The 143472-nt window shown below is 38.8% G+C and overlaps 1 protein-coding gene and 1 long non-coding RNA gene across 4 annotated transcripts; one reads left to right on the top strand and one right to left on the bottom strand.

Annotated features, from left to right (window-relative positions):
- Positions 1–2614: 2614 nt before the first annotated feature.
- LOC114893418 lies at positions 2615–20885 on the top strand. Its single transcript, XR_003792877.1, has 6 exons — positions 2615–3558; positions 5666–5716; positions 9351–9533; positions 17644–18456; positions 19028–19126; positions 20723–20885. It is a non-coding gene; the product is annotated as an uncharacterized LOC114893418 (long non-coding RNA).
- Positions 20886–22029: 1144 nt separating this feature from the next.
- On the bottom strand, positions 22030–134742 carry CDC42SE2 (CDC42 small effector 2). Of its 3 annotated transcripts, none has more exons than XM_029219196.1 (6): positions 134653–134723; positions 98508–98671; positions 67924–68267; positions 40858–40959; positions 22756–22872; positions 22030–22178 (listed from the first exon to the last, which is right to left on the bottom strand). In XM_029219196.1, the coding sequence occupies exons 3-5, from the start codon at positions 67975–67977 to the stop codon at positions 22774–22776; spliced, it is 255 nt and encodes an 84-aa protein (XP_029075029.1). In that variant the 5' UTR covers positions 67978–68267; positions 98508–98671; positions 134653–134723; the 3' UTR covers positions 22030–22178; positions 22756–22773. The 3 variants fall into 3 exon arrangements, with proteins under 3 accessions (XP_029075029.1, XP_029075030.1, XP_029075031.1); XM_029219197.1 differs by having other exon boundaries at positions 98585–98671; XM_029219198.1 differs by lacking the exon at positions 98508–98671 and having other exon boundaries at positions 134653–134742.
- Between the last annotated feature and the right edge of the window lie 8730 nt (positions 134743–143472).

Genomic DNA, 143472 nt, shown 5'->3' with positions numbered 1-143472 from the left:
TTGTCTGGTTTTGGTATCAGGGTGATGGTGGCCTCGTAGAATGAGTTTGGGAGTGTTCCTCCCTCTGCTGTATTTTGGAAGAGTTTGAGAAGGCTAGGTGTTAGCTCTTCTCTAAATATTTGATAGAATTCACTTGTGAAGCCATTTCTTCCCTTTTTTTTCCTGCTTAGGGAAATTACTTTAGCATTTGTTGTAGAGCTGGTTTGGTGGTGCTGAATTCTCTTAGCTTTTGCTTGTCTGTAAAGCTTTTGATTTCTCTATTGAATCTGAATGAGATCCTTGCTGGGTAATCTTGGTTGTAGGTTTTTGTCTTTCATCACATTAAGTATTTCCTGACACTCCCTTCTGGCCTGAAGAGTTTCTGCTGAAAAATCAGCTGATAACTTTATGGGGATTCCTTTGTATGTTATCTTTTGTTTTTCCCTTGCTGCTTTTAATATTTTTTCTTTGACTTTAATTTTTGTGTGTTTGATTAATATGTGTTTTGGTTTGTTTTTCCTAGGGTTTATCCTGTATGGGACTCTCTGTGCTTCCTGGACTCAGGTGACTATTTCCTTTCCCATGTTAGGGAATTTTCGACTATAATCTCTTCAAATATTTTCTCAGACCCTTTCTTTTTTTCTTCTTTTTCTTAGACCCCTATAATTCGAATGTTGGTGTGTTTAGTGTTGTCTCAGAGGTCTCTGAGATTGTCTTCAGTTCTTTTCATTCTTTTTTCTTTATTCTGCTCCTCAGCAATTATTTCCACTATTTTGTCTTCCAGCTCACTTATTCATTCTTCTGCCACAGTTATTCTGTTATTGATTCCTTCTAGTGTATTTTTCAGATCAGTTATTGTGTTGTTCATCTCTGTTTGTACTTTAGCTCTTCTAGATCTTGTTGAACATTTCTCGTATTTTTTCATTCCGTGCCTCCATTCTATTTCCAAGATTCTGGATCATCTTTACTATCATTACTCTGAATTCTTTTTCAGGTAGATTGCCTATTTCCTCTTCATTTATTTGGTCTTGTCGGTTTTTACCTTGCTCCTTCATCTGTGACATATTTTTTTGCTGTCTCATTTTTTTTTTTTTTCTTTATGAGTGGGATTGTGTTCCTGTCTTACTGATGGTTTGGCCTGAGGCTTCCAACACTGGAGTTTGTAGGTTATTCAGTAGAGCTGGGTCTTGGTGCTGAGATGAGGAACTCGGTGAGTCTTCACTCTGATGAAGGTCTGAGGTTCTCTGTTAGTCCAGTGGTTCGGACTCAGAACTCCTACTGCAGCAGCTTCAGCCCAGTCCCAGCTCGTGACCCAAGATCCTGCAAGCTGCATGGGGCAGCAAAAAAAAAAAAAAAAACAAAAAGCAAAAAATAAAACTAGACTAGGAAACTAACAGATACGTTAGAAAGAGTATAAAAATAAAAATATAGATGAATCAACAACCGGAAGGTACATCAGTACCACAATAGTAAAGAAGAAAAAAAAAAGCAGGGAGGAAAGGCCTTGGCTGTGGAGGGTGGGGCCTAAGTAAGGGCGAGGTTTGGGCAGTGGGTGGGGCAAATGCTCAGGACCCACAGGGCTGGAAAAGGCCTTGGGGGCTCTGGGGGGTGGGGCTTAGGGTCAAGGAGCAGAAGGGGCCCAGGCATGCCCCCCATCCCTGGTCTCAGAGGGCGGGAGACTTCACTTGGGAGCCCAGCAGGCTTCCTGGGCTCGAGTGGGTGGGGCAAACGCCCTCCTCTCCTGCTCCTCGGGTCTGGGAGGCCTCCTCCTGCCTACTTCTCCTGATCTCCTGGCCTCCCTCCTATGCCCCCAGGACCAATGCAGCGAGTGGGGGAAAGGGGAGACTTGGAGGGCAGGGGACCAGCCTGGGAGCTCAGCAGGCTCCCGGGGCCCAAGTGGTCAGGGCAATTGCCCTCTGCTCCTCTCCCGCTCCTCAGGATGGCTCTTCCCACCTGCCTCACCTGATCTCCCCGGCCTCCGTCTTATGACCCCAGGACCCACTCATACTGGAGGGGGATTTGGAGTGGGGGTACCAGCCTGGGAGCTCAGCAGGCTCTCTGGTCCAAGTGGGCTGGGCGACGCCCTCCACTCCTCTCCCACTCTTCCCAGAAAGTCCCTCCCGCCTGCCTCTCCTGATCTCCCTGGCCTCAGGAGCACTGATCCTGTCTGACCTCCGCTTCTCCTCCCTTCTCAGTCTCCCCACGTCCTACCAGTTCACTTTGGGGCTCCTCCCATCTTCTTGGGCATCAGAGTCCCCCACCAGTGGCCGGCAGGTGCCCTAGTTGTGAGGAGACGCTAACTCTGCATCTTCCCACACTGCCATCTTGACTCCACCTCAGGATCTTTGTCTTTAAAAAAGGTGAGAGCAAGACCTACTGCCATATGTATATATATATATATATATATATATATATATATATATATATAAATTAAAGTTATATATTTTTGGTCACGTTGGGTCTTCATTGCTGTACGCGGGCTTTCTCTAGTTGCAGCAAGCGGGGGCTACTCTTCGTTGCGGTGCGCGGGCATCTTGTTGCAGTGGCTTCTTGTTGCAGAGCACAGGCTCTAGGCATGTGGGCTCAGTAGTTGTGGCGCACAGGCTCAGTAGTGGCTCGTGGGTTCTAGATCACAGGCTCAGTAGTTTTGGCACATGGGCTTAGTTGCTCCGTGACATGTGAGATCTTCCTGGACCAGGGATCAAACCCGTTTCCCCTGCATTGGCAGGCGGATTCTTAGCCACTCAGCCACGAGGGAAGTCCCTTTTTTTTTTTTTAATTTATTTTAGTTTGTGCAATGTGAGTTGTTAAAGTTTATACTGTGGTAATTTTATATATATACACGTTGTGAAATGATAATCACAGTTAATGCACTCATCATCTCACATAGTTACCTTTTTTTGTAGTGAGAACACTTAAGATCTACTCTCTTAACACATTTCAAGTTTACAATTATGGAAAACAGTATGGAAGCTCCTCAAAAAATTAAAAATAGAACTACCATATGACCAAACAACCCCATCTCGGTATATATCCAATGGAAAAGAAATCATTTTTTCAAAGAGATACCTGCCCTCTCATGTTCATTGCAGCATTATTCACAGTAGCAAGATACGCAAACAAGCTAAGTGTCCATTGATGGGTGAATGGATAAAGAATGTGTGTCTGTACATATACATATATTTTTTTAGTTTCTTTTGCAAGCTCACCTTCCTCAAAGTTCTTGCTAAATGATGTAATTCCTCAAAAACAAAAAAAAAAAGTAGAACAAGGTAATTTCTTAACGATGTTTCCAGATATGTCTGCAGCATAGTGAAATATTTCAGAAGACTCCTCCTTCACAGAGGTAATGAAATGGAAGCATTTCCAAACAGAAAATATGGAATTTTAGACAAATTCTGTTTGGATAATCTTCAGATGATAATGGTCAGTGTGGATACAGCTATTTCCTAATACAGTGTTTGTACATCTGGACATAGGATTTGGAATACTTGATGAGTGGTGTTTTTTTCCAGGGCTCCCAAAGGAAATCTTCCAGAAAATACAAATGGCCCAACTCTGAACAGGAATGGAAAGCAGGTAATATATATAAAAGCCAATTAAAGCCAATTAAACTTCTACAGTCTACACTGAACAACATACTCCAAAGACTCCTGGCAGCTGCTCATCCTTTCTGACTACTTGGTATTTTTGATCTTCCTAACTTTGACCATTTTGGTGGGTATATAATGGTGTTTTTCTGTGGTTTTGGTTTTCATTTCCCTTATTGTTAATGGGGTTGAGCTTTTCAGATTTGTATGAGCCATTGAATTTGCACTGTTATGAAATGTTTTTGAGTTTATTTTTTCTTAGCAATTTGTAAATATTCTTTATATATTCTAGATATGACTCCTTCATCTGTTATATCTATGGCAGATATTCTCTCTCCCTCTGTGGCTTGCTTTGTCATAGCCTTAGTGGTGTCTCTTGATGAAGGGAAGTTCTTAATTTTGAACTAGAGAAATTCATTCTTTTCCTTTATGGTTAGTGCTTTGTGCTCTATTTAAGAAGTCTTTCTGTACAACAACATATTTGTGTTATCTTTTAGATACTTGGATGTTTTGCCTTTTAAATTTAGCTCTGAAGTATATCTGGAATAGGTTTTTGTGTATAGTGTGAGGTAGATGTCAGGTTTTATTCTCAGATCTACAGATTGTTCGTGCACCGTTTATTGAAAAGATAAGTCCTTTTTCCACTGCACTTCAGTGATATCAGCTGTCTATATGTTTATAAGTGTATCTGGGGTCTGTATTCTCTTTTATCAGCCTATTTGTTCTTCCATTTCCCAGTACCACGTTGTCTTAATTACTCTCTTATTATAATACATATTAATATCTGGTAGAGAAAATTTTTTGACACTGTTCTTTTTCAAAAACATGTTAACTATTCTTGTATCATTGCATTTCCAAATGAGTTTTACGACCAGCTTGTCAATTTATATGCACACGTACAAACACGCACACGCAAACAATTGTGGTTTTGAATGGGATTTTCTTACCAACTTGAAGAAAATTAACACCTTCATAAAATTTAGTCTCCCTATCTGTGAACTCAGTATATGCCTCCATTTATTTCGATTTTCTGTTGCTCTATTTTATTGTTGTGTGTTTAAGGGCTTTCATATTTCTCATATAAGGTTTATTTTTAAGTGTTTTAAGTATTTTTTGTTTATTTCTCTTGCTTTATTTTTTAATTAATTAGTTAATTAATTTGGCTGCATTGGGTCTTCATTGCTGCGCACGGGCTTTCTCTAGTTGCAGCAAGCAGGGGCTATTCTTGGTTGCGGTGCGTGGGCTTCTCATCACGGTGGCTTCTCTTGTTGTGTAGCATGGTCTCTAGGTGTGTGGGCTTCAGTAGTTGTGGCACGTGGGCTCAATAGTTGTGGCTCACGGGCTTAGTTGCTCCATGGCACGTGGGATCTTCCTGGACCAGAGCTTGAACCCGTGTCCCCTGCATTGGCAGGCAGATTCTTAACCACTGTGCCACCAGGGAAGTCCCTCTCTTGCTTTACTGAGTTATATACTTGGCAAATAAAAATTGTGTATGTTTTATTTTTATTTATTTAATCCCCTTTCTTTCTCGACCAGATGCGTACAGGGGTTATCTCAAGCGGTGACTACGTTTTAAAAAAATATGTTTATTTATTTGGCTGCATCAGGTCTTAGGTGCGGCATGCTGGCTCTTCATTGCGGTGCGCGGCTTCTCTCTAGTTGTGGTGTGTGTGCTCCAAAGCATGCGGGCTCAGTAGTTGCTGCACGTGGGCTACAGAACGCGTGGGCTCAATAGTTGCGGCACACGGGCTTCTCTCTAGTTGTGGGGCTCTCTAGTTGTGGTGCACAGGCTCTCTAATTGCGGCACCCAGGCTCCAGAGCACGCAGGCTCAGTAATTGCGGCATGCAGGCTCTCTAGTTGTGGTGCACGGGCTCTAGAGCGCACGGGCTTAGTTGCCCCGTGGCATGTGGGATCTTAGTTCCCCGACCAGGGATCAAACCTGTGTCCCCTGCATTGGAAGGTGGAGTCTTAACCACTGGACCACCAGGGAAGTCCCTGTGTATATTTTAGATGTATGTCTTAGTCCATTTGGGCTGGTGTAACAAAATGTCATAGACTGGGTGGCTTATAAACAACAGAAATTTCTTTGTCACAGTTCTGCAGGCTGAAAAGTCCAAGATCAAGATGCTGGCAGGCTTGGTGTCTGGTGAGAACTTTTTTCTTGGTTCATAAATGGTGTGTCCTCACAGAACAGAAGGGGCGAGGGATCTCTCTGGGGCTTCCCCCTCATGACCTAGTCACCTCCAAAGGCCCCACCTTTTTTTTTTTTTTTTTTTTTTTTTTGCGGTACACGGGCCTCTCACTGTTGTGGCCTCTCCCGTTGCGGAGCACAGGCTCCGGACGCGCAGGCTCAGCGGCCATGGCTCACGGGTCCAGCCGCTCCGCGGCATGTGAGATCCTTCCGGACCGGGGCACGAACCCGTGTCCCCTGCATTGGCAGGCAGACTCTCAACCACTGCGCCACCAGGGAAGCCCAGCCCTACCTTTTAATATCACCTCCAGAGATTAGGATTTCAACATACAGAATTGGGGGTGGGGGTCATAAACATTTAGTGTATAGTGTACACTATACAATGTGATGATTTGATACATGTATACATTGTGAAATGATTACCACAATTACGCTAATTAACATATCCATCACCTCACATAGTTACAATTTATGTGTGTGGTGAGAACACTTAAGATCAACTCTTTTAGCAAATTTCAAGTATACAATACAGTATTACTAACTATAGTCACCATGGTATACAATACCACTCCAGAACTTACTCATCCCACATAACTGAATCTTTGTACCCTTTGACCAACATCTCCTCTCTTCCCCACCCCCCTCAAACCCTGGCAACCACCAGATTCCACATGTAAGTGAGATCATGCAATATTTTTCTATGCTTGGCTTATTTCACTCAGCATAAGGTTCATGCATGTTGTCACAAATAGCAGATTTTTTTCTTTTGTAAGGCTGAATATTACTCTGTGTGTGCGTGCAGGAAAAGTATGTGTATGTGCACATGCCCCATAGTTTTTATGAGTTCATCTGTCGACGGACACTTAGGTTGTTTTCAGATCTTGGCAGTTTTGTCAGTAATGCTGCAATGAACATGGAGATGCAGATACCTCTTCAGCCAACAGTCCACAAGAAGCCGGAGCCCTCAGTTCTACAAGTTAATGAATTCTGCCAACAACCTGAATGAGCTTAAGTGGCTTTTTCCCTAGTTAAGCCTCCAGATTCAAGCACAGCCCAGTTGACACCTTGACTACCCAGCCAAGCTGACCCACTGAATTTCAGACTCCTGATGCACTGAAACTGTGCTAGTTTAAGCTGTTGAATTTGTGGTAATTTACTGTATAGCAAAAGATAACTAATATATCGTTTGTTAGCTGTATGACCTTGGGGAGGCTGTGTATGTTCCCTGTGCCTTAGTTCTCTCATCCTCAAATCAGGTTAACAACAATAACCTATCCCATAGGCTATGAGGATAAAATGAGTTAATGCAAGCACAGTCCTCTGGCAATGCCCAGCCCCCTAGAAGTTTTCTCAGTAATTATGAGCTGTTTATCCCTGCCTTTCTCTCCCTCCCTCCCTCCCTCCCTCTTTTCCCTCTTCATACCTCAGTAGTTTTTTACCCTGATTCTTCATCTCATCTCCTTTTCTAGAATTTCATTTCTGTGCCTAATATAGTCTTGGCTGGCCAATACCTCCTTTATCTAATTGTCATTTATCGGATAACCTCAACTATTCTAAATATAATCAAGATACTCCAGGGCTTCCCTGGTGGCGCAGTGGTTGAGAGTCCGCCTGCCGATGCAGGGGACGCGGGTTCGTGCCCCGGTCCGGGAAGGTCCCAGATGCCGCGGAGCGACTGGGCCCGTGAGCCATGGCCGCTGAGCCTGCGCGTCTGGAGCCTGTGCTCCACAACGGGAGAGGCCACAACAGTGAGAGGCCCGCGTACTGCAAAACAAACAAACAAAGATACTCCAAAACCAAAATGATTCCATGTAGAAAATACATTAAATTTATATTCTTGACTTGTTAATGAGACTCAGAGCTTTCTTGTTCCCTAAACCAAAGCACACTGGAAGTCAGAACTTAAAACTGTGAGTGGAAAACTTGAGGGAAGCATATTCATAGAGATAAGAATGTGATTAAGACAACCTGAGAGGGGAGGAACCTGAAAACTCTAAAAGGCAGAGAACTCACAAAGCAGTTGGGGGCAGCAACAGGCTGCAGCTCAGGGATCGCTGAGGGTTATCACTGAACAAATGCTGGACAAGACACTCATTCTCTCTTAAATTTTGATTTCCAAATTTGTTTATAATGACAGTATTGTCATTAAGAGAGCCTCAGATTCCATTCTACACTAATGAGAACAGTGTGAATTTTATATTTTCATGCTTGAGATATGTATGATATAATATTAGAAATATGTAATACTTCAAAAAGATTTAAAGTTGTTAAATAAAAGATATCTTGTTCAACAACAAAATGAAAACCCACAATTTTAAAATGCGCAAAGGACTTGAATAGAAATTTTTCAAGGAAGAGAGAGAAATGGCCAGTAAGCACATGAAAAGATGCTCAACATCACTACTCAAGAAGGAAATGCAAAAAACTACAATATACCTCACATCCATTAAGATGGCTATGCTCAAAAACAACACAAAAACTAGAAAATTACAAGTGATGAGAAGGATGTGGAGAAACTGGAACCCTGTGCACTCTTGGTGGGAATGTAAAATGTGGTTCCATCCCCGATGGAAAACAATATGGAGGTTCCTGAAAAAGTTGATAACAATACAACCTCTAAAAGAACTGAGAGCAGAATCTCAAAGAAAGATTTGTACACGTGCATTATTCACAATAGCTAAGAAGTGAAAGCAACCCAAATGTTCATTGATGGATAAATGCATAAATAAAATGTGGTATATATGTAAATGGAATATTACTCAACTTTAAAAAGGAAGGAAATTCTGATACATGCTACAACGTAGATGAACCTTGAAAACAGATATTAGGTTAAGTGAAATAAGCCAGTAACAAAAAGGCAAATACTGCTATGATTCTGCTTGTGTGAGGTGTCTAGAGTAGTCACATACATAGACACAGAAAATAGAACTGTTATTGCCAAAGGCTGGGGAGAGAAAAATAGGGAGTTCGGTGTTTTGCAAGATGAAAATGTTCTGGAAGTTGGTTGCACAATAATGTAAACGTATGTAACACTAATGAAATGTGCACTCAAAAATGGTTACAATGGTAAATTTATGTTTGTGTATTTTACCACAGTTTTTTTTTTAATGCCCTGCAGAAATCTAACCCAAGAAGGATTAACAAATGAAATAGTTGTGGTGGCTGCAGCTAGAGAGGGAGAGGGAAACTCATAGGCAGTAATAGAGGGTTTCAACTCCTTTGAGACCAGAAGTATGTTGAGGGCAGTTGCACATACCTAATAAACCCAAACTCCAAATGCTCTCTCCTCCTGTGTCTCATCCATAAAACCCCCTAGGGCACTAGATATCAAGTTGCTAGTCAGCACTGAGATTTACACCAAGGGCAAAAACTCACAGGGAAACTTACCCTTAGGTTTTAACTCCAGCTTGTCAAGCACTCATTTCACTAAAACCCTGGGGCTTCATCATGCTGAGGAGCTAACAAACTTGAAAGCAGTTATTTTTCTGTCATCACCAAGGTTAGATATGTAAATCCTATTTGAGCTCATGGCTTCCTTTGAGAGGCAGAGTAATAAACAAGATGGACCAAAGAACTCTTTCTGTTCCAGGAAGCGCATACAGGGGACAGATGCTGGGTTGTGGTCTGGAGATCTGCTGAGGACCCAGGTGCTCAGGATGGCAGGAGGTTGGGAATCCTGTGTGGACTCACTGCTTGGAGCTGAACACTGAACCTGCTTTCTGGCTTCTGACCTCCCCAAAGCCCGCAAGCCCACTGCAGCCTGGACCTCAGGGTAGGTTCTGCTGCTAGGCTGTTCCTGGCATTCTGGGTTACTGCTTATTTTCTTTTCAGTATTTTTAATTTTCCAATTTCAAAAATATTTTGTGTTGGGTCATCCTGAACCCTGTCCTGCCAACACCTTTTGGCTTAAAGAGTATGGCGTCTTCCCAGGTCTCCAGGGTCTGGAATGCAGTGTTGGGTCTGGGCTTCTGAGGAGCAGAAGGTTTGAGGCTTCAGAGCCAGGTATTCTCTCTCCATTCAGGTGACAGTGGAGGAGAGCTGGAAGTCCAGCAGAGTGGCTTAGAATCCTCTCTTTTCTGCCCTTTGTCTGTCTTCTCATCTGTAAACCTCGTCTCCTTTGAGATAGGCACTGGCAAGCAGCTGAACGATGCGGACTTAACCCCTGTTCTTAACCCCACTCCTGCATTTTGCCCTACAAGCCTTCCTGACTTTCCTTGTCTTAAAACAAGTCTTCATTCCCTTTTTATTTTTTACTTATTTTTTTAAATAAATTTATTTATTTTATATTTTATTTTTGGCTGCGTTTGGTCTTCGTTGCTGTGTGCGGGCTTCTCATTATGGTGGATTCTCTTGTTGTGGAGCATGGGCTCTAGGCACGTGGGCTCAGTAGTTGTGGCTTGTGGGCTCTAGAGCGCAGGCTCAGTAGTTGTGGCACATGGGCTTAGTTGCTGCATGGCATGTGGGATCTTCCTGGACCAGGGCTCGAACCCGTGTCCCCTGCATTGGCAGGCGGATTCTTAACCACTGTGCCACCGAGGAATTGCCCCATTCCCTTTTTAAAGGCAACTATTCCTTTCCCAATCCATGGGGTTTGTGTGAGACTGCAAGTCGCCTCATACACATGTGTGTACGTGTTTACGTGACTGCACGTGGGCCAGTGTGAGGCATTCCTTGGAATTCCTAGCATGTAGGTCAAGGCCAGCTCCTGTATGACCCCATGACATTCATCATAAACTGTAAGACTACTATGCCCAGTTATTGGCTACTTGACCTTGAGCAGGTTATTTACCCATCATCTATGACATTGGGAGAGTAAAAGCTCTTATTAAATAGGATGGTTTTGAGAATGAGCCAAGCCCACGCCTAGCAGGTGACTGGTGTTTACTAAATGTCTCCTCACGTTCTCCCTCCGGTGTCCCATCTTCTCACGTAGCCCCACAGCCAGGCCCTCCTCCCTCCCATGAGGCAAGGCCTGCAGTGTTTTGGCAATCTGGAACCAAAGTCTAATGAATAAGCCAATAATTGAACCTGTACTGGAAGTTCCACCTTCTGTGTTTCTTAAAATTGGAAAGAAAATAAGAGATCATACTTTTGTTAGTATTTTTACCACCTATTTCACCAGAAGCCTATGCTGCTGATTTTCTCTGTACAGTCCTTGTAAGTCCTTCATTTTATGAACCACCAAGGGTGTCGTTGAGCTAGACTGACATACCTGCTGTTCTCTGGTTGTTCACTGTACCTGAGAGCTGCAGAGACTGCGAGGCAGGAGAGAGCTCTCCACAGAGGTCCCCACTACTGAGCAGAGAAAGGAGGGTGCCAGAATCAGGGAAGAGTAAGCACAGCCTGCATTCTAAAATCCAAGTTAAGCAGGTCTGTCTAATCCTAGAACACGTTGTGTTTGACACTCACTGATTTCCTAGAGTAACTGGCTGGGCTGCACTGGGGTCTCCCCTTCCTTAGTGCCAGCACGCTAGGAGAGGCCCACGTCCACGTCACAGAATTTTTTTTGCACATGGTGTTTTTCACATGGGACACCAGGTCAACATCTATGTCCAATCCTGTGTATGGTATGAGGCTTTAATGGAAAACATCAAATGGTCTTTCCGTAGATATGCATGATGCGTTTATCCCTTAAGTCCCTGCTATGTGCCAGGCACGGTGAGGGTGCTCTGTATGAAGCATTAGGCATCACCTTATTAGTGGCATCTAGCAAACAAAGACCTCGTGTGTAATGGCTTTTACAGCCTGCGTGGAACTCCTACAGCACCTTAGTCCTGAGGTATTGGGCAGTTGCTGACATGGCCTCTTTTGGGGTCTTTGGTTCTTGTGATGGTCATGTTCCCATGAACCTTTTTAATAAGATGTCAATCCTGAAAGCATCATTTCTGGTGGCACAGCATGTTGGGCACAAGTGAGTGATCTCAATTAGAGTCTATCCCAAGTTTGCACTTAGGAGGAAGGAATAGAGAAAAGGATGTCAGGTGGTTGATTTGCATTTCTCAGCTGTATGTCCAAGTCTACTTGGAGGCAGTTCTCAGTGGACACTTGATTAGAATGTAAATGTCATACTTTTCTTAATGTTTCCCTTCTCTTTATTTTCCCACTCTGCTGTTGCCTTTTATCAAGTTCACCTAATCTGTTCTTTGACTTTCTAAGAATTTGACTACCCGATACACCTCACAGAAGTGGAATTGTTACCGACCCAGGCCCTTGGACTCTTTAATCAATAGACATTTATAAGAGGCCAGAGAATTTCAGGCAAGGCATTACTGGGGCTCATGTTGCAGCACGAGGGAGTCAAAGCAAGAAACAGACATCCTTGCCCACTCCCCAGGAGGAAATGCTTGGGTCCTTAAATGGGATAACGGGCAGCTCCATGGGTTGGGCAGGAGGCAGAGCTTAGGTGGTCTGTTCCCCTTGGTGGTGCCGTGTGCAGGGATCATGTGCAGTACCCTGCTTTTGCTCCCGGCACCCCCAAAATGGCGGACTTGCTCACTACTGCCTCCCCACAAAGCTCGTATAGGGGTCATGATGCCCCAACTGCTCCTGCATGCAGTTATTTTTAGTCACTTATAGTTTCTTTGTATCCTACTGCTCAAGGAGATGTTTGTCCAGGTGCAAGCACTCCAGTAGAGGATCCCAGGTCCCAGCCTGTCTCAGCATCACATCCTCAAAGTTCATTCACATTGTTGGATGTGTCAGAATTTTTTTTTTTTTTTTTTTTTTTTGCGGTATGCAGGCCTCTCACTGCTGTGGCCTCTCCCATTGCAGAGCACAGGCTCCGGACGTGCAGGCTCAGCGGCCATGGCTCATGGGCCCAGCTGCTCTGCAGCATGTGGGATCTTCCCAGACCGGGGCATGAACCCGTGTCCCCTGCATCGGCATATTCTTTTTTAAGGCTGAATAATACTCCATTGTTAAGTATATACCGCATTTTATTTTTCCATTCAGCTGTCGATGAACACTTGAGTTACCTCTACATCTTGGCTGTTGTGAATAATGTTGCTGTAATCATGAGTGTACAAATATCTCTTTGAAACTCTGCTCTCAATTCTTTTCTATATATACCCAAAAGTAAGATCATATGGTAGTATTTTCAATTTTTTGAGGACCCTCCATAGTTTTCCATGGCATTTGCACCATTTTACATTCCCACCAACATGCACAGGGTTCCAATTTCTCCATATACTAACACATTATTTTGTTTGTTTTTGTTTTTACCAAAGCCATCTTATTATGAGACGCTATCTCATTATGGTTTTGATTTGCATTTCCCTCATGATTAGTGACATTAAGCATCTTTTTATGTGCTTATTGGCCATTTCTCTTCTTTGGAGAAATGTCTAAAGTCCTTTGCCCACTTTTTAACTGAGCTGTTTGTTCTCTGTAATTGAGTGGTAGGAGTTCTTTGTATATGCTGGATATAACCTTTTATCAGATATAGGATACATAAATAATGTTCTCCCATTCTATAGGTTTCCTTTTTATTCTGTTGATTGTATTTTTTTGATGCACACAAGTTTTTAATTTTGAAGGAGTCCAGTTTTTCTATGTTTACTTTCGTTGCCTCTGCCTTTGGTATTACCCAAAAAAATGATTGCCATATGCACTGTCATGAAGCTTTTCCCGTGTTTTCTTCTAAGAGTTTCATAGTTTTAGGTCTTATGTTTATGTCTTTGATCCATTTTCTGTATATCATTTAAGGTAATGGTCTGCTAGTCTGAATGCCTGTATCCCCCCAAAATTGATATGTTGAAATCCTAATGCCCTAATGTGATGGTGTTAGTAGGTTGGCCTTTGGAAAGTGCTTAAGTCATGGAGGCTCTGCCCTGAATGGAATTGGTGCTCTTATAAAAGAGGCTCCAGAGATATCCCTTGCCTCTTGCACCATGTGAGGACACAGCAAGGTGGCACTGGCTATGAGCTAGGAAGTAGGGCCCTCACCAGAAGGCAACCATGCTGGCACCTTGATCTTTGACTTCCCAGCCTCCAGGATTATAAGAAATAAATTTCTGTTGTTTATAAGATACCCAGTCTGTGGTATTTTGTTGTAGTAGCCTAAACATACTATGACATGGTTCATCTTTATTCTTTTGTATGTGGATATCCAATTTTCCCAGCACTGTTTGTTGTAAAGATTGGCTTTAATCCATTGAGTGGTCTTAGCATCCTTGTTGAAAGTCATTTGACCAGACATAGGAAAGTTTATTTCTGGGCTTCCTATTTTAGTGGTCTATATGTCTCTTTATGACAGTACTACACTGTTTTAATTACTGTAGATTTATATTGTTTTAAAATCAAGTGTGGTACCTCCAACTTTTGCTTCTTCAACATTATTTTGACTCTTCAGGGTCCCCTGAGAGTCCATATGAATGTTAGGATGGATTTTTCTATTTCTGGGGAAAAAAAATGCCACTGGGATTTTGATAGAGTGCATTAAATCTGTAGATCATTTTGGATACTGCTGACATCTTAACAGTATCAAGTCTTTCATTCCATAAACAGAGGATGTCTTTTGTTTGTGTCTAATTTCTTTCACTAATGTTCTGTAGTTTTCAGCACAGAAGTCTTTTGCCTCCTTGGTTAAATTTATTCCTAAGTGTTTTATTCTTCTTGATTCTATTGTAAATGGAATCATTTTCTTAATTTCCTTTTTTGGATTGTTGTTAGGGCACAAAAACAACTGATTTTTGTGTGTTGATTTTGTATCTTGCCACTTTGTTAATTTATTTGTTCTAACAGGTGTGTGTGTGAGCTGTAATCTTTAGGGCTTTCTACATATCAGATCATGTTGTGTGTGAAGCAAGGTAACTGCCTTTTAATTCTTTTTCGTGTTTAACTGCTCTGGCTAGGACTTGCAGTTATTTTGTTCAGTCAAAGTGGTGAAAGCAGACATCTGTGTCTTGTTCCTGATCTTAAAAGAAAAGCTGTCGGTCGTTCATCATTGAATATGAATACCACCTGTGGGCTTTTCATATATGGTCTTCATTTTGTTTATTTCCTTCTACTCCTAGGTTGTTGAGTGTTTTTATTGCAAAAGGGTATTGAGTTTTGTCACATTGAGATGATCGAATGGATTTTTATTCACTGTCACTTTGCTAATGTGGTATATTACATTGATTGACTTTATTATATTGAGCCATTCTTGCACTCCTGGAATAAATCCCACTTGGTCATCATGTGTAATCCTTTTGTCATCATGTATAATTCTTTTAATGTGCTGTTGAATTCTGTTTGCTATTATTTTGTTGAGGATTTTTGTATTGCTTTCCTCTTGGTGCTTTTAAGATTGTCTTTGACTTTTGATGGTTTGATTAAATCTTGGTGTGGGCCTCTTTGGATGTATCCCACTTTGAGTTGTTGAGCCCCTTGTGTTTATATTCCCATTTTCCCCCTCAAATTTAGGATGTCTACAGCCACTCGCTCCCTGTACCTTTTGTGCTATGTTCTGAATGGTAGTGTGCCCCCTGGAGTTCATGTTGAAATTCTAACTCCCAAAGGTGATGGTATTACAAGGTGCAGCCTTTGGGAAGTGCTTCAGTCACAAGGGTGTAACTAAAGAATGGGATTAGCGCTGGATACAGGAGACTCCAGAGAGCTCCCCAGCACTCCCACCAGGTGAAGATATGAAAAATCTGCATCTGGCAGAGGGCCCTCACCTGACTGTTGCTAGCACCCTGATCTCAGAATTTAAGCCTCCAGAACTGTGAGAAGTAACTTTGTTGTTTATAAGCCACCCAAATCTGGGGTATTTTGTCATAACATCCCTAACAGACTAAGCTTTTATTCACTATTTCTGAAAAGTAAAATATTATGGGTGTTGTTTCTGGTTTTCTTTAAAAACAATATTTCCTGACACTGCCTGAACATGCTGCAGCCAGCAAAGTGGTCCATGCACCTCATCAAAGGTGGACAGGCCCTGGGGAGCTCAAAGCACAGAGCTAGGGTCTAGGGTAAAGGATTCAGTCAGCTCAGACATTTGAAAGGCACACAGATTTTTTTTTTTTTAACATCTTTATTGGAGTATAATTGCTTTACAATGGTGTGTTAGTTTCTGCTTTATAACAAAGTGAATCAGTTATACATATGTTCCCATATCTCTTCCCTCTTGCATCTCCCTCCCTCCCTCCCACCCTCCCTATCCCACCCCTCTAGGTGGTCACAGAGCACCGAGCTGATCTCCCTGTGCTATGCGTCTGCTTCCCACTAGCTATCTACCTTACGTTTGGTAGTGTATATATGTCCATGCCACTCTCTCGCTTTGTCACAGTTTACCCATCCCACTCCCCGTGTCCTCAAGTCCATTCTCTAGTAGGTCTGTGTCTTATTCCCGTCTTGCCCCTAGATTCTTCATGACCTTTTTTTCTTTCTTAGATTCCATATATATGTGTTAGCATATGGTATTTTGTTTTTCTCTTTCTGACTTACTTCACACTCTGTATGACAGACTCTAGGTCCATCCACCTCACTCCAAATAACTCAATTTCGTTTCTTTTTATGGCTGAGTAATATTCCATTGTATATATGTGCCACATCTTCTTTATCCATTCATCTGTTGATGGACACCTAGGTTGCTTCCATGTCCTGGCTATTGTAAATAGAGCTGCAATGAACATTTCGGTACATGACTCTTTGAATTATGGTTTTCTCAGGGTATATGCCCAGTAGTGGGATTGCTGGGTTGTATGGTAGTTCTATTTTTAGTTTTTTAAGGAACCGCCATAGTGTTCTCCATAGTGGCTGTATCAATTTACATTCCCACCAGCAGTGCAAGAGGGTTCCCTTTTCTCCACACCCTCTCCAGCATTTATTGTTTCTAGATTTTTTGATGATGGCCATTCTCACTGGTGGGAGGTGATACCTCATTGTAGTTTTGATTTGCATTTCTCTAATGATTAGTGATGTTGAGCATTCTTTCATGTGTTTGTTGACAATCTGTATATCTTCTTTGGAGAAATGTCTATTTACGTTTTCTGCCCATTTTTGGATTGGGCTGTTTGTTCTTTTTGATATTGAGCTGCATGAGCTGCTTGTAAATTTTGGAGATTAATCCTTTGTCATTTGCTTCATTTGCAAATATTTTCTCCCATTCTGAGGGTTTTCTTTTTGTCTTGTTTATGGTTTCCTTTGCTGTACAAAAAGCTTTTAGGTTTCATTAGGTCCCATTTGTTTATTTCCATTGGATTTATGTCAGTGTTCTGCCTATGTTTTCCTCTAAGAGTTTGATAGTGTCTGGCCTTACATCCATTTTGAGTTTATTTTTGTGTGGTGTTAGGGAGTGTTCCAATTTCATACTTTTACATATACCTGTCCAGTTTTCCCAGCACCACTTATTGAAGAGGCTGTCTTTTCTCCACTGTATATTCTTGCCTCCTTTATCAAAGATAAGATGACCGTATGTGCGTGGGTTTATCTCTGGGCTTTCTATCCTGTGCCATTGATCTATATTTCTGTTTTTGTGCCAGTACCATACTGTCTTGATTACTGTAGCTTTGTAGTATTGTCTGAAGTCAGGGAGCCTGATTCCTCCAGCTCCGTTTTTCGTTCTCAAGATTGCTTTGGCTCTTCGGGGTCTTTTGCATTTCCATACAAATTGTGAAATTTTTTGTTTTAGTTCTGTGAAAAATGCCAGTGGTAGTTTGATAGGGATTGCATTGAATCTGTAGATTGCTTTGGGTAGTATTATCATTTTCACAGTGTTGATTCTTCCTAGCCAAGAACATGGTGTATCTCTCCATCTATTTGTATCATCTTTAATTTCTTTCATCAGTGTCTTATAATTTTCTGCAGGTCTTTTGTCTCCTTAGGTAGGTTTATTCCTAGATATTTTATTCTTTTTGTTGCAATGGTAAATGGGAGTGTTTTCTTGATTTCACTTTCAGATTTTTCATCATTAGTGTATAGGAATGCCAGAGATTTCTGGCACACAAAGATGGATGTGTTTACACGGCTTCAATTAGGAACATTAAGAAAAAGGTAACTAGGGGCTTCCTTGGTGGTTCAGTGGTTAAGAATCTGCCTGCCAATGCAGGGGACACAGGTTTGAGCCCTGGTCCAGGAAGATCCCACATGCTGGCCTGTGCACCACAACTACTGAGCCTGTGCTCTAGGGCCCGTGAGCTACAACTACTGAGACTGCATGCTACAACTACTGAAGCCTGTGCACCTAAAGCCCATGCTCTGCAATAAGAGAAGCCACTGTGATAAGAGGCCTGTGCACTGAAACTAGAGAAAGCCCGTGCCCAGCAACGAAGACCGAACACAGCCAAAAATAAAAAAAGAAATAAATTAAAAAAAGAAAAAGGTAACTAACTAGGTCAAGCTCTGAAGATTTTGAAAGAAGTATCTTACTTGCTGCTGCTGTAAAGGAGCAAAAACAAAAGTAAAAACCAGTGCCTAGGAGTTCAGTGTATTCACCTATCTAAAGCTGGTGAACTGAGGAGGTTTAGTGAGGAGTAAAAGCTCTAGTTGTTAACAACTCTGGAGCTTGGATTTAGAGAAAATTTTGGGTTAGAATTGACAGTTTTTACTCTCTTGCTTTTATCTTTCAGTGAGACTAAAATCATCCTTTCTTTGGTACCACTCTTACAGTAATTGTGAAGTCCCAGATCAAACATTTGGATCTTCTTAGGAAGTATCTTTTGGACATCAAAGGCAGACCAGCTAGAACACTATCAAGATGATGCAATTGAGAGGTAAGGGTAGGGTCAAAAGGAGCCCAGAGGTTGCTTGTATCTGTTAAAAGCATTTAAAAAACAACAGAAAACCCCACAACAAAACCCTCATCTCAGAAACATCCTGAATACTCAATGTTTAGGTGCAAAAATATTAAAAGATTAATAACATGAGTCATTTAATGGTTTAAGTTCTCTTATTGGACCAGTCTAGATGGAAGACAGTAGTAAGCTGAAAGTAAAAATTTCAATTGCTTTCTTACTAGTCTGCTAAAAGTATCTTTTAAGCACAGGGTATATATGAATTTTGTAGACTTTTGCATTTTCACAATTTTAGCAAATTCCAGTCTATGTCTCTGACAGTTTTTTTTATAGATTTGTCCTACTTTTTTGTGCATTTTTTGCATAGCCTTTAAAACCATATACTCGAAATAGAGCTCCTAATTAATATACAACATGAGTTTCTTCACGTACTTTCATCTTAATCCAATTTCCCTTTAGAGCCCTTGGCCATGAGCTGAGGACAAAGGTTACTGTAACTTTTTGAGATATTGTTTCCTTGATACTTTGCTCATTTATTTTTCTATTTTAGAATACTGTGTGGCAATTCTCATGATATACAGCCAAACCTAACTGACCTATTCTCAGTACCTGACCAATGCATTAAAGAAAGATTCTCAAACAAGATCTGGTGAGTATATAGATCTTTGTTCTAAATCAACCAGCGTTTCCCAGCTGTAGCACTGTGACATCTCTCTCTTGTGAGGGCTATTTAGTGGCCTCCCAGGGGTAGAAGGGGTGTCAAACAAACAGCACCCCTTCCTTAGTTTCTGACACCAAAAATAATATCTTCAGACATTTTCAAATGTTCCCTGGGGAACAAAACTGCCCATACAGTCTGTGATGATGGACATAAATTCTTACTTTTACTTATTTAAATCCTACATACAGTGTGAGGACAAATTGCTTCAGCATGGAAAATTGAGGGGGTTGGATACCTCTGTTAAAAAAAAAAATGGGGGATTTTTGTGTTTTTAGTTTCTTCCTACTTTTAAATGTTTGGAAGTAGGAGTTTTTAGGTTCATTCTACAAGTTTAGAAATTTTCAAAACACATAGTTGCCATAACTCTAAGAAAGGCTAAAAAGGTGATATTTATTAAACAAATATCTCCTTGAAAGAAAAGAATTAACCAAACCAGGATTGAAAAACATTTATTGAAACAAAATCAAATACTTACTTTCTTTTTATTATCTACAAGCCAACACTGAACTTACTTTATTCAAGAATGAACACAATGTACAAAAAAAGTATGCTTATATTATAAAAATATGTCAATTTTATCTCCTGGGTGCTGAGCAGAAGTCATTTTAAACAAAATCAAATCAAGGCAAACTTGCTCTCTATAATAGAACTGCTATAACTTAATAACAAAAGTGAAAGCTAATATATACTCACAAAGTATCTTTAAAGGCCCACTGATAATGCTGCATTGGAAATGCTGAACCCAGTCACCACAGTTCACATTTCCAACCTGTGCTCACTGGCACTGCTTCAGGCCTACATCACGGGAAAGCACCTCTTTTTTACAGAATGCATGTCATTAGTTAACAGTTGTTAGCATGTATTTCAGCAAAGTATTAACAGTCAATCATATTTAGTTAGCTTCAATTTTCACACATTGTTATGGGGAGCAAATGACCTCCCAAGATTAACGAACCCATTTATCCAGGTGGGACCTGCTAACTCCCTAAAAACTCTGTGGCCAAGGTTAGTATCTTGGTAAAATTGTTGGTAATTATAATTACTGGCACCTTTCTGGGCATGTGTTCTTGCACACAGTGTGGCTACCTGTGCCTGTCAAGTCAGCAGCAGCTGCACAACAGAGGCTGAAGCGTGCAGCCTTTGGCCTACCATGGAGGCATGCTCCAGTGCTCACTAGAGTATTTGGCCCTTGGAGAATCAGGAAAGTGAGTGATTGGGAAAAAGAATCAAATCATGAACTGCGGAAAAGGGACCATGCCTCCCTGTATTGTTCTAGGAGTTATAAAATCTGTACTAAAGTCAGAATAGAAGTAGACTACATAGCATCCAGCACTGACAAGGCCTTAAAAAGAGCTTTCACACTGCAGTGCTCTGTCTGGCTGAACAGAATGACAGTGGTACTCAGGCAAAATCCAGAATGCAGTATCAACACAATCAATGACACAAGATGAATTCAAGTTTGGAAGTTATTAAACTGCAAAATGCCTATTTTGACTGCTAAGCATATATGTTTTTCCTTGACAGTGTCTCTGGGATTGACACCTACAAAGACTCAAAATTGAAGAACTATAAGGACTGAGTATTCTAGTGCCTGCTGTACTGGGTAAATTAAAAGAACTGGGGGAAGAAATGCTTCCATGTTTTGCCTATAGAAACCCAATATTTAGTTAGTTACCTGTTTCACAAGACCTGTGACAAAGGTGAAGAGAAATGATCTCTTCCTTTATACAATTACCTAATTCCTTATAGCTTTCTAAGTCAGTTTTCAGTTAAGCACCATTTCCTACATGAACTGTTATTCCTACCAAATGCAACTGTTTGTTACATAGGGCTGAACTGGACATAATTTAAACATTTTCATGAAAAAACAAACCACTAATTGGCTTAGCACTACACCCTTATCAGGAAGGAGAAGCATTTACAGAAATACAATTTGTGAAGAATAAGCGTATTTTGGAACCTGAGCCAAAGGTTTCTCACCAATACCTTAATAAGTCACCATGCAGGTTGTTTGTTTTCACAGGCAACAACACAGCCAGGTCAACTGTTGCTCCTGGCAACTTCCATTGTCCCAAAATATGTGGAAGATGGAGAAGCCAATGACTGAAATCCACAGTTAGGAATACAGGCCAAAAGCTCAACAAACTGCTACTGGAAGCAACTGGATACCATAACATTAGACATGTGAAAACAGAATGAGCACACAAAGAAATGAACAGCTGCTAAGATCACAATGCTCAGAGTCAGACCCAATGAGGGTATTACCACACACACACACAGATACATCTCACCATACCTGTTTACAATCCCAGGCCCTTGCTCTCAAATAAATATATTGAACATTTACAACAGAATGAATGCCTTATGAATGCAAGCTTTTCTTTTACTATAACTCTAAATAAAAGTCATACTTCTAAAATAAGCTACAAATTGCTTTTTTTGTGTGAAACTGATGTGACTTGGTGCCACAGCTAACCTTTCTCTCATAGCAGCAGTATCATCAGCCTGTGGCAGCAAGGAAATGTTCATTTCTGGCATCCCATGGGCTCCCATACAGGCAACTTCATAAAGCATGCAGATACTACTCTGCTGAAGTTTCAAATGAATATAAGTGATCATTGTGCTTATGGATCTCATACCTTCCAAAATATACATAAATGGTGACAAATTAAAATAGCAGTTCTTTGCTTACCAATAAAATCATAAGGCAGAGGGGATGGAGGTGGAAAGAGAAATTGTTAAAAATGCGGGAGAAAATGCAAAACAGTGCTAGCATTCACAAAAAAGATCATGCTAAAATCAGATCCATATTCATAAAAATCAATCATTAAGCCACAATCCAAAGAACTCTGTCCATGAGTCCAAAGGCATGCATGCCAGCTGAAGGAAATGCAGGATTCTTCTGACAACAGTTTCTTCAGAACAGAATAGTAACGTGTCACTGAAGTAATCACAACAGGGTGAACAAGACGCCATCACACTTTTTTGCAATTGAAAAGGAAAGAAAAGTAATCACAATAAAAAAAAATTGAACAACAGTGGAAACAAAACATAGAAATTCACAGTGACCTATAAAACCAAAGCATAATCCAAATGATTTTTACCCTTTAGGGGTTCATGCCTCTTAACAGTTCTCTTTTTAATTTGAAAACTTTATAATGAAAGATTTATCCGTAATGGTATTAAATATAAAATTACTTCACTACACATGGGATTTCATGCTGTATCAATACTCAGTAACTTCACTCATGTTTAAAGGACACATAAGAGACATCTTGTCACTAGAATCTCAAAGCCTCCCCCCAAACAAGATGTCTTAAAGCATTTAAAGTTTCTCATAAGGAAAACAACCACCTGAAACTAATATTCAAAATGCAGTAACTGCCTAAGGTCATCACTTGGCCAACTAAAGTATTTTTACCTTTTCTAGGAAGTTCACAAAGTAAGAACAAGATATTTATTTTTTAACCCCAAGATTGAACTAAGGCTGTTTACGTCATCAGCTGTTAGTGGCCATGTATGATGTGAACTTCCAGCCTGTGCTCTGAGGTACTCACTGGAGGAGGGGTCCAGGGCTATCCTGCCTTCATGTCCACGAGCTGCATCTGCACATTGGCAGCCATGCCACCCCCGTAGCCTCCCTTGGACTGCATCTGGTTCTGAATGGAGCTAACCTGCAACAAGACAAGAACAGAACCAGTCAGGAACTAGGGCCACTGCAAGTAAGCGATTCTTGCCTAATATTTTAGCTGGGCTGCTTTTCCCAAAAGGGTACCTTTTATAGACTTAAACTTGTTCTCATTAAAGGCAAAATGCTGAAGCTAGTGACTGAAGCATTTTTTTTGCCACAACTCCCTCTTCACCCATCCCCCAACTCCTGCAACTTTCTCCACTTGGCAATTACAAAAACAAAGTTTTGTAATTCACAAGGCACTTGGAGATGAACTCAACTTTGTCCCTCAAACACCTTAATTTACAAACACCTCACATATATGATCACCTCAATTACCTGGATTAGAATCAGATTCAAAAATAAATATGAATGAAACTAAACCAGAGATAAACTTTAAAAGTCCATGTGGGACTTCCCTGGTGGCACAGTGGTTAAGAATCCGCCTGCCAGTGCAGGGGACACAGGTTCGAGCCCTGGTACAGGAAGATCCCACATGTCGTGGAGCAACAAAGCCCGTGAGCCACAACTACTGAGCCTGTGTGCCGCAATTACTGGAGCCCACGTGACTAGAGCCCATGCTCTGCAACAAGAGAAGCCACCGCAATGAGAAGCCTGCGCACTGCAATGAAAATTAGCCCCCGCTCGCCACAACTAGAGAAAGCCCATGTGCAGCAACGAAGACCCAATGCAGCCAAAAATACATAAATGAATAAATTTTTTTAAGTCCATGTGGTAAAATTTACATACTTAATACAGTCTTAGTATAGTCTGATAAAGTGAAAAGGAGTATAAGAATCCAAAGACTTGGAATATTCAAAGCAAGTTTAGCCAGAGGCCACACCCCAGGAGCCATATGAGCCCAGGGTGGAATCATCATTCTCTCCAGCTTTTATCACGTGGTTAGAGCCCCTGAACTTGGACTCATCCTCTGCCTGAGCCTGCGAACATCTCCTTAACAGCCCTCAGGGAACAGGCTGGTCTCAGGTTTACAGGATGGCTTCAAAATACGACATCATGTAACCCTCACAACACCACCAGGAAGAAGCAGTAGACAGTGAACCTGTGAAACCCTACACATCCTATCCTCAACCCTGATAAAGGCAGAACTCCAGGCCTGTGCACTCATTTTCTCTACCTGCAACCTTGCTGAGTGGCCCCAGGAGTGCCATATACCCTCCAGGACTTCATTAACCAACCTTCTAAGAAAAAAAAAAACATAATTTTATATGTACCAATGAAGTTTCCTTGGAATAGGACATAAAACTGGTGCAGTTAAAAGCAAGCAATTGCCAAACAACCAGCAAGAGAGAAACACAGATCCACCCTGTCAGCAGACAGGGTGCCTAAAGTCATACTGAGCTCACAACCACCTACAAACACACCCCCTTGACACAGCACTGCCCACCAGAGGGATAAGACCCAGCTCCTCCCACCAGGAAACCTCCAGAAGCCTGAGGACCACTCTCACCCACCAGAGGGCAGACACCAGAAGAGGAGCTATGATACTCCAGCCTGCATAAAGGAGTCCACAAAGAAGGTGAGACAAAATGAGATGGCAGAGAAATATGTTTCAGACGAAACAACAAGATAAAAACCCACAAGAACAACTAAATGAAGAGGAGATAGGCAACCTACCTGAGAAAGAATTTAGAGTAATGATAGTAAAGATGATACAAAATCGTGGGAAAAGAATGGGGGCACAGATTGAGAAGTTACAAGAAATGTTTAACAAAGAGCTAGAAGATGTAATGAACAAATAAAGATGAACAATATAATAACTGCAATGAAAAATACACTAGGAGGAAAAAACAGCAGAATGACTGAGGGAGAAAAATAAGTGAGCTGGAAGACAATGTTGGAAATCACTGCCACAGAACAAAGAAAAAAGAATGAAAAGAAATGAGGACAGTCTCAGAGACCTCTGGGAAACATTAAAACATACCAACATTTGCATTATAAGGGTGCAAGAAGAGAGAAAGGGCCCAAGATAATATCTGAAGAGATTATAGCCGAAAACTTCCCTAACATGAGAAAGGAAACACTCAAGTCCAGGAAGCGCAGAGTCCCATAAAACATGACCCCAAGTAGGAACGCACCAACATGCATATTAATCGAACTGATAAAAATTAAAGACAAAGAAAAAAATATTAAAAGCACCAAGGGAAAAGCAACAAATAACATACAAGGGAAACCCCATAAGATTATCAGGTGATTTTCCAGTATAAACTCTGCAGGCCAGAAGGAAGTGGCACAATATATTTAAAGTGATTAAAGGGAAAAACCTACAACCAAGAATACTCTACGCAGCAAGGCTCTCATTTAGATTTGATGGAGAAATCAAAAGCTTTACAGGGGCCTCCCTGGTGGCACGGTTGTTAAGAATCTGCCTGCCAATGCAGGGGTTCGATCCCACATGCCGCGGAGCAACTAAGCCTGTGTGCCACGACTACTGAAGCCCACATGCCTAGAGCCTGTGCTCCACAAGAGAAGCCACTGCAACGAGAAGCCCACACTGCATCCAAGAGTAGCCCCTGCTTGCCGCAACTAGAGAAAGCCAGCACGTGGCAACGAAGACCCAACACAGCCAAAAAATAAAAAGGCTTTACACACAAGCAAAAGATAAGAGAATTTAGTACCACCAAACCAGCATTACAACAAATCTGAAAGGAACATCTCTAGGTGGAAAAGAAGAGACCACAACTAGACTCAAGAAAGTACGAATGGGGAAGTTCACTGGCAGAAGCAAACATAAAGGTAGGAAATCTTCCACACACAAACAGAATATCAAAACCAGCAATCATGAGGAGAGTACATATGCAGGATATTGGAAATGCATTTGAAATAAAGATATCAACCATTTAAAACAATCTTGTACATACACAGACTACTATAGCAAAACCTCATGGGAACCACAAACCAAAAATCTAGAATAGCTACACACACAAAAAAGAAAAAAGCAATCCAAACACATCACTAAAGACATCAAGGGACTTCCCTGGTGGACCAGTGGTTAAGACTCTGCACTTCCATTGCAGGGGCCACAAATTCAATCCCTGATCTGGGAACTAAGATCCTGCATGTTGCTCAGCATGCCCCCGCCCCCCAAAAAAAAGACAAAGAGAGAAAGAGAAAAAAATAGACATTAAATCACAAGAGAATAAAAGAGGAAGGGAAGAAAAATGACCTTAAGAAACAAATCCAAAACAATTAAAAAAATAGCAAGTACGTGCATATCAATGTTAATGTTAATGAATTAAATGCTCCAACCAAAAGACACAGACTGGCTGAAACAAAAACAGGACCTATATATATGCTGTCTACAAGAGACACACTTCAGATCGAGGGACACATGCAGACTAAAAGTGAGAGGATGGAAAAAGGTATTCCATACAAATGGAAATCAAAAGAAAACTGCAGTACCAATACTCATATCAGACAAAATAAGCTTTAAAATAAAAATAAAGACTGTTACAAGACAAAGAAGGACATTACATAATGGTAAAGGGATCAATCCAAGAAGATATAACGATTACAAATATATATACACCCAACACAGGAGCACCTCAATACATAAGGAAAATGCTAACAGCTATAAAAGAAGAAATCGACAGTAGCACAACAATAGTGGGGAACTTTAACACCTCACTTACACCAATGGACAGATCATCTAGACAGAAAATTAATAAGGAAACAAAAGCTTTAAATGACAGAATACGCCAGATAGATTTCATTGATATTTACAGGACATTCCATCCAAAAACAGCAGATACACTTTCTTCTCAAAGGCACACAGAGCATTCTCCAGGATAGATCACATCTTGAGTCACAAATCAAGCCTTGGTAAATTTCAGAAAATTGAAATCATACCAACCATCATTTCCGACCACAGCACTATGGGATTAGAAACTACAGGGAAAAAAATGTAAAAAAAAAAAAAAAAACACACATGGAGGCTAAACAATGGTACTAAACGACCAATGGATCATTGAAAAAATCAAAGAAGAAATGAAAAGATACCTCGAGACAAATGACAATGAAAACACAATGGTCCAAAGTTTTGGGGGTGCAGCAAAAGCAGTTCCAAGAGGAAAGTCTATAGAACTACAATCGTACCTCAGGAAGCAAGAAAAATCTCAAACAACCTAACCTTACACCTAAAACAACTAGAGAAAGAACAACAAACAAAACCCAAGGTTAGTAGAAGGAAAGAAATCATAAAGATCAGAGCAGAAATAAATGAAACAGACAGACAAAACAATAGCAAAGATCAATAAAACTAAAAGCTGGTTCTTTGGAAAGATAAACAAAATTAATAAACCTTTAGCCAGACCCACCAAGAAAAAAGAGAGAGGACTCAAATCAATAAAATTAGAAATGAAAAAGGAGAGTTACAACAGACACCACAGAAATACAAAGGACCATAAGTTGACTACAAACAACTATATGCCAATAAAACGGACAAGCTAGAAGAAATGGACAAACTCTTACAAAGGTACAATCTTCCAAGACTGAACCAGGAAGAAAAAGAAAATATGAACAGACCAATCACAAGTAGTGAAATTGTAGGGCTTCCCTGGTGGCACAGGGGTTGAGAATCCGCCTGCCGATGCAGGGAACACGGGTTCGTGCCCCAGTCCGGGAAGATCCCACATGCCACAGAGCGGCTAGGCCCGTGAGCCATGGCCACTGAGCCTGCGCATCCAGAGCCTGTGCTCCGCAAGGGGAGAGGCCACAACAGTGAGAGGCCCGCATACCGCAAAAAAAAAACCAAAAAACAAGTACTGAAATTCACAGTACTGAAATTGAACAGTGATTAAAAAACAAGTACTGAAATTGAAACAGTGATTTAAAAACTTCCAACAAGCAAAAGTCCAGGACCAGATGGCTACACAGGTAAATGCTATCAAACATTTAGAGAAGAGTTAACACCTACCCTCCTGAAACTCTTCCAAAAAATTATGGAGAAAAGAACACTCCCAAGCTCATTCTATGAGGCCAACACTACCCTGATACTGAAACTAGACAAAGACACCACACACAAAAAAGAAAATTACAGGCCAACATCACCAATGAACGGAGACACAAAAATACTCAAAGTACTAGCAAACTGAATCCAACAATATATTAAAAGGATCGTACATTATGATCAAGTGGGATTTATCCCAGGGATGCAAGAATTCTTCAATATCTTCAAATCAATCAGTGTGCTACATACACCACAGTAATAAACTGAATGAAAACCATGTGATCATCTCAATAGATACACAAAAAGCTTCTAAGAAAATTCAACACTGACTTATGATAAAAGCTCCTCAGCAAGTGGGAATAGAGGGAACCTACCTCAACATAATAGAGGCCATATATGACACACCCACAGCTAACATCATTCTCAATGGTGAAAACCTGAAAGTGTTCCCTCTAAGATCAGGAACAAGACAAGGATGTCCACTGTCACCACTTTCATTCAAAACACTTTTGGAAGTCCTAGACCCAGCAATCAGAGAAGAAAAAGAAATAAAATGAATAAAAACTGGAAAAGAAGTAAAACTGTCACTGTTTGCAGATGACATGATACTATACATAGAGAACCCTAAAGATGCCACCAGAAAACTATAATCAATGAATTTGGTAAAGTAGCAGGGTACCAAATTAATGCACAGAAATATCTTGCATTCCTATACACTAATGATAAAAAGTCTGGAAGAGAAATTAAGGAAACACTACCATTTACCATTGCAACAACAAGAATAAAATACCTAGGAATAAACCTACTAGGGAGACAAAAGACCTGTATGCAGAAAACTATAAGACACTGATGAAAGTAAAGATGATACAAACGGATGGAGAGATACCATGTGCCTGGATTGGAAGAATCAATATTGTGAAAATGACCATACTACCCAAGGTAATCTACAGATTCAACGCAATCCCTATCAAATTGCCAATGACGTTTTTCAGAGAACTAGAACAAAAAATTATTAAAGACATAGAAGACTCCAAGTAATCAAAGCAATCCTGAGAAAGAAAAATGGAGCTGGAGAAATCAGGCTCCCTGACTTGAGACTAACTACAAAGTAACAGTAATCAAAATAGTATGGTAAAGGCACAGAAACAGAAATAGAGATCAGTGGAACAGGATAGAAAACCCAGAAATAAACTCACAAATCTATGGTCACCTAATCTATAACAAAGGAGGCAAGAAAGCTACAGTAATCAAGACAGTATGGTACTGGCACAAAAGCCAGTACAGATCAATGGTACAGGATAGAATGCCCAGAAATAAACCCAAGCACATATGGTCACTTAATTTACGACAACAGAGGCAAGAACATACAATGGAGAAAGGAGAGCCTCTTCAATAAGTGGTGCTGCGAAAACTGGACAGCTACATGGAAAAGAATGAAATTAGAACACTCCCAAACACCATACACAAAAATAAACTCCAAATGAATTAAAGACCTAAATGTTAGACCAGACACTATAAAACTCTTAGAGGAAAACACAGCAAAAACACTCTGATATAAACCACAGCAAGATCTTTTTTGACCCACCTCCTAGAGTTAACAGAAATAGAAACCAAAACAAACAAATGGGAGTTAATTAAACTTAAAAGCTTTTGCACAGCAAAGGAAACAATAAACAAGACGAAAAGCCAACCCTCAGAATGGGAGAAAATATTTGCAAATGAAACAACAAAGGATTAATTTCCAAAATATACAAACAGCTCATAGAGCTCAATATCAAAAAAACAATCCAGTTAAATAATTGGTGGAAGACCTAAAAAGACATTTCACCAAGGAAGACATACAGATGGCCAAAGAGGAGCATGAAAAGGTGCTCAACATCACTAATTATTAGAGAAATGCACATAAAAACTACAATGAGGTATCACCTCACACCAGTCAGAATGGCAATTATGAAAAAAGCAAGAAGGAATGGCGGTGAAAAGGGAACCCTCCTGCAATGTTGGTGGGAATGTAAACTGATACAACCACTATGGAAAACAGTATGGAGGTTCCTTAAAAAACTAAAAATAGAACTACCATATGACCCAGGAATCCCACTACTGGGCATATACCCTGAGAAAACCATAATTCAAAAAGAGACATGTACGACAATGTCCACTGAAGCACTATTTACAATAGCCAGGATATGGAAACAACCTAAGTGTCCATCATCAGATGAATGCATAAAGAGGATGTGGCACATATATACAATGGAATATTACTCAGCCATAAAAAGAAACGAAATTGAGCTATTTGTAATGAGGTGGATAGAGCTAGAGTCTTTCATACAGAGTGAAGTAAGTCAGAAAGAGAAAGACCAATACCGTATGCTAACACATATATATGGAATTTAAGAAAAAAAAATGTCATGAAGAACCTAGGGGTAAGACAGGAATAAAGACACAGACCTACTAGAGAACGGACTTGAGGATATGGGGAGGGGGAAGGGTGAGCTGTGACAAAGCGAGATAGAGGCATGGACATATATACACTACCAAACATAAGGTAGATAGCTAGTGGGAAGCAGCCGCATAGCACAGGGAGATCAGCTCGGTGCTTTGTGACCGCCTGGAGGGGTGGGATAGGGAGGGTGGGAGGGAGGGAGATGCAAGAGGGAAGAGATATGGGAACATACGTATATGTATAAATGATTCACTTTGTTATAAAGCAGAAACTAACACACCATTCTAAAGCAATTATACCCCAATAAAGATATTAAAAAAAACTGGAATTTTGGAGAAAAAAATAATAATAAATTAAAAAAAACACACAATGGAGAAAAGACAGTCTCTTCAATAAGCGGTGCTGGGAAAAACGGAGAGCTTACACGTAAAAGAAATAAATTAGAACACTCTCTAACACCATACACGAAATTCAACTCAAAATGGACCAAAGACCTAAATGAAAGGCCAGACACTATAAAACTCTTAGAAGAAAACATAGGCAGAACACGCTCTGACATAAATTGCAACAATATCTTTTGCGATCCACCTCCTAGAGTAATGATAATTAAAACAAAAATAAACAAATGGGACCTAATGAAACTTAAAAGCTTCTGCACAGCAAAAGAAACCATAAGCAATACAAAAAGACAACCCACACAATGAGAGAAAATATTTCCAAATGAAGCAACCGACAAGGGATTAATGTACAAAATATACAAATGACTCATACAGCTGAATATCAAAAAACCAAAAAACCAATTCAAAAAATGGGCAAGGAAGCAAGAAGAACTAAATCCTGCAGCCTGTGGAACAAAAAACCACATGCACAGAAAGACAGACAAGATAAAAAGGCAGAGGGCTATGTACCAGATGAAGGAACAAGATACAACCCCAGAAAAACAACTAAATGAAGTGGAGATAGGCAACCTTCTAGAAAAAGATTTCAGAATGATAGTAAAGATGATCCAGGACCTTGGAAAAACGATGGAGGCAAAGATGGAGAAGATGCAAGAAATGTTTAACAAAGACCTAGAAGAATTAAAGAAGAAACAAAGAGATGAACAATACAATAACTGAAATGAAAACTACACTAGAAGAAATCAATAGCAGAATAACTGAGGTAGAAGAATGGATAAGTGACCTGGAAGACAGAATGGTGGAATTCACTGCTGCGGAACAGAATAAAGAAAAAAGAATGAAAAGAAATGAAGATGGCCTAAGAGATGTCGGGGACAATATTAAATGCAACAACATTCGCATTATAGGAGTCCCGGAAGGAGAAGAAACAGAGAAAAGACCAGAGAAAATATCTGAAGAGATTACAGTCGAAAACTTCCCTAACATGGGAAAGGAAATAGCCACCCAAGTCCAGGAAGCGCAGCAAGTCTCATACAGGATAAAGCCAAGGAGAAACACGCCAAGACACACAGTAATCAAACTGGCAAAAATTAAAGAAAAATCATTGAAAGCAGCAAGGGAAAAACGACAAATAACATACAAGGGAACTCCCATAAGGCTAACCGGTGATTTCTCAGCAGAAACTCTACAAACCAGAAGGGAGTGGCATGATATACTTAAAGTGATGAAAGGGAAGAAGCTACAACCAAGATTACTCTACCCTGCAAGGATCTCAATCAGATTCGATGCAAAAATCAAAAGCTCTACAGACAAGCAAAAGCTAAGAGAATTCAGCACCACCAAACCAGCTCTACAACAAATGCTAAAGGAACTTCTCTAAGTGGGAAACACAAGAGAAGAAAAGGATCTACAAAAACAAACCCATAACAATTAAGAAAATGGTCATAGGAACATACATATCAATAATTACCTTAAACACGAACGGATTAAATGCTCCAACCAAAAGACACAGGCTTCCTGAATGGATACAAAAACAAGACCCATCTATAGGCTATCTACAAGAGACCCACTTCAGACCTAGGGACACATACAGACTGAAAGTGAGGGGATGGAAAAAGATATTCCATGCAAATGGAAATCAAAAGAAAGCTGGAGTAGCTATACTCATATCAGATAAAACAGACTTTAAAATAAAGAATGTTACAAGAGACAAGGAAGGACACTACAAAACGATCAAGGGATCAATCCAAGAAGAAGATATAACAGTTATAAATATATACACATCCAACACAGGAGCACCTCAATAGATAAGGCAACTGCTAACAGCTATTAAAAAAAAAATCGACAGTAACACAATAATAGTGGGGGACTTTAACACCTCACTTACACCAGTGGACAGATCATCCAAAATGAAAATAAATAAGGAAACAGAAGCTTTAAGTGACACAATAGACCAGATAGATTTAATTGCTATCTATAGGACATTCCATCTAAAAACAGCAGTTTACACTTTCTGCTCAAGAGCCCATGGAACATTCTCCAGGGTAGATCACATATTGGGTCACAAATCAAGCCTCAGTAAATTTAAGAAAACTGAAATCATATCAAGCACCTTTTCTGACAACAGCGCTATGAGATTAGAAATGAATTACAGGGAAAAAACTGTAAAAAACACAAACACATGGAGGCTAAACAATACGTTACTAAATAACCAAGAGATCACTGAAGAAATCAAAGAGGAAATCAAAAAATACGTAGAGACAAATGACAATGAAAACACGATCATCCAAAACATATGGGATGCAGCAAAAGGAATTCTAAGAGGGAAGTTTACAGCTATACAAGCCTACCTCAAGAAACAAGAAAAATCTCAAGTAAACAATCTAACCTTACACCTAAAGGAACTAGAGAAAGAAGAACAAACAAAACCCAAAGTTAGCAGAAGGAAAGAAATCATAGAGATACGAGCAGAAATAAATGAAACAGAAACAAAGAAAACAATAGCAAAGATCAATAAAACTAAAAACTGGTTCTTTGAGAAGATCAACAAAATTGATAAACCATTAGCCAGACTCACCAAGAAAAAGAGGGAGAGGACTCAAATCAACAGAAGTTACAACAGACACCACAGAAATACAAAGCATCCTAAGAGACTACTACAAGCAACTCTATGCCAATAAAATGGACAACCTGTAAGAAATGGACAATTCTTAGAAAGGTATAACCTTCCAAGACTGAACCAGGAAGAAACAGAAAATATGAACAGACCAATCACAAGTAATGAAATTGAAACTGTGATTAAAAATCTTCCAGCAAACAAAAGTCCAAGACCAGATGGCTTCACAGGCGAATTCTATCAAACATGTAGAGAAGAGCTAACACCTATCCTTCTCAAACTCTTCCAAAAAATTGCAGAGGAAGGAACACTCTCAAACTCATTCTATGAGGCCACCATCACCCTGATACCAAAACCAGACAAAGACACTACAAAAAAGGAAATGACAGACCAATATCACCGATGAAAATAGATGCAAAAATCCTCAACAAAATACTAGCAAACAGAATCCAACAACACATTAAAAGGATCATACACCATGATCAAGTGGGATTTATTCCAGGGATGCAAGGATTCTTCAATATACACAAATCAATCAATGTCATACACCATATCAACAAATTGAAGAGTAAAAACCATATGATCATCTCAATATATACAGAAAAAAGCTTTTGACAAAATTCAACACCCATTTATGATAAAAACTCTCCAGAAAGTGGGCATAGAGGGAAGCTACCTCAACATAATAAAGGCCATATATGACAAACCCACAGCAAACATCATTCTCAATGGTGAAAAACTGAAAGAATTTCCTCTAAGATCAGGAATGAGACAAGGATGTCCACTCTCACCACTATTATTCAACATAGTTTTGGAAGTCCTAGCCACGGCAATCAGAGAAGAAAAAGAAATAAAAGGAATACAAATTGGAAAAGAAGAAGTAAAACTGTCAATGTCTGCACATGACATGATACTATACATAGAGAATCCTAAAAATGCCACCAGAAAACTACTAGAGCTAATTTATGAATTTGGTAAAGTTACAGGATACAAAATTAATGCAGAGAAATCTTTTGCATTCCTATACACTAATGATGAAAAATCTGAAAGACAAATTATGGAAACACTCCCATTTACCATTGCAACAAAAAGAATAAAATACCTAGGAATAAACCTACCTAGGGAAACAAAACAGAAAACTATAAGACACTGATGAAAAAAATTAATGATGATACCAACAGATGGAAAAATATACCATGCTCTTGGATTGGAAGAATCAATATTGGGAAAATGACTATACTACCCAAAGCAATCTACAGATTCAATGAAATCCCTATAAAATTACCAATGGCATTTTTTGTTTTTGTTTTTGTTGTACGCGGGCCTCTCACTGTTGGGGCCTCTCCTGTTGCAGAGCACAGGCTCCGGACGTGCAGGCTCAGCGGCCATGGCTCATGGGCCCAGCCACTCCGCGGCATGTGGGATCTTCCCAGACTGGGGCACAAACCCGTGTCCCCTGCATCGGCAGGCAGACTCTCAACCACTGTGCCACTAGGGAAGCCCACCAATGGCATTTTTTATGGAACTAGAACCAATCATCTTAAAATCTGTATGGAGACACAAAAGACCCCGAATAGCCAAAGCAGTCTTGAGGGAAAAAAACGGAGCTGGAGGAATCAGACTCCCTGACTTCAGACTATACTACAGAGCTACAGCAATCAAGACAATATGGTACTGGCACAAAAACAGAAACATAGATCAATGGAACAAGATAGAAAGCCCAGAGATAAACCCACGCACCTATGGTCAACTAATCTAGGACAAAGGAGGGAAGGATGTACAATGGAGAAAAGACAGTCTCTTCAATAAGTGGTGCTGGGAAAAGTGGACAGCTACATGTAAAAGAATGAAATTAGAACACTCCCTAACCACCATACAGAAAAATAAACTCAAAATGGATTAGGGACCTAAATATAAGACCGGACACTATAAAACTCTTAGAGGAAAACAGAGGAAGAACGCTGTTTGACATAAATCACAGCAAGATCTTTTTTGATCCACCTCCTAGAGTAATGGAAATAGAAACAAATGGGACCTAATAAAACTTCAAAGCTTTTGCACAGCAAAGGAAACCATAAACAAGACGAAAAGACAACCATCAGAATGGAAAAAGATATTTGCAAAGGAATCAACGGACAAAGGATTAATCTCCAAAATATATAAACAGCTCATGCAGCTCAATATTAAAGAAACAAACAACCCAATCCAAAAATGGGCAGAAGACCTAAATAGACATTTTTCCAAAGAAAACATACAGATGGCCAAGAAGCACATGAAAAGCTGCTCAACCTAATTATTAGAGAAATGCAAGTCAAAAGTACCATGAGGTATCACCTCACACCAGTTAGAATGGGCATCATCAGAAAATCTACAAAGAACAAATGCTGGAGAGGATGTGGAGAAAAGGGAACCATCTTGCACTGTTGGTGGGAATGTAAATTGATACAGCCACTATGGAGAACAGTATGGAGGTTCCTTTAAAAACTACAAATAGAATTACCATATGATCCAGCAATCCCACTACTGGGCATATACCCAGAGAAAACCATAATTCAAAAAGACACATGCACCCCAATGTTCAATGCAGCACTATTTACAATAGCCAGGTCATGGAAGCAACCTAAATGCCCACTGACAGACGAATGGATAACGAAGTTGTGGTACATATATACAATGGAATATTACTCAGCCATAAAAAAAGAATGAAATTCGTTGAGACATGGATGGATCTAGAGACTGTCATACAGAGTGAAGTAAGTCAGAAAGAGAAAATCAAGTATTGTATATTAATGCATGTATGTGGAACCGAGAAAAATGGTACAGACACCAAGGGGGAAAACCGCGGTGGGGTGGGGATGGTGGCGTGCTGAATTGGGCGACTGGGATTGACATGTATACACTGATGTGTATAAAATTGATGACTAATAAGAACCTGCAGTATAAAAAAACAAACAAAAAAACAACTAATACTGAACTTTCTTTGGTTTATTTGTATGGAAATATGTTAATATAAATGTTTCAGACATTACAGGAAACTTCTAAAAATCTTATATGTTCTGGTTTAATGTTGTAAGTCATAATTCTAGTTATTACTTTAAAATGTATATCTCAGAAATAACTAAATTTCCTTGTCAACTGCATTATTATGAACTTTCATCAAATCTTTAACCGTGGTCATTTTTAAGCCTTTTGTCATTTACAGACAGTTCTGGGTGTACTGTGATGTTTTTGCAAAAGTGTTCCTGATAAAAGGGTTCCATCTTCAAGGAATTCATGGAAAAGACTCTGACAAGTACAGGTTTCTGGTAACTGACTATACTGCTGAACTGAATAAGCATTTTCAGAACTCTAATGGAAAACTGATGAATTCATCAAAGTGCTAACAAAAGATCAAGATGACAAAAAAAATTAATTACATGGGACTGAGTGAACTGATGAGGATGATTATAATTTTTGTGATTTTGTTTGAATTAAAAAAAAAATGGGCAAAAGATCTAAATAGACATTTCTCCAAAGAAGACATACAGATGGCCAAAAAGCAAAAGAAAGATGCTCAACATCACTAATTATCAGAGAAAAGCAAATCAAAATTACAATGAGGTATCACCTCACACTGGTCAGAATGGCCATCATCAAACATTCTACAAACAGTAAATGCTGGACAGGGTGTGGGAAAAAGATACCCTCCTGCACTGTTGGTCGATTGTAAATGGTACAACCACTATGGAGAACAGTATGAGGTTCCTTAAAAAACTAAAAACAGAACTACCATATCCAGCAATCCCACTCCTGGGCATACATCTGAAGAAAACTATAATATTTACAAAAGGATACAAAAGGATACATCCCTATGTTCATAGTAGCACTATTTACAATAGCCAAGACATGGAAGCAACCTAAATGTCATCCCAAATTATTTACAAAACAGAAAGAGTCACAGATGTAGAAAACAATCTTATGATTACCAGGGAGGATGGGATCTTGGGAGGGATAAATTGGGAGACTGGGCTCGACATATACACTAGTATATATAAAATAGATAACTAATAAGGACCTACTGCATAGCACAGAGAACTCTACTCAATACTCTGTAATGGCCAATACGGGAACAGAAGCTAAAAGAGTGGATATATGTATATATATAACTGATTCATTTTGCTGTACACCTGAAACTAACACCACATTGTAAATCAACTATGTTCCAACAACAACTAAAGAATCCAAAGACTTGGACTGTAATCCAAACTTCTTTATTAATATTTTAACTCTGGGTGAACTACTTATCCTCTGTGCATATCAGGCTTCTTATCTGTAAAATGATTAAAGATGATAACCTTTCCTAACCACATTACAGGGCTACTTTCTAGTAGACTGTGAGATATATAAATGCTCGGGTATTTTCTCTTTTTTCCTGGCCATGATGCACGGCATGTGGAATCTTAGTTCCCGGATCAGGGATCAAACCTGTGACCCCTGTGGTGGAAGCGCGGAGTGTTAACCACTGGACCGCCAGGGAAGTCCCGCTGGGATGTTTTCTTACTTTGCCAAAACAAAGTCACAAAGTTACGTGCGAACTGTGAAGAGTTCTTAGTGTATCCTATCTTAGTTCATAGCAATTAGAAGCATTTTGGAAGCAGAGAACGAACGAATCAAGCTAGACTGCTAGAAAAAGGGGCAACAGGAAGGTTTGGGATGTGACGGCCTAACAGTCAATGGTGAGAGCACTGGCAGTCTGGTCTAATGCACAGAAACAGCTCAAAGGGCCCTTCACATTTCTAGGACCCAGGGAGGTGAGAAGGGGGTGGGAGCACCATCCACTCATTAATCTACTTATCAAATACTTAATCACAGAAAACATGATGTATCGATACAAGGTGTCTTTTCATTGATGATCCTCAGTCAGTTTGTTTAAAGAAAATAATAAGACCGTTCTAAGTTATTTTTGGAGTAAGACAGGTTTAAATATATTCTAACTGAAGAGAATAGCAAAATATAAAATGCATGGCTATTTAGGTCCAATATGGTTAAAGTGAGAACATGTGATTGGCTCTTAAATGGGTAAATTTTTACTCATTTACTGAAAAATTCACATATGTGGAACTAACTCCAACGATATCACATAGTGATGAACTGTAACATCTATATTCACATTACTCAAATGACTACTTTAGGTAAGAATATATTAAAAAGGAGAGGGACTTCCCTGGTGGCGCAGTGGTTAAGAATCCGCCTGCCAATGCAGGTGTGCTCCGCAACGAGAAGCCACTGCAATGAGAAGCCTGCGCACCGCAAGGAAGAGTAGCCCCTGCTCGCCACAACTAGAGAAAGCCCTCACGCAGCAACAACCACCCAATGCAGCCAAAAATAAATAAATAAAATTTTTTAATTTTAATAAATTAAAATCTATAGGTCTACTTAAGTAAACTTGCTCAGTCTGCGAAGCTTATGGCCATAGGCTATCGGTTAATTTTCTGCTCCTCTGTGGTAACACTGTTCTGTGGCACAAGCTTGATTTTACCCTAGTACCAAATAATTTCCCACCTAACATGACAAGTTAGGTTTTATAGGTATCTTAGGCCTATTTACAACATCTTTATATTTTTACATGGTACTTTCATAACGCCATGCAAATTCTAAGAAAAAAAAAATGTTTTTCTTCCAAAAGTCAATTCTTCAATTTCAAACAAAAGGAATTGGATTTTCTAGTAAGTAACCCTCAGTATTGAGATGATATGTATTATTGTGACTGTGGATATGCATTATTTTAACACAATAAAGTTATATTATTAAAAGAGTCATAGAAACTTTTTCTAGCAATAAGTTAGTATGAAAAGTAGTCTTGGGAAGAACAGTGTATTTAGGGGAAAAAAACCAGTCATCTGACCATTCAATAATCCAGCGTGGCCTGCCTCTTTCATATGCATCGAGCCATGTTCCTATTACTGTTGCTCAATTCTCAGAATAGATGAACTTAAGAGAAACTATTTCTTTGTAGAGACAACAAACTAATACGTAAACATAGGCAATGAGTACAAACAGCCTTCGGAAGACAGGTTTGGTTCTGAAGAGCTAGAACACCTCATAAGAAATCTACTTCAGTAACCAGAGGAGGCTGTCTGGAGACTGCAGGGCAGAACCTCTACAACAGCTGAGGGCCCGTCTTGATGCTGCAGCTCAGTCAGCCCTGCAGGGGACAGTCCTCAAACTTTACCTAACTTGATCGCAAGCAAGAATCATGTACATCAATGACAGGCTTTTCACAGAGACAAATTACCAGATAGGAATCTTGAAGGAAATTCTGAAATGTGCATAAACGAGATTTTAAAAGTTAACTAAGTACTATGAACTAAGAACTTAATTTGTCCTATACAGTTAAATTTTTAAGAACGAAAGTGGGGAAGAAGACATGTCGATGAGAAAGAAATTAATCAGATATAATAAATTTGAAACCGTTCATTTTATTTATATATGCCACAATGACCTTAATATTAACAAAAGTCATAGGGTCCCATTTGGTCTCTTCACTCCACATTAATCCAGGAAACGAAGCTACTGAGTTGTATTTTAACAGCAATCTGACACCTCTTACATTTCCACAAAAGCAGTTCAGTGTACTTTTCCTACAGATTTAAAACAAACAAGCTGTTTCCTTTCCAGGAAGCTACAAATGTCATCCCTTTGCTTACCTAGTAACTATAGGGACAAACTTGTTTGCTGTATCCAGGATACTCACCTACCTACCTTGTAAGTCTCTGTTCTTTTAAGTCTTTTGTTAACGCTGTCCAGTAAGTGAGCATACAATGCAGCATAATTTTGTGTTTATAAAAGCCTTATTGACTTTCTGGTTCTAAACACTTGAGGGATCATTTAGACAACTCAGTGTACTTTAGATATGGGGGATAGCAATAGTGGCAGAGCCCTGATAAAAACCCTCTATTGGTTACTATTATACTGCTCTCTATTTTCCCTTAGATGAAAAATTAAGGAGTAAGAGTTCAGCTGAGTAAATTTAAAGCGTCTTCTGAAATTCACCGAAACCTCTATAAAAAACAGCAAATACATACAAATTCTAATCCTCTGCTAAGTGTGTGAGAACTTATGTTACAGTAATAAATAAATAACAAGCATTCTAATATCAGGTAAAGCCTAATATTTTATAAGGGAAATGCAATAAATATGTCTGCAAAAGGCAACTAACTGAACTTAAGAGATTAAATATTACTAAAAAGCTGACCTCCAAGTTGCTTTGGCGGCAGGGGGCATGAGAATCCATGGGAGAGTACCTTCCTTTCTGAATTCAAATCCTTTAAAAGTTTTAAAGTATTTACTCGGAAGAAAGGTAGCTACAAAAAGTTTAGAAAAACAGATGACTTGGCAAACTACGTAAGAGATTAATTTTTCATTGATCATTTTCTTCTCTTTGATGCTCACATTAAGTATGTACGGTCAATGTCTATAATACACTGGGCACAGTGCCATCATTAAGAATGTATGTACCTGTTACACAGGTACACATGACTATGCCTGGAGGCCCCACCTGTATGTTCCACCCACATACTTACGGAATTCATCCCACTGAACAGGTCTCCTGACCCCACGTGAGCCGTGTGCACAAAGTTTGTGGGCTCTCCAATCATACTTCGGTCAATCCGCCGGCGCCTTTTCTAAAATATAAGGAATAACGTGTTGAGAAAATGATCTTGTTAACAAAAACTTATTCTGATAGATTTATATACTATGCACAAATGACTTCGTATAATATCATCTTTGCCCAGGACACAAAAATACCTAAATCTTGGTATCACCACAATCACCTCTTACGATGAGATCCCCCAGAGAAATAAATATATGCACAAAAAAATGATTGGTAAAGTAAAATAATACGTTATTATTTAGAACTTAAAATAGATTATTTGGTCTGACTTTGGCCATCCACATATTTGTATAGCAACCATTTAAGTTTTATTCTTTTAAAAAATGAGACAAATGTAAAATTATCATCTGTAACCATCATTCTTAGCAAAGAAGACAGTGTGACTTAAGTGCAGCATTCCGATTTTAAACAAAACATTCTAGCTTGCATCATTAACAGACTGATGCTATTTTGATGGTTGTTACTGAGATTATACCCAACTACCCTTCACCCGGAAGGAATCTGTCAGCTATCTGTGCAGGGGAGGTTTGGCTCTAGCCCATTCACTGATTTCTGGCCTATTCTGGCTGCAAACGAAACCCTGTCCAAGCAGCCACCCAGGCTGCAGCTTACTGCCTCTTCCTCATTTCTGACCCCACTTCCCAGCAGCTTCCCAGGAACTTCAGCCACAGGCTGCAATCCTTGTTCTACCAATGTGCCCTCCGCCTCACAAGACACTTCCCCACCCTGCTGCTGTGTTAAACTAACCATCCGAGATTTTTCCAAAGAAGAAGGTTATCATCAGACCCGAGTGTTCTGTGGCTCCTTAGATACTGTGATCAACTGAGAGGGGCCACGGGCACAGCTGGCTTACTGTCCTAATACCATCTCTGCGTATCCCCATTTTCTTCCCTTTCAACAGAATACGTCTCCTGAAAATGCCATCTGCATCAAAACTAAGGCAAGTTACAAAGCTGTTGGATTAGGTTAGGTTGCCTCTGAACATAGTATTTTAAGTCTCCAGCTACTGAAATGTTGCTATGCTCTTGATAAATCCTAAAAACTTATCCAGATAGACACAGGTGACAGCTTCTCAGGATCAGAACATGATTTTCTACAAAGCCACAGAAGTGGAGAGTTCATACATTAATTTTAGAAGCTAGTATATATTGTTTTACTGCCCTCTAGCTTTTATTGCCACAGATTAGAATCCCAAAAGCCTGTTTTTATTGCCACAGATTAGAATCCCAAAAGCCTGTTTTCCCTTGAAGTTATGTTTATCCTCAGAGTTGAACAGTGACTCTGGACTATCTCCAGGTTTGCTGGTTTTCCCTTCCAGTGTTCTGTATGGCATATGGAAGTCCCTCTCTATCTGAACACGGGTTTTACTATAGCTTAGTAAAGTTTTCTTGTATTATTTCTTTGATATTGCTCCTTGTGTTCTTTTTTGCTATTTCCAGAGCTTCTGTTATGTGGACATCTGAATGTGTGTTTGTGTGTCTAAGGGAGGTCGGGGGGAGGAGGGACGGAGGGAGGGAGAGCGTGTGTGTGTCTGTGTGTATGCACGTGTGTGTGTATAATCTTCCTAGTTTCTTCCATTATTTGTTTCCTCTTTATAGTTTCACTGTATTAGAAAATAATGCCAGTTGATCCTCTTTAGGAATCCACAACTGTTTTCGTACAGTCCAGAGAGAAAAAAAATTTTTTTAATGATTTAAATTTATTTATTTATTTATGGCTGTGTTGGGTCTTCGTTTCTGTGCGAGGGCCTTCACCAGTTGTGGCAAGCGGGGTCCACTCTTCATCGCAGTGCACGGTCCTCTCACTATCGCGGCCTCTCTCGTTGCGGAGCACAGGCTCCAGACGCGCAGGCTCAGTAATTGTGGCTCACGGGCCCAGTTGCTCCGCGGCATGTGGGATCTTCCCAGACCAGGGCTCGAACCCGTGTCCCCTGCATTGGCAGGCAGATTCTCAACAACTGCGCCACCAGGGAAGCCCCAGAGAGGAAATATTTTAAGCCTGCAGGCCATACAGTCTCTGTCAAAGCTCTGGCTCTGTCATCACAGTGTGTAAGCAGCCACAGACAATGTGAGAACAAATGAGTATAGCTGTGTTCCAGTAAACATTTATGCACAAAAAAGGGTGGCAGGTGACATAATGGCCCATAAGTTCTGGCTTGCTGACCCCAGCTCTGGATCAGTAATTTTTTTTCAGTGGTAGATAATTATTTTTCTCCAATTATGATTATGTTTTGGAAGCTCTTTGCTACGCAGTATTTTTAATCTCTTTGAGAATTTGTATTACATGTTTTCCTTTTTTCCTATCAAAGACGCCTGACTGAATGAATTATAGGCTGTAACACCCGGGAGTAAAATATTCATTCCTGTACTTCTCCAAATTTAGTTACTTCAAGCCCCTTTCTGAAGGGTTAAGAAATTCAATCGGTCCTTTGGGGCAGTGTCCCATAGGGTTGTATAAAAATTTCAGGTTAAAATGGTGTCAGTAAGCCAAGGAAGGGTCTAGATCCCTTGTCTATGCTCTTCAATTTTCTGTTTCTTAGCACAACACGCCAATTTCCTGCTCTCTTTTCCTTACATGGTGCTACTTAAGGAGGCTCACACAGATTCCCTGCCCCTAACCACAGACTTGTCACCCGCAGCCATCCTTTGATGTGGGAGGCCAAGTGCCACCAATGCAGGATAGTCTCTTCCACCCTGTTTCCCATTTTTTTCTACAGACTCTTGAGTTTGTCTATTTCTACCCACCCCATTCAACATACTTCCCCTTCATACTATTCTCTTCTGAGATGATACAGCACAAATCCCTAAATAAGCCTTGAGAAGCAATGCTACCTTCTCTTTTCTAGGATTAAGGTAGGGAAAAGACGATGTTAACAGTAGTTTTGTGTCTGTTTTCTTCTTGGTAACATACTGTTACATTACCATTAAATTTGTCGTGTTAGAAAACTATGTTTCTCAAAGCACATCCAAGTGCATCTTCACCAGCAGAGGACATGAGTTTTCTTGATACCTGAGTAGGACAAATTGTTGGGGTTTCTTCCACAGTACGCCCCCTGACGTACTGAAGGAGAAGGAGGCTTCCAGGGTCTCGGCACACCCCAGACTGAGCAGAAAAGGCTAGACGTCTACAGGTGAAGACAAAGGATGGCGGTTATGTTCCATGGGCTCATGGCGTCTGCCAGACTGAAGACTTCCCCGAAGGCCTTGTGAGGCTAGCCTGCAGGGGCAACAGCTCCCGAGGTACAGATGGTGCCACCTGGCTCAGCCAGAGGGTCCGCTGAAGCAGGTGATGGGCTGGCCTATTTCAGAGAATAAGATCTACTTCCAGATCATCCCTTGCCCTGTGAACACATAGGACTTCTACCAGTTCTGAATCCACATCATTTCCTCTGGAAGGGTGTGTCTGGGGCTGAGCAGATGGCTACACCTGGCCCACGAATCCACATTAAGGGATTTATTCTAACAGTCGAATTATTGCAAGAAGATGCTGGGAGAGAGGAGTCACCATGGAGCACTCAGGCCACCAGCCATCTCACCCAGAAATGTTTCTTGAAAGATTAATGAATGGATGTGCTTCTAGGTCGATATGCTTCTGAAAGAGGCATATTAATATACACTTATAAGCATAATATGACACTCTGAATAATGAGGGAGGATGTTCAAAAGGAGACAACTAAACTGGTTCAAAAGAGACTACTCTTGGGGCTTCCCTGGTGGCGCAGTGGTTGAGAGTCCGCCTGCCGATGCAGGGGACGCGGGTTCGTGCCCCGGTCCGGGAAGATCCCACATGCCGCGGAGCGGCTGGGCCCGTGAGCCATGGCCGCTGAGCCTGCGTGTCCGGAGCCTGTGCTCCACAACGGGAGAGGCCACAACAGTGAGAGGCCCGCATACCGCAAAAAAAAAAAAAAGAGACTACTCTCACAGTGAAAAGCAAAGGACAGGAAGACACTGACTTCCTTCTGTCACAACAATTATGTTAGGTAATTAATTTATAATCTGAAAATAATGACTACTTTTCAACTTGAACCTTACTGAGTTGGGAATGAGACTTTTCCTTTAGTACTGAAAGGGTTCTTCATGCCATCTACTCTAACCTGGATTGTAGGGTTAGTAGTAGAAGTTTTCTGTCTTTCCTTCTTTAAGGCTAGAAGGAGCACAACGTTTAAAGCAGGGGGATAACATGATCAAAATGGTTTTAAAAGGCGTAATAGCTACAGATGGAAAGCAGGTTGGAGGGGTCCAAAAGAAAAATTATTAGAGTAATGTTGGTGAAAGGAGATTACTTGCATTCAACTAACAGCAGCATAAATGGAACATGTACAGATTCAAGCTGTGTTCAGTGGGTAAAATCAAAAGCATCTGGTTGTTGACTGGATTTGAGAATTGAGAGGTAACAGTTAAGAAAGATGCACAGATTTCAGATCTGAATAGAGTGTACTCGATTTAATGGATTAGATAATACTGGAAGAGGGTCAGTCTTTAGGAAGAAGATGAAAGATTCTGTTTAAGACACACCGAATTTGAGACATCTATGAGACATTCAAGTGAGGTTATCAAGAGGGCAAGTTGAATACACAGATATAGGATTCTGAAAAGGGCTAAACTAGAGATAGGAAATTGAGAGTCACCAGAATAAAGCTGTCCAAGTTAATGAGACTTCCTAGGAAGAAAAGTGCACAGAGGAACTCTATATAAGGTTGGTCAGGAAAATAAGCCATTAAAGGAGGCCAAAAAGGAACAGCCTAAAAGTTAGGAGGAAAGTCAGATGTGACTTCTTCAAAGTGTGAAGGAGGGGTTAGGCAATACTCTGCAAGCTGGTGGGAGGTCGGGTGAAGACAAACATGCTTCCTGGATTCAGCAACATGAAGTGAGCACCTTGGTGATGCTGTGCCAGCACAGTGACAGGAGCTCCAGACATCAGCGGGGGAGTGAAGGGCATCCAGGAGGCGGGGAAATGGAGAACTCCAACACAGACGACTGGACAAAGTCTGGCCTCTGAACAGGAGAAGACAGACAGCTGTAGCTCAAGGGAGAAGAGGTAATGAGGACAGATTGAATTTTTTCCCTTAAATATGAGAAAGACTTGACTATGCTTAATTTCTGATGAGGCAAATCAGAAAAGACAGAGACAGAAGGTAAAGAAAAATAAAGATTATCAATATTACAAGCCTTCCAGAGAAGGTAGGAGGGATAGGATCCAGACACAGGCTGAGGTGTTCTTTAGACTTCTGTTATAACTTTCTTAATCAAAAACCTGGATTCTAAGTATAATTAAATATTTTAAGATACAAAAACATAATATTTTTCAGACACAAGGTATTTAAAGAACAGCCCACTTTTCTGGTGTGCTATATTGAGAGCACAGGGTACAGACGAGATTTAAATCATGGGCAAACAAGGGGAATTCCAGAGTCAGGCCTCTGCAGAGAAAAACAGGAAACGGTGCACTCCACTCTGATACGTATTAACTGCTGTCAGTAGCACAGTCACAGTTTTTCCTGGAAACATACTTTATTCTTCTTGATTCCTTATAGGGAACTTTACTAAAACTGTCGACCATCTGAATAATTCTTGCCATCCTTAAAATATTAACTGTTATTCTGCATAAGGCCAAAGACTAGAGGTACACAAAAATGAGTAGTTGTATTACAGTGAAGGGGATTAGGGAAAATGTCTCTTCCCATTTAATGTATGTCAATTATGCCTCACTGAAGCTGTTTAAATCTTAGAGTTACATACTAAAAACTTGTTCAATGAAATGTGATATCCAGAATTTGCTTTTAATTATCCAGTGGAGGGGGGCTTAATAGGTGAAACAAGATGGTCCCCCCATCAATAACTACTGAAGCTGGGGACTACACACACGGGCAGGTGGCAGGCCGAGGTGTAAGGGGGTCCTCTTCTTTCCCTAATAAATTTTTAAAAATAAGTTTTTTAAAAGATATGCTAATTCATTTATTTTCCTCCTAGTCTTACAACTTTACATAAAAACTTATGCACTGTGTACTAGTAAAAATGCTGTGACACAAGTACGAATAAACATTTACTTTCATGTCTGATTTCCATCAGAACATAATCTTGTCCTCATTCTTTCAGATGCTTTACAATTCTAAAATTCTCTACCCACTTCCTGTCTTCCTCCCCAAACTATAGAAGATATATGTGAAGTTTTTCAGAAATACACTGCAGAGCTACCTCATCAATATAAGGCTAGCTACAGTATCCATTTAGTTTAACACTGCTCTTTATATGCTTCATTCATACACTCCCATCACATGTTCCTTCTTTGAAAATAAAAATTACTTGGCAAAGATTTATTTTAAAAACCTGGAATGTAAAATTTACAGAAAGGATTATTCTGAGATTATTCTTCCAAAAGACCCTTCTTCTCTGGTTTCACACTCATATCTGGCTACCACCTCCATCCCTCTGCTTCTGTGTATATCGTGTATGGTGGTCTTCTCCAATACATCCTAGGTCCCCTTTCTTTCCTCTCCCATGTCTTCACCTTATTAACTCTATGCTGATGACTAGTAAGTCTATTTTCTCTTTTCTGGGCATTAGGCTACACATCCAAGTGCTTACCGGACATGTCCATGTGAATGTTGAGAGGATACTCAGATTTCCTGTGTCCACAAATGAACATATATAATCTTATTTCTGTAATCTATTCTTTCTCTTCGTGCCCCATTTTGGTGAACAACACTTCCACCAGTACTTCAAGCCAGGTGTGAAGACTGTCCCTCACTCCTCCTCCTTCCTCATACTATCACATCACATCAGCATCACATCCTGTGGATTCTACCCTTTCACTCTCTCCATCCCCATGTCATTGCCACAGACTTACTTGCAGTCCATACCGCCTTCCACCTACATCACTATAGTAACCTCCGAACTAATTTGCTTCAAACTTTACAACATTCCTTCCCCTCCCAATATTCTTTGCGCTGGATTTAGATAGACCTTTCTAAAGTACAAAACTGACGCTACTCGCCACTTGAAAATCCCTCAACGGCTTTCCAAAACTTGCAGGCTAAATTCAAAATCCCAAAGCCTATGAAATCCTGTTTCTCTCTCTAGCCTCTTTTTTTTTTTTTTTTTTTTTTTTTTGCGGTACGCAGGCCTCTCACTGTTGTGGCCTCTCCCGTTGCGGAGCACAGGCTCCAGACGCACAGGCTCAGCGGCCACGGCTCACGGGCCCAGCCGCTCCGCGGCATGTGGGATCCTCCCGGACCGGAGCACAAACCCGTGTCCCCTGCATCGGCAGGCGGACTCTCAACCACTGCGCCACCAGGGAAGCCCTAGCCTCCTCTTTTAATACTTTCTTGCATTCTAAGCTTTCATCTGCTACTTGAAATTCCCTAAATATGCTATGATCTCGCTCTCTCTCACTTCTCTGCCCTTGACCTGAAAGGATCCTTCCTACTGCTCCTTGACTAATTCAGGTCTCATACCCTCTGCTCTGAGGTTAGATGCTCCTCCTCTCTGCTCCCAGAGAACCTTGTGTTTACCTCCACCAAAGTAAAATTTACATCTCGCACCAAACTGAAACTGTCCACTGGATGGCACATGTGCTCCTATATGGAGAGGGCATATAAAATGTTAGCTCACAAGGACCAGCGCCATACAGAGCACAAAGCAATTCATCAACACACGTTTTTTAAATGAATACATTTATGAATATATAAACATTACAGTCGCATTGTTTTTAAGGCTTAACGTTTTAAACATTTTTTGTAGCAATATAAATGTTCCATCTCCCTCACATTTCTACAATATTGATCAAATATAGCTTCTAGGAAAACAGTGATTACTCAATCACTTAAAAGTTGAAACTTCCTCTAAGACTTTCTCTGGGCAGCTTCGTGTGCAAACACATGCCACCGAGGAGCAATTTAAGGCCAGATCCCAGAGGGTAACAGGAGGCCTAAGGTAAAAGTACAGGTGGAACAACCTCAGGTCCTTCTAGAAATGGAGGTAAAATGTAAATAAAGAACAAAATGGTCTGCCATCTGGAGCAGGGGAAAAAAGCTAGGGCTTTCGGGCTACAAGACAGCAATCACTTATGCCAATGTGGACTAAATATCTGAAAGGTTGAAAGAGAGTGATATACTACTGACTTAACTTTGCAACCTGGAGAGAGAAAGCTGAGAGAGTATAACCACATCCCCTACCTATGAATATATCAAATAAACCCACGATTCCCAGACTGTGTCAAGTAGCTGGCAAACATCAAGGGACCCCATGTGGTATTTTCAATTTGAGGGAAACACAATGATACTCAACATGAAGCAGCCTGGGACCTGGGCCCCTTTGCTGCAGTGCTGGCACCTGGACACACCTCTCCTCAAGCAACAGAATACAAAGAAACTGTAGGGGACTAAAAATAACTGCCTGCATGCCCAGTCGGGGCAAATTCCGAACAGAAGATAAAAAGAGACCAAAACACCCAACTGCCACCACTTTTGAAGAGCCCAGAGCAAAAAGCAGGGGGTCAGGACTTCCCTGGTGGCACAGCCTGCCAATGCAGGGGACACGGGTTTGATCCCTGGTCCAGGAAGATCCCACATGCCGCGGAGCAACTAAGCCCGTGCGCCACAACTCCTGAGCCTGCGCTCTAGAGCCCATGAGCCACGACTGCTGAGGCCCACTCGCCTGGAGCCCATGCTCTGCAACGGGAGAGGCCACCACAATGAGAAGCCCACGCACCGCAGTGAATAGTAGCCCCCACTCGCCACAACTAGAGAAAGCCCATGTGCAGAAACACAGACCCAATGCAGCCATACATACATACATAAGTTAATTAATTTATAAAAAAGCAGGGGGTCGGGAGCAAAAGCAGGGCACTGTGCATGCCCCCTGCACACACCACCACAAAGGGGTGGGCAAACCACCTAAGCCAGCCCTCCAGCCCGACTCCTACCTTTATCCCATGTAAGGAACAAGCTTGCCCTGCCTCAGGGAGTGAGCAAGCAAGGGTACCTGTTGTTTGTTCCCCCTCACCTCCCCACTATAGCAGGGGTTCCGATAAAGCCTTGCCTGAATTTCTTGTCTGGCTTCTGGTCAACTTCTATTGATTAAGAAGGCCAAGAACCCTGGTCGGTAACAAACATACGTACAATACTGTGTGAACTAACTCAAGATAATTCAAAATTTCAATCTTAGAGAACACACTCTTTTCAACAACACATCTTTGCAAAGCACAGTTTTTCAGTGCCTGCTGTGTAAAAAGCCCAAGTATTGTACAAAAGTCAGTATAGAACTGGAAAAGAGGCTGGTGGTGTTCAGTCTGATCCTACAGTTTGAGGAGTTGTGTAAAGCCTAATAGGCACACATATCCCATAGGTAATCAAGGTTATTTGGGAAAGAAATAAAAATTTATTTTTTCTTTCTATATATGTGTATTATTTTTTCAAATGGTGACTCAGTTTTTAGAACATAAGTACTAAGTTGTTTAGACCAAACTAGTTAATAAATAAATCCATAAAGCATTTCTCTTGGCCTGGGAACACCATGAAAAAAATTACTGAAGTGTTAAGGGCAACAAACACAGAAGTTTGGGAGCCTCTGAAATAAGCTAACTTTTTGAAATATTGAGAGTATAACTAGGCACTGGGCATTTCTTAAAAAAACAGTAACTTTTTATACTATTCTACTGACAGTGTTCCCCTAAGTGCATGAGCTGCTTTCAAATTGCATCCTATTATCCATCCAGTTCATACAACAGTGGGGAAAAAATGACTAACAAAAGCTAAAATAACATAAAAATAGATTTGATTTTTTTTATAGTAAAGGAAAAGGATTTTCCTAGTGAGTCTTACACAAAAATGAAAGCAATAGTTACGGCTGCAATGTCAACAAACTACGTGAAATGCCCTCACCCAAACCCATTCCCACGTGGCACTGCCTATTCATCCCTTAAGACTCAGCTCAAACATAACCTTCTGAGTTGAGGCTGCTGGGTATTCCCTGGTTTAAGTATTTAGAGCACAAGGCTCATTATTTCAATTATAACACTTAAAAATACTGTATTATAATTTATCTGCCCAAAGTTAGATTTTCCTACCGTGCTAAGAGTTCTTCTATGACCACAGCTGTGCCTGATACATTGGAAAATAAATGGCTGCTGAATGAATAAAAGGATTTTAAAGAAACAATGTCAGCTCAGTTCTCTAAAAACTGTTTGTCTTATCCAATATTATGACCAAATATTTCTCAAGGACCTATTACATATGAAGATGTAAAAAAAAAAAAAAAAATATATATATATATATATATATATATATAGTCAGTTCTAGTGGATTTCATAGTTCTGCAAAAAAAAAAATTACTTACCTGTTTTATTTTTCTGCTTTACAGTAATGCTATCTACCATAGAGTAGTTCTACTGTCATCACTGTTCTAGCTTTTATACGGGGTGACACCTCAAGAGCAAGCTTTACTGTATATCAGAATCACTGCAGGGGTTTGTTAGAACACAGGCTGCTGACCTTGCAGAATTTCAAATCCACCAGGTTTGGGGCAGGTCCAGGAACGTTCATGGCTAACAGGACACCAGCTCAATGGTTTAGAAACACTGGTGCTGAAGATTTACAGCTAAATATTTTAAAACAATGGGTAATTCTTAAGAGTCTTACTACATGCCAGGCATATTTCCAATCACTTTAAATACAGGAACGCATTTGATAATACCTTGAAAAGCAGTGTGTGATATTTTAATATTCCCTTCAAATCCAAGAAACTCTGGCAAACTCTCACTTGGAATCTCTTGACTATTGCTCACGTTCCTACCTTATATTCACATTTGTTAATCTCTTGAACTCCCTGAATGATATTTTACAATTTTTGTGTGTGTTTTTAAATTATTTAGAGAGCCATTAGGCTGAATGGTTTTTCTCATTAAGAACAAACAACTCTACAAACAAGCCACCAAAGAATGTTTTTTAATCAATAGTTTTCATCAAAAAGAAGAGCCTATTCACTGTAGCAAACAAAGAAATACTTCTCAACCAGCTATCACCCCAGAGCTCGGTGCACAGACAGTAGTCAGACATGCCTATCTCCCCTAGTCTTTCCCTGGAAGAGGTCTATTTGCATATTTTAAAAGCTACTACCTGAGGGTCAAGCTTCTAATTTAGCACACACACAGAGATAGACTAAGATACTGCCCAGAAAGGAGGCCACTGGGCACCATCTCCATGTTTTTCCTCTTGCCCATTCCAGGTTACCCAGAGTACTGCTTTTGCAGCTGCCTCCCAGGGGTGACACTTTTTGATTGCCTGGCTTTGGTGGCCAGCAGGGCTTCAGGTCACAGGTCCCACAGCACAAAAATAATCAACCAGTTCTTAACTAGCTATCCCCCCAACGGCTCAGTGCAGAGGGAACAGACAGAAATACCTAGCTCCCAGAATTTCCGTGAAAGCGGTCTACTTGCATAGTTTGAAAGATGCTGCCTGAGGGTCTGACTTCCAGTCAGCCTGCATCTAGGTGCTGACTGAGATCCTCCCCTTTGGACACTGATAGGTTTAGGCACATCCTCAACGACAAAGAGGTGGCTTTGGACAATCACAAGGTTTGAGAGACAACCAAGACCTTGGGCCAGGCTGAATGATAAGGTTCAACTCCTACACGTGACCAGTATGTCACACCTGGCAGAGGTGGCTGTTTTATATAATGCACAGAAACCAGCACAGAGAGCCCAGAAAAATGAAGAAACAGAGGAACATGTTCCAAACAAAAGAACAAAATAAAACTCCAAAAATAGACCTTAATAAAATGGAGGACAGATCATATGTTAAGCTACAGTTTAAGTCTTAATAAATTTAAAAAGACTGAGGTCATATCAAGCATCTTTTCTGACCACAATAGTATGAAATGAGAAATCAATTACAAGAAAAGAAAGTGGAAAACCCACTTTAAAAACATACTACTAAATAACCAATAGGTAACAGAAGAAATTACAAGGGAAATCAAAAAACATTTTGAGAAAAGTAAAAATGGATATATTACATACCAATCTTATGGGATGCAGCAAAGGCAGTACTAAGAGGGAAGTTCATAGCAATAACCAACTATGTTAACAACAACTAAGAGCTCAAATAAATAATGTAACTTTTTACCTCAAGGAATTAGAAAAAGAGCGAACTAAACCCAAAGTTAGTAGAAGGAAGAAAATAACAAAGATCCAAGTGGAAATAAATGAAAAACAAACTAAAAGACAATAGAAAAGATTAACAAAACAGAGAACTACTTTTTTAAAAGATAAAATAGAAAAACCTTTAGACTTACAAAAAAAAGAGAATTCAAATTAAATTAGAAAAGAGGAGACATTACAACTGATACTACAGAAATACAAAGTATCATAAAGACTACTATGAACAATTACATGCCAAAAAACTGGACAACCTAGAAGAAACAGACAACTTCCTAGAAACATACAAACCTACCAAGACTAAACCATGAAGAAACAGAAAATCTAAACAGACCAATAACAAGTAAGGAGACTGAATCAGTGATCAAAAACCTCTCAACAAACTATAGGACCACATGGCTTCACTGGTGAATTCTACCAAACATTTAAGAAGAATTAATACCAATCCTTCTCACATTCTTCCAAAACAATCAAAGAGTACACTTCCAAATTCATTTTACGAGGCCAGCATAACCCTGATACCAGAACCATACAAGGTCAGTAAAGAGATTACAGGCCAAAAATCCTGATGAACAAAGATGCAAAAATTCTCAAGAAAATCTTAAGAAATTGAATTCAACAGCACAATGAAAGGATCATACACCATGATCAAGTGGGATTTATTACAGAGATAGAAGGATGGTATACCACATTAACAAAATGAAGGATAAAAGTCACGTGATCTCAAAGGAGCAGAAAAAGCATTTGGCAAAATACAACATCCTCAATAAAGTGGGTATAGGAAGATCATACCTCAACATAAAAAAGACTGCACAGATATGTCTCATTTCATTGCACCTTGCTTTATTGTACCCCACAGATACTGCGTTTTTTTACAAATTGAAGGTTTGTGGCAACTGTGCATTGAGCAAATCCACTGGCACCATTTTGCCAACAATATTTGCTCACTTTGTGTTTCTGTATCATATTTTGGTAATTCTCACAATATTTCATTTTTTCACTATTATCATACTTGTTATGGTGATCTTTGATATGACTATTGCAAAAACATCATGACTTGCTGAAGGCTCAGATGATGGTTAGCATTTTTTATCAGTAAAACGTTTTTTAATTAAGATACGTATTTTTCCTTAGACATAATGCTATCGCACACTTAACAGACTGCAGTATAATATTAATATACTTTTATATATATTGGGAAACCATAAAATTCACTTGACTCTCTACTGCAATATTTGCTTTAGTGTGGTGGTCTGTAACTTGACCCACAATATCTCCAAGGTATGCCTGTAATATAACAAGTCCACAGCTAACATGAACTCAATGGTGATAAGCTGAAAGCTTTTCCTCTAAGATCAGAAACAAGACAAACATGGCCACTCTCACCACTTTTTTTCCATATATTGAAAATCCTAGCCAGAGCAATCAGGCAAGAAAAAAAAAAAAAAAGGCATCCAAACTGGAAAGGAAAAAGTAAAATGGTCTTTATTTGCAGATGACATGATACTACATATAGAAAATCCTAAAGACTCCACCAAAAAACTGTTAGAACTAATAAGCAAATTGAAATTCAAGAATGAAATTGAATGGTGGAATGGAACAATGGAAAAGATAGTCTCTTCAATAAATGGTGTTGGGAAAACTGAATAGCCACATGCAAAAGAATGCAACTGGACCAAAATCTTACACCATACCCCAAAATCAATTCAAAATGGATTAAAGACTTGAATGCAAGACTTGAAGCCATAAAACTCTAGAAGAAAACACAGGGATAAGCTCCTTGATATCACTCTTCGCAATGATTTTTTGGATTTGATACCAAAAGCAAAGGCAAAGCAAAAATCAGTAAGTTGGACTACATGAAATTAAAATTTTTTGCACAGCAAAGAAAACTAATGCAGTGAAAAGGCAACCTACAGCTACAGAATGGGAGAAAATATTTGCAAATAATATATGTGACAAGGAGTTAATATCCAAAATACATAAAGAACTTATACAACTCAGTAGTTAAAAGCAAAAACAAAACCAACCCAGTTAAAAATGGGCACAACTGAATATTTTCCCAAAGATGACATACGGATGACCAACAAGTACATGAAAAGATACTCGATATCACTAATTAGCAGAGAAATGTAAAACAAAACCAAAATGAGATACCACCTCAGACCTGTTAGAATGGCTATTATCAAAAAGACAAAAGATAGCAAATGTTGGTGAGAATTGTGGAGAAAAGGAAACCCTTGCGCACTGCTGGTGGGAATATAAATTGGTGCAGTTTTTATGAAAAACAGTACAGAGGTCCCTCAAAAAATTAAAAACAGAACTACCATATGATCTAGCAATTCCTCTTCTGGGTATACAGTCGAAGGAAATGAAATTGCTATCTCAGAGAAACATGCATCTTCCTGTTCTTGCAGCACATTTACGATAGCCAAGACATGGAAACCACCTAAGTGTCCATCAATGGCTGAATAGATAATGAAAATGTGATGTGTGTGTCCACATAACTATATATAGACAGATATATGCATATACGGATAGATATGTGTGTATCTATATATACACAATGGAATTTTATTCAGCCATAAAAAAAAGATGGAAATACTGCCATCCGTGACAACACTGAGGGCATTATGCTAAGTGAAATAAGTTAGAAAGAAAAGATAAATACTATACCATCTCACTTTTATCTGAAATCTGAAAAAACCTAACTCACAGAAACAGAGAACAGACTAGTGGCAGCCAGAGGCAGGGGGTGAGGCATAGGGGGTGGAGGTGGTAGAAATGGGTAAAGGGGATCAAAAGGTACATACTTCCAATTATAAGATAAGTAAGTTCTGGGGATATAAGGTACAGCACGGTGACTACAGTTAGCAATACTGTCGTGTATATTTGATTACTGCCAAGAGTAAATCTTAAAAGTCATGAGAAGAAAAAAATATTTTAACCATATAAGGTGATAAGTTAACTAAACTTACTGTGGTAAGCATTTCACAGTATATTCATTTATCACATCATTATGCTGTACTCCTTAAACTAACACAATGCTATATGTTAACTATATCTCAATAAAACTGAGGTGGGAGGGAAAACCTACTCCTACTTATAGAATGGAGGTAGTGAAATAAATTTCAGGTCCATCATTCCCTCATATGATCTACTTCTCACCATTTTCATTCCTTACCTCTGGGCTCTACCAAGATTTCTATTCAAGATAACAAATCACAAGTGTGAGTCATGGTTTTATTCCAATAATGACTGGATAAATCCTAAGCATACCAGGATGATTACAAAGAGGTCATATCTATTCACAGATATCAGTGATGATTTGAGCTACTAAATTCACTATCTCCTATCTGTGTCCATGAACTCCTTTACTGCTGAGTCTGACCAACTTTGGAGGTAATATTATATAAATTACATTATCTTATACTCTACAAATAGTAAGCAAAACATTAATAGAACAACAAAACTTTAAAAAAAACCATTACACATAATAAGGTAACTGTGGGAAAAAGATATTATTACCATGACTTTATACAAAAATGATTCACAGAGGATTTTATGACCTGTTAATATTTAATGAGTTATGATACAGTGCTCAAAATGATACACAGCACTTATAATTTGGGGGGTAGGATGAAAACCATATGAATAAACTGCATAATACAGGAGGCCTCTACCTTTTGCTCATTATCTTTATACAAAGTTTACTTACTATGGCACAAAAGTCAAAAGATAACTGAAGCTAACTGCTTATAGACTCTAGCTTCACTGGAATTCTGCTAAAGGTGTATATAACTAGCATTAAGTCTTTAGCCTCCTTTCATTTTTTTCACTTTGGTTATTCTATCAATGTTTACTTCAGCATTTGCTAAAGAGATTCAAGTTTCTGACATTCAAAACTTATCATTTCCCAAAAGGTAAAACTGTTTGTGTAATTCACATATCCTTAGTTTTCAATTTATTTTTACTGATTTGGATTAACTTTTTTTTTTAACACCTAAACAGTAGCTTAGGATATTCTAGACCGACAACAAGTAATCTTTTTAAATTGTTCTTAAGGGATGTGAAACAGCTTTATATAACATTACCAGAGTAGTTAATAGATATTCAGGCTAAGTGACATTTTATTTCTATCCTTCTGTATAAATAGGCATAAATCTTTATTGTGGACATACACCATTTCTTTCTACATACTTTGTTGTAGAAGTAGCAACCCACTTCCTTTGCTTTGGGGAAATCACCGCTTCCTGACCCCAACCATATGATTTTGATAGGTTGCCAACCACAGTAGTCGACAGCCCTGACCACGGGGTGTGCACATGACACAAACTGGGCCCAGAATCCTTCCCTGGGAAGGACTAAGGGAGATGTCCTTTCTTCCTCATGGTGGTTAAACTGAGATGATGAACCCGGAGCTGAGGTCAATCATGGAAAAAACACCCACCTCTAGTCAGAAAGTGCAAAGAATCAAGAAAGAGACAGAGCTGAGAATCTTAACAGTGTCCCAGGTCCTGGATACAGATGTTTAAGAAGCCAGATCCAGCTTTCCCATGGGTAGTAATATGAGCTGATAATACCACCTATGGAAGTCTGGTTTCTAAGATCTTAACTAAAAATCTATGATTAATATGTCAAGATTAATATTAATCCTTGATTAGTAAGACAAATGGAAGAGAAACAAGGAGTAGACTGCAAAGATTAAGAAAAAAAAAATCTGCCCTTCAATAACTGAGTAGCCTACTTTGGATTCCAAATTCTCATATTTAGGTCAAACTTCAGAAAATAATAAACGTTTTCAGTATGCCAACTTGTACTGTATGAAGATACACTCTGGGAACAATAAGCGATAATTCTACTTCTCTGGTTTCTAGAGTGTGGTGCACTCACTGGAATGCCAGCAGTGGCCCTCAGGTTAAAAGGCTTATATAAGGAGGCAATTCTATAAAAGATGAGAGCCACATCACCACAGAGAAATCCAAACACCCAAGTAGAGTTACAAGCAGGGACTTCGATCTAAGTCAAAGTACAGAAAGGCAAGGCATTTCATACTGGAAATATTTATAAATAGGTGGGTTACTGGTAACACACTTAAAATTCAATCCTAAGTGCAGTACTGTCTTTACTTTGCCCTTTAGAGTTTAGTAGGTAAGGAGCCTTTTCCCACTTAGTATAAGTTTCAAAGTTGGTAACAGATGAGAAGTTCACAGGAGGCCCCAACATTTGTTTTTTATAAGGAATCTCTAAGCAAGTTTATAGTGATCTTTTCAAGGGCAAAATTGCTAAATGCAGAACTGAAGGAACTAGACGTTCTCCTCTCTCAGTGAGAAACCTGAAGCGAACATAGGGATTTCCTTTTCTCTTTCTATTTAAGGTTAGTATCTTGTTTAAGTCACACATTGCAAGTATGAAAACTGAAATACAAAATAGGCTTAAAACTAACAACCTGAAATAGCTTCTCTAAGTACTAATGATATATTTTTCAATGCTTTTGTACGTTAAACCCTTTACACTAGAGATTTCTGCTACCACACGGCCACTTGAGATTGTTTCTGTACCCTGTATATACATGCATATGTGTGTGTATAGTAGAGCTAACTTCAGGAAATCACTGTATACTGAACAAAGAAAATGTGGTATAATACAATGGTCTACCACTGATATTATTGCAGTGAGACCTAAATTGGACTTCTCACCTCTGGAACTAAAGACAATAAATTTGTGTTGTTTAAGCCACTAAACTTGGATAATCTGTCACTGACAGCCACAGGACACTAATGTACCTAGGGAAAGCATATTACTTGCCAAGATCCCACAGCTAACTAAAGCAGGTCTGGGAGTCTCCCTTGTCCACTGTCTTTCCTTTACACCACCATATATACAGTTATTCTAAAATAAATACCTTTGTGTTTCAAAAAAAGTTATGTAATTCCCCCAAACACTTAATACATAAAATAGAAAGAGAAAAATCGAATGCTTGTATTAACTTTTTGTAAATATTGTTCACAATCAAGCCAAGCAATGTTCTACAATTTTTCTTGTACTATGTTTGTGTTGAATTGCTTCTTTTTGTTTGCTTAACTTCCTATGAAACTAACATTAATTGTTGCAATACCATCCACAAATTTCTTGCAGTACAACTGGTTAAAGCTAAACAACTAATCCATATAGTCTGAAATGTCACTAAATGGAATGGGTATTTTTCATTCAACTGGCCTTCAACCAAAACACTTACGCTGTTTTTTAGTTCAGGGAAATGTTTCTGTATTATTATTGGGTTGTCCAAAAAGTTTGTTTGGGTTTTTCTGTAAGAAGTTACAAAACCCCCAAACTTTTTGGCAAACACTTTGATAATTTATTCTCCGCCAATGCCCCTTTCTTCTACTTTGTGAAACTAATTAGGCAGATTTTGAACCTTCAGGATTGATCATCTAATTTTCTTAGCTTTTCCCTTCTACTTTCCATCTCTCTGTTTTACTTTGTTTTTACTCTCTATTTCTTTGTTTTACTTTGTTTACAGATTTCTTTATCTTCCAGCCCTTCCATTGGACCTCTTTATCTCAGCTATATCATTTCCAAACACTGTTTCTTCTCAATTTGTTCTTTCTGTCCCCATTCCCGTGTAGGCACACTGTTCTTATTTAATGGGTCCAATATCTTAATCATCTGAGGAATATGCACAGTTTTTATTGCTTTATTTTAGTTCTTTTCTATTCCCTGTATCATCTATTTCCTCTGAGTTCTTTCATTCGGTTAAGTTCTTTTAGCTTTCCTCATGCCTGATTATCACCGACCGCCCAAATGAGGCTTAGTACACATGGGTCAGGCATGCTGAACGGTGGGTTCAAGGACAGGTGAGAAGATGGTGGAACTGGCTTTTTCCTTGGGGAGCCCACAACCACAGAAATCACCAGGTCTCTGCAGAGCCGGTCAGTCCTCTAGGGAACGATCTGCTGCAGGCCAGCCTGAGCAGTTCAAGCCTAGTTGCAGGCCTTCCAAGAGCAAGGCAGTTAAGACTCTGGTTTGCTTCTGGTCAGTATCCCCCTGTGCAGGCAACTGGGTGTGGCTATGTTCTGCAAATTCCAAATCTATCATCTGTGTTTTATTATCTTTCATCCATGCTTATGTTTTGTCTGCATTCTTTTCCTTTGTGGGTTTTACCCCTTTTTGTTTTTTAAACTCCTTTAATGTCATGCAAAGTGGGGTTTCAGGAGAGAGGAGACCGTACGTGTGTGCTCAGTCCAACATCCTCTCTATGTTACACACCTGGATCTCTCTTCCTGGTAATTGAAAACCAAACCAAACCAAAATACTTCTGGTAAGAGACCAATTTTTCAAGCTTTAAAGGTCCAGTTCATTTCAAATAGAATGTGCTTGAAAATAACCAACAGAGATTTAAAACACAACAAAACAAAATAAAATCAACCGTTATTTAAAATGAGAGGAGGGCTTCCCTGGTGGCGCAGTGGTTGGGAGTCCGCCTGCCGATGCAGGGGACACGGATTCGTGCCCCGGTCCAGAAAGATCCCACATGCCGTGGAGCAGCTGGGCCCGTGAGCCATGGCCACTGAGCCTGCGTGTCTGGAGCCTGTGCTCCGCAGCGGAAGAGGCCACAGCCGTGAGAGGCCCGCGTACCGCAAAAAATAAATAAATAAAATAAAATGAGAGGAAACTGCAATTTGTCAACTAAACATTCATAAGAGCGCTTACTGCATGCCAGGCACTATGCTAAGCGCTTAACATAAATTACCTTATTTAATATACTTTATTATCTACTTTAATATATTTAAGCCTATTAGATAGGTGTCATTATTCCTATTTGCAGAGGTCACACAGTATTCCTATCTGCTCAAGGTCACACAGTAAGTAAGCACTGGGATTGCAATTCAAACCCTTATTTGAACAACTCTTAAGCTCACAGAAAACCAGATCTCCTATGAAGAGGGTAGAAAAAAGGGAAAAACTTGTTTGGTTTTTCATAACTACCCATAACTTTGGGGCTCATAAAAATGAGATCAATTTCTGACAGCTAAGCACTACTGAAAGCACACTTTGTCTTATGTTTCTTAGTAACTATATCTGCTTTTTTTTTTTAACATCTTTATTGGAGTATAATTGCTTTACAATGGTGTGCTAGTTTCTGCTTTATAACAAAGTGAATCAGCTTATACATACTTTATCTATTCTTAAGGTCAGTGAGAAATGACATCTAGTAACTCCTTTATTTAATGCATGGGAGATTCTGTTTATCCTATATGCATGACTGACAGCTAATACTATTTCCAGTATCTTAATGATTTTTGAATCCATGCATATGTGCATAACGGAGACATGCAGAAGGATTTGTGCATGTTAAGACTCCAGTGAGGACATCACCCAACTGCTACTCAGGTAGACACTCAGGTAGACACTCCAAGAACAAATAAAACAAAATCAAAACCACAAAAAAGAGTGATGTGTGTGTGTGTGTGTGTGTGTGTGTTAGAATGGCAGGCACTTATATCATTAAGTTAATATGTATGAAAGCATCATTAAGTTAATATGTATGAAAGCATTCAAACTAAGATCTGTAAAAATGGCAGATAATAATTAACATTTACTGGCAAGAATTTTTTTTTTTTTAATTTGGCTGTGTCTCGCAGCTTGTAGGATCTTAGCTCCCTGAGCAGTGAAGGCGCCAAGTTCTAACCACTGGACCACCAGGGAATTCCCAAGAACCTTTTAAAATGTTGAAACACTGCTGGTTTCACCATAACTTATCAAAACTAGTGATGTATTTTTGCAGAGTCTTATAATTCAATTGCATATCCAATGTGTGTATACATGTCCATTTGGGTAAAATTTATTGAAACACATACTAGAGAAAACTAGTCTTAAAATGCCAAGGCTTTGCCATTAACTCACTAGGTTTAACTTAGTTTACTAGTTCACTTAATAGTTTCCAAATTTGTGTGTGAGTGATGCATCTGACTAGATGTTTGCTTAGATGCCTTTAAAACTATAATTTTATGATTGTATGAAAATTATTTTCAATTCACAAATGAAAACAGCTAACAAATGACAAACCAAAACGAAAAGGAACAAATGATGTCTCACCTGCTAAAACAGAGGAGTATAAGCATAAAAAATAGCTCTTCAAGGAACTAAAAGGTCAATCTACAAAAGTAATTGGAACATGAGCACTAGAAATATCTAAAAAATTAGACGAGTTTTTACTATGTACAGAGGTGATAAGAGACCAACCTTTACTCAGTACTTAAAGGAGATAGAGCTGAGATCTTAGAATCTGTCTTGCATATGCGAGCTAACAAAATTGATCTGTAATATTTTCTACCCATTATAAACATGTTTAAGGCAGAGAAAGATGGAAGAACAGAATGGTTTTTATCATGTGTTTATATCACAGATGAACAGATTCTGAAGTGCTTCTAAAAATGTCTTATATAGTATTGACTTCATAATTATTAAAATACTATTATAGTATTAGGCCCCAGAAATTATCTAAATTCTAACTGCCCTTTAATCACAGATTACATCAAGTTTACATAAACATTTTATTCTTCTACAACCGTGAACAGTTTATTAACTAGACTTTACCTGCCTGGTACTGATTTCCTTTCTTTCTTTTGCCCTTTGATTTTTAAAATAATAAAATTGAGATCCTTAACTTTCCCTCCTATTTGTATATACCAAGGCCATGTGAGAATCAGGACCCAAACCACTAACTCTGGACAAATAAAGGCTTAATCCTCTGTATCCTTGCTGTTTCTATGTTTATAAAACCCAAGAATCAGTAAAACAAAACAATGCAAAGGTTCATGCTATTGGTATTTCAGAAGCACCTTAATTTTAGCCATTTTAAGAATTCAATGCCTTATGAAAAGATGCAGACTTTCACATCATTTACACAAATAACAGAACATGTAAATGAAGAAAGTGTTTTCTAAATAAACATGACAATCTCCCAGATGCGTAGGTGAGATGACTTGAAAACAATAGCTCTTTTAAGAAATGTTTCAGGATTCATGTAAGCTGTCAGTTAATAGGAGCTCACACTGGCTACTTAACACATGACCTCATAAATAAAGAACATTTTCTTTATGAAGATATAGATAGTATTTTCTTATGAGCATATAGAAAAAAATTAAATTAGGACTTATCTGCCATATAAATATATATTTTTAAAAACTATTTGACCACAATGTCTTTTTCTCTTCCTGTTCATCAAAAACAATTTTCCCTGCATTTCTTTCCCTTTTTTTTCCAGTGATAATTATTTTTATCACAGTGAAGATAAGATAATCCTGTTTCTCAACTCTAGAGCTCCATGCTCTGACTTGTTCTGTATTCAATGGTCTCCAATGTGGGAAATGCTCACCTGGGGGGTGTTCAAAATGATCTGCTGGAATGTGAAAGGAAAATACTAGACCTTCTATTTTTACTTTTCATCTTTTCTTAAATTAAGTCCTACTAATATTTTGTGTATAGGATGACACAGATGCCTGGTGGCTTCTGAATGCATTTATTTCTGTAATAGTTACTAGAAACAGAGTAAACAAAAAGCACTGAATTAGATTAATGCTTCATCATACTTGAAACTAAATACAAGAATGAAAGCTGCTATAGTATAATGTCTTTAACTTCATGGACTTCAATTTATCTAAATGTGTTTTTCCGTACTCTCAAAGAACTCGTCTTATGGTATAATACAAACGGAATGCGCTGATGAACAAAAGTGTGGAGGAGCTGAATTGGAGAATTTTATTTCAAGAAATCTCTGATTTGCGTACAATCCTGAAGCTCACAACCTAGAAGTTTAAAAAAATCAGGTTACTTTTCACTCTCATTAAATTAAAATGCAAGATAATGCAAGGGTAAACATTTCCTCTCGGACTGATAAAAACTGAGTCGGAAAACATCATGCTGGTAGGAACACAAATTGATAACACCAAATTTAAAACAATGTTGTCTTGCATGGTAAAAGCTAACTAATGTCCTTAGACTTCAGAACCAATAATTTCACTCCTAGGTATATACCCTAGAGAACCTCAAGCACGTGTTCACCGGGCAACACATACACAAAGGCATGAAAGAGCGTCATTCGTAGCAGTCCCATACTGTGAACAACTCAGAATTTCAAAAGGACTATATGGATGTACATGGTGTAGTCATACAACAAAACGTTCAAGAAAAGTGGAAATGAAGTTCAGTTACCTGCTTCAATACAGATTAATCTTATAAATTTAGCAATGAATTAAAGAAGAAAACACAATTATATCCACTGGAATTCCACTCAAAGTTAAAACAGGTAAATTAACCTATACTGCTCAGGGCATATACAAATGGTAAAATCATAAAAAACACAATAAGGAAGTGATCACCATAAAAAAAAGCAGGGCAGTGGCTCCTCCAGGTGTTGGAGCAGGGATGTAAATGAAAAGAACGCTAGGGGGCTTCTGGGGTGTTGGCAATGCTCCATGTCTTAACTTGGGTAATATGTGCTTCATAATATGTTTCATAACTATTTATTATTATATATTTATATATAAAACAAACTTTTAAAGTACTTTTTTGGTATGATAATGGTATTGTGGTTATGTTAAATATGAATCATCTCTTAGAGATAAATACTGCCATATTTATGTATAAAGTGAAATAATGCTTGGAATTTGGCTTCAAAATAATACAGAAAAGAGCAAAGTAGATGCACTGAGATGAACAACATCAGATAAGAACTGATATTGTTGAAGCTGAGTGTATGAGGTTCAGTATACAACTGTCTACTTTTGAATTATTATTTTTGCTGATGTCACTTTTTAAGTAACTATAAATGGCAGCCACCACATGGCTTGCTAAGAAATAGCTTGTTTTACTTTGACGTATATATTAAAAAACTCCAATCTAAACTGAATAAAGATCAATTTAATAAAAGCATTAAAGAAAACCATTTCCTCTCTGACATTTACAAACGTACAAAAGCATTCTAGTTTCTGAAGATAAATGACTTTCTACTACCATCTCACCCCCTCTCCCAGCTTGAACTCATCCAGAATGCTATGGACACTAACTTACCAGCACTTCCCGACTGTGCTATCAGCACAAAACAGGGTAGGAACACCAAAATCCTTATGCCAAGAGCCTTTCTAGTTTGTCTTCAAGCTCATGTATACAAATTGAAACTTTCTCCTCAGGTATAAGCAGCTTATTGTCTCTATGAAGAAATCCAGTAGCCACTCCTGAGGCAGGACAGGCAGTTCCAGTGATTAAGATAATCTTGGTAATTTCTAGGTTTAGCAATACAGTTAAGACATTTGAATCAGTCCTCTACACTGCCTTTCTACAAAGTAGGGATATTTTTCATTTTTCCACTGGTAAGTGTAATTTCCCATTTCTATTACATAAATTCATCTACTAAATGTTTTGAGATGATTGTGGTTACATAATGTGATTTTCTGTGTAATTAAACAAATCAAGAGCATGCACATTTACGTTTCCAGAAAAAGGAAAAATGACAACGTATCTATCATACTCACACCTCATTTAGGGTGTGTGGAAATGTGATTCCTAAAAAAGGAAGTTCTACATGAATCTATGCCATCTGAGGTCCTTATCGCATAGTACTGGTGGAAATGCACCACACTTGAGCAAACACTCTTGTTTGACATAAATCCCCTGAAATTATAGAATGCCCTCACCTAGAGTTTCCTCTAGCCACCTTTCATAGAACTGTTGGTTCATACTCTCAGGCTGCAATAACAGCTTTCATGCTTTTCATGTCTAAGGTCTAAGGTCTTCTAGCAACCCCTGTCTACTGACCCATTCCATCCCCTTCCAATTCTTCCCCCATTTCCCTCGAAGAAACCTTAGACTCTCTAAAATATGGAGCACAGTGCCCTTCCTTTGTTTTTTTTATATGGCAGTTACCACATCATCACCTAAAGACACACACCCCTACTATTATGGATTAGAACTGCACATCAGAACAACAACAAAAATGAAGAAAAGTCACTGTAGGAAATGAATCTTATTGCAGAACACACTACACACATGATTGCAGACTGCTGAGGAGGACTCACTGGCTGGGAGTACAGGAAGGAGAAGGTAACTCACTGGCCTACAGGATGCAGTCTGGTCAGGCAGTGCTAACTCTCCATCTGGGCATACAGTAACATTAAACATTCAAACTACTGAGAAACGGATATGTTCTTCACTTGAAAGAACAAAACCATTCAATGATTTCCTATTTCACAAAGTGTAAAAATCAGTCTCTCCCCAGCCTGGAAGGCCATACATGACCCGGCCCTTAACTATCTCTGACCTCACTTCCCACCACTGCAGCCCTGGCTCACAGCCACTCTGCCCTCTTTGACATTCCTCGTACACATACAACCCTTGCACTTCCAGAACTCTTGTACTCACAAGTCCTTCTACATAAGCATGTGCCTTACTGCCTTAAACCTTAGCTTAAATATCACTTCATCAGAGAGGCGTTTCCTGTACACTCTTAATATCCCCATTTCTCCTCCTCTTTTTTCTACTTTCTTTTTCCTTAGAGCAGTTACCATCACCTGGTATCACAGACACCTATTTATTCACTAAATATCTCCTCCACTAGAATGAGAGCCACGAAGCAGAAACTGTTTTGCTCTCTGTTATTTCATCAGTACCTGGCTCACTGTGGAAATACCAGAGTATTAATACATGACAACTGGGCATAGGTGTCTAATTAAAATAACACATTTCAGAGACAAAGAGCATTACAAAACATCAGTACCATGTGGGGAAACACTATATGGGGAAAGTATGTAATATGACTAGAAAAGGGGGAGGTTGTAAATCAATATGCATTGTTTTTGAGGATACCTTAGAAGATTATTACCTTAATTGTGGTGATGACAACGAGTGTATATGTATGTCCAAACTCACCAGTTTGTATACATTAATTATGTGCAATTTTTTGGTATACCAATTATAACTCAATAAAGCTGGGGGGAAAAAAGTCCACCAGCATGCCAATGCACAACAGTAAGTAGGTAAAGAATTCACTACAGTCCTGTAAACAGCTGACATGGTGGGAAACACTATAGAACAGTTAAGTTACTATGCAAGAAGTTCCATCCTACCATAGAAAAATGAACTAAAAGAGCTGGTGGAAATACACGAGGTATTATCTAAGTCAGGGGAAAGCTGGCAAAGATTTCATAGCGTTGACATTAGATCTAGGCATCTTAAAGGATGAAGAGAAAATTGGACGTGGATGGCAGAATTTCTGTAGAGGTAATAAAATGTGCACAGGTTAGAAGGGATAAAAGTGGGGCAGGTACCAAGAAGTCAGCCAAGACTACTTACTATCCATATGACTTTGCGCAAAAAACTGAACCTATTTCAACTGAAAAATAAGGATAATGGTATCTTCCTCAGAGAGCTGCTGTGAGGAAAATGAGATGGTAAATCAAGAAGGATGTGAGGCAACCTAGCTATGACATCTTCCACCACTGATTTACAAAGCCGACTTGGCTGTTCTATCTCAGATTGTCTCCCTTTCCTCTCATGGCTCCTCCAGAAGCTGGTCTACTTGGTAGAAGAGCGTAACCTTCTCAATCATATACAATGATCTAGCACAGTTCCTCATACATGGCATTTACTCAAAACACATTTACTTTTTTTTTTCTCCTTTCTTTAACCAGATGTTCAGAATTCCACTGACAGGCCTTAGAACTGCCCTGCAATCATTGCTGGGGTCCTAATTCTCAACTTGAGAACCAGCATTATGTTTAATAAGCACCCCACCCAATCTGTACATGTATTACTTCATACTTACAGGTTGAGGCTGTTCTGCAATACAGCAGTTGAAACACAACCAGAATTCACTCATGCTTACAGTCCAAGTTATAAATGAGCACCAATGAAGTTTCCAAATCTCAATTCAGGAAGCTTCACAAAGCAGGCTTCTCAATATGATAGATGTCCAAAGATGCCAAAATAATAACTTTATTACTTCTCTGTGTTTTTGTTCCTGGAAGTCAAGTATCTTATATAGTCAATCTAACAAACAAAAGGTCAGATTGTTTCCTTTCTTTGCTTTTGATTCTACAGGGACTCGTTTCTGAACCACCAGGAAAGGTATAAAAATTGTTGTCTTGACTCAGGACCTTAACAGGTAGTCTAGAAAAAAAGAAGAAAAGAAAAGAAGTTACTTTACTTATCTTACCCTTAGAAGCTTTTATTTCTTAAATCTGTGATAAAATTAAGACTATTTCCCCAAAAAGTAAACATTGAAAAAAATCAAGATTTTAATAAATTGATATTCATTCAATAAAAAAATATTTGAGTACTTTCTCAGTGTCAGGTATTAGGAATATAGCAGTTGAAACGAGAGAGTAATCCTTGCCTTCATAGAGCATTCTATTTTATGACTGTAAAAGCTTTCCCCAAAGCCATGACTCTAAACCTTGTAAGACATAAATGACAGTTATTTTTATATTTGTATAGAAGATCTTCAATGAAGATTAATGCATATATGTTCAATGTCACAAATATGGGTAATAAGGCATGAATTTAGGACCCTTATTCTACACAGTCCAGAGGACATGTCCTCCAACATACTAGAGGACAATGACATGTTAAGATCTAAACATATGTTCAAAGAGAAAGATAAGAAGGAAGAAAATGTACATTCTTGCCACAGTAAAATTCAGAACCTGGAATGCTTATTTTCAAGGAGAGGTGAACATTTCCTTATGTGACCCAAACTCCTAAACAAAGAAGTAGCAGTCTTGCAATTGGCTCTGTCCAATAAAGTGGGTAAATACTATGAAGGTTTATAAGCTCAAAAGAATTGTATGTTTCATTTACTTCCTTAGCGAGAATGTAAGGGCAAAGGGTTAAATTCACAACATCATGAATATTATTTCAGGGCTATTTACTCAACAAGCTTAATTCCTCCCTGAATCAAAGACCATGGCCATTAAAATATCATTGTGAAATCTCTTTTAACCAATTTTATGAAAACAAATATGCCTTTGTTTGAAACTGAAAATTCCTTATGCTCATCACTGCTGATGTAGCACATACAAACATGAATTACTCTGTTTCAAATCTACTGGATTTGAAATCTGAGGGTTTAAAATCTATTATTTGATTTATTCCATCATATTTTCTCATCTACATATAGAACTACACAATTTCCTTTTTATTTGTAATTTACCTTTGCCAGAAACCACCTTCAAATACTAATTTTACATTGTAAGGTGTTTTATTTTCTTCTATTTTTAACTGAGTATACATTCCTTTTGTTTAACACTTAAAAGTAATAGATGACTTCCGTATTTACAATCAACATTTTTGCAAATTCAGATTTCCTTCCTATTTAGAGTAAAGCTGTTCCTTATTTTGCAAATTTCAAAATATACATTTTCCCATTCCCATGTACTACTTTGAAAATGACATTCACAATATTTCCTCTTTCTTAATATTTAGTTGAAGAATGACTGTTTAAAGTACAATAATTTGTGCTTCTATTTTTGGAGATTAGACAGAAAGGATACTTAAGAATAATGGCCTAGATAACAGATATGATGAAATACATTTTCAAACCAAGGGGATGTTTGCAACTCCACAGGTTTTTATTTGTTAAGTAAACATATAAATCTAAAAATGTTTCAAACATGCCTTGGAATATTATACCAATACACTTTTTCCATTTTCTTGCTTTTCTAAACAAAATTCCTTTTTAGAATTTTTTTCAAATGTATATATACTTAAAACACATTTATACATAAACACCTTGTAGAGAAGTATTGAATCTGTCACAAAAAATTTCAACATTACCACTAATAATAAATATATTAACAGGTACTTTCACTTCTTGAGCTCAAAGTTGCTTAAATCATGTCCATTTTGAAAACCTTAAAAAAAAAAATCTTAAGATAACAAAAGAAGAGTCACTTTGCGACAACATCAACAACTAAACTTGGCTCTAAACACAGCTCAGCACATTCCACACATAAATGAAGGGTCAAACTGGGCTACAGCACCAGAGAGTATTTCACGAACTCATAGTTTCATTAGACATAAGATTTTAGAAAAGCTTAAGTGAACTGTCAGGCCACTTAGTGACTGGCAGAGATTCCCTGCATTAAAAGTTCAGTCTCTTGACTTTTAAAGAGATTGGCATGAGTAAAAAAGTGTAGTAGTATTCTCTGGTCAAAAATATAACCTCCTCCGTCCCCTCCCCACCTCCTCACTTTCCACACCTACAAATGCTACAGATATAAGCTTTATACTTGTGGGAACAGTTTCGCTGCTGACAATATGAAAAATTTATGTCCCAACATCGTACCCACAAATTAATAAAACTGTTTAGGTCAACTTCCAAAGAAACAACAATAAAGCCATGATTTGAAAAACAAGGCAATGAGGCATACCTTTTAAGACAAACAATTTCTTCCCTTTTTTTTTTTTAACGTGGAATGCTTTAACTCAGTTGAGGTATTGAGCATGCTCAGTTTGTGTGAAACAGAATCAGATGTTTAGAATTTAGACTTTGATATAAGAGATGTGTGGCAGTTGTTAGTACTACACTAATTTTTAGCAATGTTAACTTGGGCAAGTGACAAGCTCTATCATTAGCTATAAAAAATGGAATGCTTCACTGCCAATGTCACAGGTCTGAAATGAGGGCTAAACTACGATGTACATAAGGGCACTGCATATATCATAAAGAGCTATATTGATACAAGATGCTCTTTTATTTGTTATCAAAATTAAAATAGCTAATAGCAGAATGAAGTAGTAAAAATAATTAATTTGTAATAGCTGTAAATTTTTAGGAAACAGCCTAAAAGTCTATTCAAAAAAAAAAAAAGAATAAAAATTTTTTTAAATGAACTGAGAGACAATCTACGGAATGGGAGAAAATATTTGCAAACACTGCAACCCACAAGGGCTTAATTGCCAAAATATACAAACAGCTCATACAACTCAACAACGAAAAAAAAATCAAACAACCCAATTGAAAAATGGGCAGAAGACCTAAAGAGACATTTCTCCAAAGAAGAAATACAGGTGGTCAATAAGCACATGAAAAGATGCTCAACATCGCTCATTATTAGAGAAATGCAAATCAAAACTACAATGAGGTACCACCTCACACCGGTCAGAATGGTCTACAAAGAACTAAAAAGTTTATAAAGAACAAATGCTGGAGAGGGTGTGGAGAAAAGGGAACCCTCCTATACTGTGGGTGGGAATGTAAACTGGTACAGCCGCTATGGAAAACAGTATGGAGGGTCCTCAGAAAACTAAAAATACAATTACCATATGATCCAGCAATCCCACTCCTGGGCATATACCCAGACAAAACTATAATTCAAAAAGATACATGCACCCCTATGTTCACAGCAGCACTATTTACAATAGCCAACACTTGGAAACAACCTAAATGTCCATCAACAAATGAATGGATAAAGTAGATGTGGTATATATATACAATGGAATACTACTCAGCCATAAAAAAGAACAAAATAATGCCATCTGCAACAACATGGATGCAACTAAAGATTATTATGCTAAGTGAAGTCAGAAAGAGCAAGACAGGGGCTTCCCTGGTGGCGCAGTGGTTGAGAATCTGCCTGCCAATGCAGGGGACAGGGTTCGAGCCCTGGTCTGGGAAGATCCCACATGCCGCGGAGCAACTAAGCCCATGCTCCACAGCTACTGAGCCTGCGCATCTGGAGCCTGTGCTCCGCAACAAGAGAAGGCCACGACAGTGAGAGGTCCGCATACCGCGATGAAGAGTGGGCCCCGCTCGCCGCAACTAGAGAAAGCCCTCGCACAGAAACGAAGACCCAACACAGCCATAAATAAATAACTAAATAATTTTTTTTAAAAAAAAGAGCAAGACAAATACCATATGATATCATTTATATGTGGAATCTAACATATGACACAAATGAACTTACCTATGAAACAGAAACAGAATCATGGACACAGAGAATAGACTGTGGTTGCCAAGGGGGTGGGGGGTGCGAGAGGGATGAACTGGGAGTTTGGGGTTAGTAGATGCAAACTATTACATATAGAATGGATAAACAACAAGGTCCTAATGTACAGCACAGAGAACTATATTCAATATCCTATGATAAGCCATAATGGAAAAGAATATGAAAAAGAATGTATATATCTGTAACTGAGTCACTTTGCTATACAGCAGAAATTAACACATTATAAATCAACCATACTTCTATTAAAAAAATTTTTTAAAAAAAGAATAAACGAATAGGGACTTCCCTGGTGGTGCAGTGGTTAAGACTCTGCACTCCCAATGCAGGGGTTCCCTGGTCAGGGAACTAGATCCCACATGCATGTTGCAACTAAGAGTTCGCAGGCCACAACTAAGGAACACACATGCCCCAACTAAGACCCGGCACAACCAAATAAATAAATATATATATAAAAAAAAGAATAAACAGATAGCATTTTAAACTGAAAAAAAATGGTGCTCCATTCGTACAAAAGAACACTATACAAAATGAAAATGAATGGTAGTATCATCCAACACACTGGACAATTCTCAGTGCCATGTTATTGAGGGAAAGAAGGCACAAAACAATATACATGGAATGATTTCCTTTATGCGAATTTCAAAAACAAGTTCAACTAAACTATTTTGTTTAGAGATGCATATAGAAGCATGAAAGTAAAGCAAGAAAATTATAACAGAAGTCAGGAAAGTGGTTAGGGCTGAGGGTAGGAATTAAGAATTAGGAAGAGATGCATAAGAGCTTCTGGAACACTGACAATATTCTACCTCTTGACTTAAGTGGTAGTTACACAGGTACTTGCTTTATAATTTTGTATTAAATAGTACATTTATGGTCTATGCAATTTTTTATATATTATATCTTTAAATAATAACAATTTAAATAATACATAAGTAAAAGAAGCAAATACTAACAATTTCAAGTTGTTTGTAATAGAGTGATGGAAATGCAAAATACAATGTCAAGTAAAAATGAACACACTTTGCTAGAGACTTTGAAGGAACTGGTAAAATTTGGGAGGTTTGAGTGGCGAAAGGGGTGATGAGGTCTGAAGTTCTACCAGATGCCAAAGAGATTTCCACCAGAAATGCAAAAATTACTAATCAATGACCAAGTCTGAATTCTCAGTAAAGCTTATTTATAGCTGCACCAGCATTAAATCTGTCCCAATCTAGTTAAAATCATTCTTTGATATTGACTTGTGGTACAAGACCCTATTGGGAAAGAAAAAACAAAAACACAAAAACCAACCCATTCTGAAAAGAGCTTTCAAACTACATACTTATCACAGACCTACTTTTCTGTGGCTAATCAAAGTTCAGTCAAGCCACTGTTCCCTGAACTCAGTTATAAAAGGCACAGACAGGGGTGCATGTAACTACTAAAAATAAGAGGGTTAGTTTTTTTTCTTAGAATGACTGCTTATAGGTTAGTCTTTCCCACAGTTTCGTATTAATGTAATCACATGGTACTTTCTTTAATATCTGGCTTTTTTAATTCAGCACGTTTTTGAGATTTACCATGATGCTTCTATTAGCTAATTCACATAGATTTCCATTGTGTAGACACAGCACAATTTAACTTCATATTTAGTATTTCCAGTTTTTGGCTGTTAAAAATAATGCTGCTATGAATTAGTGTATACAAATATCCATGTAAACAGAAATTTTCATTTCTCCTGAGTAAATATTTAGAAAGAATTGCTGAGTCATATTTTAAGTATAATTTTAACTTTATAAGAAACTGTGTACCAGTTTTCCAAATCAGTTGTACCATTTTGCATTTGTAGCAGCAAAGTATGAGAGTTCCAGTTGTTCAACATCCTACCAACACTTTGTATCGTCAATCTTGTTATTTTTAGTCATTCTAGTGGGTATAAAGTACTACCTTGCTGTGGTTTTAATTTGTACTTTCCTGATAACTAATGGTATTTAGTCTTTTCATGTGCTTGCTAGCCATTCATATTATCTTCTTTGGTTAGGTATATTCAGATCTTTTGCCCATTTTTTAATTTAGTTGCCTTATTCAGTTGTGCTCTTTACATATTCTAGATCAAGCCCTCTGTCTGATAAGTGTATTGTGAAGATTTTTTCCTGGTCTTTGTCTTTCCATTTTTAAAAAAAATAGCACCTTTCGGGACTTCCCTGGTGGTCCAGTGGTAGAGAATCCACCTTTCAATGAAGGGGACGTGGGTTCGATCCCTGGTCAGGGAACTAAGACCCCACATGCCGTGGGGCAACTAAGCCCACGCACTACAACTACAGAGCCCACAAACTACAGAGCCCACACTCCCTGGAGCCTGCGCGTCACAACTAGAGAGAAAACCTGCGTGCCACAACTAGAAAGATGCCCGTGCACTGGAACAAAAGATCCCACATGCCTCAACGAAGATCCTTCATGCAGCAACTAGACCCGACACAGCCAAATAAATAAATATTTTAAAAAACAGCATCTTTCAAAAAGAGTTTAAGTTTTTTAATTTAACAAAATCTAGTTTATCTATTTCATCTTCTATGATTTGTGTTTTGTGTTCTAAGAAATTTCTGCATATCCCCCCAAAATAGCTTTCCTTGTATTATTTTTTCTTCTAAAACTTTTAGTTTTTACTTTTCAGTCTATATCAATTTTTAGTTATTTCTGGTGGTATAAAGTAAAGGTCAAAGATTCCTTTTTTACATGGATATAGCCCATTGTTCCAGCTCATCTGCTGAAGGCTATCTCTTTGCCTATTGACTTGATTTGGCACTTTTCACTGAAAATCATATAACTGTAGGTTTGTGTCCATTTCTGGGCTGATTATTACACTGGTTTATGCCTATACTAGAACCAGACTGTCTTGACTGATATACTTTTTTTATTATTACTATTTTACTTTTTTTTTTGGCTGTGTTGGGTCTTAGTTGTGGCATGCGGGGATCTTCGTTGCAGCATACGGGATCTTTCATTGGGGTGCACAGGCTCTTCGTTGTGGCATGCAGGCTTCTCTCTAGTTGTGGCGCACGGGCTCCAGAGCGTGCAGGTTCAGTAGTTGCGGCGTGCGGGCTTAGCTGCCCCGCACAGCATGTGGGATCTTAGTTCCCAGACAAGGGATCAAACCCGCATCTCCTACACTGGAAGGCAGATTCTTAACCACTGGACCACCAGGGAAGTCCCTTGACTGCTATACTTTTATACTAAGACTTGAAGTCAGGTAGTGATAAGTCTTCCAAATTATTCTTTTCCAAGGTTACTTTGGATTGTCTAGATGCTTTGCATTTCCATATGCATTTGAGAATCAGTTTGTCAGTTTCTACAAAAAAAAGCCTCCTCCGAATCTGATTAGGATTGCATTTATTTTGACAATTATTTGGAGATTTACATTTTAACAATAGAGTATCTAACCCATTAACATGGCACATCCAATAGTCTGTAGTTCTAAGTGTACAGGTTTTCTATGTGTTTTGTTCCATCGTTTTTGTTTTTTAACTTTGTTTACAGCTTTCATATGAAAGCTTTTCTTTTGGCTGTGCTGCGTGGCTTGCGGGATCTCAGTTCCCCGACCAGGGATGGAACCTGGGGCTACGGCAGTGAAAGCGCCAAGTCCTAAACACGAGACTGCCAGGGAACTTCCCATATGAAAGCTTTAAAGACTTATGTAGTCAAACATCGATTTCCATCACAGATTAGGTGGTTTATCTTACTTTGGACAAATTTTCATCATGGACGGGGGATCTCTTTTACTTATCCCAGGATTATAAACCTATCATCCCACATAGTTTCATTTAGGTTTACTTTATAAATTAACTTGGACATTAATATTTTATGGGTATAGTTAGGTAACATTTTCAGTCTACTCAGGCTTTTTCTTTCTAACATCTATCTTTTCGCCTTAATTAAAAACTCAAGTACTTAATGCCAAACATATACATATGTAGGGGAGAGATTCTTATATTGGCTCAAACCTGAAAGAGTTTGCAACACAGAGCAAAGTAATAACATGAGAAAACTACTGTCCCCTTCTCTAATGCCCACACTTCTCCCCCCTGTATGAGACTGAATACCATGCTTCCTCTCTTTAACAATAAATCCTCCTTTTCCTTTCCTGCTACTTTCCTTTCTTTTTTCCAGTTTCTCTCTCTCCCTTTTTCTTTCTCCCTTTTCCATGTCTTCATCCACTCTCCTTAAACCCTTTGTTAGCTATGTAGAGTTAGAAATAACAATTTTGTGACACATAGTAGATTCTCAATTTATTAGTTCATGGATTGAAAGCTATCTTAATACTCTGAACTTTTCTCCCGCTTCTAGGTAGATATTTACACCCACCTGCTAATGAACATCTCATGTGGTCTCCTTGTTCATTTAAACACATTATTTTTAACACTAAATTCACATATCTGTGTCTGCGTTACCTTTCTTGGTGGGTGGCACCACCATGCAATGTTTACCAAGCAACACATACTCAAAGTCTATCCCACTACGTGCAGTTCTGTGAATAAAACCATACTGTAAAATGTTTTCTTATATGTAAACAAGTCTTTACTGTTATTCAAAAATTAATACAAACACAAAGATTTTTTAAAATCGATACATAATAAAAAGCTATTGAAAATGGCAAATCAGACCTATCCCGAGGGAACCTACCTCAACATAATAAAGGCCATATACGACAAACCCACAGCAAACATTGTCCTCAATGGTGAAAAACTGAAATCTTTCCTCTCAGATCAGGAACAAGACAAGGATGTCCACGCTCACCATTGTTATTCAACATTGTTTTGGAAGTCCTAGCCACGGCAATCAGAGAAGAAAAAGAAATAAAAGGAATACAAACTGGAAAAGAAGAAGTAAAACTGTCACTGTTTGCACATGAAATGATACTATACATAGAAAATCCTAAAAATGCCACCAGAAAACTACTAGAGCTAATCAATGAATTTGGTAAAGTTGCAGGATACAAAATTAATGCACAGAAATCTCCTGCATTCCTATACACTAATGATGAAAAATCAGAAAGAGAAATTATGGAAACACTCCCATTTACCACTGCAACAAAAGAATAAAATACCTAGGAATAAACCTACCTAGGTAAACAAAAGACCTGTATGCAGAAAACTATAAGACACTGATGAAAAACATTAAAGATGATACCAACAAATGAAGAGATATACCATGTTCTTGGATTAGAAGAATCAATATTGTGGAAATGACTATACTACCCAAAGCAATCTACAGATTCAATGCAATCCCTAGCAAATTACCAATGGCATTTTTTTACAGAACTAGAACAAAAAATCTTAAAATTTGTATGGATACACAAAAGACCCCGAATAGCCAATGCAGTCTTGGGGGAAGAAAACGGAGCTGGAGGAATCAGACTCCCTGACTTCAGACTATATTACAGAGCTACAGTAATCAAGACAATATGATACTGGCACAAAAACAGAAACATAGATCAATGGAACAAGATAGAAAGCCCAGAGATAAACCCACGCACCTATGGTCAACTAATCTAGGACAAAGGATGCAAAGATATACAATGGAGAAAAGACAGTCTCTTCAATAAGTGGCGCTGGGAAAACTGGACACAGCTACATGTGAAAGAATGAAATTAGAACACTCGCTAAAACCATACACAAAAATAAACTCAAAATGGATTAGAGGCTTAAATGTAAGACCGGACACTATAAAACTCTTAGAGGAAAACACTGGAAGAACACTCTTACATAAATCACAGCAAGATCTTTTTTGATCCACCTCCTAGAGTAACGGAAATAAAAACAAAAATAAACAAATGGGACCTAATGAAACTTCAAAGCTTTTGCACAGCAAAGGAAACCATAAACAAGACGAAAAGACAACCCTCAGAATGGGAGAAAATATTTGCAAAGGCATCAACGGACAAAGGATTAATCTCCAACATATGTAAACAGCCCATCCAGGTCAATATGAAAGAAAAAAACAACCCAATCCAAAATTGGGCAGAAGACCTAAATAGACATTTCTCCAAAGAAGACATACAGATGGCCAAGAAGCACATGAAAAGCTGCTCAACCTCACTAATTATTAGAGAAATGCAAGTCAAAAGTACAATGAGGTATCACCTCACACCAGTTAGAATGGGCATCATCAGAAAATCGACAAACAACAAATGCTGGAGAGGCTGTGGAGGAGAGGCAACCCTCATGCACTGTTGGTGGATATGTAAATTGTTACAGCCACTATGGAGGTTCCTTAAAAAACTAAAAATAGAATTACCATATGATCTAGCAATCCCACTACTGGGCATATACCCAGAGAAAACCGTAATTCAAAAAGACACATGCACCCCAACATTCATTGCAGCAGTATTTACAATAGCCAGATCATGGAAGCAACCTAAATGCCCATCGACACACGAATGGATAAAGAAGTTGTGGTACATATATACAATGGAATACTACTCAGTCATAAAAAGGAACAAAACTGAGTCATTTGTTGAGACGTGGATGGATCCAGAGACTGTCATACAGAGTGAAGTAAGAGAAAATCAAATATCGTATATTAACGCATGTATGTGGAACCTAGAAAAATGGTACAGATGAACCGGTCTGCAGGGCAGAAGTTGAGACACAGATGTAGAGAACAAACGTATGGACACCAAGGGGGGAAACCACGGTGGGGTGGAGATGGTGGTGTGAATTGGGCGACTGGGATTGACATGTATACATTGATGTGTATAAAACTGATGACTAATAAGAACCTGCAGTATAAAAAAACAACTAATACTAAACTTTCTTTGGGTTAGTTGTATGGAAATATGTTAATATAAACGTTTCAGACATTACAGGAAATTTCTAAAAATCTTACATGTTCTGGTATAATGTTCTAAGTCATAATTCTAGTCATTACTTTAAAATGTATATCTCAGAAATAACTAAATTTCCTTGTCAACTGCATTATTATGAACTTTCATCAAATCTTTAACCGTGGTCATTTTTAAGTCATTTGTCATTTACAGACAGTTCTGGGTGTACTGTGATGTTTTTGCAAAAATGTTCCTATAAAAGCGTTCCATCGTCAAGGAATTCATGGAAAAGACTCTGACAAGTACAGGTTTCTGGTAACTGACCATACTGCTGAACTGAATGAATAAGCATTTTCAGAACTCTAATGGAAAACTGATGAATTCATAAAAGTGCTAACAAAAGATCAAGATGAAAAAAAATTAATTACATGGGACTGAGTCAACTGATGAGGATGATTATAATCTTGGTGACTTTCTCTTTGAATAAAAAAACAAAAACCCCCACAACGACTCAGAGGCAAAAATATACAAATCAATTTTCACTGCAAAGTAAAGGACCTGTTACAGTAGAGGATTACTGGACTGAATGTCAATATTATGACATAGTATGAGTGTGTTCCGTGTTTGGTAATTGCGATCATTGTTGCTTTTGTTGTGGTCAGCCGTTTACAATGCTTGGTGTCATTTTATTTATCTCTTGTAAAAATAAAATACAGTGTGTGTGGGAAAAAAAAATCTTCCAACAAACAACAGTCCAAGACCAGTTGGCTTCACAGGTGAATTCTATAAAACATTTAGAAAAGAGCTAACACCAATCCTTCTCAACTCTTCCAAAAATCTGCAGAGGGAGAAACACTCCCAAATTCATTCTACAAAGCCACCATCACCCTGATACCAAAACCAGAAAAAGATATCACAAAAAAAGAAAATTATAGACCAATATCACTGCTGAACACAGAAGCAAAAATCCTGAACAAAATACTAGCAAACAGAATCTAACAACACATTAAAAGGGTCATACACCATGATCAAGTGGGATTTACCCGAGGGATGCAACGATTCTTCAATATACATATACACAAATCAATCAATGTGATACACAACATTAACAAATTAAGGAATAAAAACCATATGATCATCTCAATAGATGCAGGAAAAGCTTTTGACAAAATTCAACATCCATTTATGATAAAAACTCTCCAGAAAATGGGCACACTCAATGGTGAAAAACTGAAAGCATTTCTAGTAGGATCAGGAAGAAGACAAGGATGTCCACTCTCGCCACTCTTATTCAACATAGTTTTGGAAGTTCTAGCCACAGCAGAGAATAAAAAGAAATAAAAGGAATACAAATTGGAAAAGAAGAAGTAAAACTGTCACTATTTGCCAGTGACATGATACTATCCTAAAGATGCCACCAGAAAACCACGAGAACTAATCAATGAATTTGGTAAGGTTTCAGGATACAAAATTAATACACTGAAATCTCTGGCATTCCTATACACCAACAATGAAAAATCAGAAAGAGATATTAAGGAAACACTCCCACTTACCACTGCAACAAAAAGAATAAAATACCTAGGAATAAACCTGCCTAAGGAGGCGAAAAACTTGTACTCAGAAAACTATAAACACTGATGAAAGAAATCAAAGATAACACAAACAGATGGAGAAATATACCATGTTCTTGGATTGGAAGAATCAATATTGTAAAAATGACTATACTACCTAAAGCAATCTACAGATTCAATGCAATCCCTATCAAACTACCAGTGGCATTCTTCACAGAATTAGAATAAAATATCTTACAACTCATATGGAAACACAAAAGACTCTGAATAGCCAAAACAATCTTGAGAAAGAAAAATGGAGTTGGAGGAATCAGCCTCCCTGACTTCAAACTATTATACCACAAAGCTACAGTAATCAAGACAGTATGGTACTGGCACAAAAAAAGAAATATAAATCAATGGTTCAGGATACAATGCACAGAGATAAACCCAACACATACGGGCACCTAATGTGCGACAAAGGAGGCAAGAACATACAATGGAGAAAGACAGCCTCTTCAATAAGTGCTGCTGGGAAAACTGGACAGCTACATGTGAAAGAATGAAATTAGAACACTCCCTAACACCATACACAAAAGTAAACTCCAAATGGATTAAAGACTTAAATGTAAGACCAGACACTATAAAACTTTTAGAGGAAAACATAAGAAAAGCACTCCTTGACATAAACCACAGCAAGATCTTTTTTGACCCACCTCCTAGAGTAACAGAAATAAAAACAAAAATAAACAAATGGGACTTAAACTTTAAAGCTTCTGACAGCAAAGGAAACCATAAACAAGACAAAAAGACAAGCCTCAGAATGGGAGAAAATACTTGCCAATGAAACAACAGACAAAGGATTAATCTCTAAAATATACAAACAGCTCATGGAGCTCAATATCAAAAAAACAAACAATCCAGTTAAAAAATGGGCAGAAGACCTAAATAGACATTTCACCAAGGAAGACATACAGATGGCCAAGAGGCACATGAAAAGATGCTCAACATCACTAAATGCAAATCAAAACCACAATGAGGTATCCCCTCACACCACTCAGAATGGCCATTATCAAAAACGCTAGAAACAATAAATGCTAGAGAGCGTGTGGCGAAAAGGGAACCCTCCTGCACTGCTGGTGGGAATGTAAATTGATACAACCACTATGGAAAACAGTATGGAGGTTCCTTAAAAAACTAAAAATAGAACTACCATATGACCCAGCAATCCCACTACTGGGCATATATCCTGAGCAAACCGTAATTCAAAAGGAGACATGCACTACAATGTTCACTGCAGCACTATTTACAATAGCCAGGACATGGAACTAACCTAAATGTCCATCGACAGATGAATGGATAAAGAAGATGTGGCACATACATACAATGGAATATTACTCAGCCATAATAAGAAACGAAACTGAGTTATTTGTAGTGAGGTAGACGGACCTAGAGTCTGTCATACAGAGTGAAGTAAGTCAGTAAAAGAAAAACAAATACCGTATGCTAACACACGTATATGGAATCTAAAAAAAACAAACAAAAACAAATGGTACTGACGAACCTACCTGCAGGGCAGAGATAAAGAGGTAGACATAGAGAATGGACTTGATGACATGGGGTGGGAGGGCGAAGCTGGGGAGAAGCGAGAGTAACATCCGACATATATACACTACTGAATGTAAAATAGTTGGCTGGTGGGAAGCAGCAGCATAGCAAAGGGAGATCGGTTCAGTGCTTTGCCGATGACCTAGAGGGGTGGGATAGGGAGGAGGGGTGGGAGGCTCAAGAGGGAGGGGATATGGGGACGTATGTATGCATATGGCTGATTCGCTTTGTTGTGCAACAGAAACTAACATGGTATCGTGAAGTAATTATACTCCAATAAAGATCTATTAAAAAATTTAAAAATAGAATAAAATGAGGTAGTTTCATATTTTAAATGATCTTCAAAATATCCTGAAAAACTTATTTAAATAAATCTGCGATTCTCCTTGCTTAGCCCACACATAAACTTTTAAAGAATAAGATGTATTTTTAACTGAAATTTTAAAAATTGACTTAGAATTTAAATGAACCAATACAGAGTATCCAGATTATATAAAAAAGACTTGAAAGGCCCTGAAAGCATTCACAGACTTGACTATGGACCAGTTAGTGCTGTGACAACTGTTGAAGAAAAAGTTAAAAATATATCTACGTGGGATTCCAGTTGGTGGTTTAGTTTTTTTGGTTGCTTAGAGAAAATAATGTAAGGAAAAAATACTGCTCTATCATCTTTTATCTTCCAGCTCCAGAATGAAATTTAATGTATTTCTATAAAAAGTGTTAACAATTTACATGTAAACATCAATATAGGAATGTTTTTAAATAGGTTATCTTATAGTATGCTAATCTCAAAGGTAATAGTCAAATAAGTTCAACTTGGGGACAACACAACACCTCAACACAAAGAAAATATATAATACTTGTGTCTTAGCTATTGAAAAAGAGTCTTCTATTGCTATAATAAACTTTAAGTGCAGTGTATCAGTTAGGAAATTTAAAAGTACACATACATTTAGCTTCCTTTTTGGTATTTCTTTCCTCAAATTAAATCAGGAAATCGATAATCCTTTCTGATGCTACCTCTTAGCTGGATAACAGAAACAAACTTCAGCATATATCTGAATGCAGGATTTCACCATACATGGATACATGTATTATATACAGCTGACCACTGAACAGTGCAGCGGGTTAGGGGGTAGAGACCCTTCCTATGGTAGAATATCCAGGTATAACCTTAGAGTCGGCCCTCTGTATACATAGTTCCACATTTACAGTCAGCCATGGATCGTGTAGGACATATTTACTGGGAAAAAATATCCACATATAAGTGGACCCAAGCTATTCAAACCCATGATGTTCAAGGGTCAACTGTACACATGCATGTATTTGACAGATATTGTTGAGCAATCACTATGTACTAGCCCCTGTGAATATGACAATGATCGAGAGAGTGGTTCAAACAAAACTGAACGCTTTAAAAAAATTTTTACTCACTAACTAGGCTAAATATAAATATGTAATAAGCACCAAAATGCAGCGTCACCTTCTACTTCAAGAGGTAATTCACTTTCGGATTTCATTCAGTTAAGTCCCAGGACTCTGACAAGGAGAGCTACGTATCCAAGTAGTCCACAGTTGGGGCATATTCACTAAGGTCCTGATGTAGAAATCTTACTATTCCCGTATGTTTCAGCCCCTGATGGAGTCAGATAAGATTTTTAAAAATCTCAGGGGCTTCCCTGGTGGCGCAGTGGTTGAGAGTCTGCCTGCCGATGCAGGGGACACGGGTTCGTGCCCCGGTCCGGGAAGATCCCACATGCCACGGAGCGGCTGCGCCCGTGAGCCATGGCCGCTGAGCCTGCGCGTCCGGAGCCTGGGCTCCGCAACAGGAGAGGCCACCGCAGTGAGAGGCCCACGTACCGCAAAAACAAACAAACAAACAAAAATCTCAGTTATATAGATGATAACTGTAGGTTGCTCACGGTTCAATGAGAAGACTAAGCTCTATTTAAGAGGAAAAGTGAATCACCAGAATGCCTGCATATGTGGCAATGAAAGCAAATAGAATGCAACTGAACATATGAGGAATTCACCAAAAAGTATTTTTGTGCTGTATCACACGTTGGGTTTTCAATAATTCTTTACAGAGAAAAATACAGTGACAAAAATCTCCTATTTGGACATGCTGATGGAACATTTTTTCCTACAACTGTGTAAGTCTCCACAACTTCATCTTCCAACGGGCTGGGGCTGTGCCTCACTTCTATCACACAGTTCAGACGCTCTTTAATGAATACCCATCACCATGCTAGACAGGCCATTATGTTCCAAAATTTGGACTGCCTCTGAAATAGTAGCCACCCAAATCACAACTATTACACCACACTATTTTTAGCGGGGATATGTAAAAAGAAAACTAGAGTTGGGACCACATATTCCTTACAGACTTGAGGAGCTGAAGGCATTCAACCTGGCTACCATTTCAACCATCCAAGATTGTGTGCCACCTATAAAACGCCTGAGATGAATCAGACCATAAGATAGCCATGTGCTGTATTACACAGGAGGTACCTACCGAGCATTACAGAAATAACTATGGTTGTTCCTTAATACAAATGTGACTACTTGTTTAGGTATAATGTAGGTAACTAAATAACAGATTTTTTAAATATTCAAACCTTTCTGAATCACCTTATAAAATAACAACCTTAAACAATAATGGGGCAAAAAAGTTTTGGTTTTTTTTTTTGTTTTGTTTTTTTTGTTTTGCGGTACGCAGGCCTCTCACTGTTGTGGCCTCTCCCGTTGCGGAGCACACGCTCCGGACGTGCAGGCTCAGCGGCCATGGCTCACGGGCCCAGCCGCTCCGCGGCATGTGGGATCTTCCCAGACCGGGGCACAAACCGGTGTCCCCTGCATTGGCAGGCGGACTCTCAACCACTGTGCCACCAGGGAAGCCCGGAAAAAAGTTTTTAAATACAGTTTAAAACAGGATCTTCATTTTCATATTCAAAGGAAAGCTTGTAATAATGGAAAATTTTAATAATGATGTTATGATGATGAAACTACTAACAGAAGCAGAAAATACTAACCACTCAACAAAGAACGTGAACTAGACAAGCAACAAGGATATACTGTACAGCACAGGGAAATACAACTTTATTTCGTAATAACTTTAAATGAAGTATAAGCTATAAAAATACTGAATCACTATTTTGTACACCTGAAACTAACATAATATTGTTAATTAAGAGGGAGTTCCCTGGTGCCCTACTGGATATGATTCCGGGCTTTCACTGCCATGGCCCAGGTTTAATCCCTCGTTGGGGAACTAAGATCCCACAAGCTGTGCAGCTCAGCCAAAAAAAAAAAGATCGTCAATCAACTATAATTTTTTAAAAAATAAAAGAACATGGACTATTTCTGGTGCATAAGCTTAAATCATAGCAGGTCACATGAGAAATTCAATATTTTGGATTTTTCCAGTCTATTTTTGTTTTATATAAAAAAAAAATCAGTGATGACAGAAAATTTCCCTAAATTATAAAGAAAGGTTCAACTAAATTGTAAACCCCTGATAAGGGAAAAAAAAAATTGAGCACTAGTCACATATTACTCTACATACTTTGACAAATACTATCTGATTTCTACAATCCTAAGAGGTAAGCATTATCCTTACTTTGGAAATAAAGAAACCACAGCTCAGACATATTAATAACTTAACGGCAGACCATTTTCTCTATATTCTTTTTTTAAGGTCTAGTTCAATGCTACCTTAAATTACAATTATTTATGACATACTGATTCTTGTAAGCTCCATCAAGGCAGACTCCATCCAAATTATTATATCTCTTATAGCACTTAACATGGTAACTTGTCCCCGTATTTGCAAAAATAAAAAAGAAAGAAAAAAATGAATTAAAACAAGATTCTACCATTTATTAGCTAAGTGGCATTAGTCTATAACCTTTCTGAATTAAAGTTTTCTCTTATAAGGATTATACCAACATTGCAGGATTACTGTAAGGAAGGGCTGGTTTCTCTACCTCCACACTACTGCCTTTTTGGGCCAGGTAATTTTGGGGGGGGGGGGGGGGGGGGACGGATACTGTCCTGTGCACTGTAGGATATTTAGCAACATCTCTAGCCGCTATCAAGTAAATGCCAGTAGCATCCCTCCCCACCAGCTGTGACAACCAGAAGTGTCTCCTGTCAAAATGATGTGTCAAATACTCCTGGAGATTGGGGTATACAAGAACCACTGCTCTAGGTAAGAGCATTATAAGAATGAATTGAAAAAGAACTATGTGATTTCCTCTAGTCTAGAAAATCCCCTTGAGATGGGAGAAGATAAGGGCAAGATTTCCTGAGCCAAACCTCTAATGATAATACTCCTAAAAGCAACAACCAGCAGCACAAAATTCTAATAACCTTACGTGGTCTAGTAAAGATGGCCACAAATTCTTTGTTATTCCTCCAAATGAGAAAGAAATCCTCTACCTTAAATTCAGATGACCTTTGATGACTTCTTTAACCAAAAGAATGAAGCTGAAGTCATGATCTGGAACTGATGAGGTGACAAAAAACCCTGTACCGGGGCTTCCCAGGTGGCGCAGTGGTTGAGAGTTCGCCTGCCGATGCAGGGGACACGAGTTTGTGCCCGGGTCTGGGAAGATCCCACATGCCGCATAGCGGCTGGGCCCGTGAGCCATGGCCGCTTAGCCTGCGCATCCGGAGCCTGTGCTCCGCAATGGGAGAGGCCACAACAGTGGGAGGCCCGCGTACAGCAAAAAAAAAAAAAAAATTGAGAGATTTAATAAAATAGTTGTCATTTTAAACCACTAAGGTTTTAGGTAGTTTGTTTTCACATAATTTGTATGCATACACTTTTCGATTAAAGATTTTCATGTGTTTTAATGAAAATCTTTGTGTAACTCTATTGGCTCAAATGAGGTCACCTAATTCCTATCAAGTGATAAACTATCATGGGCTACTGGTCCCATCCTCCAAAATAAAGCCCTGAAGAAAAAAGAAGTAAGTCTGGATTCCAGGAACAACAAAAAGAAACAAACAAAAACTGATGGGGATAAACCTGCACTGAATTTGTGTGAATAGACATTGGTAACCTTCATTCAGGAGCAAAGGGCAGCAGGAGTCAAAAGACAGATTGCCTAAATGCTTTTTTTAGTCTGCCCTTATCTTTCCCTTGACTGCCCCTTTATCAGAAATTAGAACAGCTCAGATCTTTGTCAGCAGGATAAAATCAGGACAGCACAAAAGGCCTGGGAGGGGAAAGTTCATGAAAACAGGTACAAACTGACTACCCTGTGGTTATTTACTCTTACCAGTCCTTCTCCCCTCAAAATAAACCTACAGAGCTGGTGGTAAATTATAATACAAGGAAACTACCTCTTAAAATTAGTATTACTTATTTCTAAGAGTTTCAAAAAACAAACCCTGATCAGAAGCTGCCTGATGCAGTAGAATCCAACAGAAGAACATAACAGCAATTCAGTGCCAGGGAGCTGTCTGACCTGAGACTCAAGCCCTCCCTCTCTTAAACTCACCTGGACCAACACAAACTAAGATCTGGCTGTTGGCCATTCCCTAATCCACATTATTAGACTAAGTGGATTAATACCCCCTCTCAAAGAATCATTAGCTCACTAGCTAAAATAAAGAAACATCTGGAGCACAAAACTACTATAAAAGACAGGCAACACATCAAACAACCCATGCCATCTGATACAGAATTAGTGAATTAGATGATCCAAGAATGAACACCTAGGGACCAAGGGGAGATATTAGTACTACAAACTCACAACAAGAAACTGTGGAAAAGAATCAAATGGAAATACTGAGTATAAAAAGAAGAGGGGAAAAAATAAAACATTTCAAGAAAAAATAAACATATTAAGAAATAATGAGAATAAACTTCCCAGAATTACAGAGGGAAGAAATCAAGATTTAAGTGTTCCAAGAGCGAAACATATAAGAAAAAAACCTCATTCCTAGAAATATTAAGAATACTGTGTAAATTGATAGTACTTTTAGAAAGTTTTCAAAATTTTTACATGTAATGCAGTAGTATCACTTTTGGAAATCAAAAGTAATCCTGAGTAATCCAGAAGAAAACAAAATACCTATATGCGCAAAAATGTTTTACTGCAATACTTATTATGGTAAGAGGGAAAACCCCAGACACAACCTAAATATCTAACAACCAAGTAATAATTAATGGTTTAATATTATTATTATATAGCCATTGACAGAGTGTTGAAACGAGAGTATGTTTAACAAATTTTATGATTTGAGGGGATCTAAAAAAATCCAACCAACCTGAGAAATTTACACTAAAACTACTATGAGCATTTAATTTTTTAATTATTAAAACTTAAAAGTTTGTTTTTAAAAATCTCACAAACTCGGTAGCTTGTGTTTTTGTTCAGTCTAGACTTCATCAAGAAATAGCCAACAACAATTATATTTTAGATGTAATTTACAGAAACATTAGCTTCCAAGAGTATTTATGGTATTTTTATACTAAAGGAAAATATCATGTAGCTACTCTTTATTGAGTGAGCAGCTTATGGCAGCTTTCGGACTTTATAAATAATAAAATATGGTATGGAAAATTTCAGCATCCACTATGCCAAAGAAAGTACTGGTCTTATTTCTACTAAGTGCTTTATATTTTTATCATTTTCATTAGCTCAGCTCCACATGAGACCACTGTCTGCCTTGATTTCTGGAAGGCTGCCCCAATTCTTCTCTCCCAGGCCCTGTTGCCAGGGTTGCAGCTGCACAACCAATTCTTATTAAAATATAGTCTTTGAAATGCAGGTCTATGGAAAGGGAAATAAAGGATTTCATTATCTTTTCTCAAAACTCACAATAAGGATTATACCCCCACCCTTCCCCAGGCACACCACCACTCAGAACCCTTCTTCATCAACTCACACACCACATATAATAAATGCAGCAGCTCCGTCTTCAATACTCAAATAACAAGTCATAAAGGAGTAAAACTGCATAATAACCACCGTAATGTCTAGCAAAAATTATTTTAGAATGACTTCTAATACATATGATGTAATTATTTCAAAATGACTTCTAGTGCATATGATGTAATCATAGGCGGACACTCATACAATGAGAGTAATAACACTTCTAAACACTACTACCAAATACTTCTAAAGAATAAACATTTGCAAGACAGAATACACACTTATGTGATAATTTCAGAAATTTCAAGTTAAGAAAAAAACTGCAAGATAATTTACTCAAAATGTAAAATACTTTACAAGCTATTAATTTTGTTGTACAACTACTCATGCCTCTAAAATTTTCTTGTAAAAGGAGGAAAAAACTGAAGGACAGTTTACACTCCTTTTCCGTTTCTTACTAGGAGCTCATGTACTTTCGTTCTCTGGATAAAATCCCCTGCTTAAACATTGCTTGACTGTACTCTATGACTGAATTCATCTTATGAGAAAAGTTAACACAAAACTGTCAAGATCATGAAGGTAAAACTACTTTCAATTAAAAGAATAAAGAGTGGTCAAATAGTCTGTTGTAAAGTAAAAATGACAAGTTTCTTTTTTATTAAAACATATAATATTTTTAATGCTGATACACCACTGGAATTCTTGTAACATGCAGAATCTTCAAATTTTAACTATGTTAGAGAAAAGAATTATAGTAAAATTCACTGGGGTTAATTAAGTATAGCCTAGTCTGTTCCCTGGGTGATTCATTCATGGTTAAATAGAAGAAAAAAATAGGGGAGGCAGAGTGAAGGATACTAACCCTTGAGGATCTCATACAACACACACCTGAAGTTACAGCAACAAATCATACAGATAAATAGTTCTGAAAAGTGACCACTTGTTGCATTTTTAATGATTGAACTGAAATAATTAAGTTAAATGTACCAGATAAACTTTTTTAAGTATACAAGAAGTACATTATAATGATTATAAAGCTTGATAAAAATGTCGATTGAGATCACCTCACATCTGTTATCATAGCTACTATCAAAAAAAATAAAACAGACAGTAACAATGTTGATGAGGATGTGAAGAAATTGGAACTCTTGTGCACTGTTGGTAAAACTGTAAAATGGTGCAACACCTATGGTAAACAACGTGGAGGTTCCTCAAAAATTTAAAAATAATTCTATCATATGATCTAGCACTCCCACTTCTGGCCATATATCCAGTAGAATTGAAGGCAGGGTCTGGAAGAATATTTGTACACCCATGTTGCTAGCACCACTAATCACGTAAGCCGAGAGGTAGATCAAGCCAAATGTCCATGAGCCAATGAGCAGATAAACAAAATGTGATATACACAAAGTAGTATTATTGCGGTGTATATATATATACGATGGAGTCTCTAAAAGGAAGGAAATCCTATCACATGCTATTAACATGGATGAACCTTGAGGACATTATGCTAGGTAAAATAAACTAGTCACAGAAAGACATATACTGTATGAGTCCACTTATAAGAGGTGTAAAGTAGTCAAAGTCTTTTTTTTTTGGGCCACACCACGTGGTTTGCAGGATCTTATAGTTCTCAGACCAGGAATTGAACCCCGGCCCTCAGCAGTGAAAGCGTGGAGTCCCAACCTAAAGTAGTCAAATTTACAGAAAACAAAGTAGAATGGTAGTTACCAGGGGCTGGCAATAGGAGAAAAAAGGGAGTTGTTTTTTAATGGGTATAGAGTTTTCAGTTTTGCAAGATGAAAAAGTTACGGAGATCTGTTTCACAACAATGTGAATATACTTAGCACTACTGAACTACATACTTAAAACTGGTTAAGATGGCAAATTTTATGTTACATGTTTACTACAATAAAAAAATTTTTTTAATGTAATTAGAGGTCTCATCCTTAGAGATTCCAGGAGTTAGTAAAGATGAAAAATAGAATGAATCTGTTTTTGTTTTTTTTTAAACCAAGTACCACATATTAATTTGGGTTTTTTATTTGTTTGTTTTGCTCAGATAGGTAGGTAATAATACCACTATGGTATAAAACTCAAAAGAAACAACAGTAAATCACGACAAGTAAATCTTCTTGTCATCATCCCTAGCCACCCAATTCTCCAAAGACACAGCCACCAATATTAGCTTCTGGTATAGCCTTTCACAGGAATTCTAATAATTTACGAGAATGTAAGTATGTATTTTTTTTTAATATTTTCACGTGACCACATACATGATTTGGCACCTTGCTTTTTCACTTAACACTTTACCTTGGAAATCAGGCAGTATCAGTAACTTTTTAAAAACTACCTCCCTCAATTTGAAAGGCTGTATTTTATCATATGGGTATAACTCATCACCAATAAGTGGGAAGTTGGGTTGCTTGTAATCTTTTACTACTACAAACATGCTACAAGGAATAATCTTGTAAATTCACAAATGTGGGATATGATGAAGCAGGATTTATCTGTAGGATAAATTCCAAGAAGTGAAACTGATGGATCAAAGCGTTTATACATTTTAATTTTGGGTAGGCATTTTAAGTTTTGACAGATATTTTTCAAATCTTCTTCTAAGAGAATGTACACATTTACACTCCCACTAACAACGCACTAGAATATCTGTATTATCAATCCTAAAAAGCTTCCCTAACTCCAGAAGTTTAAAGGGAAAAAAAACTATCTTCCTTCCCTGAAGTGGAGCATTAAAAAAACCCCACCATTTCAGGTAAATATACTGAGTTGTATAAAATTAAAACCTACGAGTTTGAGTAAGTCCCAGCTGCAAGAAATGAACTGTAGCCTAAGAAAAGCACTCATCCTAGCAATGGCCAGCTCAGTCTTGGCAGGCGCACTATGGACCTAGGCCTCTACCAGTCTCAAATTTCTTTGCCCAGAAACCCATTCTTACTCTACAGTTTTTGACCTAAATAGCTTTACTCATATCAGCACCACAGTTACAGTTTTTAACCAAATTACCCTAACTGGCCTAAGACAGTGATTGTTTCCATTTAGGTGGATAAATCTCTTAATTCTGGGAAAGTATAGAGATCAATCAGTATTAATACTTATGTGCTATTTAATATATTTATAACATTATGATACTCTATGCTCTATCTACTAAGATACTTGAAAGACAAGAAAATTTAATATACTAAATTTATAAGTTTAATTTATTAAACTTTTAAGAATTATTGAAGTTTTAGAAAGATTTGTTTGCTCTACTGGTAATCTGCCTGTTAACTGCTTAAAGTATTTGCGGGAATCAGAGAAAAGTAACTTTAAGTTAGAATGTCTAAGGATGTTAAATAATTAGGCATGAAAGTGTTGGTCGATATTTAAGAAGTAGTATTTACTCTTCCCTATCGGGCATTAAAACCCAATGACAATATAGACAGCACTGAACTTTTTTAGTGAGTTTTACAGATCAACTTTTTACATCAACCGTTTTTTAAGAGAACTATAGAAATAGAGAACCACAGGAATATGGTCTTGGACAGAAAATGTCTATATCTACCTTAAGATCAACACATTTCATTTAATTTAATATCATTTCCTATAAGCATTTTTCAGCGAACATGTGTACTAAAGGCATTCACAGATATTAATAGACAGTAATAATAAATGAAAATAGGCATCCTGCATGTGACTTCTTTTCAAAGAAGAAATGGCTTCTTTTATAAAAGGATGTCTTCTGTTCATAAAGCACAAAACAAATAGTGCATTTTCCCATGCTGCCAGAAAATACTTCTTAATCAAAACCAAAGGAGGGCTGCTTTTATAATTTCCTCATGGAAATCATGGCCTTTATAGTAAGGACACAGAGCAACAGCTACAATAAATTCCAGCTGCTGTGGCAAGACTTATTATACCATACTAACTGCTAAATGGCCCAACATTAAGGCCACCAGCAACCAAAAAACTGGAGATTTAATATCAAGTTCCATTCCCTTACACTAAAAAAATTAATCAGACTTGCAACAATATTTTCTAGCTATCGATAAAGACAAATCTTTTGGATCCTATTGCCAAAACTGAAGAGTTAATGCTATTAATCTAATCCCTGAAAATCACCCAAGCTCCTTCTTTATCAATATTTACAAGTTAGAATAAGAGAAACTCAGAGCCATTCAGGGTTATCGTTTAAATGAATATCCCATTCAACCTCTGCAGCTGAATAATTTTCTATAATGTGCACATTTCCTCTTTCTTTCACATCTGATGAACAAATTATTCCTCGTGAGTGTGTGTGTGTGTGTGTGTGTGTGTGTGTGTATGTGTTTAATACCTAAACCCACCTGACAGTTTTAAGTAGGCTGGTACCTACAGCAAGATGCTATCAAATCAGAATGAAAATGGTAGGATTAGAAATCAGCCACATGAACAAAAAATCAGGAAACTACAACTTTTTAATTCTGAACATATATTTTCTGGATTTTTTTCCCTCCATAAAACTGATATAACATTTTCCTATCACTAGTCAAAACATATGCTATCAAGATGCCTCACTAATCATATAATCATAAAATTTAACTTATTCAACATATATTCATTGAGCTCCTATTATATGCTATGCCCACATAAATTAAACATTTAAAAAATAGTATACATATGTACGTCAGCAAATTATAAAGTAAAATAAACATATTTTTAAATGTATAAAAATGAATTTAGGGCTTCCCTGGTGGCGCAGTGGTTGAGAATCCGCCTGCCGATGCAGGGGACACGGGTTCGTGCCCCAGTCTGGGAAGATCCCATATGCTGCGGAGCGGCTGAGCCTGCGCATCCAGAGCCTGTGCTCCGCAATGGGAGAGGCCACAACAGTGAGAGGCCCGCGTACCGCAAAAAAAAAGAAAAGAAAAAAAAAAAAGAATTTACCAAAGATGTAAGAAGTTTAAAGACTACCAGAGATTAAAATTGAAATACAGGGACTTCCCTGGTGGTCCAGTGGTTAAGAATCCATCTTGCAATGCAGGGGACACCAGTTCGATCCCTGCTCGGGGAACTAAGATCCCACATGCTGTGGGGAAACTAAGCCCAAGCGCCACAACTAGAATGCCTGCGTGCCACACCTACAGAGCCCATGTGCTCTGGAGCCCGCACACCACAACTAAAGAGAAGCCTGCACACCTCAACGAAGATCCTGCATGCCACAACTAAGACCCAATGCAGCCAAAAAATAAATAATTTTTTTTTAAAAAATTGTAATACAGTATAAGTAGATAGAACTAATTGAATGATTTTTAATTTTGAGCAGTTATGACATGGCAACAATTAACACTTTAAAATCTGGTCCTCACATGTTAAAATAGAATTTTAAAAAATTCCTTTTTTTTTTTTTTTTTTGCGGTACGCGGGCCTCTTACTGTCTTGGCCTCTCCCGTTGCGGAGCACAGGCTCCGGACGCGCAGGCTCAGTGGCCATGGCTCACGGGCCCAGCCGCTCCGCGGCACGTGGGATCTTCCCTGACCGGGGCACGAACCCGTGTCCCCTGCATCGGAGGCGGACTCTCAACCACTGCGCCACCAGGGAAGCCCAAAAAATTCTTAATAAAACAAGTAAATTGATCTCTTTTATTTTTTTTCAGTGAGCTTGCCTTTTGTTTTTTTTTTGGCTGCGTTGGGTCTTTCTTGCTGCGTGCGGGCTTCCTCTAGTTGTGGCATGTGGGGGCTACTCTTCGTTGTGGTGTGTGGGCTTCTAATTGTGGTGGCTTGCTCTAGGTAGTTGCGGTGCACAGCCTTCAGTAGTTGCCGTACACAGGCTCAGTAGTTGCCGCACACAGGCTTGGTAGTTGCAGCACGTGGGCCCTAGAGCGTGTGGGCTTCAGTAGTTGTGTCATGAGGGCTCAGTAGTTGTGGCTCACGGGCTCTAGAGCGCAGGCTCAGTAGTTGTGGTGCATGGGCTTAGTTGCTCTGCAACATGTCGGATCTTCCCGGACTAGGGATCGAACCTGTTCCTGTGCACTGGCAGGCAGATTGTTAAACAGTGCGTCACCAGGGAAGTGCTGATCTCTTTTACATTTGATTTTAAGGAAAACCAAAAGGCTGGCTTCATGCTCAGTGGTAAAACATTATACCCACTCCAATTATGTAAGCATTTTGTGAAACATTAGAGGCATTAAATTATGAACAAGACAAGATGCTCATTGTAATCACAATGTTCACAAGCTCTAGCCAATGCAGCTGGTAAGTGAACCAACACAAGGTATAAAATCTGGAAAGGATAAAGCAAAATTACGTTTAGTTACAAATAAGGACTGCATTCCCAGAAAAGTTAAGTGAATCAAATGTAAGACTATAAGAAATACTAAGTGAATTTAATTAAGTTAACTGATTAAACTTAACAGAAAGTAATAACCTTCCTAATGCTAGCAATAAACAGGAGTTTAAGCTGTAAGAGCACAATGAAGAGGCAGCAGAGCAGTGGTTAAGGGCACTGACATCAGATTCAAACAGATATGCGTTGAAATCGCAATTCTACTACTTCCTAGCTGTATAAACCTTGATAAAGTCACCTAATGTCTTTAATTTTCTCAAGTGTAAAAATGAATATAATTTATTAAACAGTTAAGATGACGCTGAGCAGTATACAGAGCCTGCCATTTAGTAATTGAACTAATATAAGGCATTTTTATTTGCATTATTAATAATAGAAAGCCTCTCATCCCTTCCCTAAGTAAAGAGAGGTATTACGTTAAGCATACATATACCATGTAAACCTTTCTGAAATCCAGAGAAGGGTGAAATTCCAAAATATATCTGGCCCCAAGATTTGGAACAAGGGATTGTGGTCCTGTACCTTTCTAATGGCTTCTTACGGAAAAAACAATAATAACTTACACTACTTTTTAAAAAAGCCAGAACCCAAGTTCCGCACAACTATTTGTTTTACAGTTCCAGGGTGCCAAGGGTTCAGCAGGCATCTCCACCAAAGAGTCAAATCAGTATAGATGACAGATACTCCTTTTCTTCTAGAACCAAACCTCAGTTAATATGAACCTATTCATTAGGAGGGTTGTTCACGTACTGTTAGCCTCTTCCAGTCAACATTAAGCTCCATTAGTAATGGCACAGACTACGTATTTGTTTACCACCTTAACTCTTGTACTTAATACCTGAACCTTAAACAAATCAATGAAAGGACTGCATTATCTGCCACCTTGCACACCTGTATCAGAGACATACTTGCCTAATTCACAATTCTAGTCTTAGCAAGTCCCTTCAGTTATCATTACATGGTATAGAATGGGTGATGATAAGGATGTATATCAGTTATGATGTTTTGGAATTTACTGGCTCAGGTAACTGAAAAGTCCAGGTATACTATATTCAGGGAAGACATGATCCAGCATCTCAAGAGGTGATCAGGGTGTGTTTTTGCTCTGCTCTACTCCTTCCCTGTTGGCTTCTTACTCAACTGACTTTCCTCTCATGGTCGGAAGATGGCTGCCAGGTTGAAATTCACCAGAAAAAAAAAGTACCTTTATCCTGGCATTTCTAGTATATGTCCTAAGATCATTCTGATTGATTTGGCTTAGATCATATGCCTGCCATGTCTGCCTTAGGTTAAGACACATGCTTCATTCCTACAAACTCTTCATAATATACATGAAATAAAATACATTAAAGCTGACCTTGGTGATTTGAACTTCTTATATAGTATACTAAATAACGGCATTATTGAATTAAAACTAATGGATCAAGCACATCATACAACTTTCCCTATCTTCTTAAAAAGTTATTCCCCCCATTTAATCACAACCCAACATGAAAAAATAAAAAAGTAAATTCTTCCCTGAATATAAGTCATTTTGAAGGATTCTGAATGTATTACCAGATTACAATAAAGGTTTATGATATTCCTTAACAAAACTGAAAGCAACATTATAAATTTTCAGGAAGAAAACAAGGTTCTTATCCCACTTTTTCAAGATTATAATAGCAGAATCTAAAGAAAAGATGGACAAGTACATGGGTATCTTGAGTTGGGGGGGTGGGGAAGGGTGGTGTTACAGAGCTTTAAAAATAGAATCAACTAAATAATCCATCCTGCGACTCAAGACTCCTCAAAGACATTAGATTCATCACCAACCCTCTCTACCCTACCCCCGTACACAAAGCTAGGTCCTAAGAACAAAACAGAGATGCACACTTTAGGGAGTCTTTTTGACAGTGTGCATTCCAAAGCCAAATACAAATTATTTCTCAATTATTATGTTCCTACTATCATGTCCCTCATTCCTATAACTAGCACAAAAAATAGAAGGTAAATGATTCCATTTTTATAACAGAGAAGACAACAAAATCTATGAGATTAAAAGCCAATACTCAAATATACAGGAGAGGAGCTGATTTTCATGGTAAAGTTGAATAAAAACAAATAGCAAATCGTAGAACCAACCAATTGAAAGTGTGTTACACACAAGTCATCTTAAATCAAAAGCCAAACTTCATTCATAATCCTAGAGGAAAGCAGTGTGGTCAAAGAAAGGAATGTGCATTAAAAGAATCTCTATAATTTTTCAAATCTATGAATTGATTTTTCAAATCCTCTACTGTTCAAATAATTTAATTCAGTAAATGTGCAATGATGGTTTTTTTAAGAAGACAGAACTAGTAGACATAGCAGGGATATAAACATAGCCCTTGACATCACAAAGTTTATAATGTGCTACAAAGGCAATGTACACAAACATTACTGGACAGCTCAGAACATAATGAAGTACAAATGCCAGTGGGTAATCAGAAAGAGGAGGATCAAGTGAACTGGGATGATATCCACAACAAGTAACAGAATCTAAAGGCAAAACTGCCTAAACAGTAAGAAAATTTATTATCTCACATAATAAGGAATCTACAGTGAAGGTGGTTCTAGGAATAGTGAACGTGGCTCCAGTTCTACTTCTCTGGAATTCTCTTCCCTCTGCCCACCTTTAAGTAAGAATCACCTTCAGGCAAGATAGCTATAGCAGTTCCAGATGTCACATCCAGATAAAACAAGCTCTACGGGAAGGACAATCTCTTTTCTTCTTTCTCAAAAGCAAGAAAACTTCTCCCAAGAGCCTCTTGCAGACTTTCCTTTTATTTCCCATTGGCCAAAACTGGATCTCATGCCCATTCCTAAAACAATCACTTCCAATGGCAATGAGACCTACCATAACCAAGATTAGAATGGATGCTAGTAACTATCATGACCATCACTTTAGTGATGGCTGAATATATCAAGGAAGACAGGCCTTGGAGGGTGGTATTATTTGGACTGGGGGGAAAAAAAAAGATAGAAACACATAGGCAAAGGAAGGGATGTGTCTAACTGAAGAAAGTCAAACTGCAATGACACATTAAACACACTTTTAGGGATAAAGAATTCTCTTAAACTGTGCTGGAGTCATCTTCTGTTAACACAAAAATTAACTTACTATTCAACAGTCGGTAAATGCTAAGCATGCAGGAGTTGTCTTCTCTTTAAGAGAAGGATTTAGGTTAATTACCAGTGGGGATAGTCAGACTCACCACTCACTCCTTGTCAAGAGAGCTATCTCTGGGTTGAGAACTTTCCATAATATGCATACAGATGACTGTAGACTCACTGTCAGTGTAAGTTGTTCCTTGAAGGTTTCTTCTCATTTGGGTTCGTGGTTTTACTCAAAAATCCACACACTCACAACTGGCCCTATCTGCAAATGAAAGCATGCAATTAGGAGGCAAAATGCTGCAGGGAGCAATTCCTTCCTCCCCCACCCACCTATAATTAACTGATCCACATGAAAACTGAACTTAAACACCAGATTCACCAAGCCCCATGTTCAAACTAAGCAACCCGCATTCCAAAGGTTGTAATGTGCTTATTACACAGTTACCACCCTTTTCCCAGCATGTAAATTTATTGTTGTGTCCACAGTATACCAGGTGCAACTCTCTCTCTTTTTTTTTTTTTTTTGGTATGAGGGCCTCTCCCGTTGCGGAGCACAGGCTCCGGAAGTGCAGGCTCAGCGGCCAATGGTTCACGGGCCTAGCTGCTCCGCGACATGTGGGATCTTCCTGGACCCGGGCACAAACCCGTGTCCCCTGCGTCGGCAGGCAGACTCTCAACCACTGCGCCACCAGGGAAGCCCCTACCAGGTGCAACTCCTAATGCACCGAGCAAAATCCAACACACATTTATGTTTGGTGGCAGCACACAGGACTGGTCTGCACAGCGTGTTAAAGGAGAGCTGCCTACAGTTATAAATTAGAAGACTGCATCTAAGCTTGCAAACTCTGCTATATATTTATAATAGCTCATGGGAAACATTTATTATTGTCAAAGCCAAGCCTGTTTTTCTGCCTTATGGATATAATATAGCATAGGAATAACCACACTGGCTTTGGAGTCAGAGGGCCCTAGGTTTGAGATCTAATTCTGCAAATAACTAGTTGTATGATCTTAGGCCTGTTTTTAACCTAAGATATATTTCTTCGTTTACAGTCCTTCGAATAAACATATAAGCACTTAACAAAGCCAACAAACAACAGGCCTAAAATCCAACATGTCAAGGCTGAAATGATGATCCCAAATGCACTGCTTTCTCAGTCTTCCTCATTTTAGTAAACTGGACTGGGATCCATGCAGTTTGTGCTGAAACCTCTAAGTCCTTCTCATACAAGCTCCCTCATCCTCCCAAAAACATCACCAAAGTGGTTGATTCTTTAAATATATAATGTGAACTGATTCTTAGAATCCCATAAAAACCATAAAAACAAAGCGATTCCTCCCTCAGAATTACTTTCCTGAAACTGCCTATAAATTCAACTATTTAAATAATGACAGTTTGAAATTTCAAAGTTCCATATTAGAAGGAATACTAGTATTTCATAAAAAGAAAACACTGGGGATGCCACATATCAAAGTGATGCATTACATTTTGTAAGCTTACACATTTCTTCACATCTAAGCTGACAATGAACTAGGACATTATGCTTAATCCAAAAATGTAATTAAGAAAACTGAAAGATGACCAAAACTAATGAGTGAGTTTAGGAAGGTTGCAGGATACAAAAATCAATACTCAAAAATCAATTCTTTTTCTATAGAACACTTGTTCACTTACCCTACAACCCAGCCATTCCATTCCTAGGTGTTTACCTAAGAAAAATGAAAGTTTATGTCCACAAAAGAAGCTTTATTTGTAAGAGCCCAAAACCAGAAACAAATTAACTGTCCACCAACAGATGAGTGGATACACAAAATGTGGTAAAGCCATTCAATGCATTACTACTTGCAACGAAAAATAATACTGGGACTTCCTTGGTGGTCCAGTGGGTAAGACTCCACGCTCCCAATGCAGGGGGCCAGGTTCAATCCCTGATGGGGGAACTAGATCTTGCATGCAAGCTGCAATTAAGAAGTCCACATGCTGCAACTATAAGCCCGCATGCCACAACCAAGACCCGGGACAGCAAAAATAAATTCACATTTTTTTAAAAATAATATTATAGGATGAATCTCAAAATCATTATGCTGAGAAGCCAGATCAAGAGTATACACTGTAGAATCCATTTACTTAAATTCTAGAATATTGAGTGATAGAAAGCAGTTCAGTTGATTGCCTGGGAACAGGGGTAAGTGGCCAAGAGAAAAGAAAGAGCCTATAAATGGCTGAAAAGCAACGTCTGGGGGTGACAGATATTTTCATTACATTTAATGTGGTGATAGTATCACAGGCATATATATGTCACTATTTATCAACCTACACACTTTCAATATGTGCAGTTAATTTTAAGTTTAAAACAAAGTAATTCACTGCATATTAATAATTGGTAGCAAGACTGATTAATATGAAAAGCAGAACCCCTTTAATGCATCAAGTTTTGAAAATCATGGCCACATGTACACCTAAAACTAACATAACACTGTTAATCAGCTATTCTCTAGTATAAAATTTAAATTCTTTAAAAAAAAGGAAGAAAATTATGGCCACAATCTTTCTCTCTTCAGAAAATAACTCTTTCAAAAGTATATCTCATGCATGTAAATCAATTAAGTTAGAACACATCCTCACACTGTACACAAAAATAAACTCAAAATGGCTTAAAGTCTTAAATATAAGACAAGACACCAAAAACACACCTAGAAGAGAACACAGGCAAAACATTCTGACATAAATCATACCAAGGTTTTCTTAGGTCAGGCTCCCAAGGCAAGAAATAAAAGCAAAAATAAACAAATGGGACCTAATCAAGCTTTATAAGCTTTTGCACAGCAAAGGAAACCATAAACAAAACAAAAAGACAACCTGCAGACTGGGAGAAAATATTTGCAAATGATGTGAGTAATAAGGGCTTAATTTCCAAAATATACCAACAGCTCATACAACTCAATAAGAAACAACCCAATCGAAAAATGGGTAGAAGACCTAAATAGACATTTCTCCAAAGAAGACATACAGATGGGCAAAAAGCACATGAGAAGATGTTCAACATCACTAATTATTAGAGAAATGCAAATCAAAACTACAACGAGGTACCACCTCACACAGGTCAGAATGGCCATCATTAAGAAGTCTACAAATAACAAATGCTGGAAAGCGTTTGGAGAAAAGGGAACCCTCCTACACTGTTGGTGGGAATGTAAATTGGTGCAGCCACTATGGAAAAGAGTATGGAGGTGCCTCAAAAAACTAAAAATAGAGCTGCCACATGACCCAGCAATCCCACTCCTGGGCATATACCCAGACAAAACTATAATGTGAAAAGATACATGCACCCCTATGTTCATAGCATATTTACAATAGTCAAGACATGGAAACAACCTAAATGTCCATCAACAGATGAATGGATAAAGAAGATGTGGTGTATGTGTATGTATATACATAATGGGATATTAGCCATAAAAAAGAATGAAATAATGCCATTTGTAGCAACATGGATGGACCCAGAGATTACCACACTAAACAAAGTTAAGTCAGAACGAGAAAGACAAATACCATGATATCACTTATATGTGGAATCTAAAATATGACACAAATGAACATATCTACAAAAAAGAAAGAGACTCGCAGATACAGAGGACAGACTTGTGGTTGCCAAGGGGGCGGGAGGGTGGCAGAGGGAAATACTGGGAGTTTGGGATTAGCAGATGCAAACTATTATACATAGGATGGATAAACAACAAGGTCCTACTGTACAGAACAGGGAACTGTAGTCAATATCCTGTGATAAACCATAATGGAAAAGAATATGAAAAAGAATAGATATGTGTGTAACTAAATCACTGCTGTACAGCAGAAATTAACACATTATAAATCAACTATACTTCACTAAATTTTTTTTAAAAAGTATAATATCTCAATGCTAAAGATCAAAAACATAATTACTGATCATAAAGAAAACATGCATCAAAAATAGCACTCTAACTAACCTAGTATAATATGGCATGGGCAAAAAGGAAAAGTGGTAAATTTCAACGTTATTCATTCAATTGTAGTCCACAAAGCATGTCAGTCTTTCATCACATTGGTAGCAATTACATTAAAAAATATCAAGCCATTTCACTGTCAACCCAAAAGACATTTTAATATATCATTTGATATATTGGCATTCATCTGGGTATCACTACTAAAATGTACTTCAGATTCTGCTTAGAATTCATGAAGTCATGAAATCAGATTCAATTTACTTGTTAAATGCTGGCATGGCTTGGTGCTTTTGTACCATATTAAATGCCACCTCTAACCCCATTCACCCATTATTTATACTGAAGAGACAGAGCAAACTGCATTACTTCCTGAGCTGAGCTTAACCATTAAATTTCAGACAGCATCAAAACTGCATACTCCCATCTCCACCCAGAGATTTCTATTCTCCAAGTTAACCAGTCTCAGTTCCACTGTACTGCTATGGAAAAAAGGCTGAATCTTCAAAGAAATGAGTTAACAGTGCTACCTTTCAATACCTTTAACAGCTCTCACAGAGAAAAATCATATTAGTTCTGCATCATCCCAAATGGCAGAACTAGAGTGAATGAGTAGGGGATATATGTTCTATCTGAGGCACTGCTGCCTAAAGGTGGAATGTCCTGCCCTGGGATACCTATCATCAGAGGCTGGGATATTAAGACAGTGATTCAAAATTCCCAAAGACAATAAAATAAATTAAGTTTTAAACGCTTAAAAAAAAAAGTCCCACAGACAGTTGCTTTAGTTCAAGGTTATGATTTCTTCCAATCCTCAGATCATCTTATGAACTTAAAAATAACATCTATTCTTAAATGCCCAAATCCACTGCAATTCGAAAGTCTGCAGTTTAAGCTGATCAAACTACAAGAAGCTAAAGTCCTAAGTCTTACAGTAACATTTTCGTTTACCTTCCACTTTTCCACAATGGATAGTGGCTTACATCATCATTCCTTGACCCTATAAAATTACTCTGATTTTGAAAGAAAAATGTGCTAAATACATGTCCCATTTCCTTGCTCATTTAATGTCAAATGCCAATTCCTTTTTCTTCCCAAAGAAATATACATCTAACAGGGAAAAAGATCTGTAGGAAATCTAGTTCAATGTCCTCATTTTACAGACTCAGAAAGGTAAAGAAATTTGCCCCAAATCTCGTAACTATCACTATAATGCCTATTAGCACTGCAATAAATCACTGCCATTTATTTCCTCCATAAGTACACTGTAAACAAATGCATATGACCATTCACTTAGGTTAAGTGAAGGAAGGAAGGAAGCAAGCAAGCAAGCAAGCAAGAAAGCAAGAAAGAAAATAGGCCCTGGAATCAAACTGTCAAAGTTTGAATACTGGCTCTGCCACTTGTTAGATGTGTTGACTTTAGGCAACTTATTCACCATGCTTCACTTTCCTAAACTGTAAAATGGGTATAATTCATAAGGCTATTTTGAGGTTTAAATTAGGTTAATACATGTAAAATGCTTGAAACATGGTCTGGCACAGAGTAAGCCATCAGGAGTGTGGACATCAGAAGGGGAATGGGGTTTAAAATGTGATATAACATTATGAAAGTAATTTTCTCAGCAAGCCAGAGGACATTTTAAAATACATATACAGGGACTTCCCTGATGGTCCAGTGGTAAAGAATCCGCCTTACAATGCAGGGGATGTGGGTTCAATCCCTGGTCAGGGAACTAAGATCCCACATGCCACAGGGCAACTAAGCCCACATGCCACAACTACTGAGCTCACGCACCTCAACTAGAGAGCTCAAGTGCCACCAACTACAGAGCCCACGTGCCTCAACTACAGAGTCCACGTGCCCTGGAGCCTGTGCACCACAACTAGAGAAGAGAAAACCCACATGCCACAACTAAAGAGAAGCCCGCGCGCTACAACGAAAAAGTTTAGGATATAATAACTTTTAAAACGACTTTGAAGACTAACAAATATTTGGTTTCTGATTTATACATGAGGAAAAGGGAAAGGCAAGGGAGAATTTTAAAGATTTAAGTTTCCTAATGTTTCACAGAATTGTAATGGCTATGAGTACAAGAAGAAAAACTACTGAGAAGAATGGGGTGAAAAATAAAAGACTTTGTCCTCTCTGCTGTACTTTGAGGTTAAACTGATCTGGAAAGGAAGCTATTTTCTCAGGAGTGAGAATAAAAATGCAAAAAGAGAATATAAGGTATTCTTATTTTTTAAAAAGCACATAAAATGTCTAAATTAGTAACTATCATGTTTAACTCATTTCTACTTACAACGCCCATACTCTCATTTTACAATATTTAGAGAGAAAAAAAATTATTTTCACTAAAACATCAGCTTTAATAAATATGTTGCACTCTTCAGTATGATTTTATTCAGGGAGATGGGATGGTTTTTTCTCCCCGTAAGAAAAACTTTTATAGTAAGAGTTTCTAAAAATAAACTAAACTTGTATCTTTCTATACAACTTTCCAAAACACCTCTACATATATGAAAGGCTGTAATAGGGAAGCAATTTAAACTGGAAAGCCTGTTATGGGTTGAACTGTGTCCCATTCTCTCCCACCCCTCAAAAAAAGATATGTTGAAGTCCTAACCCCCCAGGACATCTGAATGTGACCTTATTTGGAAATAGGGTTGTTGCAGATATTAGTTAAAATGAGGTCATACTGGAGTAGGGTGGGCCTCTAAATCCAATATGATCAGTGTCGTTATGAGAAGCTGGCATTGTGAAGAAGACAGCGAGACAAACAGAGAAAACCACATGATGACAAATCAGAGATTGGATTATGCACCTGCAAGCCTAGGAATGCCGAGGATTGCCAGCAAACCACCAGAACCTAGGGAGAGGCAAGGAAGGATTCTGCTACAGGTTTCAGGAGGAACACGGCCCTGATGACACCCTGATTTTGGACTTCTAACCTCCAGAACTATGAGGCAAGTTTCTGTGGTACTTCATTGTAGAAGCCCTACGAAATGAATACAGCTTCCATTTGATTAGAAGAGTGAAAAAAGTCAGACAAATCTAAATGTTACAGTCATGATCACTACAACCCACTACGCAAACAAAACAGGATTTTGGCCTTGCTCTGGAACAGTCACTGTCAACAAGGTCTCCAGCTCATCAGAAGTGAATCCATGTTTCTATTAACTATCCCATTTATTCACTACCTAGGCTAGACGGCTATCTAGGCCACTAGGTTTTATAAATGTATGTGCTTTTCCATCATTTTCTAATTTGACAATTTTCCATGTTCTTATTTTACATCTTACTTACTTATTCTGACTACGTCGTAACACCTAGTAAAATGAGATATAAAGTTTCATCCTCACTCCCTGTCCACAAATCACCCTTCACTCCAAAGACAACCATTATTAACAGTTTTTTTATATATCTTTCCACTGAGATTCCATGCATTTAGGAAAATATATCATGTATGTGATAGACATCAATGGTAACATATTCTGTGTATCATTCTGCACCTTGTTTCTATCACTTCACTAATTTTTGGAGATCATTCTGTATATGTAGGACTTATTGTTGTACAGCATTTCACTATATAGATGCATAATATATTCAACCAATCTCATAGAGATGGATATCTGGGTTGCTGCCTGTATTAATCTTTATCACAAATGATGCCGTAATGGCTTTTTATTGTCTTTTCATTGAGTCCTTTCTTTGCCATCCTATTTAAAACTGCAATCCCCTGTTCCCTAGCCTGGCAGTCCCCATCTTGCTCCCATGCTTTATTTTTCCTCACAGTGCTTTAAATTTTTTTGGCATTCTGTATATACATTACTCACTTATTATTTTTCTTCACCAGTAAGAACATAGGGTTCTATGAAGAGACGGATTTTTGTTTTTGTTTGCAGCCAAACGCCTAAGACCTGAGCGCCTGGCACATAGTGAGAGCAGTTAAGTATTTATTGAATAACTCAATGCCTTTATTTAATCCCACAAAAGAAAAATATACATAACTAAAAAGTACAATACATCTTCCCTTCAAGGCAACATAAGCCATAGTTCTCAAACTGATCAGTAATTTGTCCTTTTTATTTTGTATTAATTTTCTATATTGTGTCAAATGAGACTGTTACATTTTAGTTTGATCCAGATTTGATATACCCTGTGAACCCTCCAGTGTCTCAATTTAATTTAGCCTATTTGACCAAGGATAATGTTTCCTGGTCCTTCAGAATATTAACCCAAAGAGCAGGTACTTAACTGAGTCTCTGCTTCCTTATATGTAGTGGCCCTCCTACACTAACAACGTCATTAACATGCAATTTCTCCTACCAGCTGTGCTTTTTCAGTCATGAGACAGTGACTCAGTATGGTATTATTTCTGATAAATACAGAGGGGGCTGAAATTTCAACTTATCTTGAGAAAGTACATGTTTCATTTGTCCCAACTACCTTCATAAGGAATTAAGATGTGGTAAACTGTGTCATTCTCTTGCAGAGAAATCAATCTGCATTTCAATTGGGCCCTGGCACACTAGGGCCTAAAAGTAAAACAGTCTAAAAGTAAAACAGTCACTGACAAATTGTTCATTGGGGATGGGCAGGTGGGAATACTTTAAAGAAAAATAAGAACAAAAGGAAAATAGGTTCTTACTCATTTTTAGATTATTAAAATCTGACAAGTCTGGGGACTTCCCTGGTGGTCCAGTGGTTAAGGATCCGCCTTCCGATGTGGGAGACGTGGGTTCAATCCCTGGTCGGGGAACTGGGATTCCACGTACCGCAGGGCAACTAAGCCCGCATGCCGCAACTACAGAGTCCACGTACTCTGGAGCCCACGTACCGCAATTACAGAGCCCACATACTCTGGAGCCCACACCACAACTAAAGAGAAGCCCGCATGCCACAACAAGGAGCCCGCACACAGCAACGAAAGATCCTGCGTGCCACAACTGAGACCCAATACAGCCCAAAAAATAAGTAAATACTTAAAAAAAAAAAACTGACAAGTCTGCAACTTGTACTATAAAAATCTCTATGTGTTCAACTATTCAACATTCAAATTTTTAAGTATACATATTATTATTATTCAGTATGAAGATCTCCATTTTAAAGAAGCTTGGTAGTCAATAGTTTGTTCCAAGAGAACATGGCAGACTGATTTCCTAACAACTTTAATTCTACCCATTTCTGCACAAGTACAACCAACCATGTCTGCGACCAAAAGCCAAATAACCCCTAAACTTAGCAAAGGAATCATTAGGAAGGTTCATGGGTACTAGGTCATGTTTATTACAAGAGCACTTTGTAGGGTTCTTTGTGCTTAAGAGCAGAAGGGAAAAGATGAAACTGCAAGATGGGACTTCCCTGGTGGTCCAGTGGCTAAGACTCTGCACTCCCAATGCAGGGCACCCAGGTTCAATCCCTGGTCAGGGAACTAGATCCCACATGTCCCAACTAAGGGTTTGCGTGCCATAACTAAAACATGCCACAACTAAAACATGCCTCAACTAAAGATCCCACACACAGCAACGAAGATCCTGCGTGCCACAAATAAGACCCGGCATAGGTAGATATATAGATACACAGATACATAAAAAAATAATCTTAAAAAATTTTAAATTCTGTTAAAAAAGAAACTGCAAGATAACTTAGATGTAAATGACAATCTTAATCTTACATGCATTTCAAAATTGGATTACTGAAAAAGATAATACTTCACACATTTTTTTAAAACACAGGTATATAACAATAATTTGGAGACTTTTTTTTTTTTTTTTTGGCTGTGTTGGGTCTTCATTGCTGTGCGTGGGCTTTCTCTAGTTGCGGTGAGCAGGGACTACTCTTTGCTGCGGTGCGCGGGCTTCCCATTGCGGTTGGCTTATCTTGTTGCAGAGCACGGGCTTTAGGCGAGCAGGCTTCAGTAGTTGTGGCGCACGGGCTTAGTTGCTCCGCGGCATGTCAGATCTTCCTGGACCAGAGCTCGAACCCGTGTCCCCTACATTGGCAGGCAGATTCTTAATCACTGTGCCACGAGGAAAGCCTTGGAGACTTCATAAATGAAAAAATAATTGTGTTGGACTGCTTATGAAGGCTTTCCCCACACCCAAGAGTCTTTATATTGATCCATGTTTCCTTCTAAATATGTTTAAGGTTTTCTCTTTTATACTCAACTCTGGAAAACCAAATATTTATCTTGGTGTCAAGTGTGAGGTAAAGATCATTTCCTTTTTTTCTAATTCTTCTATTTTAATAATCACTTCCATGAGGTTCTGATTACTATGTTCATTGGTTCATGGACTCCTGTAAAAACCACTCTATTTCATCATAAAGGTCAGTTATAAATTTGTCAAACAAAGCTTTCAAGGCAAAATTTAAAAGTAAATGAGATAATTTACTTAGAAGGATAAATGCACAATACCAATTAAAGCAGAAGATATGCTGTTCCCCTAACTCAAGGGTCTTCAAACCAGTGTAAGGTTTGATATTTTGCAGGAGGTACTTGGGTCTGGACAGTTTCAGGAAATCAAATTCCAGATCTCCAACTTCCTCCTGTACTCTTTTCTAAAACTGATGGGCATCATTCATTCTCTTTTTCTACCTTCCCTTTCACAATAGCTCTTATATGTTATTATAGAAGAAAGTCATACTTCTAACTCATCTCAAAGCTTAGTAAGGTACTTTGCTTCAAGAAATCTCCAGTGCACCAAAGGGATAACTGGGAGGATGAGGAGGAGTCTCATGTAAGCAAAGCATGAAATACTGAAACTAACTCATGGCAAGACTCCTTACCTAATGAACCAATTAATGTTTGAATTCAGAAGTGAAAGTAGTTAGTCCAATGGTTGTTCAATGCAGATGTTGTCATTTTAGAATTGAAAAAGAAGGGACTTCCCTGGTGGTGCGGTGATTAAGAATCCGCCTACCAATGTAGGGGACATGGGTTTGATCCCTGGTCCGGGAAGATCCCACATGCCTCAGAGCAACTACACTTGTGCACCACAACTACTGAGCCCGTGCACCAAAACTACTAAAGCCTATGCTCTGTAACGAGAAGTCACGAGAAGCCCACGCACCACAAAAAGAGTAACCCCCACCCCCACCACAGCTAGAGAAAGCCCACGCACAGCAACAAAGACCCAATGCAGCCACAAAAAAGAAAAAAGAAGAAGAAAAACCTGAAAAAGAAGAAAGATCATTTCTGACAAGAAAACATACCGAATCTAGCTGGTTGACAATGAGAACTAACAAGTTCTATAGCAACATTTTCCTTTAACGTGAATAAGCAGAACCCACAGAGTCAGGATTTTTGGCAAGCAGTGTTTATTTTTTGCAATGAACTCTGACACAGTATTTCAAGTTCAAAATATGCACTGCCTAATTTCGTCACAGAATTGGAACAAAAATTTTTACAATTTGTATGGAAACACAAAAGGCCCCAAACAGCCAAAGCAATCTTGAGAAAGAAAAACAGCGCTGGACGAATCAGGCTCCCTGACATCAGACTATACTACAAAGCTACACAAATCAAAACAGTATGGTACCAGTATAAAGACAAAAATATAGATCAATAGAACAGGACAGAAACTCCAGAAATAAACCCAAGCACCTATGGTCACCTAATCTATGACAAAGGAGGCAAGAATACACAATGGAGAAAAGACAGTCTCTTCAATAAGTGGTACTGGGAAAACTGGACAGCTACATGTAAAAGAATGAAATTACAACACTCCCTAATACCGTACACAAAAATAAACTCAGGGCTTCCCTGGTGGCACAGGGGTTGAGAGTCCGCCTGCCGATGCAGGGGACACGGGTTCGTGCCCCGGTCCGGGAAGATCCCACGTGCCACGGAGCAGCTAGGCCTGTGAGCCATGGCTGCTGAGCCTGTGCGTCCGGAGCCTGTGCTCCGCAACGGGAGAGGCCACAACAGTGAGAGGCCCGTGTACCGCAAAAAATAAAAAAATAAACTTGAAGTGGATTAAAGACCTAAATGTAAGGCTGGATAATATGAACCAGTTAAGAGAAAAACATATGCAGAATACTCCCTGACATAAACCACAGCAAGCTCTTTTTTGATCTGTCTCCTAGAGTAATGAAAATAAAAACAAACAAATGGGACCTAATTAAACTTTAAAGCTTTTACACAGCAAAGGAAACCATAAACAAAACAAAAAGACAACCCACAGAATGGGAGAAAATATTTGCAAATGAAGTAACCAATAAGGGATTAATCTCCAAAAGATACAAAAAGCTCATGCAGCTCAATATGAAAAAAACAAACAACCCAATGAAAAAACATGCAGAAATGTCCATAGATAACTGCATAAAGAAGATGTGGCACATACATGTAACGGAATATTACTCAACCATAAAAAGCAACAAAATTGAGTTATTTGCAGTGAGGTGGATGGACCTAGAGTCTGTCATACAAAGTGAAGTGAGTCAGAAACAGAAAAACAAATACCGTACAATAACACAAACATATGGAAACTAAAAAAACAGTACTGATATACCTAATGGGAAGGCAGGAATAAAGATGCAGATGTAGACCACAGACTTGAGAAAACAGTGGGGGAAAGGGAAGTTGGGACGAACTAAGAGAGTAGCATTCACATACATAACTACCAGATGTAAAATGGATGGCTAGTGGGAAGTTGCTGCATAGCACAGGGAGATCAACTCAGTGCTTTGTGACCACCTAGAGGGGTGGGATAAGGAGGATGGGAGGAAGGCTCAAGAGGGAGGGGGCGACTTCCCTGGTGGCGCAGTGGTTAAGAATCCACCTGCCAATGCAGGGGACATGGGTTCAAGCCCTGGTCCAGGAAGATCCCACATGCCACAGAGCAACTAAGCCCATGCGCCACAACTACTGCGCCTATGCTCTAGAGCCCGTGAGCTGCAACTACTAAGCCCACATGCCATAACCACTGAAGCCCGTGCACCTAGAGCCCGTGCTCCACAACAAGAGAAGCTACCGCAACGAAAAGCCCGCACACCGCAGCGAAGAGAGGCCCCTGCTCACTGCAACCAGAGAAAGCCCGCGCACAGCAACAAAGACCCAACACAGCCATAAGTAAATAAATAAATAAATTTCTAAAAAGAAAAACAGAGAGGATATGGGGATATATGTATACTTATACTGATTCATTGTGCTGTACAACAGAAACTAACACAACATTGTAAAGCAATTATACTCCAAAAAATATTTTTAAAAAAAGAAGAAGGATGGGATGCAGGAAAAGCTCTGAAAATAAACACACAAAAAAAACGGCAGAAGATCTAAATAGACATTCCTCCAAAGAAAACACACAGATGGCCAAGAAGTACATGAAAAGATGCTTAACATCACTAATTATTAAAGTAATGCAAATTAAAACTACAATGAGGTACCATCTCACACGGGTCAGAATGGCCCTCATCAAAATATCTACAAACAACAAGTGCTGGAGAGGGTATGGAGAAAAGGGAACCCTCCTACACTGCTGGTGGGAATGTAAATTAGTATAGCCACTATGGAGAACAGTATGGAGGTTCCTTAAAAGACTAAAAATAGAGAACAGACAGCAGAAGAAGAACTACAACCCTGCAGCCTGTGGAACAAGAACCACATTCACAGACAGACAAGATGAAAAGGCAGAGAACTATGTACCAGATGAAGGAACAAGATAAAACCCCAGAAAAACAACTAAATGAAGTGGAGACAGGCAACCTTCCAGAAAAAGAATTCAGAATAATGACAGTGAAGATGATCCAGGACCTCAGAAAAAGAATGGATGTAAAGATCAAGAAGATGCAAGAAACGTTTAACAAAGATCTAGAAGAATAAAAGAACAAACAAACGGAGATGGGGACTTCCCTGGTGGGGCAGTGCTTAAGAACCCGCCTGCCAACTCAGGGGACATGGGTTGAAGCCCTAGTCTGGGAAGATCCCACATGCTGCAGAGCAACTAAGCCTGTGTACCACAACTACTGAGCCTGAGGTCTAGAGCCCATGAGCCACAATGACTGAGCCCTCATGACACAACTACTGAAGCCTGCGCGCCTAGAGCCCGTACTCCACAACAAAGAGAAGCCACCGCAGTGAGAAGCCCATGCACCACAACGAAGAACAGCCCCCACTCGCCACAACTAGAGAAAGCCCGCACTCAGCAACAAAGACCCAACACAGCCAAAAATAAATAAATAAATTTATAAAAAAAAAAACACAGAGATGAACAATAACTGAAATGAAAACTACACTAGAAGGAATCAACAGCAGAATAACTCAGGCAGAAGAGTGGATAAGTGACCTGGAAGACAGAATGATGGAATTCACTGCCGCGGAACAGAATAAAGAATGAAAAGAAATGAAGACAGGCTAACAGACCTCTGGGACAACGTTAAATGCAACAACATTCATATTACAGGGGTCCCAGAAGGAGAAGAGAGAGAAAAAGGACCTGAGAAAATATGTGAATAGATTGCAGTCAAAACTTACCTAACATGGGAAAGGAAATAGCCACCAAAGTCCAGGAAGTGCAGAGTCCCAGGCAGGAGAAACCCAAGGAGAAACAAGTCGAGACACAAGGTAATCAAACTGACAAAAATAAACACAAAGAAAAATTATTGAAAGCAACAAGGGAAAAATGACAAATAACATACAAGGGAACTCCCATAAGGTTAACAGATGATTTCTCAGCAGAATCTCTACAAGGCAGAAGGGAGTGGCCCGATATATTTAAAGTGATGAAAGGGAAGAACCTACAACCAAGATTACTCTACCCTGCAAGGATCTCATTCAGATTCGATGGAGAAATCAAAAGCTTTACAGACAAGCAAAAGCTAAGAGAATACAGCACCACCAAACCAGCTCTACAACAAATGCTAAAAGAACTTCTCCAAATAGGAAACACAAGAGAAGAAAAGGACCAACAAAAACAAACCCATAACAATTAAGAAAACGGTAATAGGAACACACATATCGATAATTACCTTAACTGTGAATGGATTAAGTGTTCCAACCAAAAGACACAGGCTCGCTGAATGGATACAAAAACAAGATCCATATATATGCTATCTACAAGAAATCCACTTCACACCTAGGGACACATACACACTGAAAGTGAGTGGATGGAAAAAGATATTCCGTGCAAATGGAAATCAAAAGAAAGCTGGAGTAGCTATACTCATATCAGATAAAATAGACTTTAAAATAAAGAATGTTAAAAGAGACAAGGGAGGACACTACACAATGATCAAGGGATCAATCCAAGAAGAAGATATAACAATTATAAATATATATGCACCCAACATAGGAGCACCTAAATACATAAGGCAACTGCTAACAGCTATAAAAGAGAAAATCGACAGTAACACGATAATAGTGGGGGACTTTAACACCTCACTTACACCAATGGACAGATCCTCCAAAATGAAAATAAATAAGGAAACAAAAGCTTAAAATGACACAACAGACCAGACAGATTTAGTTGATATTTATAGGACGTTCCATCCAAAAACATCGGATTACACTTTCTTCTCAAGTGCAAACGGAACATTCTCCAGGATAGATCGTATCTTGGGTGACAAATCAAGCTGCAGTAAATTTAAGAAAATTAAAATCATATCAAGCATTTTTTCTGACCACAACACTATGAGATTAGAAATGAACTGCAGGGAAAAAAAACGTAAAAAACACAAACACATGGAGGCTAAACAATACATTACGAAATAACCAAGAGATCACTGAAGAAATCAAAGAGGAAATCAAAAAATACCTAGAAACAAATGACAATGAAAACAAGAAGGTCCAAAACCTATGGAATTCAGCAAAAGCAGTTCTAAGAGGGAAGTTTATAGCTATACAAGCCTACCTCAAGAAACAAGAAAAATCTCAAACAATCTAACCTTATACCTAAAGGAATTAGAGAAAGAAGAACAAACAAAAACCAAAATTAGCAGAAGGAAAGAAATCATAAAGATCAGAGCAGAAATAAATGAAATAGAAACAAAGAAAACAATAGCAAAGATCAATAAAACTAAAAGCTGGTTCTTTGAGAAGATAAACAAAATTGATAAAACATTAGCCAGACTCATCAAGAAAAAGAGGGAGAGGACTCAAATCAATAAAATTGGAAATGAAAAAGGAGAAGTTACACCAGACACTGCAGAAATACAAACCATCCTAAGAGACTACTACAGGCAACTCTATGCCAATAAAATGGACAACCTGGAAGAAATGGACAAATTCTTAGAAAGGTATCACCTTCCAAGACTGAACCAGGAAGAAACAGAAAATATGAACAGACCAATCGTAAGTAATGAAATTAAAACTGTGCTTAAAAATCTGCCAACATGGGCTTCCCTATTGGTGCAGGGGTTGAGAGTCCGCCTGCCGATGCAGGGGACACGGGTTCGTGCCCTGGTCCGGGAGGACACCACATGCCGTGGAACGGCTGGGCCCGTGGGCCATGGCCGCTGAGCCTGCCCGTCCGGAGCCTGTGCTCCGCAACAGGAGAGGCCACAACAGTGAGACCCCGCGTACTACAAAAAAAAAAAAAAAAACTTCCAACAAACAAAAGTCCAAGACCAGATGGCTTCACAGGTAAATTCAAACATTTAGAGAAGAGCTAACACCCATCCTTCTCACACTCATCCAAAAAATTGCAGAGGAAGGAACACTCCCAAACTCATTCTGTGAGGCCACCATCACCCTGATACCAAAACCAGACAAATATACTACAAAAAAAGAAAATTACAGACCAATATCACTGCTGAATATAGATGCAAAAATCCTCAACAAAACACTAGCAAACAGAATCCAACAACACATTAGAAGGATCATACACCAATATCAGGTGGGATTTATCTAAGGGATTCAAGCATTCTTCTATATACGCAAATCAATCAATGTGATACACCATATCAACAAATTGAAGAATAAAAACCATATGATCATCTCAATAGATGCAGAAAAAGCTTTTAACAAAATTCAACACACATAACTCTCCAGAAAGTGGGCATAGAGGGAACCTACCTCAACATAATAAAGGCCATATAAAAACACCCACAGCAAACATCATTCTCAATGATAAAAAACTGAGAGCATTTTCTCTAAGAACAGGAACAAGAGAAGGATGTCCACTCTTACCAATATTATTCAACATAGTTTTGGAAGTCCTAGCCATGGCAATCAGAGAAGAAGAAAAAAAAATAAAAGGAATACAAATTGGAAAAGAAGTAAAACTGTCACCGTTTGCAGATGACATGATACTATACATAGAGAACCCTAAAAATGCCACCAGAAAACTACTAGAGCTGATTCTAATGCATTTGGTAAAGTTGCAGGATACAAAATTAACGCACAGAAATCTCTTGCTTTCCTATACAGTAATGATGAAAAATCTGAAAGAGAAATTATGGAAACACTCCCATTTATCACTGCAACAAAAAGAATAAAATACCTAGGAATAAACCTATCTAGGGAAACAAAAGACCTGTATGCAGAAAACTATAAGACACTGATGAAGGAAATTAAAGATGATACCAACAGATGGAGAGGTATACCATGTTCTTGGATTGGAAGAATCAATGTTGTGAAAATGACTGTACTACCCAAAGCAATCTACAGATTCAATGCAATCCCTATCAAACTACCCCAAAGCAATCTACAGATTTAGTGCAATCCCTATCACACTACCAATGTCATTTTTTTACAGAACTAGAACAAATCATCTTAAAATTTGTATGGAGACACAGAAGACCCTGAATAGCCAAAGCAGTCTTGAGGGAAAAAAACAGAGCTGGAGGAATCAGACTCCCTGACTTCAGACTCTACTACAAAGCTACAGTAATCAAGACAATATGGTACTGGCACAAAAACAGAAACACAGATCAATGGAACAAGATAGAAAGCCCAGAGATAAACCCACGCACATATGGTCAACTAATCTAGGACAAAGGAGGCAAGGATATACAATGCAGAAAAGACAGTCTCTTCAATAAGTGGTGCTGGGAAAACTGGACAGCTACATGTGAAAGAATGAAATTAGAACACTCCCTAACACCATACACAAAATAAACTCAAAATGGATTAGAGACCTAAATGTAAGACCGGACACTATAAAACTCTTAGAGGAAAACATAGGAAGAACACTCTTTGACATAAATCACAGCAAGATCTTTTTTGATCCACCTCCTAGAGAAATGGAAATAGAAACAAAAATAAACAAATGGGACCTAATGAAACTTCAAAGCTTTTGCACAGCAAAGGAAACCATAAACAAGACGAAAAGACAACCCTCAGAATGGGAGAAAATATTTGCAAAGGAATCAACCTACAAAGGATTGATCGTCAAAATATATAAACAGCTCATGCAGCTCAGTATTAAAGAAACAAACAACCCAATCCAAAAATGGACAGAAGGCATAAACAGACATTTCTCCAAAGAAGACTTACAGATGGCCAAGAAGCACATGAAAAGCTGCTCAACGTCACTAATTATTAGAGAAATGCAAATCAAAACTACAATGAGGTATCACCTCACACGAGTTAGAATGAGCATCATCAGAAAATCTACTAACAACAAATGCTGGAGAGGGTGTGGAGAAAAGGGAACCCTCTTGCACTGTTGGTGGGAATATAAATTGATATAGCCACTATGGAGAACAGTACGGAGGTTCCTTAAAAAAACTAAAAATAGAACTACCATACGACTCAGCAATCCCACTACTGGGCATATACCCAGAGAAAACCATAATTCAAAAAGACACACGCACCCCAATGTTCCTTGCAGCACTATTTACAATATCCAGGAAATGAAAGCAACCTAAATGACCTTTCACAGAGGAACAAAGAAGATGTGGTACATATACACAATGGAATATTACTCAGCCATAAAAAGAATGAAATAATGTCATTTGCAGCAACATGGATGAACCCAGATATTGTCATAATGAGTGAACTAAAGTCAGAGAATGACAAATACCGTATAATACTGCTTGTATGTGGAATCTTAAAAAATGGTACAAATGAACTTATTTACAAAATGGAAATCGAGTCACAGATGTAGAAAACAAACTTATGATTACCTGGGGGGAAAGTGGGGGGTGGGGGATAAATTGGGAGATTGGGATTGACATATACACACTACTATATATATAATGGATAACTAATAAGGACCTACTGTATAGCACAGGGAACTCTTCTCAATACCCTGTAATGACCAATATAGGAAAAGAATCTAAAAAAGAGTGGATATGTGTATAACTGATTCACTTTGCTGCACAGCAGAAACTAACACAATATGAATCAACTATACTCCAACAGAAAATAATTTTTAATGCAGTGCCTATAATTATCTTTCCCCTCTCCGTTTTAGAAGTAAAATTCACAAGAATTAGAGTTATTCCACACTACAATTATGAATTAAAAATGTGATGTAATTATGAAGCATTAAAAGTTCTTGTAACAGTAGTCTGAAATGCTATTTATAACATAATTATTGGCTCAACATAAAACAGTAACATTCCTCACAGTGAATGACATTGATTTTCTTGGCTGAATAAATTTACATCAGTTAACATACTCAGCTATAGCTATGGTCATTTTTTCTAATGTTTCTTTTACTCTGATAATAAAAGAAATATACGCTTGTGAAAAGTATGAAAAATATAGAAATTTTAAAAAATTTTGATAATCACCATCTCCCAAAACTACATACACTGAATAACAGCTGTACATGTACAACCTTGTACCTAGTTTAGCACTCTGACAATCACTTCCCCCTGAAACTCTCCAAAATAAATTACTAATAGATAGTACATGAGATGTACTTAATTTAACCCTTCCTCTTTACTAAAAAATTAAGTAATTTTCAATTTTTCTTCAATATAAATAATGCTTCAGTGAACATTTTTGGATAGAAAGCTTTTATTTCATGATAAAAGAAACACGGTCAATCCATACAAAGGAATACTATTCAGCTACAACAAGGAAGGAGTACTTACACATGTTAAAACATGGCTGAACCTTGACACACTAAATGAAAGAACCCAGTTATAAAAGGCTACGTATTTCCTATACTGTTGGTGGAAATGTAAAATGGTGCAATCACTCTGGAAAACAATTTAGCAATACCTCAAAATGTTAAACATCAAGTTACCTTGTAACCCAGCAGTTCTACTCCTAAGTATATACCTAAATTAAAACATACATCGACACAAAGTTGTATATAAATGTTCATGGCGCCATTATTCATAATAGCCAAAATGTGGAAACAACCCAAATATCCATTAATTGATGAATGGATTAACAAAATGTGGTATATATCCAGACAAATGAATAACATTCAGCCGTAACAGAAAATGAAGTCCTGATAAATGGTACAACAGAGATGAACCTGGAAACATTATGCTAAGTGAAAAAAGCCACTCACAAAAGGCCACATATTGTATGATCTCATTTATATAAAATGTCCAAATGAGGCAAACCCAGAAAGACAGAAAACTGATTAGTGGTTGCCAGGCACTGGGAGGAAAGGAGGAATGGGGAATGACTGCTAATTTCTTTTGGGGATGATGAAAATATTCTAAAATTAAATAGTGGTGATGCTTGCACAGAACTGATTATATGCTTTAAAAAGGTGAATTATGATTTATGAATTACAATTCTGACACCAACTGTGATGTGCAGAACACACCAACACCAAGTAATTCTCCAACACCAACTGGGGATCTTATAATTCAACTCAATTCTGACAATATGTACCTAGAGATAACATCACATCCCATAAGTTAAGGGCTCAGTCCTACAAGACTTCTCCCCTACCCCTTTCAGAAGTCAGTCATAAGCCCAGGTTGTCACCTGTGCTTCTGAGGGTCCCACGAAGCTCTTCTCAGGTTCGATTAATTTGCCAGATCGACTCACAAAATTCTGAGAAACATTTCACTTACTAGACTACTAGTTTATTTATAAAAGGATGTAATTCAAGAACAGTCACGTGATGCACAGGGCAAGTAATGGGGAAAGGGACACAGGGTTTCCATGCTCTGAGCACTCCACTCACCCAGCACCTCCACATGTTCACCAACCAAGATGCTCTCCAAACCCTATCTTTTTAGGTTTTTGTGGAGGCTTCATTACATGGGAATTGACTGATTAAATCATGGCGTTGGTGCTTCTACCTCCAGCCCATCTTTCCTCTTCAGGTCAGAGGGGTGAGACTGAAAGTTCTAACCCTCTAATCACTCTTTTGGTTTCCTGGCAACCAGCCCCCAACCGTACAAGCTTTCCAAAGTCATTCATTAACATAACAAAAGACACCTTTACTGCTCTCCTCACTGATAAAATCCCAAAAGTTTTGGGAGCTCTGTGCCAGAAACGGGGACTAAAACCAAGTATTTCTTATTACAAGTCACACTATCTCAATAAAGCTGTTACAAAAAAAGGAAAATAACATCCTCCCTCAAAAAAAAAAAAAGTGGGGGGTTGGGGGGGAAGGTTACTTCCTTAGGGAATACTCTTGCAGGCAGAAATACTACTCTTTGATATATGCCAAACTGCTTTCACAAAGGATTCTACAGAGTTATACTCTCTCCAGCAGCGTATTGATATTTAGTACCTATGTCGCTGTACTCAGGTGAAAACACCATTTCCTAAATCTTAAATCTGATAAGAGAAGCTTGCTGTTGATTATTATTAAAGTTGAACACTTTTTCCCTATTCTAGTCATATTTTTCTTTTGCAAAGGGTCAACTGGTCAGCTGTTAGCCTTTAAAAATAGACATCTTTATGCCTGCAATTGTTACACACAAATGCTTCTATTTCTCATTAAACAGAGAAATTACTTTCTTACCATTCTGGTCAGCAGTAATGAACTCATCCTGAGTTCTACTTCAGCTTTGAACTTTAAAGCTTTCCCTAAGGTCAAAATACTTTTTCAAAAAGCTGCAATAACCACTCTCCCCCTCAAACAGGCAGATTAAAAGGACATTACAGGGCTTCCCTGGTGGCGCAGTGGCTGGGAATCTGCCTGCCGGGGCAGGGGACGCGGGTTGGAGCCCTGGTCTGGGAGGATCCCACGTGCCGCGGAGCAACTGGGCCCGTGAGTCACAACTACTGAGCCCGCGCGTCTGGAGCCTGTGCTCCGCAACAAGAGAGGCCGCGACAGTGAGAGGCCCGCGCACCGCGATGAAGAGTGGCCCCCGCTCGCTGCAACTGGAGAAAGCCCTTGCACAGAAACAAAGACCCAACACAGCCAAAAATAAATATTAATTTTTTAAAAGAAATGGTCCACATCAAAAAAATCTTTAAAAAAAAAAAAGGACACTACAATATGAGTCCACCTGGGTTACATGTATTTCCAGTTGCCTGACTGCAATTCACTTTTAAGCTAATTGTCCCAAATGACTTGCAGAGATATTTTCAAACCATATGGCACAGTAAAAAGGAAAAACAGTTATTAACACCTTCTACAGGCCAAGTACTTAATGTGTGCTTCGTAACAAACCTATTACCCTCAGTTAATCTAAGAAGAAAATAAAAGTCACCAAGGTAAGATGCTGCCATACAGCAGATACACAGCAAAATTAGGGATCAACTAAGGTGCACCTAATTCTAAAGTCCACATTCTTTCTACCACTTCACAGTGCTTCCAAAGCTCACTGACTCTGAATGTCAGACAAAACTCTGAATACTAGTTCTGCCATTTACAATGTGACTGTTTCTAAGCTTCTTTACTGTGTATGTACCATTTTTACAAAAACAGAGTCATTATTCAAAAAATAAATATAAAAATGGGAGGCTTAAAAATTCACTGTAGGGCTTCCCTGGTGGCGCAGTGGTTGAGAGTCCGCCTGCCGATGCAGGGGACACGGGTTCGTGCCCCGGTCTGGGAAGATCCCACATGCCGCAGAGCGGCTGGGCCCATGAGCCATGGCCACTGAGCCTGCGCGTCTGGAGCCTGTGCTCCGCAATGGGAGAGGCCACAACGGTGAGAGGCCCGCGTTTATCGCAAAAAAAAAAAAATTCACTGTAAAATTAAACTGTTCTTAAAAATACCAGTTTTTTAAAGAGCAAGATGTATGGAATAATTCTAAACACTTTTCTTGAATTTATATCAAGATTCACTACACCTTCCAACAAGCAGAAGCTCTTGCATATCCATTTACAAACATGTGATCACTCGGTGAAAAACATTTTTTAGGGGCTGACTGCCAGTCTCCACTTTAGCCAAACGAATGCATCATTTCTCAGTAGAAAAAAGCCACATCAACTACATTGCTTTTTATTCTCCTGTACCACATGAGAAATGTTTTCAGCAATATATGCACCATCCAGGAAGTAGCCCTGCGGGGTAACAGAAATGGCTACTTTAGCTACCTACCTAAGAGATAATGACTGCAGGACCTGGTGAGCAAGCAGTAATACACAGAACAGGACAAGGTCAAGAATAAAAACAAAGCAAGAAATCGTTTACCCCAGGTAACGGATACCACTGTGGTTAAGGAAAAGTCAGTTAAATTACACAACTGTTACAGGACCCTTGATTAGCTTAAAAAACTGCTACTTTAAGACCCAAACATCTGCTTGACAAGATTAGGACTGATTTCCAAAGGATACTAAACACCAGTAACAATTCCACAAGGATTTTCAAATTCATGAAACAAAATTCAACTCAAATATTAAAACAAGAATTCTTACACTAAAATTTTCTTTTTCCAAGAACTCCCACACTCTTCATATAAAAAGGGCAGCATTACCTAATAAAACTAACATAATTTAGATAGATGGAGCCCTTCAATAAAATACATTTTTCTTTTAAAATTATTCTAATATTAAAGCATCAATAGGACTTGGGGCAGACCAAAAAACAGGAACTTACCTACAGCCCCCTAATTTACTCTAGGGCTATTATTAAAATAATTCTACTGTACATAGAATCATGTACTGTTTTCCTTAGCGGGTATAATACAATCAGGCTATTGTACAATAGTAAGAGTGTTCTTAAGAAAAAAATTACTGCTGAAGTTAATTCTTGTCGAGGTAACTTTCCACATTCTACTCTCCATAAACACCACTGTTTTTAATCACAACTTTACTTACAGCTTTACCGTGTATCAACAAAATTTCCACTTTGTAAGATCCTTTCAAACTGAAATAATAAAAAGTAATGCTTTTATGATCACAGTATTTGGTAAAGTGAGATGTTGTAGAATAGTATGTGTACTAAGATCTTGCTTTTGTGGAAAAATATTCACTGATTTATCTGGAAGTACACATCAAAAATTACTAGTGGTTATCTTAGGATTATGGAAGTGCTTTTTTTCTTTAGTTTATATGTGTATTCTGATGTTCTGCATTAAACACAACTTATTTTTTAGTGCTTGTGCATAAGACACAGGACAATCTGAGTTAAAGAAACCTGTGTGCCATATTTTATTCAATATTACCAATTCAAATTCACATACTCAGAGTTAACATGATGCAAATGTTGCTCAAGAAATGTTAGTGAAATCTCCTCAGCCAACAAGGTTCAGTTTTTAAACAATAAATTCCCTCAGATAGGAAAATAGTGCTTCTAAGAAAGAAGTAACTTCATGTCTGTTTTTAAAACTGAGGTGTAAGGGTGGAAAATGGCTTGGAATGCCCAGGTGACCATGGATAGGGAAGCCCATAGGGAAAAACTAACGATACTAACACTTGAGAAATAAGACAAATCATTTCATTGATTTGGAGATACTGATTCATAGAAGAAATCACTGAGCAGCCAGTAAATAATCAGATAATAAGTAAACACTTAAAGGATGATAATGGCCAAAGGAAAAGCCAAGAAAAAACTGAACACACATGTATCTAGGTAAATCATTCTGAAAGGCATATTTTAAAAAATTATCTAACAATTTATAACTCAAATTGAATCAGCTCTGGTTTCTTCACCAGAAAAAGAACATCTGTCAATGGGCTTAGCACTTAATTGCAGAGCCAAGAACACCCTTAAAGATGTCTCAAGCAGATGTGTCTGCTTTGAAATGAACTAGTTAAAAATTCGGTATATCGCTAAGCAATTAATATACAAACATATAAATAGACAATCTTTACATATTAAATCAATCTAGAAAAATAAGGTAAAGCACTGAGGTAATTTTATTGACTCCTACGAAGAAATTATCTTTAAACCGAAATAAGTAACTCCACTAAGTTAAACCATAAGAAATTGCCAATATTCAAGCATTTTTTAATCTATAAAAGCAGCAATTTTATATGGTCCCACTCTGTGGTCTGGTGATCAATATTTAACCACCACCTCTCTGGGAAAAAGGCCCTGGTTTGTAGCTTTTGCCAATTCCCATGTTGTAAACAGTCCCATTGTAGCCAGTTTCAAGCTGTCAACATGCCATCACTGAATGTGGAGCTGGAGAGATGCACACAATCAGTTCACCAGCTCCAACACACCACTGGTTCCACCTAATAGTCTGATCTCATCCTTTCTATAACAAGCTTTCGCCCGAATTATCCAGTTTCCTACTTACGCTGTTAAGAAAGCAAAACAGCAGTGGGGGGCGGGGGCTATTTTAAACTGAGTGGTAAAGAAATGAGTCGATATTTAAGCTGAGATCTGAAAGATAAGAGGCCAACCTTCCCAAGATCTGGGGAAGACTATTTCAGACAGAAGAAACGAGTGTAAAAGCCTTAATAGGGCAAGAACAAGCATGGCATGTTTGAGAAAATGAATGCTAATGTGGCTAGAACTTAGTAGGCAAAGATGAAATACTCCTGAGAGGCTGTCAGGGCCATATCGTATACAGAGTGTGAGACTGTATTTTCTGGATGAGTATAGTTTGTATTTTACTTGAGTGGATTTAGTTTGTATTTTACCCTGAATGGATTGGAAACAATTTCATATAGTAGTCTGATAAATGTTAAATGAATGTTAAAGCATTATTTTAATGACCCTTTATGAGACTTAAGTCAAAGTCTATTAATTTTATTAACTTTTCTCAATATAATCACTCTGGTTACTTCACAATCTATGTAGAACATTATGAAATTAAGGAAGTGTAAGTATAATAGGCCTCAAACTATGAATATAGCTGAAATAAGTGTAGTGGCAGGACCACACATCAATTCAGAAATATTATCTTATTAATCCAAGGTGGTTATTTCATACGTGAAATGCTAACATATGAATTCAGGTAGGTCAATGTCGAATTCTAATGAAGATGACCTAATTAGTCTACAAAGTGTAGAACGATAAATTCAATACTGTAGGAAAACATTTGCTTGCATGTCATCTGAAACGACACTACACAGTATGCAAGTAAACTTTTAAAAAGCTATAATAGGGGCTTCCCTGGTGGCGCAGTGGTTGAGAGTCCGCCTGCCAATGCAGGGGACACGGGTTAATGCCCTGGTCCAGGAGGATCCCGCATGCCGTGGAACGGTTGGGCCCGTGAGCCATGGCCACTGAGCCTGCACGTCTGCAGCCTGTGCTCCACAACGGGAGAGGCCACAACAGTGAGAGGCCCACGTACCGCAAAAAAAAAAAAAAAAAAAAACTATAATAGCTGTAAGTTTTCATATTAAAAACTATATTTTAATTTCATATTTTAACGTGAAAGAAAAATAAAATATCAAGTCTGATTTATAAATGTTATTGTTTAGGAGTTATAGTAACAAGCATATACGTTAACTTATATTTGCATATTACAAAAACTGTGAAGATAAATACATACATGTCCACACCTCTGTGATTGTGAAAATTAATATGGACACATAAAAGTCCATCAGACAAGACAATCAAGATATAAATTACTACATATTATACAAAAACAGGGAAGGGACTTCCCTGGTGGTCCAGTGGTGAAGAATCCGCCTTCCAACGCAGGGGATGCGGGTTCGATCCCTGGTTGGGGAACTAAGATCCCACACGCCATGGGACAACTAAGCCCACGTGCCACAACTACTGAGCTTGCACACCTCAACGGGAGAGCCAGCGTGCCTACACGAGCACACACACTCTGGAGCCTGCGCCACAGCTACAGAGAGAAAAATCCACATGCCACAACTAGAGAGAAGCCTGCTTGCCACAATGAAGACCCCAAGCCACAATGAAAGATCCCGCATGCTGCAACTAAGACCTGACGCAGCCAAAAAAAAAAAAAAAGAAAAAAGAAAAAAAAATTTTAAATGTCATTTAAAAAGAAAACAGGGAAATGTTTAGACTGGTTTATGGAGAATAATTTATGCTTGCACATAAAAAATTATTCATTCAGGAACTTCTAAGCCACCTATTTCAATAATTAAAGGATATCTTTCAACCAACATGAAATGAGACCTATAACTCAGAAAAAAAATTAAAAAAAAATATCTTGTCTCAGCAGAATGAAATACTTAAAGTCTACATATTATTAATTTCTCTTGCACTTGCATTTCCTACCTAAATACCAGTTAAGCTTAAGTTTAAATATATTCCATTTTTTTCATTTAATAGCACAAATATGCATACAATAAATATTACTCAATAGACTTGTATACATTAATGTAGCTACCTGCTACTTTACCACAGAACTACAATAATTGTGCTGATATAGGCCCCCCTCTCTTTTGAGGGGGGAATAAACAGGCAGTGCAGTACTGAAAGGACAAGGTACAGTAACAAATTTTTGTACCCCGAACATCCCTCCCTCAAACTATCAGATTTCTGTTTGAGCGTTCTACAAAAAAAACAAGAAATGCTAAGAATATCACCAGGTAAACTACTTTCTTGGTAATGGCAACTGCTTTTCTTTTTTTTTTTGCGGTACGCGGGCCTCTCACTGTTGTGGCCTCTCCCGTTGCAGAGCACAGGCTCCGGACGCGCAGGCTCAGCGGCCATGGCTCACGGGCCCAGCCGCTCCGCGGCATGCAGGATCTTCCCGGACCAGGGCACGAACCCGTGTCCCCTGCATCGGCAGGCGGACTCTCAACCACTGCGCCACCAGGGAAGCCCAACTGCTTTTCTTTAATGAAAGGAGTTTGGCAATTGAAAAGCAATTAAGTTTTGGTTTTGAATCTCATTTGAACCCATACCCCTGATAAAAAAAAATGTAAGTGCAGTCCAACTTGTAGTGTCTACACCCATGTAAATCAACAAGACTTAGAATTCAAGAAACAAAGCCTAAAGAGAAATGTGGGGCAAACCAAAAAAAAAATTTTTTTTAAGTGGCACCCTACTTCCAAATCAGGCTTTCCTTTTCTTTATTCCATTTACCTTACCTCTCTTCATTCCTTTCTCACCTCCGCTGTCCTTTACCATTTTTCTGTGTATTCTCACTTTCTATACACAAAAATTGATCTCAAACTTACCATTTTCTCTTGTATCTAAATTTGTTTTTACTTCTTATGGGACTATATGGTTTTAGGTGAAATACTTTTAACTGAAATACTTTTAGTTAGAAAAACATACACATAAGCTGTTATCAAAGACATGAATAACAAGCAGACATTCATTTGGCAAATGTGAGCACCCACCATGTGCAGAATACTGGGGATTTTGAAGTGAAAACAACAAAGCTCTTTCCCTAAGGACATTAAAGCAAGACTGTACCCAGCAGGTACAAGGTACATGCCTGGTATGGGATAAGCCAAGGAGAAGTGAGTAGGACATGTAATCAGAGAGGCCAGCCACACAGATGATGGAAGGCCTCCTGGTAGGCACTGTTATATTCTGGCATTTACTCGAAATGATACGAAAAACCACCAAAGAGTTTTGAACATAGGAGTAAAATAATCAGACTTTCATTTCAAAACGACTGTCCTGGTTGCTGTGTTGAGAACAGAGAAGAGCAGAAGCAAGACAGAGACTAGAAAGGAGATGACTAAAATAACAACACGCAAGAGAGGATGGCTGCACAGCGGGGGGTGGGGGGGCAGTTGAAGACAGCAGGCTGTGGTCATATTTATTCTTAAAGTAGATTTTAAGGTAAATAAAAGACATACTTTCATGATACATTTTTTTGAATTACATGTGACTGTGTGAGAAACAGGAATCAAGAGTGTCTATAAGGTTACAGTCAGAGAAATAAAGATGGAGTTGACATTTAATAAAATGAGGCAAACTGGAATGGGAACCATCCCTGGGGTGGAGGAAGGAGGAAGGAGGATGAGGAGTTCAGTGCTGACAGGTTAAATTTGGGATGTCTAATTGAAAATGTTGACTAGGCAGCTAGATATATAAGTCTGAAGGTTAGGAAAGAGATCCAGGAGAGAGGTAACATTTTTAGTTTGAAATATATGATAATTCTAGCTAGAGGATAGGATGAGATCACAGGAGACTATGTATAAATACAGAAGAGGTCTAAACATAGAGCTCAGGACACTGTCTTATTTTTCAGAAGTTGGGACAACAAAAAAGAACCAGCAAAAGAAACTGAAAATAAGCAGAAGTGCCCCAGAAACAAAGGAAAGAAAGGTTTCAAAGAAAAGAAAATTACCAACCACTTCAAATGCTTCTGCTGCTACATCCAGTGAGATTAGGATTGAGAACTGGCTGGGGAATTTGTCACCAAGGAGGTCACTAGTAAGCAGTCTCACAAGAGCGGTTAATGTAGCATGGAGGAGGAAAAAACCCAACTGCAGTGGATCCAAGACAGAGAGGGAGTACTGGTGACCACAAATAACAACTCTTGAAGAACAGTAGCTGAAGAAAGATGTGCTATTGGGATAGGTTTGCTTGTTTTCAAAGATGGGAGGGACTTCCCTGGTGGTGCAATGGTAAAGAACCCACCTTCCGATGCAGGGGATGCAGGTTCAATTCCTGGTCAGGGAACTAAGATCCCACCTGCCAGGGGGCAACTAAGCCCACGCACCACAACTACTGAGCTCGTGCGCCTCAACTAGAGCCCTCTTGCCACAAACTACACCCACTAGAGCCCACACCCTGGAACCTGCGCATCACGACTAAAGAAGAGAAAACCCGCACGCCACAACTAGAGAGAAGCCCGCATGTCACAATGATGAGCCCATGCGCCACAACAAAAGATCCCGCACGCCACAACTAAGACCTGATGCAGCCAATAAATAAATAAATATTTTAAAAAATAAAGATGGGAGATATTTCAGCATATCTATATGCTGACAGGAATAATCCAATTCAAATGGGAAACACTGATGAGGCAGCTCATTGGCAGGCAGGAGAATGGGATGAATCCTGAGGCAAAGCAAAGTCCCTGACAGGAGGGGGACAGAACCAGGGGTGAGAGAGGTGATGGTCACAGCACAGTAGGAAATGCATAGAGTCTGCGTACAGATGCGAGGAGACATACAAAAGTTTTCTCCTGATTGCTTTCATTTTTAATATACAGGAAACAAGGTCATCAGCAGAAAATGAAGAAAAGAGGCACTAGAGGTTTGAGGAGAGGTGTAAAATTGTCAGTTAGGGGACTGGCAGAGTGATTTAACCAGGGACTGATTGATACTATGATTAAAGGACTGTGGACAGCACGAAGGACCCTCCTTGGCCAACACGAAAGGAGAACAGGTCAGCACAGGTATGTCTTCCTCAATTCACGCTCAACTGCCAGGTATCGGCTGGACTAGATGGAGAACTGGATTCGGGGGGTTGATGGTTACCAAGTAAGTACATGAAGGGAGAGGTGCTAAAAGAGAACTGAGGCTTTATAAAAGGGAGAAATTTTAACAGTGGACTATGGATTCAAAGCAGGATAAATAATCAAGTGAGGAAATGGAGGAAGGAGGGGTTGGGACCCTAAAAAAGGGAGTAGCAGCAACAGACTGTACAACAGGTCCCAGACACAGAAGTAGAATTCAAGTGGGGGTGCCTGACAGAAGGAACTGGAAAGATAGGAAACTGAAACCCCAATGGAACGCCTGAAACTGTGTTCTGTGAAATAATCTTAATAAAGTACAGGCAGGTCTGGTTTAAATGTAACAGAACTACCTTAAAGAGTAAAGCAAAACCTCTCCCAGGCACAGTGAGCCTGCAGATGAGTGCAACTAGAAGGCTAAGGGACTGGAGAAGAAGAATTATATCACAGGAATTATAGCTGGAGGTTCCCAGACATGGAATCCCCAAGAAAACCATTTCCAGCACTCCTCCAGAGTCAGCTTTAAACAACCTGTCCAACTCAGAAGGCACAGCTGCCAGATCACAATAGGAGGAGCCACATTAAAACCATACCTTTTCCCCCAATCCTCTTTCCCCACTGAACTGGACCCTGGACAGGTGAATCTGACAGCATACTAAAGAGGAGCTGGCAAAGTAAAAAAGAGAAGCCTCTCAGGACTCTTCCTCCAAAGCAGGCTTCTTGCTCTGAAGCAGTTCTGAACTACAAAAAAAAAAAGTTCTATATTGTGTAAGAGTTTGAACACATTATTATTCTGAACTGCACCTTCTAATGACTAAAATAAGACTATTACTGACAAATGAGCATAAGACATTTTACCCCTAAAATTAACTAGAAAAGTTATCTGGTCTTCCTAAGAGCTGGAAAGTCAGGGAAAGACAATGTACAGGGAGGCTTTGAAGGTACACTGAGAGAAAGAAAGCTGTTTTCTGCTTAAACCCTTATCAAATCCCATCCATTTCAGTTCCACAAATATCCATGGGCTCCCACTATCTATTAGGTGCTAAATATACACAATGCTGAATATACAAAAAATTCATTTTTGCTTTATTGAGCAAAAAAGTGAAAGTAGATTAAGTCGAATGAAACAAAATGATTTTGGTTTAGTACGAGATGCTTACAAAAATTCAATCCTAAAGATTTAATAAGAAATCTTAGTTTTCTCCTTTTCTTGGAATTGTTTTCATATTTTTCTAACTTTGTGAATTACAAGCTTAAACACATTTAAAATCAATACTTATTTGTTAATAAATTATAATAGACTAAAAAAAGCCTTATCATGAATTTCTAAGTGAGTAAGCTACAAAATGGAAACAGTGCTCATCATTCAGTCATTTTCAAACACACCTAAATTTAACATGGAGTTATCTAATGCTTTCTAGGAAAAAGAGGGAGTTTGTTTTACTATAATTCATTTTGACTAAAATAGGTTTGCAGGTATTTAATGGTGTCATGATAAAGACAACTCATTACCAAATTTTTTGGCTTTCAGTTCAAAAACTCCCTTTGGATGGGGTCCCAGAGCAGTTTCAGCTAAGTCTTCCTCTGTTCATTATTTGTTAGTATATAGAAAGGTTCAAGTATACTTAAGCTTTGAACTGAGGCAGAATGCATAAAGTTAATAATTAATAAGCTAAATTCCAAGTTTTTCCAGGTAGTATGAAAAAAAATCAGAATAAATGCCTTCACCTAACTATTAAGGGTAAGTACATGTGTCCCTCTAAGACAGATCTAAAACTTTATTAACATTTAACATTCAATAAATGTTAAAATATTACTTTCATGAGAACTGAGATTAAGAACACTGAAACAGATGAAAACTAATATGCATTTGCAACTGAGAGAAAAGTCTTAGGAAGCCTTAACAAAATAACCCAGACTCATCCTAAAGCAGATGAGAAATCTAAACACTTGCATGATAAAGAGAGATAACTGGGACATAAAAACATAATAGAAACCTATCTTACTGAATAAATGTGAGAAGTCAGTTTAAAGCATTTTACAAATGTTAATTAATAGTCTTTCACAATCTATACAGACAATATGGGCACAGCTACAATATGTCAGACCAGTATCATTCTTAATCACTTTATTAATTACATCTGATAAAGGTCACGCTTTCTAAATTATTCTAAAGGATATTACAACAAAAAAAGACAACCAGCCCCAACAATAAACACACATACCCTGATGAAGAAAGTATAAACACACTTCGAATATTCCAACAATTATAAAATGGAAGAATGATCCTCGAATTTATTCAGCCTTAAAACATTATGAACTACTCCAAGGTAGGAATAATGCCTTGAAAACACGGTATTTTTTTTAAAGTACAAAAAAAAAAAGTCATTACAGGTTCTAATTTCTTGGAAAAATTACTTTAACATGTGTTGACACTGTTGACTATCAAAAACCCTGATGAAATTCTTACCCAAATAAAATATGCCAAGCACTTTTTATTCAACATAAGGCTTACACTGTTCTAATCATCACCATTACATTTGTTATTAGGTTTCTCATCAACAACAGACTACAAGGAACACACAGGTGTACGCTATCAAGTCACTCTTCCTACAAGAAATATATATTTAAAGAAAAACTATCACAACTCTCTACCACTAAGATTTAAGGGATTACTTTCCTTTTTCATAGGAACCATAAAAAACTATTAGCCAGTAAGTGTAAAAATCTTTTTTTTTTTAATGACATTTTGCAGTTTATTTTTATTTTATTTATTTATCTTTGGCTGTATTGGGTCTTCGTTGCTGCACGCAGGCTTTCTCTAGTTTCGAGGAGCGGGGGGGCTACTCTTCGTTGTGGTGCGCAGGCTTCTCATTGCAGCGGCTTCTTTTGCTGCGGAGCCCGGTCTCTAGGGCGCAGGCTTCAGTAGCTGTGGCATGTGGGCTCAGTAGTTGTGGCTCCCGGGCTCTAGAGTGCAGGCTTAGTAGTTGTGGTGCACAGGCTTAGTTGCTCCGCGGCATGTGGGATCTTCCCGGACCATGGCTCAAACCCACGTGCCCTGAATCAGCAGGCAGACTCTTAACCACTGCACCACCCAGGAAGCCCTAAAAATCTTAAAGTTCTATTTGAATGCACATATCATCTTCAACAATGCATAAGCTGTTAACAGGTCAAAAGTGTCCACCTAAATTCAAAAGTTAGGGGCTTCCCTGGTGACGCAGTGGTTAGGAATCCACCTGCCAATGCAGGGGACACAGGTTCAAGCCCTGGTCTGGGAAGATCCCACATGCCGTGGAGCAACTAAGCCTGTGCGCCACAACTACTGAGGCTGCGTGCCACAACTACTGAAGCCCGCGTGCCGAGAGCCTGTGCTCTGCAACGAGAAGCCATGACAACGAGAAGCCCGCGCACTGCAATGAAGAGCAGCCCCCACTCGCCACAACTAGAGAAAGCCCGTGAGCAGCAACAAAGACCCAACGCAGCCAAAAATAAATAAAATAAATTTATATATTCAAAAGTTATCTGTAAAAAAATTATTAATCTATCAATACATTTTTCTGTAATGATCAAGACTGACTTTGGAGCGCATTAATTTGGACTTCTGAAGAATTCAAATAAGTACTTTTTATCATATGTAAGTAAGATAAAAACAGACAACACAACCTTAATTGTGTTGAATTAATAAGTGCAATACTACAAATCATCCTCTTTTACTGTTTACTAAAACAGTTTTACCACAGTTTTAATACTAGAGGTAAAATTCAGATATAGAACTACAAATCACTACTAACAGTTCTTCACTTCTCAGTACTATCAAGTCAATACTCTATTTGTAAATGATGAATAAAAGGTCAAAATAAAATTTCTGAAAAGGTGCTTTATTTAAAAACACTTCTTATAGAAAAGGAATCCACTGTTTCTCTTAGGAGATTTTTAACAACAGAACATGTTGTACAGCAAAAATTATTTACAGAAAACAGAACCACAAGTACATTACTTTTCAATAAATACACTGTACCAAAAACATCTAATATGGGAGAGAGAATAAAAATACTAGTTTGCTAAACTTCTTCCTCTCTTCATTTAAAAAAACAGATTTTATTAAACTGACAATATGAAAATGTAACCCAATGATCTTAGCCCTATAAAGTTACTTATTAACCTTTAAATAGACTGTTATGGATCTACACTTCCTGCTGTTCACCTGCCATCTTTCCCAATTTTAAATAGGCACTAGGAGTATAAGACAGTCTGTCCTTGCAACATCTATAATGAGGAAGGAACTTCACGCTCAGGTTAAGAAAAAGATAATTGTGGGTTTTGTTTGCCCCTAGGAAATCAGCAGCCAGCACAGGTGCCAGCATTTAATAGGTGCTTAATGAATATGTGCTGAGTAAGTGGTGAGGTTTAATTATATTACTGCAACATTAGCTTTCTTTTTTCCCTTAAAGTTCCCCCTTGCTCAAAAAGCAACTCAAGACCATGCCAGAGTCCCTCAAAAGCACATAAACTTCTTTATTCATCATGAAATGGAAAGCAGGGTCTCAACCAAACAGAATAGAAGCACCTCTTCTTTATCTTCTCCAATCTTTCAAAAGAAAATTAGATCAATATGGTTGATTTTTAGGAAACATCAAAATGTCTACCAACTTTCCTCAAAATGATTAATTTCAAATGCATTTTCTATGCTCCTAATATTGAAAATAACTGATTTTTCAACAGTATGTGTATGTTGCATGAAAACAAAAAACAAGCATATAAGCCAAAATAACGTGTTTGCCAATTTTTTTCTTTAACTTGAATCGAGAGTATGTGCCTAAATTGTACTAGATATGAGATCAGCTTTCTCTGACGTTTCAAGATTCATTTTTTCATTCAAGTATTTTATTGAGCATCTACTTACTATACGTCAGGCCCTTTAACAAAACGTTAATTTTGTAAACTGAACATTAGCATCAAATTCCCCTTCAAAAGCTTATCACTCAAAATAAGAGCAGCTAAAGAGGAATCTCAGTGTTGTTTCATGTACACATTAAGTCAGCCCATCGAGGCTCCTTTTCACCTATTAATGCGGCATCACCGAGCCGCTAACTACCACACCCGTTACCAAAAATCACAACTAAAGCAGCAAGCGCTGGTAAAACAACCTGTAAGAGTAGGACGAGTTCCTCCTCCGAGGTGCTCAGGGCTTTCTCTCCGGGGCCCAAAGTACCGCGGCGAGACCCGCGTGCGGAACGCGCCGGACGCCCCAGGCAAGAGTCCGGCTCCCGAGCCGGCGGTCCCCGCCCCTCCGAAACTCACCTGGAGGACCCGGGCCCTCTCCGCCTGCCCCTCGCGCCACCCCCCCGACTTCCAGACCTGCAAAGTTAGGGGGGGAGGGGGCTCTTCATTTCCATTTTACAACGGAGGGGCGGTTGGCTCTCTCAGCCGCCCGCCTGTCTTGAATCCGGAATAGAGTATGTAACCATTTTCCAGAAGGAATGGAAGAAAAACCAAAGGCAGGGTCCGCATGAGGACCTCGCCCAGACCTGAAAATGGAGCCGCAGGCTCAGCCCACAGTCCGCAGCGGGCAGGGCAGGGCCGCACTCGCCCTGAAGCCCTAGGTGGCGGGGGTTAGGGGCTTCGGGCCCCCGCCCAAGGGGCCCCGAGAGCAAGGTGGGAGGCCCGGAGCGCGACCCCGGCGGGAGATGCACTCACCGTAGCCTTTGTCTCCGCCGCTCGCTCCTGCCGCGGCCGCTCTCGGGGCCGGCTCCGCGGCTGCTGTCCCCCCACGCCCGCAGCTGCGCTCCCCAGCGCGCTCGCCGCTTCCTGGCCCCTCCCTCCACGCCCTGGCTCGCGCGCAGGCGGGGCAAGAGGCGGCGCGCGCTCCGGGAGCAGCGGGAGGGCCGCGCCGCCGCACAGCTGCCGCCACGCCGGCCCCGCCCCGTACCCTGCCTTGGGGGTGGACTCTGCTCCGCACCTCAGGGACGCGCACTGCCCGCGAGCTCCGCGGGCTAGAAACCCCTTCCCCGGCGAGAAGAGGGCAGAGAGCTGGGGTTGGAGTCCGCGCGGGAAAGAACGCGCCGGAAGATGGCGATCGGGGCTGGGTGGGAACGTTCGGGAGCCCCTCCCCACTCTCAGCCCGGCAGCCGGCAGCAAGACCTCGCGCCCCCTCCCCAGACGGCGCCTGCGCTGGAAGTGGGAACGCTCCCAGGCGGGCTAGGGTCGTGGCTGAGCCTTAGGACCGGCTGTCACTCAGTAGTAGTTGAGAGATAGATGCCCTGAAATCACCAAACCACCCTCCCCCTTTTTTTAAATGGAAACGTCATAATTGTTGAATCCGTCATTACCTGGCTTAAGGCCGAGAACACCCACATGGCATTTGAAATGTGTGAAATTACTCGTCTACTGGATCTCTGAGCCCTTACCTGTATATTTTATATATCCCAGAAATCAGAAACACTTAAGAGTGCGCTTATCTAGCAGTAGACCCTCCACCAAAATGCCTACCATACTTGGAATATAATATAGTACGTCTTCCCCATCTTGATTGATTATATTAGTGCAACATTAGTTTTCTTTTCCCGCTAAATTTAGAGTTAGGCCTGCCTTGCTCAAAAAGCAACTCAAAACCATGCCACAGTCCTTCTAGTTAGTTACTCAGGTCAAAAACTTGGAGTCATCCTTGGCTCCTCTCATTCTTTCCTCTTCACCTCCAATCTGTCAAGCATGTCTGTTGGTTGTGCCCTCAAAATAAACCAGAATCAGACCACTTCTCCCCTACATCACTTTTCATCTGCTCTGGCCTCGAGTATACTTCGGTGGCCTACTAAATGGTCTACCTGCCCACCATTAACACAGTCTATTATCAAAACAACAATCAGAATATCCTCCTACAAAAAAAAGTCAGCTCCTGTCTCATCTGGTCAAAATCTTCCATTGCCCCCCCCATCTCCTAAACTGTAAAAGCTAAGGTCCTTAGAGTCTGTCATATGGAATGAAGTAAGTCCGAAAGAGAAAAACAAATACCATACACATATATATGGAATCTAAAAAATGGTTCTGAAGAACCTAGTGGCAGGACAGGAATAAAGATGCAGACATAGAGAATGGACTTGAGGACACGGGGAGGGGGAAGGATAAGCTGGGACGAAGTGAGAGAGTGGCATGAACATATATACACTACCAAATGTAAAACAGATAGCTAGTGGGAAGCAGCCGCATAGCACAGGGAGATCAGCTCGGTGCTTTGTGACCACCTAGAAGGGTGGGATAGGGAGACGCAAGAGGGAGGGGATATGGGGATATATGTATATGTATAGCTGATTCACTTTGTTGTACAGCAGCAACTAACACACCCTTGTAAAGCAATTATACTCCAGTAAGGATGCTAAAAAAAAAAAAAAAGGTCTTCACGGTTTCTACAAAGCCCTTGGATTTGCCTTTTTCTTTACTCCCTGACTCCAGTTGCTTGTATATTCCAGACAGGGACTTTGTGAGAGTTTTTTCTCTGCCGGTAACATTCTTCCCTGGTGTCCACCTTCACCTCTTTTAACTCCTTGATCCAATCTTACCTTAACAATGATACTCAACCTGACCACGCTATTTAAAACTGTAACCACCCCAAACCCAACTCTCAGTCCTTCCTAACTTGCTTCTTCTTTTCTTCCCATGACACTTAAAACCTTGCAAAAATCTTTACAATTTATCTGTTGTATATTTATATTTTAATGTCTGTCTTCCCCAGTAGAAGATGGGATTTTGTGTTTTGTTCAACTGATGTATCCCAAGTGCCTAGAGTAAATGAAAACAATTTTAAGCCTCCTAGGTAATAAAAAGTGCAAAGCAACAAAAAGTGACCAATTTTTTATTTTAAACTTCCTCTTGGTTCCAATTTCTATCAGTTAACCATAAGATCCCTATCTACATCATAACATAAGCATTTTGATTTTCTGGTTACTCTGAGTACAGTGATAACTTGGCATTCAATGCAGTTTTTCTAACCAATGCTATCATGGTATTCTATTTCACTGAAGAAGACAAACGTGATAAATTAGAGAAAACTTTCTGGTGTAAAACTCAAAGGCATTTTAATGCTAAAAATGTCCGTATGCTGTGATAAACCATAATGGAAGAATATAAAAAAAAGAATGTCTCTATGTCTATAACTGAGTGACTTTGTTGCACAGCCAAGACTGGCACAACATTGTAAATCAACTCTACTTCAATAAAGAGAAAAAAAAAATTTTTTTAAGTCCTATGACCAAAAAAACCCAGAAAATTTCTGAACTTGGTATATATATTTGTAATCCTTCCTTTGAATTACAAATGTAGTCATCTTGTGTGAATGCCTTAAGTAATAACATTTCCTATCATTTATTCATAAAAGTTAGTATTCATTACGTAAACATTTATTTCCAGATTTTTCATATTTTGTTTATAACATATCACATATGATTGAATACCTTAATAATATCTAATTTCAGTTGCTATAGCTATTCCTACATAGCTCTTGCCAGTAGAAAAAAAAAGTCTATTAAGAAGACAATTCCATTCAATCAAAGGATACGTTTTGTATGAAAGTCTGTGCATATAGTTATTTGTTCAGTATAATACTTATAGCATAGTCTCTTTACATACTTAATTTATCCTTTCTGATTTAAAACTATTTAAGGTTACAGATGATCCCTTACAATCTGGATTATTTTTATATAAAATTCAATAGACTGCTTTTATTTAATTTTATATATAATTATTTTTATATAAAATTCAATAGCCTGCTTTTATTTCTTAAAACTATTGACTATATATTTCAGTAATGTAAAAATATGGTTTGGGGGATTTCCCTGGTGGCACAGTGGTTAAGAATCCACCTGCCAATGCAGCGGACATGGGTTCGAACCCTGGTCCAAGAAGATCCCACATGCCACGGAGCAACTAAGCCCATGTGCCACAACTACTGAGCCTGCACTCTAGAGCCTGTGAGCCACAACTACTGAGCCCGTATCCCACAACTACTGAAGCCCACGCGCCTAGAGCCCGTGCTCCGCAACAAGAGGAGCCACCACATTGAGAAGCCCGCGCACCACAACAAAGAGTAGTAGCCCCTGCTTGCCACAACTAGAGAAAGCCCATGCGCAGTAACAAAGACCCAACACAGCCAAAAATAAATAAATTTGACAACAACAAAAAGGATTAAAAAATATGGTTTGTAATTAATAATTACAATAATTGTAATAATACCACATAATAATTTTTCTGGAGTCAATATTATGATGTGTCTGTACTGTCCTTAAAATTGTTACCAAGTAAAAACTTCTCTCAAAAGGACAGAGTAGAAAATAGTCACTGTTCATAATTCAACCACATACTGCTAAAGTTAAATGCAACTGTTACAGTACAAAATAAAATGTCTTGCACCTTACTAGCCCACCAACAAGAGAATGATCTCAACAAAACTAACATGGCATATTTGTAACTTAACAAATGGAAACATTAACCAACATCAAGGACAACAGCAAACAATGTGCTGGTCTAGCCAACTGCTATCACTACTCATGAGCTCACACAGCTATCACACTTGCCTGATTATGCAATCTCTTACTTAGTTAAGTTTTCCTTTAAAATGTTTACAGCAAATGGATTTTTCCTAAAAGTATACTATTATTTTTTTAACTACTTTCCAAAATTCAGTACCAGCTACTTATCACATATAGGGGAGATGGTGTATAGGGTCAGAGCCTGGAGTTCAAACTCTGATGCAGAATTAGCTGGGTGATCCTGACCAAGGTTATTAATCTTCTAAACCTGTCTTTTCTTCTCATTTAATGGGACCATAGCAGTACTTATCTCCAAGAGTTGTTGGAAGAAATCAGTGAGAGAACTCAAGCAGAGTTCTTAGCCCTGGGCCTGGCACATGCTCAGTGCTGGTAAATGCTAGCTATTATCATTACACAAGCATATAATTAAGCTCATTGCCCTATATTTGTAATACTGAGAAAATGGCTCATAATAGGCCCCAAATGGGATTGTTTGAATTCTACATCAAGGTAGTATTATATGCAATTAAATGAACATTTTTAAAACAGCACTAACATTTCTTCTACCACCACTATGTGCCAGGCACAGCTCTAGGTAACAAAGAAAGCTAAGAGAAATAAGGCCCAGACCTAGAATGGCTTTACAGTTAAATGAAAAGTGACATACAGTTAGCAAATAACTGCTCTCAAAGTAGTATGACCGTACTTCCTTCTTTGTCAGGGACACTTCTTGTCCTGGCTTAATAGTTATTTGTGCCCACTTTCGTTCTCAGTATGTCCAGGTTTGGATAATAAGTATGTGTAAATTGCTTGGGGGTACAGAAAAGGAAATATAAGCTTCGTGTAAAGCTAAAGAGACTTAAATTGCTCCTTGAAAGGAACATCTAAATTGGCCTAGTGGACCAAAAGAGGGAGGAAAGGCAGAGGGAAGATTTCATTTTTATTGTTCTGAGTCAAAACTACAAAGCTTTTCCATACTTGTTAAGAAACTTAGTAAATCCCCTTGACCAATGTTATATGAATTAGTTTGAGGACTTCGTATTTTTTCCTGAAGATATATCAGGGACACTCCAAGACACAAACAATACAACATGCATTCATTTATTTATACAACAAATATCTATTGAGCATCTACTATGTATATGTGGTCTTCAGTGTGATAGAGGATACAAAAAAAATTTACAAGACAGAATTAAGCAATGCAAGATCTAGTGGCAAACACCAAATGTCTTAGCTAATTAGTCAACGAGATAATCAGACACAGCACACAAAGTGTGATTTGGGGAGACTGAGAAAAATCAGGAAACACAGGGAACTTATTGAGAAAGGAGAAAATGCCTCAGAGGAGAACCACAGTCCATGGCCCTTCTGTGACTGAAGCAGCCCAAGGTAGGAGAGGAACCTAAGTCAAACTCTGCTTTACACTCTTACCCAGAGCTGACCCTTGCTGCTCATCAAACCACAAATATTCACTGAATGCCTGCTGTTTGCCAGGTAGCATACCAAATGCTGTGGGAAAACTTAGTATAAAGCATGGTCTTTGTCCTTAATGAAATGTCACACAGCAACATTTGAATAATTAGACACAGTAGCCTTATGAATGCAGTTGAGGGGATCACTGAGGTCTGTATTGGTTTCTTAGAGGGAGAGGAATTTGAGGTGGGTCTCTGGGAAGAAGAAAGTGGGGTCTGTGTTTTCTGAACTGTGGATTGCACATCTCTGGTGGTATGGGGGATGACTTTAGGTAGCACACTGAAGAGGGGTGGGGATGGGAAGGAAGAGGCAAAGTAGTTTGGGGTACATGCAGCTCGCCAAGCTTCAACACGTGGCCTGTAATATAACTGCGTTGTAGCCCCTTAGCTCAAAACACAACACAACAAAAACAAACAGAAAAAGAGTTAGGAATTGTAATAAAAATGCCCCTGGGGACAATCAGAGAGGAAGAAAGGAGCCTTTTGAGAATCACTCTGCTATGTCAGGTTAGAGACCACAAGTGACTAAGAATTTTTCTTTCCTTTTTGTTTTTTTTCTTTTTCTTTTAGAGTTAACACCTATATATGGCAGGTAATTCAGATTTTCCACATATGATAGTGATAGAAGTTTCCTTTATACGTTTGTTAAGGTTAAAAATATGATTCAGCTAAAAGAAATCTCTCAAGTAAACAACAGAGGCAATAAAGAGAAAGGGGATGTGGCACTTTAGGGAACACAAAGCTTGGTGAGCAAAGGTTCAGTAATTGGCACATGAAAGGTGTGTTCCCAGGGAGAGCAAGAGCCACAATGGATTTTGAGCTGAGTATTGGGAGATTGGCATGCAAGTGTGGGGAAAGAAAGGGTTCAAAAGGCAGGTAACCTAGAGGGAGTGAAGTCTGCTACAGGCAGGGGAGGGTGCTCCTCCTGCACACTGAGGAAGCTCCTTGGCCCAGAGGAACCAGCAGAACTGGCCCCAGTGGCCTGTTAGGAAGCCATTCATGGGGACTCCCATCTCTATGGTTTATCAGGGCTCCAGTAATACAGGATATGGAGGCTCCAACATACCTCAAAGTGCCTGGACATTGCTTCCTTTAAAACAGGTGGGACAGATATGTTATACCTCATCCTAGCAGAGAGATCTACATGTGGCTTTCAGAAAGAAAGTATATGATGATTAAAACTGGGGGGGTAAAGTTGAAGGGAAGGTAACAAGTCAGGAACCTTCACATCCATCCTCTACTTCTCCTCCAGTAAGTGTTACTGTCTAATCATGATTCAGCTCTTCCTTTTGTCCCTATGACTGGCTAAGCTAAGCAGCTGGGAAGACTCTGACAGCTTGCTTTCTGCCACTGTCTCTGTGGTGGTGTACATGCCCTGTATAATCCCCAGGACTGTAGCAGGCAGAGAGCTGAAAATGCACCACGCACTCCCCCCAGTATCCCATTCCCTAAACCCTGGAACAATTATATTATGTCATAGTTGACCTTAAAATAAGATTATCTGGGTGCCCCGATCCCATTACCTGAGCCCTTAAAAAGCAGAGAGTTTTCTATAAATGGGGGCAGAAAGAGAAGCCAGACAGATTCAAAGCACGAAACAGATTCAATTTGCCATTGCTGGCATGAAGATGGGAAATGGGGCACGTGACAAGGAACACATCCGGCTTCTAGAAGCAGAGAGTAGCCTCTGGCTGACAGCCAGCAAGGAAGCAGAAACCTAAGTCCTATACCCATAAGGAACCAAATTCTGCCAACAACAAAAATGTGCTTTGAAACAGATTTTCCCCCCCCGCAAGGTATCGAGATGAGAACTCAAACTTGCAGGCATCTTGATTTCAGCCATGTGATAATGTGAGCAGAGAATTCAGCAAAGCCATGCTGGACTTCTGACCTACAGATAATATGAGCTAATAAATGGGTGTTGTTGTTGTTGTTGTTTTAACATCTTTACTGGAGTATAATTGCTTCACAAGGGTGTGTTAGTTGCTGCTGTACAACAAAGTGAATCAGCTATACATATACATATATCCCCATATCCCCTCCCTCTTGCGTCTCCCTATCCCACCCTTTTAGGTGGTCACAAAGCACGGAGCTGATCTCCCTGTGCTATGCGGCTGCTTCCCACTAGCTATCGGTTTTACATTTGGTAGCGTATATATGTCCATGCCACTGTCTCACTTTGTCCCAGCTTACCCTTCCCCCTCCCCGTGTCCTCAAGTCCATTCTCTACGTCTGCATCTTTATTCCTGTCCTGCCCCTAGGTTCTTCAGAACCTTTTTATTTAGATTCCATATATATGTGTTAGCATACGGTATTTGTTAACGGGTGTTGTTTTAAGCCACCAATGGTAATTTGTTACAAGGTAATAGGAAGCTAACACAACCCTGTCACTGAATTAACCCTTCTCTAGATAGGCCTTTAGCCTCAAGAGTGTATGAGCTGTCGCTCTATTGTCAATCCACAGACAAATGGATCAATTCTCAGGCATTAGTAAATAAGCCTGGGTCATTTATGATTATATGAGGAGGGGAATCATGGGAAAAGATTGGAATTCCTGATAATTTGGCTTGTGAGGGACTTACGTTATTTTCATTTGGGTAAAAAAGGAAATATGACCCTATTTTGAAGTAACAGGCTAGTGAGACTTCACGATCGTGGGTGTTATTAGAATTTCAGGGACTTCCCTGGTGGCACAATGGTTAAGACTCCGCGCTCCAAATGCAGGGGGCCCGGGTTCTATCCCTGGTCTGGGAACTAGATCCCATACGCATGCCGCAACTAAGAGTTCGCATGCCACAACTAAGGAGGCTGCCTGCCACAACTAAGACCCAACACAATCAAATACATAAATAAATATAAAAACAAAAAAAATTTCAGGTAGCATAAGGCAAAGGAAAGACAGAGGAAAGAAAGTGTTCTTCAGCAAAAAGAGAATGATCTCTAGTGACAAGTGGATATGAGTATGTTTTGCAGATTGCTAGCTGTCTGATCATGGACTTGTAGGAAATTTTCTTAACCTTTTTGAACCCCAGACTACTTATCTTAAAATAGGGAAAATAACTCTCTAATAAGATTTGGGGAGAATTAAATGAAATAGTTCATGTAAAATCTCAGCGCCTGCAGCACAGTAGGCTATCAATAGTTTATCTCCATTACTAGAGTGGAATTTTTTTCACAACACCTTTGCAATGTTTCTATGGTAAACGTAGCTAAATTATAGCATATACCAAACCAATGCTATCCTACAGAAATATAATGCATGCCACACTTGTACTTTAAAATTTTCTAGTAGTCACATGAAAAAAAGTAAAAATATGAAACTAATAGCACATTTCAATTCAGTATACCATGTTTCAAGTGCTCAATAGCAATATGTAACTAGTGACTATAGTGTTAGACAGCTCAGTACTAGAACTCTATCTAAATAAATATTTCAATCAATTCTCCTTTACTCTTCGTTAATTCTAAAATAAACATAAATAGGTGATCAGTATATAATTACAGATGTATGAGAGCATACATGCACA

This window comes from Monodon monoceros, unplaced genomic scaffold, assembly GCF_005190385.1.
Source record: "Monodon monoceros isolate NGI ecotype Baffin Bay Population unplaced genomic scaffold, NGI_Narwhal_1 Super_Scaffold_12, whole genome shotgun sequence".
Lineage (NCBI taxonomy): Eukaryota > Metazoa > Chordata > Mammalia > Artiodactyla > Monodontidae > Monodon > Monodon monoceros.
Note: the sequence above shows the minus strand (reverse complement) of the source record. Positions and strands in the feature narration are given on the sequence as shown.

Excerpts from the sequence above, each read along its gene's own strand:
- CDC42SE2 (XM_029219198.1), bottom strand. The coding sequence starts at position 67,977 with ATGAGTGAATTCTGGTTGTGTTTCAACTGCTGTATTGCAGAACAGCCT. Across the intron at positions 40,960-67,923 it reads TTGCAGAACAGCCTCAACCT|AAAAGGCGCCGGCGGATTGA; the intron begins GTAAGTATGAAG and ends CTTATATTTTAG. Across the intron at positions 22,873-40,857 it reads TGTTCAGTGGGATGAATTCC|GTTAGCTCCATTCAGAACCA; the intron begins GTAAGTATGTGG and ends GTCTTGTTGCAG.